This window comes from Capra hircus, chromosome 2 (assembly GCF_001704415.2).
Source record: "Capra hircus breed San Clemente chromosome 2, ASM170441v1, whole genome shotgun sequence".
NCBI lineage: Eukaryota > Metazoa > Chordata > Mammalia > Artiodactyla > Bovidae > Capra > Capra hircus.
Window position 1 is genome coordinate 4,980,145 of NC_030809.1, and position 139,690 is coordinate 5,119,834.

Below are 139,690 nucleotides of genomic sequence, written 5' to 3' on the forward strand. Positions count from 1 at the left end.
GGTGACATGTGAGCTTGAAATCTGAATGACCCAGAGAAGTCAGCCATGGACCACCATGTGGAGGAGGGGCACTCCCGGCGCAGGAGCAGCAAGGGCAAAGGCCCTGAGGCAGGAGCCCTTTGTAACTGCGCCGAGTCCTGGGCCAGTGCTCCTTCACCACTTGCTGCGTCTCTAAGGCCCTCGGAGAGGCCGGTTTGGTGTCCTGGGCGTCTCCCTTAAACTCAGCCCTAAGATGCCAACTTCTCCAGGAAGGCGGCAGTTCTCTGAGGCTGTGGGACCCCCCTCCCAGAAGCCCTGTGGCTGAACCGGATCTGAGTTTCCTGGTTCCTGTCTGGCAAGGGATGAGCAGGCATCCTCCCCGCCTTCTCTCCCCAGGCTCCTGCCCCAGCCCCAAATCTCCATGGCAACCCTAGACACAACCCTGATCTGAAGAAGAGTCTGGAACCGGGAGTGCAAACATCTCTGGAGAGACCAGAGGAGCTGGTGTACTTGCCTCCTCTTGCTCCCCACGTCCTGCCAACTCCTCCACTGCAGTCTCCCCAAAGACCCCAAACTGCAGATTCTGCCAGTCTGCCCCACTGCTGGGCACAGGATGGCTGGGATGGAATTCTGTCCTCCACAGCTGCCCCAGAGGCTGCTCCTGCTGGGGGCAGCCACGCTGACTGCATCGGCTCTGCACACCGGTGAGTTCACGGGGGCTTGGCTGGGCAGGCAGGAGACTCAGGCCCACCACCCTTAGAGTCTGTTTTCCCAGTCAGCATTCACCCTGATGGGCTGGGATCCCTTGGGTTGGGGGACACTGGGAAACTCTGAGTCTGCTCTTGCCTGGCACCTCCAAATCCACCCCAATCCCTCTGGGTGGCTGGAGCTCCAAGTCACCCAGAAGCAAGGGCCTGGGGGCAGGCGGGGCAGCCGTCAGGTCTGGCACTGGGGAACGCTGTGGACTTTGGAGTCAGATGACCCTGCATTCACACACTCACTCTACCCTTGACATCTTTTTTTTTTTTTTGGCCTCACTGCATGGCATATGGGATCTTAGTTCCCCAACCAGGGATCAAACCTGTGGCCCCCTGCATTGGAGGCACAGAGTCAACCACTGGATCGCCAGGGGAGTCCTGACTTCACTGTTTCTAAGTCTCCGTTTCCTCAGCAGTAAAATGGGAAGAACGATAGAGCCTTGCTCCTTAAGGGACTGTTAATATTATCAATGTGAGATCAACCATGTAAGACACACAGACAGCACCCTGCACACAGGAGGTGCTTGTCCACTCACTCTCTGAAATTCCCCCTGTCCCATGTGCCTCCAAGACAGGTTCCGGCTTTAGTAGACCTGCACACATATGAGACGATGCTCCTACATCCTGAGCCCTAAAGGGGAATTTCTCCCCCAAAGACCCAGATCCTGGCTTGTCCTCAGGCACCCCTAGTGCCCTTACCATGCACCAGAAAAGCCACCTCCTGTTCTCTCTGTCTCCTTACAAAAATCAGAGATGGTTTGAATACTTACACAGTATCTCATTAATCTTCATAACAATTCTGTACCAATGAGGAAGTTTGGGGCTAGAACAGATACCAAACGAAAGGGAATGTTTAACATAAGGACATTTATTATTTCACTTAAGCAGAGAGGCCTTGGGTGAGACCAGAATGGTTTTCAGCAGTTCAACTGTGCCAAGGCTCCTCCATAATTCTCATGACCTCATCCTTGCAAGATGGCTGCTGCAGCTCCAGGCATCACATCCTCAGTCAATGACTTTCAAAAGCAGGAAGAAAAGGAGGCTCCTCATCCCATAGCTCTTCCTCCTTTTTTTTTTTTCGTTAAATTAAGGAGGAAAATCTTCCTCAGGAAGCCTCAGCAAGCCGCTCCTTAAATCTCATTGGCCAGAATCAGGTCACATGCCAACCCCTAAACCTGGCAAATAGAATTAGGATTACAAGACTTGCATTAGGCTAATGACCAGGGGGCTAGCATGTTGCTCCCCGACAGCTGAGGGGAACTGAGTTTCTTTAGCAAGGAGAAACAGGGAATGGCTGCTGTCTGGGCAGGGGCCCAGCTGTGTCTCTCCCATCCTTCCTTACATAAGATCAAACTGACACTTCTGCGATGCTCATGAGGTGCTCTCCCAAGCTCTGCACCCACCCCCATACATGCCCACAATCCTTCAGCTTCCACTCCGAAATATGGAAAGGTCTGACAACCAATATTTGTTTTTTAATTAACTGGCAACACCTTGACCTGAACTGACAGGAGTCTGTATATTGTCTTTATTTGTCCTACTTGGGGCAAATGTTCTGTACAACTGCTCTAGAAAATGTGTTTGATCACAGAGGGCTGCAGCAGACTCCGTTTGAGGCTGTACGTATCATACTATCTTTCTAAAATCTGGGAAATCCTGAAACCACGTCCGAAGGTGGTTTTTTTTTTTTAGATTTTTTTTTTTTAATGTGGACCCTTCTTATTGAGTATGTTACAATAATTATTTCTATTTTATGTTTTGTTTTTTGGGCCACCTGGCAGGTGGGATCTTAGCTCGCTTGCCAGGGGTGGAACCCTGGAACCTGCCCCCTCCAGCCCCACCCCCCACCCCCCACCCCCCCACCTCCATTGGAGGGGGAAGTCTTTACCACCTGGCCCCAGGGAAGTCCCCATCCTCGGGTTTAAGAGACTGAGGACGTGAATTAAATTTTGTAGCCCTCACAAATATTCTGAGATGGATCAATCATCTGCCCCTGGGCAGACGGCAGGGGCCAGGCCGGGCACCTCGGTTTCAGGGCCGTGCTCTCCGTTGCAGCTGACCTGGTGGACCTGTGCGGCCGGACCTGGCCGGCGGACGGGCTGCTGCTGCGCTCGCACTCCGCGTCGCGCCGCTTTTACTTCGTGGCCCCGGACACGGACTGCGGGCTCTGGGTGCGGGCGGCCGCCCCCGGCGACAGGATCCGCCTCCAGTTCCGCTTCTTCCTGGTCTACAGCCTGGCCCCGCCGTCCGTGCCCCCCGCGCTCAACGCCTCCGCCCCGCTGCCGGCGGACCCCTGCGCCCCCGGGTCCTACCTGCAGCTGTACGAGGGGCCGCCGGGGACGCCCCGGCCCCTGGGAGCCCCGCTCTGCGGCCTGACCATCCCGGCCCCGGTGACGACCTCCGGGGACCTCCTGGGCCTGCGCCTGGTCACCAGAGGCCGCCAGCCCCGCGTGGACTTCGTGGGAGAAGTCACCTCGTTCCGGCTGGGTGGGTTGGGGCGGTCGGCCTGGACCCGGAGGGGCCGGGGGCCTGCGGGAGAGAAGCGGGTGGGGTGGTCCAGACCCAGAGCCAACCGCGGGGACTTGACTTCCCGCAACTCACACTCCAGTATCAACTCCCTCACACACAAGGCGCAAGTACACACCTCATACCCGCAGCTCCACACGCCCGGCACACACAGACTGCCAACGCACGACCCACCTGGCTCACTTAGGGCACACTCACTTGCACACACAGTTCGCATCACGTACACCTCATACACAGTACCACTTTGCACACTTCCAGGCAACTCATGCCCACGTATGTTCACACAGCAGCTCCTCTGTCCTGAATCTGCCTCTCAGACGATTGCAGAGGGACAGAGAGCCAGGACTCTTGGTGATTGTAAGTGGGGGAAACCTACTTAGGCAAGGAAAGGGAACTGATTGTGATATTAACAGTAATCCCTTAATGAGCATTGTCTCCCGCCCTTGGCAAGCCAGATCTCCTCTGTTCTCACAGCAGCTATGCTGGGTCATACTCTCCTATTGATGGATGGGAAACAGGCCCAGGGAGATTAGGCAAAGTGCTGCAGGCCACCCAGATCACAGGCGGAGCAGCGGGGCTGTAACTGCTAGAGTTGGTCCTCTGCTCACATTGAGTCAAGGCTTTAGTCCCGGCAGGTTCCCCAGGACTGGAGACACTCACTGATGCTACCCCAGATGAGCTGCCAAAGCGCAGAAGTTTCCAAAACCACAGAGAAGCTTCATTGCCTTCTCTGCCAAAATATCCAGACTGGAGCATTAAATATGGGGTCGTGAGAACTTGGAGGCAAGAACTTTTGGTGGGGGTGGGGGGCTCTGAGAGCCAACCCAGGTTCACCAGGAGTTGGGCCTCGACATGCCAGGCCCTCGACAGCCCTTCAACCCGAGCTGGTCAGAGAGCATGGCCTGCCGTCTCATGTGTGTCTTTGGGGCCATGACTGATGGGGCTTGGAGCCCCCTTTCTGGCTCCTGCGCCAAGGGTCCTAATGTTGTTTTGCAAGAAGATCTCACTGGCTAATTGGAAACCAACTCCTTCGCTCCCTCCCTTCTTTATTTCCTCTCTCTCCCTTTCCCCCCATGAACTTGCCCTCCTGTGAGGCGCCCGCCAGGCACGTCGCAGCTGCTCTGTATTTAGCAGGATTGGACTCTGAAGAGCAGGTGAAGGTGGCGAAGCTCTGTTGCAGCTCTGGCTCCCTTGGATCCCTTTTTATGATATTACTGTTTGTGTTTCCGCTCACAGATATTCGCTCTGACACCTACACATCTTATGCGTATGAGAGCATTCACTTTCATTTGCACATGTAAGAAACCCAATTCAAGTTGGCTTAAGCCAAAGGAGAATTTGGGGGGCTCCTATAACTGGGATACTAAGGTGTTGGTTCAGGTAAAGATGGATCCAAGAGCTCAAGTGATGCCTCCTAGGCTCTCTCTCTTTATTTTTCTCCCTTTGCTTTGGATCTGTTTGGCTTCCATTTCAGGCAACTCTAGCTCCCTCTTTCTACTTGGCAACAAGGTGACTCTGCAACTCCAAGAACACAGTCTCTCTTATAACTCTCACCTCAATGAAAAAAAGAGTGAGGATCTTTTCTCTGTTGGCCGTGCTGTCCTGTGGCTGGCAGGATCTCAGTTCCCAACCAGGGACTGAACCCGAGCCCCCTGCAGTGAAAGCGCCAAGTCCTACCCACTGGACCGCCAGGGAACTGCAGGGATCTTAAGGTTCTAGCGAAAGTCCTCAGGGTCAAATCTGATTGGTCACACGGGCTACGTGTCCGTTCCCAGAACCAGGAATGGAATGCTCTGATTCCCATGCTCAGCTCTGAGCCATGGTGTTGGTCAGTACTGCCTGACCCAGCTTTTCTCCGCGGAATGGGGTGCTGCGTAAGCCAACCTGTCTACCGCACCTGGGCACCGAGTCATCCCCTTTTCTGTCTGTGTTCATTCATTTAACAAGTATTGAGTAGCTGCCAGGCACCAGGTGCTCTTCCAGGCTCCAGGGATTCACGCAGCCATGAGTGAAAGAGAAGTCCCTGCCTCACTTGAGCTGACGTTCTAGTGGGCGAGACAGACCACAAAGAATCAAGCAAATCTGTGTTCTGCAGAGGTGGTAAGTGCGACGGGGAAACTGGAGTCGGGATAAAGGGCTGAGGGGGAGGGGTGGTGTGCAGTTCTCATGTGGGGGTGAGGGCAGTCCTTCGGACAAGATGACCTTTGAGTGGAGAGACCTGAGAGGAACAAGCCATACAGTTGCAGGTGGGCTGATGGCAGGTACAGTGCTGAGTGGGGGGAGGTGCTTGGAGTGTTCAGGTCGCCGGGCACACACGTGTGTGTGTACACACTCACATGCTCACATGAGCATGGGGCGGAATTCCTACCCTGCCGCTTAGATACAAGCTATGTGGCCTTGGTCTAGCGACCTAGCCTCCCTGTGCCTCAGTCTTCTCCTCTCTCAAATGGGGTTGATAACAGTATTGACCCCACAGGGTTGCTGTGAGAACTCGATGAGCTGGGATGTGAACCGCGCTGGGCCTGGCATAGGAACTCCGTAAATCTTAGCTACTGACACCCTCATCATCTTTATGATTACACCCCTGTCTCATCCATACTCTCATCTGCACGCGCCTGGAAACAGCCTCTCCTGCTCACACGTCCCACATTCCTTCCCCGCAGGACCAGACCTGCCCTGGTGCCCAGGGTCCTCATCGCATGCCTCCCCTCTCGGCTGCAGGATCCTGTGGTGGCTACTTCCCGTGTCGGAACGGCAGGTGCATCCCCCCGAGCCTGGTATGCGATCGCTGGGGCATGGACAACTGTGGCGATGGCAGTGACCAGGCCTCCTGGCCACCAGCCAACTGCAGAGGTCAGTGGTGGGTGGGGCCTGGGCCCCGCCGAGCATCTGGGATGGGAGCCGGAGGCAGGGGTGTGGCGGGAGAGGATAAGGGGAAGCAGCGGGGACTCTGTCCAGATCAGGCTGAGGACCAGAGGATGTTAGAGCTCGAAGATGCCGGAGGTGATCGGGTCCAGCTGCTTCCAAATAGCGTTTCAGTGGTGGTGAGGGTGCGTTCTGTCATTTCGAAGAAGAACTGACTCATTGGAAAAGACCCTGATGCTGGGAAAGATTGAAGGTGGGAGGAGAAGGGGACGACAGAGGATGAGATGGTTGGATGGCATCACTGACTCCATGGACATGAGTTTGAGGAAACTCCGGGAGTTGGTGATGGACAGGGAGGCCTGGCGTGCTGCAGTCCACGGAGTCACAAAGAGTCGGACACGACTGAGTGACTGAACTGAACTGAAGTCATTTCCATCATGTCTGACTCTTTGTGACCCCATGGACTGTAGCCCACCAGGCTCTTCTGTCCATGGGATTCTCCAGGCAAGAACCCTGGAGCGGGCTGCCGTGCCCTCCTCCAGACCTTCCAGACCCGGGGGCGGAACCCGCGTCCCTTCTGTCTCCTGTACTGGCAGGCAGGTTTTTTTTTTTTTTTTTTTTTTTTTACCACTAGCACCACCTGGATCAGGGTTCAAACCCGTGTGTCTTGCATTGGCAGATGGATTCTTTACCACTGAGACACCAGGGAAGCCCTCCATGAAGACATTTTTGTCTGTTTTTCTCACTGTCATATCCCTCAGTCCCCAGAGCAATGCCTGGGGTATAGCAGATGCTCAAAAAATACTCGTCCGATAAGTGGAAGAATGAACCTCCCTGTGCCTCCGTTTCTTTACCTGTAAACTGAGGGTGATAAAGTGAGCCTTTTGGATTCGTCATGAACTTTAAGTGAAATCCTGTGGGTGACGAGCTGAGCGCAGAGCACGGCGCTGGGTGCAAGACAGTGCTCGCCACAGGTGCTTCCTTCTTGAAAAGCAGCTCCATTCGCCCACCGCAGCCCCTGGAGCTGGACTGTGAGTCCAGGTCCACCCCCGGCACTTCCAGCTGTGTGACCTGGCAAGTGACTCAGCCTCCCTCTGTGCTTCAGTTCAGGGGCTCAGTCGTGTCTGACTCTCTGCGACCCCATGGCCTGCAGCACGCCAGGCCTCCCTGTCCATCACCAACTCCCAGAGCTTGCTCAAACTCATGTCCTTTGAGTCGGTGATGCCATCCAGCCATCTCATCCTCTGTCGTCCCCTTTTCCTCCCGCCCTCAATCTTTCCCAGTATCAGGGTCCTTTCCAGTGAGTCAGTTATTCGCATCTGGTGGCCAAGGTATTGGAGTTTCAGCTTCAGCATCAGTCCTTCCAACAAATATTCAGGACTGATTTCCTTTAGAATGGACTGGTTGGATCTCCTTGCAGTCCAAGGGACTCTCAAGAGTCTTCTCCACCACCACAGTTCAAAAGCATCAATTCTTTGGCGCTCAGCTTTCTTTACAGTCCAACTCTCACATCCATACATGACCACTGGAAAAGCCATAGCCTTGACTAGACGGATCTTTGTTGGCCAAGTAATGTCTCTGCTTTTTAATATGCCGTCTAGGTTGGTCATAACTTTTCCAAGGAGCAAGTGTCTTTTCATTTCATGGCTGCAGTCACCATCTGCAGTGATTTTGGAGCCCCTCAAAATAAAGTCTGACACTGTTTCCACTGTTTCCCCATCCATTCCTTATTTGTAAAATAAAAATACTAAGACTTGCTCAGAGGTTTTAGGAGTATTAAATGAGACATCATAATTTAATCATCAAATCTCAGTGTGTTGGTGGTTATTTCCCCCTTCAGCTCCCTCTCCAGAGCCCAGCCAGGAGGGGAACACGGATGACAGTGCCTCCCAGACACTGACTTCCTCCCCAGCTCTCCCGTCTTCAGGCCCCCTGGGGACAGCAGCTGAGAGGAGCCCGCCAGCCCACTGGGACCCTGCCCGACAGGGTGTAGCTCTGGAAGGTAGGTGGCTCTTGGTAACCACCCACTATTGCCGCATCCACCGAGACCATACTTGTCCCGCTCCAGGGATGGGCAGGGGGCAGCAGGCCCGGGCCGAGGCCTGAGTGGACTCTCTTTCTGCAGGGCCCCAGCTGCAGGGCGCGGCGCTGGCCTCCTCGCTGTCCCTAGCCTCTGCTGGCCTCCTCCTGGGCCTCCTCTGGTGCTGCTGCTTCTCCGGCCAGCTGGCCCCCCGGGCCCGGGCCCGTGGCCTCGGCTGCACTGTCTGTTACACGCGTCCTGGCCACGTGGCCCCTGGGGGGCTGCGGCTGAGTGAGCCGGCCTTCCAGCGTCAGGGAGTGCATTCCTAGAGAGGCTTTGGGCATCGGAGAGAGAGTGGGCTCTGGGGTCAGATGGTCCCTGGGTTCTGCGCCCGCCCCCTCACACAGGGCTGTCTACATTTGAGCCCATCACACAACCCTCCGAGACTCAGTCTGCCCGTCTGGAAAATGGGATGATTCCTGCCTCAGAGGGTCATGGTGAAGGCCACCGGGACAGCTGACTCTGCAGCTTGTTTTGGCAGCTGGCACTCTGCTGGATCTGTGAAGGGCAGGGAGCAGGGGCCTCATGTGCCTGAAGCTGTCTCACTTCACCCCTGGACCTCGCTGGTCCATCCTGCTTGGCCCTACCCTGGCCCACCCTCAGGGACCATGAGTCCCGCTTGAATCAAAGACACAGGAGATGACAGCCCTGGCGGGGATAGCACCGTTTATTAAGAAAGACCAAGACAAAGACCACAGGAGGGTCCTTCCTAGGACACAGAGGCCAGGCGTCCCGGCCCCACATCTGGGGGCTGCTGGCAGGCGGGCCCTCGGGCACCCACAGGTGGGGCAGGACAGGCACGTCCCCTCCCTGCCCCTCCCAGTCCTGTGTCCCAGCTCCCCGCACCCAAGGCACTTACTCTTTCTGACCACTAAGGCCTCCTCCCCCCACGTCCCCTGGTCCTTCACTTCCAGATCCGTGGGGGGGGAAGTGGCCTGGCGCGGGCAGGGAGCCCCTCTCAGTGCGGGGCTCTGCCTGTAGCAGCTCCTGGTACGAGTGGGGTGGAGTTTCCCTTGCAGCCCCTTGAGGGCAAGGGGGCCCTGGGCTAGGTGTGGGGTTGGTGGGGAGGGGGCAATGCAGGCCAAGAGGGCGTGGTGGGAAGGGGAGGCTGCCAGGGGCTGGGGGCCCGGCTGGTCTGGTGGGGGTGGAACGGGGCTGGGACGTGGGCTGGTGGTGGTGGGGGGGCGGGCTGCCTGCCCAGGGGTGAGCTGCCTTTTGCTCCACAGTTGGCACTAAAGAGCCTTCCCAACCCAGAGGAGGGTGGCCAAGGCCAATTGATGCCCTCCACTCTGGGTAGCTGGTGAGGCTCCAAGGTGGCTGGCAAGTTGCCTGGCTGGAAGCCGATGTCGGCTCCGCAGAAATGAGGGCCGCCACCCCGGGGCTGAACAAATGGGCGGCCCAGCACTGCCTTGTGAGGGGCTCCGTTGGTGGAGGCGGGTCTGACCCCACTGAGCCACCGTGTCTAACCCCAAGTTCTGGTGGCCCCCGAGGCACCGGCTCTGGTGCAACCTGCTGTGCCCGCAGCCTGTGGCTCTGCCCAGGTGTGTTTGTGGGTGGGGGCGGGGGTGACGTGCCCACCCTCCAGTCCAGCCCAGGGCAGTAGCAGCAAAGCGTGGCATCGCCTCGGTTTCATACAAAATATTCCTCATCATCATCATAATAATATTAATAATAATATAGTCGCCGTCGCGGGGCTGGGGCGTGGCCCGGGAGTCCATGCGGGGTGGGCAGTGCCTACGAGGGGCAGGAGCGTGTGTTGGCCCCCGCCTGGGCACGGTGCTGCATGTCCACTGGCTGCGGGGGGGGGCCACCGGGCCGGGCGGAGTGCAGCACCAGGTTCTTGATGCAGCCCGTGATGCCCGAGGAGAACCTGCCCCCGGTCAGCACGGCCACGTCGGGGGCTCCGCCTGCGGGGGTGGGGCAAGAGGGCGGGCCCATCAGCTCCAGGAGCCCCGGGAGGGGGAGCTCCAGCTCTGCTCAGGGGGTGCAGGGGCCCCGAGTCTCTCCCTCAGCACCTGGAGGAGCAGGGCCCCAGCCTGCCCTGAAGCCCACCTTCAAGACTTACCGATGTAGACACTGCCCTTGGTGTTGACCGCCACGTTCGGGCCTGGGGACTGGCCGCTCACCAGCTCCTCTCCGTCCACCTGGATGGAGCCTCTCTGGCCCTCTCTGTATCGGAATGGGAGTCTGGCCCTCACCCACTATTTCCCGTCCTTCCCAGCCCCGTGAGAGTCCCCTCCCTTTACAACAGAGAGGTCCACCCCCTGCTCCCCGAGTTCTTTCCTGTCCCCCAACCCCTGGCTGGGTGAGAGATCTGGCCCCACACAAACAGCTTCTGAGCACCCCACCCAGGTTTCCCCCATCCCCTGGGGTGCTCGTGTGCCCATCCCCGCCCCCCAGGAGTTCTGTCCCATCCTGGAAGTCTGTGCTCTGGGTGGTGATCGCCCCGCTGACCCCGCCCTCAAATTCTGCCTCCCCAGAGCTCAATGCCTGCCCCCTCCACATGACAGGGGAACTCTGGCCTCTAGCCCCAGTGCCCGGGCGGGGGGGACTCCCTTACCGCAGCGCCGTCACACGATGCCACTCGCCGTCGTTAATGGGGTCTTCGGAGACCAGGCGGGCCTCCCCACTGCCCAGCTGGTAGCTGCAGGCACACAGGCCCCAGAGGGCGTGAGCAGGGGGTGGGACTGGAGTGGGGGAGTGGGGGGTGTGGCTCGGGAGGGGACTGGATGGAAAGCCGCTGAAGGATAAGGGGGGTGAGGGAAGGGAGAGGAGGGGCCAGGACCCACCTGAAGACGAGGTGCCCGTCCTGAAGCCCAAGACTGATGAAATCCTTGCCTCGCGTGGACTGTCCCGTCTCCTGCCAGGGAAACAAGTGTCTCTGCGGCCCCAGCGGCTGTGGCCGCCCCCTTTCTCTCTCCCACTTCCCGGGCCATCAAGAGGCGGGGGAGCCTGAGACCCCGGGCCGGACGCCCCACACTCACCTCGCCCTGCCAGACCAGGAGGCCGCTGGCCGTGCTGGTCCGAACCTCCAGCTCGATGGTCTCAGGCACCTCGGGGAGGCTGCAGTGGAGAAAGTGGGTGAGGGGACAGAAGTCCCACTCTGGGCCCACAGACCCTCCCAACACCGGTCTTACCTCCTGGAGAAGACGCGGCCCGGGAGAGAGAGGAAGCCGTTGTCATAGAAGTAGGCTCCGTACTGCCCGGGGGCATCTGTGGAGGGGCAGTGGGGGCGATGCTGGGAGCCCCGCCCACCCCCAGGGAGCATCCATCCCGCACGGGTACCCCTGACCTCCGTCTCCACCCCGACCTGTACTGCTCCTAAGGGGCTCTGAACCTGCGGTCCCTGGGGACCCAGGGGGCTGTGGGCAGAATTCAGGGGGCTCCGAACTTGGCTGGGAAAACATCGCAGTTCTGGCCTTGCTCACTTCTCCCTGAAGCTTAGCCGCTGCTTCAATTACGCAGGTAGGAGGCATAGTGAAGGTGACTCGGTCACCAGCAGGAGATTCCTCACCCCTGTGCGGTGGTTACAAGCACTTAAAAACATGGTTTATGCTTATTGCAACGGTGGTAGCTGTTGGGACTAACAAGCCTAAATCTTGTATTTAATGGTTAATAAAGAAGCAAAAAATGTAAATGTTTTGATGAAAGTGAAAGGGTGAGTCACTCAGTCATATCCAACTCTTTGCCATCTCATAGACTATATCCCACCAGGCTCCTCTGTCCATGGGACTCTCCAGACAAGAATACTGGAGTGGGTTGCCATGCCCTTCTCCAGGGGATCTTCCTGACCCAGGGGTTGAAGCCGGGTCCTCTGCACTGCGGGTGGATCCGTTACCACCTGAGTCACCAGGGAAGCCCTTTGATAACCTTGTTTCAGGATAATTGGTTTCCTTTGAATCCTATGTGCTTCATTCATTCTGTGCCATCACCCATCCCGATTTGCCGGCTCCTGTTCTGGTTCCTTTTTTTCGACTGTGATGGGTCTTCCCTGTGGCCCTCAGGCTCTAGAGCACACAGGCTCGGTAGTTGCAGCTTGTGGGCTTAGCTGCTCCAAGACATGTGGGATGCTAGTTCCGCGACCAGGGATCAAGCCCGCATTCCCTGAATTGCAGGGAGGATTCTTAATCTCTGGGCAGCCAGGGCAGTCCCTTGTCCTGCTTTAGCTCTGCGAGCCCCTCATTCCCAGACGTCTCTCATGCCTGAGCGGGCTGGGACAGCTGGGCACCCAGGGCAGTAGCGCATAAACAGTTCTGAACCCTTGAGTTCCCGCCATCTTACAGACAGGGAAACAGGCTCAGGGGTGAGGGACTTGCCCAGGAAGTGGGAAGCTGGATGGCAGCCCAGACCTTAAGGCTGCATCACCAACCCTGTGTGTGTGGCTATAACAGTCCCAACCCTACCTGCTCAAAGCCATTCTGTACCAGCGCTGGCCCCTGGGGCCAGGCAGCCACCAGGGTAGGAGGCACATCAGTGGCCTCCACCAGCTGATGAAGTGAGCAGCTAACAGTTCCCAAACACCTACTATGTGCCAGTTACGGGGCAGTAAGTTTCATATCATCCAGCTACAAACGTAATTTTCAACTGGGTCCTTGTCACAACCCTATGTCTTTGCTACAATTCACAAAAGCTAATATTCTGCATTTTTTTCATACTCTTGAGAATCCGGTGGACAGCAAGGAGATCAAACTAATCAATTTTAAAGGAAATCAACCCTGAATATTCATTGGAGGGATGGGTGCTGAAGCTGAAGCTCCAATACTTGGGCCACCTGATGCGAGGAGCTGACTCACTGGAAACAACCCTGATGCTGGGAAAGATTGAGGGTTGTAGGAGAAGCGGGCAGCAGAGGATGAGATGGTTGGATGGCATCACTGTCTCAATGGACATGAGTTTGAGCAAGCTCCGGGAGATGGTGAAGGGCAGCGAAGCCCGGCGTGCTGTAGTTCATGGGGTCACAAGGAGTCGAACAGGACTTAGGGGCTGAACGACAACGATAATATTCTGTGTCCGCTGTGGACCAGGCATTGTTTGAAGCATTTTAAATACAGTAAAGAATTTCATTCTCACACTAAATTTTTTCCAAAGTTTTGTGGAAGGATGTTGCTTCTTTCTATTTAATACATGAGGAAACCGAGGTACAGAGAGGTTAAGTGACTCACCCAAGTCACACAGGCAGGAAGTGGCAGGGCTAGGATTTGAATCCAGGCCCTTACCCACTAGACCACCACCTCTCCTATTGTATTAGTGATAAATAAGATACGTATCTAGAAATCAGGTAGCACAAGCCCCGTAAATGATATTCAGTAAATACATTTTTAAACTGGGGTGTGACTGCTTTACAATGTTATGTTAGTTTCTGCTGCACAACGAAGTGAATCCACCATATGTATACCTACATCCCTTCCCTTTGGACCGCCCCTCCCTGACCATCCCACCCATCTAGGTCCTCACAGAGCACCGAGCTGAGCCCCCTGCGCTATGCCATTTAGGTTACACACGGTAGTAAAATCATTATCATTGCTTTTAAACAAGTTGTGGAATCCTTGAGAACGAGGGTCCTGCCTCATTCATCGTACACTTGCTGCCCCCAGGGCAAGTATGGGCACACAGACACCTTTGTTGCTTTATGCGTGAGTACAGAGCAGAGGACGGAAGTGAGGGGAGTGCGCCAGCCTGCAAGTGCAGGGCGGGACCGGCTCTAGGCGGCTGTCTCTCCGTATCCTGTCTCTGTGCTCAGGGAGCCTCTCACCTGGGCCGGTTTTATTTAGAGGCCAGGATGGAGCGGAGAGGGCGATAGAGTCACTGGAAGAGGAGCTGAAAGACCCAGAGTCTGGGAAGGACAAGTCTGCTCAGCTCCTCTGGCTGTTCACGCCCAGTACATACCGTTTCCCCCGCTGCCTTCAAGATGCCAGTCGGATTCCACCAGGCTGTGTCCAGAGCCTGTGGGGAGAGGCAGGCTCTGGTCAGTGGGCTGTCTCCAGCCCCTGGAGCCCCGAGGGGCATGGCGGAGAGAAGTCGGGGCACTTACTGTGTTGGCAGCGTGGGCCTGAAAAGCCAGGGGGACAGAGGCAGCGAGTGCCCTGGCAGGTGCCCCCATGTAGACAGGGCTCGTGGAGCTGGCAAGGGTTCTCCTCGTGTTCACAGAGGTCTCCTGCGGGTCGGCGCAAAGGTGAGTGGGCAGGGGCCAGAGTGGGCGCTGCCCACCCCGTGCCCCCTCCCTCCCAGCCTGGGGGCTCCCCCACCTTTGAAGCCATCTCGACACAGACACTGGAACTCGTACTCGCCCGCGGGCATGCACGTGGCGCCGTGGCGACAGGGCTGGCGCTCACACGGCGAGCTGTCGTAGCACTGCCCGACGCCCCGGCTGCCCAGGAAGCTGTAGGTGAGGTCCAGCCGCTTTCCGTTGACTGACACCTGTGGGCACAGGCACACGGAGGGACCTGAAGAATGCAGCGGGCAGAGGCACAGGTGTGCCAGCAGACGGAGGGGAGCAGGGGACCCCAGGCTCCGACTTGAGCAGTGAGGTGGGAGACTAGCGCAGGGAAAGTGTGAAAGTCACTCAGTCGTGTCCGACTGTGTGATCCCATGGACTATACAGCCCATGGAATTCTCCAGACCAGAATCCTGGAGTGGGTAGCCTTTCCCTTCTCCAGGGGATCTTCCCAACACAGGGATCGAAGCCAGGTCTCCTGCACTGCGGGTGGATTCTTTACCAGCTGAGCCACCAGGGAAGGAGGAACAGGGTCCAGGGCCCGCTGTGCAACCGGGAAACACCCATCACAGCAGTCCCGCCTCGGGATGACTTTTGAAAGCAGGTGCAATCATCCCATTTCACAGAGGAGGAAACTGAGGTTCAGAGGGGGAAGCGTCCAGTCTCCAGCACCTGGGGCTGACTGCAGATGAAGCAAGGCCACCCCGCCCTCACTGTTTGTGGTCAGGAAGTCTGCTCACCTCACCCACACAGCCGTGGAAGTGAGCGCTCACGTTGGTGGCCGGGGGCAGCTGCACGGCTGGCTCCACGCCGCCCAGGTAGAGCAGGGTGTGCAGGTTGAGGCCCTGGCTCTTGCCAGGTGAGGAGCGCAACACGGGCCGCCCGCCGTTCACCCTCAGGCTGCCGTCCTTGTTAAGACGCTCCGCGGACGCGTGGTGCCAGCGGCCCAGGGCCAGCGGCTCAGTGCTCCGCAGGACAGCCAGGCCTGGGGAGGATGCCAGGCAGGGTTGGCACGTGGATGGGGCCCCCTGCCCTGGCCCAGCCCCCTACGGGAATTTGAGCAGACATAGAACCTCCTTCAGCCTCTCTGTGCCCCGGAGGAACCCTCAGGGGTCTAGTGATTGGAATTGGGTCAAACAGAGAGGACGCAAAGATCAGGGGCCTCCTGTTGGTCTGACTTCAGAATTTATTCCTCTTGTCTCTTGGGGCCCCGGAGGGCCCGGGGAGAGGGGCACGGAGCCCAGTGCCCACGGCCTGTCTGTGTTTGGTATCCGCACTCACCTGAGCCCAGCTCGTAGCGGAACTCCAGGTGGCCGCCGACCATCGCCAGGGACACGAAGTCCTCCACCGGCCCGCTCTTCCCTCCACTGAACAGCAGCACCCCATCGGGCGCCAGCGGCTTGAACTCCACATCCAGGCGCAGCTCGTGGTGTGTGTTGGTGAGAGCGGGCAGTGCCAGGTAGGAGTCCGTGCCCGACAGGGAGGGAGTGGTCACAGTCACACCTGCAGCAGCCACAGCTCAGCCGGGGCAGTGGGAACCCTGGGGTCCTGGGAGGGCTCCGAGCAGGCAGCCTTCCTCCAGGACCCCTGCTCACTCCCGCTGTCTAGTCCCAAAGGCTGGGGACCCGCTGGGCAGTGGCTGCAGCAGCGGCCTTGAGACTCCCTGCCCCCTGGCGCTGCAGAGCAAGCCGGTCTCCAATCAGATCGGGTTCCTCTCTGGGGCCCTTGCTTAAGGAATTCAGGCTCCGGAATAACTGCATCCTCCACAGGATCCGTCAGGGCCTCAGGGTGCCCTGCCCAGCTCCCCCTGTCCTCCCTGGGATCCCCGGGGTCTCAGGCCCCGACTCTGCTTACCTTCCTCACACCTCATCCCCGAGCGGCCCAGGTGACAGCGGCAGGTGTAGCCGCGGCCGTCGGGCCGGTTCACACACGTGGCGTCGGGCCCACAGGCCTCTGGGGCAGGGGGACACGGGGCAGTGAGGCGGGGGGGACATGGAGGTGTCCGGGGAGAAAGAGAGGGGTCCTGATTGCCAGGGTCCTACCTACTGCAGCCGGGGCCTGGGCTGGTTAGCCCAGCCAGCCCGGAACGGCTGCATGGGGAGATGGGAGAGGGGGAAGGGACTTAGGCCAGGGGGACAGCAAGGTGGAGTGAGCCCGTGACTCTGGGTGTTGTTCCTGGAAGACTGCACCCACCCGCACTGTGGTGTAGGGGTGAGGAGTCAATGGGAGGAAGGGGATGGGGTGAGTGCCCTGGTAACAGGTGGTAGATACCCGGGAGCGGTGATGGGGGGTCAGGGGCCGTGCCTGGGTGCAGCGAGCGGGGTGAGGCCTTGGGTGGCAGAGATGCGAGGTGGAGGGGAATTGGTGTAAGTGGTGATGGAAGTCAGAAGCCAGGAAGGTGCTAAGTACTTGGGGGAGGACCTACGAGCGTGGTGAGTCCTCAGCTGCTGGGGGGGCAGGGGGTGGTTGAGGGTGGATATGCAGACGCAGCTACGGGCAGAGGGAAGAGGCTTGGGTGGCAGCCACAGACGGGGCGGATGGGTGCCCACCTGGGTGGCAGTGCAGAGCCTGTGAGTGCTCACAGCGGCTCCCGGTGAAGCCAGCTGGGCACACACACACGTAGCTGCTGCTCTCCGAGTCCTGGCACTGGCCCCCGTTCTGCGAGGCAACCCCCAAAAGTCAGGCCAAGGACACCCTGGCCCTTCCCTGCTTCCCACGGGGTTGGGGAGGGGGGTTCCGTCACGGCCGAGGGCAGTGGCTGGGGGCAGTGGGGAGGAGGGTGCGGCCTGGAGGGTCACCTGGCAGGGCCGGTCCCGACAGGTGGGGCAGTGGGAGATGCCATGCGCCGTGAGGTTGAGGTCGTGGAAGACGATCTCCTCGCCTTGGATGCGCAGCTCTCGGACACAGCCTGGGCGGGGGCGGGGGGGCAGGATGAGCCAAGGTGGGGGTGCCCGGAGGCCCGGGTGACCACATCCTCCTGGTCCTCCTGGGTGACCATGGGCTCGGCCAGCCCGGGGGGAGGTCTGGCCAGGGCTGCAGGCAGGGGACAGAGGGGCTCACCTATAAAGCCGCTGCTCAGCCCTGCCTTGGGGATGGCGCCGTAGTCAGGGTAGCCGCCCAGGTAGAGCTCCTCATTCAGGTCCAAGCCCTGGAACTTGCCCTGGGCAGAGGGAACATCGGGAGTGGCAGCCGGGCTGGGCGGAGGTGGGGGAGGGGCCAGGCCTAGGGGGACGGAGCTGGGTCTCACCTGCGAGGTGCCGTTGACTGGTGCCAGGCTGCCCACGATCAGGGAGCCCTGGGTGAGGCTCCGCAGCAGGGTCACGGTGTGGAACTGGCCCAGGGCCAGCGGCGTGGGGTGGCGGATGGTAGCCATGCCCGACCCTGCGTCAAACCTGCTCCGTGGGGCAGGGATAGCGGGGCAGGGCAGGGATAGTGGGGCAGGGCAGGAGAGAGAGGACATGGGGTCTGTAGGGAGGGCCCCAGGCTGGCAAAGGGGTCGACGCCATTGCCCGCCTCCCCGCTCGCCCCCCCACCCCTCCCCAAGCCTTCTCCCCCTTACACCCTTTCCCTGGGAGCTTGTCCAGAGCCGCCCCTGGGGCTCCAAGTGTGCCTGCCTCCAGGCCCCTGCAGCCTAGCATGTGGCCTCACTGCTCGTCTGAGGACCCTCTCTGCAATCACGTTCCTTTCCTTCTTAGTTTGCGACTGGTCTCCCCCAACTGGGGCATTACATTCCCACAAGGGCCAGAATTTGATCCGTTGTGTTTCTCTCTCTATCGGTGCCCGGCACACACTCAGCAAATGACTGCTGAATGAATGAATGAATGAATGAATGAATGAATGTAGTTCTGGCCTGCAGCAGCCTTGCCCCAGAAGGTGGCTCTCAGCATCGCTGAGTGTTCCTGCTGCAGTTTTGTGCAGGTCAGAGGCTGCTTCCTCCACCACCGGCCGGTGGGCTGTGCTGACCCCGGCAGAACGGAGGTCATCGAGGATAACAGCCACCTCTCCTTCTTCCAGGACGCCCCAGATCAGAAGTCCTGCAGTCTAGTCCCCCAGCGCCCCTCCCCCGTAAACGGGGAGGGTGAGGGTTCTCACCGGAACTCGGGCCTCCCGCCCACGAGGCCGAAGGAGATGAAGTCGGGCTGCCTGTTGGCCAGGTTGGCGGGGCTCCCTGGGATCCGCTTCTGCCCGTTGTACAGCAGCATTCCTGGTGGGCACGGCCGTGTGAGGGCCTCCCCGTCTGCGCCCCGCCCCCACCGCCCCTGCCCCAAGCTGGGGAGCCTGCCCCTCCCTCCCACACAGCCAAGGCGTCTCACTCTCAGGACAGGACCGAGATAGAAGGGCCTTGCTGAGAGTCCCTAGAAAGGAGCTGAACTTGGTCCACTTATGAGGGAGGATCAATCTGAAGGAGAGGGAGGCAGAGAGACTCACCGGAGTAGAGAAGAAGGCCTGGACAGTGCAAGGCAGAGGCCCGTAAGAGGAGGGAGGAGACAGATGAGAGAGAGAGAGAGAGAGAGGGGGAAGGAGAGGGTGAGGCGGGGGAGGAGGGGGGAGGGGGCAGAGGCGGGGCAGGAGGCAGACTTGGAGGCAGGAGGCTTGGGTGCAGGCATCTCAGAGGAGTGGATGGAGATGCAAGGCGGAGGAGAGAGCCAGAGAGGGGGGGCCAAGGACAGGGGGGTCCAAGGACCAGCGGCTGCCAGGGCCGGTGCCACGCTGGCAGGGACTGTGGAGATCCCCAGCGTCAGCTCCGCTCCCGTGGCTCACCATCCGCGGAGTCCGGTCGGAAGGTGATCTTGATCTCAAACTTTCTGTAGGCGTCCTTGATGGTGGGCAGTGGCAGGAAGGAGTAGGGGGTCTGTGTGAAGTAGGGCACCACGCGCTCTGCAGGCAGAAAGCACAGTTCAAGACAACACTCCCCCCAGGCGGTGGGCAGGGTGCGGCCGCTCCCCCGGGGGTGGGGGGTGGGGGATGTGTGGTCTCACCTGGCACCTGCAACTGGGCGAAGGCCTTGACCTTGCCCTGGCGGTTGGTGGCGGTGCAGACATACGTGCCCGCATCCTGGGGCTGGACCGAGGGCAGCAGCAGCATGTGGTTCTCTAGGCGGCTGTCGGGCGGCAGGTTCCCGTCCAGCTGCAGACACACCGGCACTGTGACCCCTGGCTGCGGCCGGCACCTCCGTGGGGCCTGCCTGGGGGCCCCACCCTCAGACCCAGAGCGCAGACTCCGTGCCAAGCCTGGGGGTCCTGGGGACAGTGACACGGGGAAGACCTGGTCCCAGCCACTCAGGCACATCCGCCGCTCCCCTGCCCAGCAGTTACCTTGCTCCAGGTGATTTCAGGAGCGGGGTAGCCAGAGACCACGCAAGGGAAGACAGCTGTAGAACCCGCAGGCACGCGGACCTCAGGGGGCGTGGAGATCTGGGGCAAGGCTGAGAGGAAGCAGGGGGACGCAGGCGTCAGCCCGATGATGGCCACTGCCTGGCTCGTTTAATCCTCACACCCCCCCTGGGAGGGAGGCACCGTCTCCCCGTTTCACAGATGAGGACACTGCGGCTGGGAGGGAAAGGAGCCGTTCACTCCTGGTTGCAATGATGGAACCTGGCAGAGCCAGGGCTCGGGGACGTGTCCAACTGACTCCACAGACCAAGCCTCGAAAACCCACCAAACGGGGTACTAGGGCAGCGGGGGTAAGTTTCGGGGCGAGTCAGACGGCCTGGGGTGAAAAGGAATAGCTTTTGAAGAACACACAGATTATAACTGCCTGGCATCATCTATGCCCATGCTTCAGTTCTTTGTCTTAATTTAAAAATCTTTAATCTTTTTTGCCGTGCCACGTGGCATGTGAGATCTGAGTTCCCTGACCAGTGGGCTGAACCCCCACGCCTGGCAGTGGAAGCATGAAGTCTTAACCACTGACCACCAGAAGCCTCACGTTTTACTGTCTCATACGTCTGCTTTGTGTCTGTGTTGTCTGCCATCAGTCTGGGCTACAGGCCCTCCTCATAGAGCAGGCACTCCTGCAGGTGAGAACTACGCGTCTGATTTTCTCCTGATGCCCCGTGGCACAGGTTTCCCTGCAAGTTCCAGCTGCCCCAGAGGACCACTCACGTCTATCCCCTGCTGCACCTGCTTGTTAGGAAAAGTGAAAGTGAAAGTCGCTCAGTCGTGTCTGACTCTTTGTGACCCCATGGACCATACAGTCCATGGAATTCTCCAGACCAGAGTACTGGAGTGGGTAGCCTATCCCTTCTCCAGAGGATCTTCCCAACCCAGGAATCAAACCAGGGTCTCCTGCATTGCAGGTGGTTTCTTTACCAGCTGAGCCAGCAGGCAAGCCCTGCTTGTTAGGAAACCCGCTCTCTAAACACACTGAGCTGAATCTCCCCGCGCGAGCGGGAAGGAGGAGGAGGGCAGGGCGGGCAGGAGACGGCCGAGCACCCCCAGCCCCCGCCAGCCCTCACCTTGCACGAGCAGCAGCACGTGGGACTGAGTGGTGCCCGCGGCGTTGCTGGCGGTGCAGCGGTACTGCCCTGCGTCGGCCAACTCCACGCGGGCGATCCTGACGATGCCTCCGCTCTGCACGATGCCCGGCCGCAGGCGCCCGCCCACTTTGCTCCATGTCACCTGGGGCTTGGGGTCCCCGAGGGCCAGGCACTCAAACTCCACGGCGTGGCCGACCACCACAGACTGCACAGAGGTCCGGATGTTGATGAGTACGGATGGCAGAGCTGGGGAGGATGGCGGTAGATGGGGTGAGGCCTGGGCTCGGGGAGACCGCAGACGCCCCCGGGACAGGTGGACACTGCAGCCGAGGCTGCCATCATTGCGCTTGCCTTTTCCTGCGCCCACTTATCAGCACACTCACTTGTTAGCTCTTTCGTTCATTCACTTCCTCATGGGTGCATCTGCTGTCATTTTCACTGGTTTGTCTAAGCACCCACGAACTCCGCGCATCTTCCTCCTCCCCCACTCCTTTGCAAGATTCATAAGCCCCCTTACTCTCTGCTAGTGAAAGTTGCTCCGTCGTATCCGACTCTTTGTGACCCCCTGGACTATATAGTCCGTGAGATTCTCCAGGCCAGAATACTGGAGTGGGTAGCCTTTCCCTTCTCCAGGGGATCTTCCCAACCCAGGGATCGAACCCAGGTCTCCCGCACTGCAGGCGGATTCTTTACCAGCTGGGCCACAAGGGAAGCCCAGATGCAAGCAAGATACAAATAATTCTCTTTATTTGTACACATTCAAGGGGTTTCTTTGCAGAAGGAAATGGCAACCCACTCCGGTATTCTTGCCTAGAAAATTCCATGGACAAAGGAGCCTGGTGGCTACAGTCCATGTGGTTGCAAAGGGTCGGACATCAGAGTGACTATTACTCACTCAAGGGGTTTCTTGGGGAATATGGTCCCTACGCCTTTTATCTCTGTCCCCTGCTTTTAGCAGAAGCCTGAAGCCACCCTTCTACCTTGGACAACCAGCTGGGCACTGGCCTGGGCCTGTCCCCATGGTCCCTGGGCCTGGCACACATAGGTTCCTTGGCAATTCTGGTCCAAGTTCTGGATTCTGTGAAGAAACAGATAAGACATCAGTGAATAAAAACAATTGCTGAGAATATTTGGCAACTGTGTAGGAGTTAAAAGCTGTCAGAGATCAGCACAGGATGTAAATTTCTAGTCTCCCCAGAACCCTGGGAGACAGGCAGACAGGGTGAATGTCACCACACCCATTTCACACCAAGACCTTCTGGTCTAGAGCTCAAGGTCACATAGTTATCAAGCAGCAGAGCTGCAATCTGGGCCACGTGTATGTATCTGGCCCCAGAGCCTGTTCAACGTGCCTTTAACAACAATACAAACATGGGCCACTGAGGACTGCAGGCCTTCCCTGTGCTGAGTGCTGTGTTAAGCGCTCTGGGGTCTCGCAAAACCCACTGCACGACTGACAGCCCTGAGGCTCAGGGAGGTGAAGTGACTTCTCAAGGCCATCGTTGCATGCTCAGCCCTCCCTGTAGGGCAGGGATTCTAACAGCCCCACTGTGTGCCTTGGGCGGGGGTGCCCCACCCCACTCACCGGAGCACCCCATCATGCACACTGTGGCCGGGAGGCAGCGGACCCCCTTCCTTGAACCAGCGGAGCTGGGTGCCTGGGTCGCTGGGCACGACACAGTGGAACTCCACGTTGGCCCCTATGCTCTTGGTCTCCAGCTGAGGCGTGACCTGGACTGTGGGTGCGGATCCTGCTGGTGCGGGTGTGGTGGGGAGAGAGCCAGAGGGGCCTGTGGGGACAGGTACGAGGTTGTGAGAGTGTGTGTGTGTGTGTGATATCCCCGACGCTGCGCCAGGACCCGGGAACCCCCAACCTAACATTCAAAGGACGTTCTTCTCCCATTTGCCTCTCTGACCAGGGTAAAAAGACCTGACTCATTCACCTGCTCACTTGTTTAGTCATTTAATCAACACATACATAAGGATCTGTGGGGACTTCCCTGGTGGTCCAGTAATGAAGAATCCACCTCCCAAGGCCAGGGACGCAGGTTCAACCCCTGGTCAGGGAACTGAGGTGCCACGTGCCGTGGGACAACCAAGCCTGCAAGCCACAGCTGCAGAGCCTGGGTCACGACTAGAGAGACGGCTGCACGCTGCAACGAGAGGTCCTGTGTGCTGCAATTAAGACCCAACGCAGCCAAATAAATGCGCACGAAAGAGAAAAAGCCTGTGACGTGCTGGACTGTGCTTCACAAGCTCCCGGCCTTCGGGAGGGGTCGGTCTTGGAAAGATTCAGACATTTGAAGGAAGGACAGCAAAGGCTATTCTGACCCTAGTCTAAAACAGGAGGGGGCTTCCCTGGTGGCGCAGGGGATAGGAATCTGCCTGCCAGGGCAGGGGAAAACGGGTTTGATCCCTGATCTAGGAAGATGCTACTTGCCACAGAGCAGCTAAGCCCGGGCACCACAACTACCGAAGCCTGCGCTCTGGAGCCCAGGAGCTGCAACTGCTCAGCCCGCAGACCACAGCTACCAGAGCCCCTGTGCCCCAGAGCCTGTGCTCCGCAACGAGAGAAGTCACTGCATGAGAGAGAGGCCCCCACTCGCTGCAACTTGCGAAGGCACTTGCAAAGCAGTGAAGACCCATCACAGCCAGAAATCAATCAACGAATCAATAAGTGGACAAAAATGTACAGAAAATAGGAAGGCCCCAGGTGAAGGCACCTACCTCTCCGGTAGGTGAGTGGGTCAAATGCATATTACCACCATTTACCAAGCGCCTACTACCAGCTCCAGGCTCTACACAGGTGTATCTTTCTAAGTCAGCCTGTGTGCTGGCCTTGTCCTCTCTACCCAACAGGATGAAAACAATGAAACTTGAGGTCCACTGACTTGGCCAAAGTCGCACAGCCATCAAGAGACGGAGCTGGGGCATTGAACCCAAGACCCAGGCTGACTCTGGCCTGGGGCTCCCGAGGAGACCACAGAGACGCTGGGCTCCCTGGAAACGTGCTGAGAGCCCGGGCAGCTGGGGTGCTGCCCCAGCACACACTCTTTGTGGTCCCTGTGGCATTTACACAGCCCGTTCTGGGTGCTGTGGGTGGACAAGCCAGGAGCTGCTATGTCCGGACTCGGGCCCTGCCCTGATTGTCCAGTCCGGCAGGTGAGGCAGGCTGGGGTACTTATGGAAACATAGCCTCCAGCAGTGTGAGGTCAATGTCCAGGAGCGGAGCGGGGGACACAGCGGTGAGAGCTACAGGTGCTGAGAAGAGTGAGGCGGGTCTTTCTGGAGGAGGCAGGCCTGCCTCGGGCCTTGGGGAACAGGGGAAAGGCAGGAGTTCCCACTAGAGTAATCAAGGGGGGGCTTTGTGCCCCAAGTGAGACGCCAGCTGTGGGGTAAGCGAAGGGCTCAGATGAGCACCTGGAGGAAAAACAGATCCCCCGTCCTGCCCAGCCCAAGCCGCAGCCGCTCACCTTGGACGAGCACCTGGGCGAAGGCCTCGGCCAAGCCCACCCTGTTGGTGACCTGGCAGCGGTAGCGGCCCGAGTCCTCGGGGGCTGCGGCCTCGAACAGCAGCAGCTCGCCCCTGGCGGTGGCCCCCGCCGGGAGGCGGCCACCCATGCGGCTCCACTGGAAGGTCAGCGGGGGTGTCCCGTGAGCCAGGCACTGCAGCTGCACGGCCTCCCCAGCTCGCACCGAGGCGTGCTCCGGGACGGTGGTGGCATAGGGCGGGCCTGGGGCCGGGGGTGGGGGAGACAAGAGGTCAGGGCGGCAGCTGGCGCTGGGGCAAGCAACTGGCCAAAGGGACCGGCGAAGCTGAAGGACACTGAGCCCCGAGGACTGGGATGACGGAAGGCCAAGTCCCAGGCAGGCATGTGCGTGTTAGGGGTGGGCAGGCTCCCGGGGCCTGAGGGGCCTGCGACCCTCCAGATGGGGCTCCCAGGGTTCCGTCCGGGATGGATGTGGAGCCTGGCTGGGGGTGGTGGGGGGCACTTGGACCTCCATGCGGTGCAGAGAAGGCAGCCTGGGGAGGGCGGGCCAGGGCCTTACTCTCTACGTGCAGGACGACGGTGGCTTCTGCGTGCCCGGCCGGGCTGGAGGCGTTGCAGATGTACTGGCCCGAGTCCTGCTGGGCCACCCGAGGGATGATGAGTGTGTCGCCTTCCAGCCGGTGCTGCCAGGGCAGCGGGGAGCGCAGCTTGGACCAGTGGATTGTGGGCTTGGGGCTGCCTACGGAGTGGAGTGGCAGAGGTTGGTACAGGCTGTCCCCCAGGACTGGCTGGGGGGCGGCGTGGTCAGGAAGGGACCTGGGTGAGCTCGCTCCTTCATGGGGGCCACTAAGTGGGCCCCTCAGCCATCGCTGGGTGACTGCCCCCTCCCTGGGCATGACACCGTCTTCGCGTCTCCAAAGATGTCTAAATTCCAGGCCCGCGGCTCTGCCCGCCTCGTGGGCCCGCGCCCGTCCGCACCTGTGGCTGAGCAGCGCAGGGTGGCTGTGTGTCCGGCTTCCACAGTCAGCTCGACTTCTTCCACCTGGACCTGGGGGGCCCCTGGGGCCACGGCACCAGTGTCTACAATCACTTCCACTCGCTTCTGCGCCGTGCCCAGTGCATTCTGAGCTAGGCATACATAGGTGCCCGCATCTGACGGTTTAGCTGATGAAATCTGGAAGAAGCAAGGGTCTTGGTTAGGGAGGCCCTGAGCGGGGGACCTTGGCGGCAGCCCCTAGCTTTGGCTTGGTTTTAAACTCTTTCCTCTACTTGTTCGTCTGTTTTTAGCTTTCCTATTTGACTGGCTACTTGAGGGCTCACACTCAGGATGTCCCACCAGTCCACGCATTTACTTGTCCATCCACTCACCCCACCCCTCTGTTCATCCATCCATATACCATCCACCCATCTACCCTCCCATCCATCTACCCACTCATCCACCCATCTACCCACCCACCCACCCACCCATCCATCTATCTATCCATCTACTCACCCACCCATCCATCCATCCACCCATCTACCTACCCACCCATCTACCCACTCATCCACCTACCTGCCCACCCACTCATCCATCCATCCATCCATCGACCCACCCATCTATCCATCCATCGACCCACCCCACCACCCATCCTTCAATCCATTCTTTCCTCCTTCCCTTTTCTCCACTTTCCTTCTTTCTTCCTGACTGTCTTCCAATCTACCCATCATCTGCCTAACCCTCCCCTTCTCCATCAATTCATCACCCGTCTGGTGACCCACCACTCTCTCCTCCAAGTATATGCTCAAGGACGGGCTCTGACTGGGCCTCAGATCCAGAGATGAGACCTCCCTGGCCTCACCTGCAGCACCGTGTGGCTGTCCAGAAGCCCATGCGCCCGCTGCTCCAAGTGGGTGGGGGCACCGATCCGGGTCCAGCGAGCAGAAGAGCGGGGCTCGCCGGCACTGACACACTCCAGGGTGACGTCCTTTCCCAGCTTCACCCGCACAGGGCCCTCGGGGAGCACAGACACCGTAGGGGGCCCTGTCCAGAGGAGCGACACGGCTGATGCACACGCGGGGCCCTGCTGGCCACGTGCCCTGTCACAGCCCCCTTGTCAGCAGCTGCCAGTGGGCACTGGTCTCCCCACTGAACCCACGTAGGGACTGAGACTCAGAGAGGGAGAACGCCCAAGAGAGAGGCGAGGGGCAGAGGCGGGAATCGGGGCTGGAAACGGGGAAGGCCCTCACCGTGCACACTGAGGTTCACGACACTCTGGGCCACGCCGTAGGCATTGGAGGCCACGCAGCGGTAGGCCCCGTGGTTGCTGGGCCGGGCGCCCACGATGGTGATGATGGAGCCATTGGGGCTGATGCGGACATTGTCTGGCATCAGGGAGGGTACGGTCAGTGACGGTGTCCTCCTGCCTGGGAGCTGCCAGGAGGCTCACCAGCGCCCCATGCCCCGACCCCTCGGGTCTGGGTGTATCCAGCTCACGAGGTCACAGATGGCCGATGAAGATGGAGACACTTCTGGGTCCAGTCCTGTCCCCATCCACATCGGGACACCCAGACCCCAGGGTGAAGGGCTTTACCCAGGGTCACACAGTGAGTTTGGTGCCAGGGTCACCTCCGCCCAGCCTCCAGTGGTGGCCACCGTGCATTCATACCCAACTTCAGCAACCCCCTGCACCCAGTCCGGCTCACCTTGCAGCTCCTGGTTCCGAGTCTTCCACTCAAGGCTGATGGGGGCTGCCCCGTCATGGATGAGGCACGTGAAGCTGGCATCTTGGCCGTGCTGCACGGTGCTGCTGGGCGGGTCGATGGAGATCACAGGGCTCCTAAGACCTGGGGGGCAGAGGGCTGGGCTGGGCAGGGCTGTGTGGGTTCCAGGGTCTCGCCGCCTCCCCTGGCCTGCGGCGTTTGCCTCACTCACGGTAGGAGGACCCTGCACTGGGTGGAACAGTGACGGTGAAGGAGGCTTCCTGCTCAGACCCTGAGCCGCCAACCACGCGGCACACATATTCTCCAGAGTCAGTCTGGGAGACGTGGTGGAGCCGTAGCCGGGAGCCATGGGTCTGTCGGAACGAGGAGGAGTGGCCATCATGCCAAAGCACTCGGAACAGGGCAAGCCCCCGAGCCCAGCCGTGCCAGCGTGTAAAGAGTTCTCCCTTGGGTCTCAGGAGCTCAGAGCTCCAGCTGAGGGTGGTTCACAGATGCCTACAAGCCCAACATATCCCCTTTGTAGAGGGGGAAACTGGCTTAGGAGATGATTCAGCAGCAGAGCCAGGAGAATAACCCAGGTCTCTTGACTGTCCGGCTGGTGACAACTCCTTGCACGAAAGTATTTGATCCCCTGCGGTCCCCAGGCAGGCCGGGGTTTGTACGGAGAAGGTCGGGGAGGCAGAAGGTAACTGCAGGTCCAACCTGGCCCGCTCTGGATTCCTCCCCATCCAGGGCCCCCGTACCTGGTGCCGGGCGGGCAGGCTGCCCCCGCGCTTGTGCCACGTGACCTGGGCGTGGGCCTGCCCGGGGACCACACAGTTCAGATCGAGGGTCTGCCCCTCGGTCACGTGGGAGGAGGAGGCCTCAATGTGGATGGGCTGGGCGAGTCCTGGGGCTGTGGACACAATGGGCGGTGGGTGAGAAAGCTGAGGCTCTGGGGGTGCAGGCAGATGCCGAAGGCAGGGGGCAGTGGGCTCCAGCTGGTGCTCCTTGGAGGTGCACTTGCTTCAGAGCAGCTGGCATGGCTGAGGGCCACTGACTTAATAAGAGTCTCGGTGCCTTGGGGGCCGGGGTGCCACGTGAGACCTTGGTCCCCAGTGGCTGGGGACCTTTCTGGATCCAAGGGCTAAAGCAGGAGGAACAAGGCCAGGAAGGGGCCCCAAGCCTGTGCCCCAGCACCACCCGTGGCTCCTGTCGCTCACCAGGAATGGGACTTGGGCTGGAAGCCTCGATGTTGACCAGGACGGAAGCCTCCAGGGTGCCTGAGCTGCTGGACACTTGGCAGGAGTATTCACCAGAGTCGGCGGGGGACACGTAGTTCAGCCTCAGCAGCGGGCCGTGGACCTGGCCAGGGTGGGGAGAGTGAACTTGGCGGGGGTGGGGGATGCTGGTGGCCCAGCCCTGACACCCGTCCCGCAGAACCACCACGGGCCACTGCGGAGGCGGTCTCCTGCCAAAGGCGACCCCTGCTGACATTAGACGCTGCGGAGGATGTCTACTATTACATTTTTCCTGGCAGGAGAAAGCAGTGTCTTGAGTGAGAGTGTCCTTTTCTGTTTCTTTGTTTTTGTTTTTTAAAATTTGGCCGTACTCTGCAGCATGTTGGATCTTAGTTCCCCAGCCAGGGATTGAGCCCATTCCGCCTGCATTGGAGTCTTAACCACTGGGGAAGTCCAAGAGGTGTCATTTCCTAATTCATGCCAAGGTTCTGGGCAGCCCTTGATATGAAGGGTTTAGCCCAACCATGTTCAGCTTGCCCTTGACCCCCTGACTCCTGAAGCCTTGAATGCACAGGGGCCACCTTTCCTCCTGGGCAGGGGGCAGAGCAGGGAGGGGATGCCTGCACCCTGCTTTCTCCAGACTCCATACCTGGTGCCGAGCAGGGAGGCTGCCTCCACGCCTGTGCCAGGTGACCTGGGCATGGGCCTGGCCAGGCACCACGCATTTCAGATCCAGGGTCTGCCCTTCAGCCACGTGGGAAGAGGAGGTCTCGATGCGGATGGGTGGGGCTCCGCCCGGGGCTGGCCCACAGGAAGAAGTCAGTGAGCTGGGGCTCTGTGCACCCTCAGCCCCTGCCCCTGGGTGCCCAGGTGTTCAGAGGCTATGCAGACGACAGTCCTGATTGCCCCCCTTCCCGTTCCCCTGAGGCCTGGAGCAGCTGGGTTAGCCAGGGGCACAGAGGCGCCTCATTCTCTAGACGATGGCCCAGCATCTCCTGAGCTCACATCATCGCTGGCGGCCGGGGCTCAGGGCCGGGGCCCTCCACACGGATCACTAATGTTTCCTGGACTTACATACTATGTGGCTAAGAACCCAGACTCTAGGCCCACACTGCCTGAGTCCAAGACCCAGCCCTGCCATTTGTCAGCTGTGGAACCTTTGGAAAGCTATTAAAAAAACCTAGACGAACAAACAAACAAACAAACAAAAAAGCCTTTCCATGAGGCAGTTTCCCCATCTGTAAAACAGAGAGAGCCATCATACCAACCTCAAACGTTTACTGTGAGGGTGGAATGAGTTCCTATGTGTAGACATACCAGGGCCCACCACCTAATAAGCGTGTATCACGGTCATCACTTAGCAGCTCGGGCACTATTATCATGAATCCTCTCACAGCCACACACTGCCTGTGCGGTTAATTCCTCTCCATTTTCCTCTTTAAGTGAGTCACTGAAGATGACCCTTAAATACACAGCCCCATTATAGGCAATGATTTCTGCGCAATTATGACAGGTCTGATGTGTTGCTGTTTTTTGTCTAGTACACCACCATCGATATAAAAGATTTTTATCAGGGTGCCACTTAAAACCACCCTCTCTGACCCCAGAGGTGCAAGTTGCAGCCTTTTAAGGAACGCATGTCATTGTCGCAAGGGCTCTACCAGCCCCACTTGACGGATGCGGAAAGGGACACACAGGAGTCCCTCGTGCAACACTGCGGAGTGTGGACAGAGTCCTGGGGCTCGAGCCACACGAGCCAGACTCTTAGCTCCGTGTTCTCAGCCCCCTGGGGACAAAACCCGTTCGCTCTCACTCCCGACCTTGGTCCCCTCCTCTCCTCCCTCCTCCAGCCTCCCAGCCCCACCGCAGGGATCCTCACCGGGGACGACAACGGTGCCAGAGCCAGAAGCTTCAATGGTGACCAGGACGGAGGCTTCCAGAGGCCCAGAGCCAAGGGCCACGCGACACACATACTCGCCTGAGTCGGCCGGGGACACCCGGTGCAGCCGCAGCCGTGAGCCGTGGGTCTGAGGGGCCACGACGTGGGAGAGCAGAAGTGAGGTGACGTGGAGGATCAGCCCTTGGAGGCTGGGGCCCAGGGTTCAGCCTCTGACCCAGGCAGGCCCCGCGTCCCACGGGGGGCTCCCAGGTCTCCTTCCTGGGCAGGGTGTGAGGGACAGGCCCCAAGCCGGGGTGCCCACGTCCAGCAGCCCTCCTACTAGGTCCTGACCCCACTCACGCCCCCACCTGGTGGTGAGCCGGGAGGCTGCCTCCACGCCTGTGCCACGTGACCTGTGCGTGGGCCTGGCCAGGGACCACGCAGTTCAGATCCAGGGTCTGCCCTTCAGCCACGTGGGAAGACGACGACTCAATCCTGATGGGCATGGTCCCGCCGGGGCCTGGGGGCGCAGAGACAGAGAGCCGGGGCTTTGGTCCTAAGTCGTGTTTGGGAGCCTCAACTGCAGAAACTGCCACTGCCCCCCAGGGCGGAACGCTAGCTAACACTTGCCCCCCAGGCAGGAACGCTAGCTGACACTTATTACGCACTTACAGGATGCCAGGCACTGTTCGAAGTGCTTTCTGTGCATTATTAACTCAGGTCAGCCTCACAGAATTCACCGACTTCCTGCAGTGATGGGAGTGTTTACCACGCACTAGACCCACTAATGTAGTAGCAGCTGCCAGCCAGTGCAACTCCTGTGCACTTGGTTATTGAAACACGAAGGCCAAGCGTGGCTAGTGGCCACTGTACGGGACAGCTCTCTGAGGCGGAAATGACCCATATCTCTGCTTCACTGACAAGGGTCCTGAAGCCGAGAGGGGAGTCTCTCCCTCAAGGTCCTCAGTGGTGCTGGCAGGATGTGAGCCCAGGTTTCTTTCTGGGGAGCTCACCACCTCGTCTGAGAGCCCTGACTACAGAGCCTTTCCTCCCCAGGAAATACGGGTACCAGCATCTCCCGCCCCCTTCCTGGGTCGCTCACGGGACTCACCAGAGGGGCCACCAGTGCCGGGGGAGACTGAGACCACAATGGAGGCCTCCAGGGCATCGATGTTGTTGTTGGCCCGGCACACATACTCGCCCGAATCTGCCACTGACATCTGGTGCAGCCTTAGGCGGGAGCCGTGGGCCTGGGGGTGCAGAGATGGAGGGGGTTGAGGGGCTGAGGGGTCACCGGCTGGCTCAGGCCTCCTCCATCAGACTGGCTGAGGCCACCCTCTGTCTTGCCCCAGCAGGAGGAAGGACCAGCAGCTAATACTTTGGGCCGCTTGTCCTAGCGGCGGTCCTCGAGCTGCCCACCCCATGGCCGGGCTCCACTCCATACCTGGTGTCGAGCGGGAAGGCTGCCCCCACGCTTGTACCACGTGATGGTGGCCTGGGGCTGCCCAGCGACCACGCAGTTCAGATCCAGGGTCTGCCCTTCGACCACCGTGGGGGATGAGGACTCGATCCTGATTGGCGGGGAGACACTGGGCACTGGGGACGGAGAGGAATGGGCCACACAGCCGCAGTCAGACGTCAGTGACCAGTGCCAGGACCTCACCGCCTCCCCCGGCACCCGCTCGCCTGACCCCCTGCCCTCAGCAGTGCTCACCGTGGGAGGAGTCACCGCCCTGGATGGTGACGATGAGCGAGGTCTCCTGGGAGCCGGCACCGTTACTGACATGACACACGTACTCACCCGAGTCTGCGGGTGTCACCTGGGGGATCCGAAGCCTGGAGCCCACGATCTAAGGCGGAGCAGATATCAGTGGGTTGGGGCGTGGCCCCTCCACCTCTCCCAGACTCTGGCAGCCCCACCCTGGTCTCCTGAACTCTGTCAATGGCCTTTCTGAGCTTCTGGGCTGGGTGCATGGTGCCTCCAGCCTTTGTACTATTTCTCGGCCGTCACCCCTCCGGCAAGCCTGCCGAGGCCCTCCGTGGGGACTCTCCCTGCAGGGCTATCACGTGGCACACCTGTCTTCCCCTTTTAGTCTTTGAGCTACCCGAGGGCATGCCTGGTCTCGTCCCCTTAGAATTCTCAGTGGCGGAAGTGGGACGCGGCCTGGAGCAGGTTCTCAGGGAAGGGCCAGGAGGAAGCGAATCACAGAATGTTCTGTACAGACTCATGCAGGCCAGTGGGACTCCTCTCTGTGTCCCCAGCACTGGCCAGGGCCCCTCTAGCAAGAACGCTCGCTGTATGTTGAATGACTGAATGAGCACAGAGGGGGCTCTGCGGAGCTCCTCCCGGTTCCCGTGGGAGCCGGCCACACCCCCTGGCATGGACCCTCCCCCTTCGCTGGCTCCATACCTGGTGCCGGCTTGGGAGGCTGCCTCCACGCTTGTACCAGGTGATGGTATGGGGGGCTTGGCTGGCCACCAGGCAGTTGAGGTCCAGGGTGCGCCCGTTGGCCAGGGATTCAGAGGAGGACTCAATGCGGACGGGGTACACCACGTTCTGGTCTGAGAGTGGGGAGAGAGGAGAGTCACGGTGTGGGAGCCAGCGAGGGTGGAGCGGCCCCTCCCAGCCTGTTTGCGGTGACCCTGAGACACTCACAGCGGATGGGGCCACGGCGCTGCTGGATAGTGACGAGGACTGAGGCTTCCTGGGTGCCTGAGCCGCTGACCACGCGGCACACGTACTCCCCAGAGTCCGCTGGCGTCATCTGGGGCAGCCGCAGCCTGGAGCCATGCACCTGGGAGGCCGGGTGGGTTCAGAGCTGCACTTGGGGCTCACAGTTCAGCCTCCCTTCCCCGGCCTCCCCACCCAGCCTGATAGAGCCTGAGGGAAGCTCTTCTGGGAAGAACCAGCATTCAGGACCCTTCAATGCCTTTGACGGGGTTTTGGGACTGCGTCTAGTGGGAGGAAGTAGAGGATCAGCATTTGTGGATCTCCAATGGAGCAGGTGGATTCCCTAATGGTTGAGTTGGTAAAGAATCTGCCTGCAATGCAGGAGACCCTGGTTCGATTCCTGGGTTGGGAAGATCCGCTGGAGAAGGGATAGGCTACCCACTCCAGCATTCTTGGGCTTCCCTTGTGGCTCAGCTGGTAAAGAATCTGCCTGCAGTGTGGGAGACCTGGGTTCAATCCCTGGGTTGGGAAGATCCCCTGGAGAAGGGAAAGGCTACCCACTCTAGTATTCTGGTCTGGAGAGTTCCACGGACTGTAAAGTCCATGGGGTCGCAAAGAGTCGGACACGACTGAGCAACTTTCACTTTCACTTTCACTATGGAGCAGGTGAGCTAGGCAGTGTGAGCCCATTTGACAGATGAGGACACTAAGGCTCGGGGAAGTCAAAGGACTGGCCAGGCGAGATGGCAGAGCAATATCTGAACTCAAAGCTCCTCAGTCTCAAGGGTCCTTCAGGCCCCCCTCCCCACTTAGCTCCCCGCCTCCTACCTGGTGCTGGGAGGGAAGGCTGCCCCCACGCTTGTGCCACGTGACCTGGGCGTGGGGCTGCCCAGAAACCAGGCAGTTCAGATCCAGGGTCTGTCCTTCAGCCACGTGTGAGGAGGATGACTCGATCCGGACCGGGGGGGTGACCCCCAGCACTGGGGACAGAGGGCAGAGAGTGAATCCCCAGCTGGGAGGAGGTGGGGAGGGGAGGGGAGGGTGTGAGTGGAGGTAGGGTCTGCTGGTCTCTGGGGTCCTGCCTTTGCTGGAGTGGGGAGCCTACCCCCCGGAACCCCCACACCACTCACCAGGCACAGAGTCTGCAGGCTCAATCCTGACCAGGACAGAGGACTCCAGGGGCACTGAACCGACAACCACCCGGCACACGTACTCGCCTGAGTCGGCCGGAGATACCTGGTACAGTCTCAGGAGGGAGCCGTGGGTCTGGCCAGAATGGAGGTGGGGTCAGAGGAGGCCCTCTCGGGATCCTCGCACTGATCACCTGCAGCCCTGCCTCACTCTGAGCCTGAGAACTGACGTTTAACTCCATCCTGCTCAGAGGTGGAGAAGTGGCTGCCTCAGGACCAGGTGTGGTCAGCAGAAGCCATGGGGAACTGAGCAAACACTAGCAGCACACTTCATCAACTTCTGGACACATTTAAAATTTAAAAAGTAGGATGGAGCTGGTAACATGCATATTACTTTCGCTTTATTATTATTTTTGGGTTTCACCGTGTGGCCTATGGAATCCTAGCTCTCCAACCAGGACTGAAACCAGGCCGTTGGCAGTGAAAACACAGAGTCCCAACCACTGGACCGCCAGGGAATTCCCTAGACACTTTTATGCCTCTGAAATTGATATGCATCTAATAGCGAATTACAATTACAAATGGCAGGGTTTTCTTCTCTTTTTTTTTTTAACCTCAGAGGTACATAAAATTACGGTGCATCTTACAATCAGCGGCATCCTAAAGTCTATAAAATATATCAATACCAACAGCTAATGACATTACACTAATAACAGTTCGTAGAACTTTCAGTGAGCCAGAACTCTGAGCACTTTGCATGCAAATTAGTTCACTTCATCCTTAAGATAACTCTGTAAGGTTGGTACGATCATTACCGTTTTACAGATGCTGAAAATATGCTACAGAGAGATTAAGTGATTTGCCCATACGACTAGGTGGGGGAAGCGGCAGTCACACTCACACTTGGGCTGACCCGTCAGAGCGTATGGGTTCTGAGCATTGCATCACACACCTGTGCAGAGGGGTCCAGGGCCTCTCTGTTCCAGAGGAGCCTCCTGCTCTCCCACCCCTGACCTCCACTCCCCAGGGGCCTCCCTCCCATCCCCTTCTCGGCCTGTCCATCCTCCAGTCCTGTACCTGGTGCTGGGCGGGCAGGCTGCCCCCGCGCTTATGCCACGTGACCTGGGCGTGGGCCTGCCCAGGGACCACGCAGTTTAGATCCAGGGTCTGCCCTTCGGCCACATGGGAGGAAGAGGGCTCGATGCGGATGGGCTGGGTGCCACCAGGAGCTGGGGGAGCAGACGGTCACTCGGTCAGTCCAGGCCTCTGGAGCGGCCCTGGCCTTTCCCTCTTTTCCCTTCAAGCCCAGGCCGGCTGGCCCCACTCACGGTAGGCGAAGTTGGCGCCCTGGTTCTTGGTGACCTTGACTGTGATGGAGGCCTCCACGCCGTTGCTGGCCCTGCAGACATACTCGCCTGCGTCCGCCGGGGAGGCCTGGAAGACGTACAAGCGGGAGCCACGCACCTGGACAGACGCGGGCAAGGGTGTGAGTGAGGGGCTTCCCAGAGCCCGGGGGGCGTCCCGTACCCTGTTCCTCTGAGCTCAGCTCCCTCCGCACCCTCTGCTGCGTAGCCCTGGCTGGCCCCCTCCCACCTTTCTGCCCCTGGGTACCTGGTGCCGGGCCGGGAGGGTGCCCCCACGTTTGTACCACGTGACCGGGGCGTGGGCCTGGCCCGCCACCACGCAGTTCAGGTCCAGGGTCTGCCCCTCGGCCACCGTGGGGGACGAGGACTCGATCCTGACGGGCGGGACGGGTCCCGGGGCTGCGGGAAGAGGGGGCAGGTCGTAGATGCCTCCCAGGAGAGACAGCAAGAACCGTCCACCCTGGAGCCGGCTCGGCCTGGTGGGTTTAGAGTTAGAGGCCTCCTGGCCTTGAGGTCCTCAGCAAAGCAGCCTTGGGAGGGGGCTAGGGCAAGAACCCAGGCTTACAGAGGGGTGTGAGGAAGAGGGAGGGAGGGAGGGATGAGGATAACTGAGGCTGGGAGAGAGGCAGGGGTGGGGATGCGCGTGAGTAGGCCAGATGGAACAATGATGCGAAGATGGCGGGTTATTCAGGAACGCAGAGGCCGCCTGGGCCGGGCCCCGTGGCCAGCCCCAGCGTGGGCCTCCCAGCCCCGATCTCCACATCAGCAACAGAAGTCACGAGCCCTTGGGAAGGCCCTCGGGCCCCTGCCAGCCTGTTACTGACTGTCCACTCACCAGGGATGGTGCCGGCATCGGAGGCCTCGATGGAGACCAGGACGGAAGTCTCAAGGGGCCCAGAGCCCAGGACGACACGGCACACGTACTCTCCCGAGTCGGCTGGGGACACCTGGTGCAGCCGCAGCAGCGAGCCGTGGGTCTGAACACAACCAGGGAAGGTCAGGAGGGGGCTGGAGCCGCTCTGTCCAGCCCCTCCTGCAGGCTGGCCCTGGGCCGGCGGGGGGCGGTGGGCTGCTTTACCTGGTGCCGGGCGGGGAGGCTGCCGCCACGTTTGTACCACGTGACCTGGGCGTGGGCCTGCCCGGGGACCACGCAGTTCAGATCCAGCGTCTGCCCTTCAGCCACGTGAGAGGAGGAGGGCTCGATGCGGACGGGCTGGGTACCGCCTGGAGCTGGGGCTCCACCGGGAGCTGGGGCGCAGAGGAGCTGGTCAGTGGCCAGGGCTCCTGAGCTCCCCCTTCCCCACCCTGTAGCCCTGGGGTCTGACCAGGCCTGAGCTCAGGAGGATGGATGGGAGGCCTGGGGGCTGGGACCACACTGGCAGGGCCAGCTGGACCCTTCTTTCCCCTCTCTGACCTTCAACCCACCGTTCCAGTCCCATCTGCCTGCCCACCTAGACCTTGGCCCGTGACGAGCTGCTCTGGCTCTCAGGGAACCAGAGTCCTTTAGCACCCCGGGTGGGGTGGGCCACAGGCTGCCGGCGATCACTCCCCAGCCCTTTCTTCAGAGTGTGTGCTGTGCACTCGCAGTGTGCTAGGGGGTGCTGTCCCCATTTCACACATGAGGAGCCCGAGGCCCCCAGAGGCACAGTAACCAGTCCAAGGCTGGCTGAACCAGGACTGCTGGGACTCGAACCCAGGTCAACCTGACTCCCAGCTCAGAGCTCAACCCTGACTCTGCTGCCTACTGCCGAATTCCGGAAACAGTACCCTCCCCATGGGGTCTCTGTAAGTCAGGTCAACCTGTCTCTACTCTCAGACCCCTCATCTCTCCTCGCGGGGAAGGAGGGGATCGGAGCCTGCTGGGAGCGCCTCTCCCTGTCTGGATAGCACCAAAGAGACCCCCGGGCGCCATCCTCGGGAACACAGGGGAGGCCGGAGGGCTCAGCCCTCGCCCAGCCCCTCCGCTCCTCACCTGGGGTGTAGCCGGGGCCTGGATGGCGGCTGTGGAGGACAGAGACGATGATGGAGGCCTCCTTGGGGCCTGAACCGTTCTCCACTCGGCACACATATTCTCCAGAATCGGCTGGTGAAACCTGGGGCAGACGCAGCCGGGAGCCGTGCACCTGGGCCAGGTAAGGACAGAGGTTTGCGAGGATGCTCCCATCCTTGCAAACCCGGGGCTCTGGTCGCCACAGCCTCTGCACCTGGCTCCGCCCGGGATTGCCCCACAAAGGGGGCTGCAGAGAGAGGGGAATAAGGGCGGGCCCTGCTCGTGCAGAGAGCCTCTGGGGGCATGATGGACCACTCCCCGGGGGCTCCCGCCACAGGGCTCAGGGACCCTCATACCTGGGCGTGGGGAGGCAGGCTGCCCCCTCGCTTGTACCATGTGATCTGGCTGTGGGCCAGCCCTGCCACCACGCAGTTGAGGTCCAGGGTCTGTCCTTCGGTCACAGAAGGTGAAGAGGACTCAATCCTGACTGGTGGGGTGGTGGCACCTAAGATGGGAGGCAGGGTTGGTGGGGGATTGAGGCAACCTCGGGGGAGTCCCGGCTCCCGACTCCTCCAAGCCTCTGGAGGCCCCGCACCTGGAAGGACGACCACTTGAATCCGGGCCTGGGCGGTGCCCGCGGGGCTGGTGGCCACACAGAGGTAGAAGCCGGCGTCGGCGGCCGTGATGGCAGGGATAAGAAGCGTGGCAATGTCTGTGCGCTCTGCGCGGGCCTGCCATACAGGGAGAAGGGGTCAAAGGCAGCCTGGCATGGGCTGGCGAGGGAGGGCAGGCAGAAGCGTACAGGCCAGCTCAGAGCCAGGACTGGGGCCCCAGGTGGGCACCCAGGCAGCAAAGCAGAAGGCTGACAGCTGCCCCCCTGCCAGGATGCCCAGAGCGGGAATTCTGAGCAGGGCACCCTCTAGGAACTGGAGGGAACTGGAGGAGGAGAGGGGAGGGGCAGAGGGCAGGTGCTGGGACTTGGCTGAGCTGGCCGGGCAGGTACCCTCACCTGTGGGGGGAGGCTGCCCCCTTCCTTCCTCCAGGTGATGGTGGCACTAGGCACCCCCGCGGCCCTGCAGTACAGCCTGACGGTGCGGCCTTCATGTACCTGGGTCCTCTCTGGGCTCACCTGGACCCTGGGCCCGCTGCCCCCTGAAGACAGAGCTCTGTGAGAGCACCTCCCCAGGGCCACCAGGGCCACCCCCCACCCTCCGCGCTCAGCCCAGTCCTCTCACCGTGCACGTGGAGCACGGCCCTGGCCACGTGCTGCCCGGCGCTGCTGTGTGCGCGGCACAGGTACTGGCCTTGATCCGAGGCCTCAACGGCTGGCAGGCGCAGGATGCCACGATGCACCTGGGCTTTCTGAGGGAGCTGGCCACCAGGGCCCCCTGACAGCGGGGAGGCAGGTCAGTACCCGCTGGGACGGGCATTGCTGGGGCCCCCCACGCCGTGCGCCGAGAGGTTGAGGTCCACCTCCTAGCGTCCCGCCCCCTGGCACCCCGCCACATCCAGGAGAGCCAGGCTGTGACAGTTGTACCCGCCACGGCCTCACCTGTCCACTCAAGGCTGGGCGTGGGGTGCCCCGTGGCACTGCAGCGGAACTCGGCCATCTGGCCTGGCTGCACTGTGAGCTGCGGCGGGTGGATGGAGACCACGGGGGCGGACGGTGCGGCCGAGGCTGAGGAGCGAGGAGACAGCGTGTGGGGTCAGGGAGGGGCGGGACCTGCACCGACAGCCTCCTCGCTGCTCCCTTTGCTTCCACTCCAGCCCTTCATGGCCATTTGTCCACACAGCAGGCAGAGGGAGTCTCTAAATTGTCAGTCAGTGGGAGAGATTTCCCTGGTGGTTGCGGGGGTTAGGACTCTGCACTTTCACTGCTGAGGCTGTGGGTTCGATCTCTGGTCGAGGAACTAAGATCTCCACATGCCTCTTGGCCCAAAAAAACCAACACCCGAACATAAAACAGAAGCAGTATTGTAACAAATTCAATAAAGACTTCAAAAAAATGTTAAAAAACATAAATGTCATCGGCGGTAGGGGTGGGGGGAACTTCCTTGGCGATCCAGTGGTTAGGACTCTGCACTTTCACTGCTGAGGGTGTGGGTTCGATTCCCGGTCAGGGAACTAAGATCCCACAAGCTGCACACGTGGCCAAAAAATATAAAAAATGTCAATGGGATCTTTTTACTTGCCCACTGATGGCCAGTTCGTGGCTTTCAGAACAAAAACATCTGAATCCCCTGCTGTGTCTCACTGAGTGCACTCATCTCTGCCCATATCTTCAGGTTCCTCACCCACCCTTCCACGCTGGCCTCGCCTTCCCTCAAACAGCACGCTCCTGCCTCAGGGCCCTTGCACATGCTGCTTCCGCTGTGAGCTCTTGCTTGGCTGAACACCATCTCTTCCCTTCAGGTCTCAGCTGAGATGTCAGTTCCTCCAGGGGGCTGTCCCTGACGACCCCATGTAGAAGAGCTCTCACCTCAGGCCCACCCCAAGCCTCACTTTCCTTTCACTCCACTCACATCCCAGCACCGGTGTGATTTTGTTGTTTGTCCACTGTTTCCAGACTCAGTGTCTCCCTACAGAACACGGAGGGCGGGAGGGCAGAGATACTGCTTGTCTAACCCCCCAACCCCATTTCTTCTGAGGTTAGGACCTGCCGCACTTCCGGTTCAGAAGCTGTCAGCTGAATGGAGAGACGCTCACGGGTCCTGGAGAGTGTGGAGGAAGGGGCAGGGGCGGGTGGGTCGGGCACGGGCATGAGCGGTGTACCTTGCACGTGCAGCGTGGCTGTGCCCTGGTCCATGGCGAACATATTGGAGCCGGTGCACACGTACGTGCCCGCGTCACTGGGCTGTACGTCGCGAATGGTCAGGATACCGTTGAAATCCATGGCGCGGCTTGGCAGTTTCCCATTATGCAGGCGGGTCCACACCAGGGTATAAGCCGGAGACTGCAGGTGGGGGAGGCCAGGGAGATGGGCGTGGGGCTCAGAGACCCCAGGAGACAGACCCTCGCCAATGCCCACTCCCCGCCCTGCCCACCTTGCTCTTGGCCGTGCAGATGAAGGTGACGTCGGTTCCGGGGCGCACGCTCTGGCTGCGTTGCTCCTCCACCGTGACCGTGATGGGTTTGCCGGGAGCCTCTGTTGGGGCGGGAGTTTCCCCGGGGAGCTGGGTGCTGGCCAGGCCCCTGTCCTGGGTCCACTTTCCCTCTCTCTCTCTCCATCACCCCAGTCTGGCTTAGCTTCCATTCCACTCCCTGACACCTCCCTCCCTCCTCCTGGCTCAAACCCATCATCTCCTTTCTCCCCGCGGGCACCGAGCACCCATCAGGCTGTGGCCAGAGAACATCCCACAGAGCTCCCCTTGGCTCCAGTTCATCAACAGACCACATATGAGCACTTAACAATTCACACTTCACCCGAGCGAGGCTCCTCTCTCTGGTGTGAGTTTCTATCCTCCTAAACGACCATTTCACACCTCCTCCCAACTTCTCCACCCTCCAGAGTCCTCCTTCCACTTCCGTGGCTTCAACTCAGCTTCTGGAGAGAACTGAAATGACTAGTCAGGAATTTTCCACGATCCCCAATCTCCCCACCTCTCTCTTCCCTGTCCCTGAAGGGCGAGCCTTCTCCCCACCTCTAGCCCACCCTCCACTCCCCTTCCTGAGTGCTGGAGCCCCTCCCGAGGACCCCCTCGCCCAGCCGTGCCCTCTCTGGCTCCCTCCCCGTGGGATCATCCCACTCCACAGACAAATGTGTTCTAGAATTTTCCATATCTGAAAATGACCCCCTGACCCCACAAGCGCCCCCCCCAACCCCCGCCCAGCTCCTGCCCTACTTCTTGCCCTCTGTTCAAAGGCAAGACTCTTGAAGCAGTTGTCTGCTGGTTGCCTCCCCATCCATTCTTTGCCTCACTCCAATCCGGTTTCTCCCCCTTCTCTTCACTGCAAACCGCTCCTGTCAAAGCATCAGCTCAGGGTTATTTCTCTGCTTGGAGCTGACCTCCTGGGAGCTTCTGGCGAGGGGGCTACTCTCTCCAGGAAGCCGTTTCCACCAACTTCCAGCCATCCCCTCCCCCAGCCTCCTCCTGTCTGCAGGCTGTGCCTACTTGCTCTCTCCTCTACCTGACAAGCTCAAGTTGGGGCTCCCCAGGGCTCTGTCCTGGGTGATACCCTGCCCCACCCCTGTACCCACAGTTCCCAAATTCATTTCTCTGCCCAGGGCCTCTTTGCTGAGCCCCAGATTCGCAGCTCCAGAATGCCCACCTCACGTACACACTTCAGTGTTTCCCCAAACACCTCAAACTTTTAACAGGGCTAAAACCAAACTCGTGGTTCCCTGGGACCTGCTGGTGGCAGGGGTTGCACACACCCTGGCGTCCCGTGCACACGCCCTGGCGCGGTCACTTCTGCGCCCGCCTGCCTGAATTGTGCAGCAGCTGCGTTTCTTTGCAGGAGGGTTTCTCAGGTCACTGTGCCTACCCACAGGGTGGGACAGAATGCAGCGGCCTCAGTGCTCCTGGAACAGGCCCCAGTCAGTGACTGATGGCAGCTGGTGCACACATACCCCAGCTCCCTTGGCCCTGGGGCAGTGGGTGGGTGCTGGGGCACGGTGAGGGGACTCCAAGGAGCTGGCTTTACTCTGGAGCTCCCTGATGCTGCGCCAGCTGTGTTCAGCAACACCTGCTCTAGGTGATAACGTGCTCCGTGATGACATGTGCTTTCCTGGGTGCCCTCTTCTCAGTTTCATTTCATTTCCCAAATAAACTACACGCACACAAACCTTTGTCTCAGTCTCTGCTTTTGGGGGCAGCTCGAATGAAGAACCTCTGCTGTTGGAGCCTCTCTCATCTTGGTAAATGGAGCCCTGTGTGCCCAGCTGCTGGAATCCAGACCCTTGGGCATCTTCCTAGACTTTTCTTCTCTCTCGGTATCAAGTCCTGCCAGTTCTGCCTGTATCAGTTCTACCATGTTGACACCATCATCTCTTCCCATCTTTCTGGCCAGTGTCCTCGGCCAGGAAACCACTGTCCCCCTCTGGCCGATGAATGCACCAGCGGCTTGGGTCTGCAGTGTGCAGCCCGGCCCAGGACAGGCAGTGCTGGGGACAGGGGACGAGGAACTCACCAGTGACCAGCAGCTCTGCCCGGCTGGTGTTGGCATGATGGAGATTCCGACAGGTGCAAATATAGACTCCAGCATCCGAGGGCTGGACGCTGGGGAAGTGCAGCTCTGAGCCTGGTGGCAAGGTGGGGGGTGGGGGCTCATCAGTGAAGATGCAACCCTTCGCCGACCCAGTCCTGCGTGAGGGTCCCTACAGGATCTCAGTAGGGTAGGTGCAGGTCTATGTGTCCCTGTCCACCGGGGTGGCCGAGGGGCCTGGGGCCATGCGTACCTTGATGTCGCTGCTGGGTGCTGCTGGGCAAGGGCCTCCCATCTTCACGAGACCAGTAGAAGTAGTGGGGTGGGCTCCCGCTGACCTGGCACCGCAGGGAGTGGGGGCCACCTTGGGGTACTACGCTCCGAGCTGGATGGACCTGCACCACCAGCGGGGCTTGGTCTGCTGGGAGAGGGACAGGGGAGGCCACTCAGGCGGGAGGCCCCCAGCAGGCACCACTGTCCCAAATCTCCCTGCCCTCCCAAAGACTGGCACACCCTGCCCCCACCCTGCTCCCCAGACCGAGTATCTCTCAGACGCCCCGGGTCCCCTGCCATGCCCATCACCTTTGATCCAAGACCACAGTCCCACTTACCCTGCGGCAGGCACCGCCCCCCTGGCACATTGGGATTACCCACATATCCTGGGGCACACCTGTAAGGAGGGACAAGGACAGGCTGTGCCAGGCCTCAGGGGTTCCAGTGCCTCCTGGCCGACCTGGGGAGCCAGCTCTCTGCCCACTACAGGGTGAGGAGGCTCAGAGCTCAGGAAGGATTTTCAGAGACCAAAAAGGCCCCAGCGCAGAGCCTCTGTGCTGAGAAAATGGAGCCGGGGTGGGGGTGGGGGCGAAAGGTCAGCAGGTTGGAGTCAGGGAAATATTCATTCAACAACATTTATGTCCATGGGGTCACAAAGAGTTGGACACGACTGAGTGACTAACACACACACACACACACACACGCTAAGCAATGTTATGGATGCACAACAGCAAACATGATAAAATCCTTGCTCTTAAGGAACCACATAAATGAAAGTGAGGGACATGTATGGGGGCTGGAGGGGCATGGTGGGAGAGGGGCACTCGTCCAGCCTTGAGAATCAGGATGCTTCCCAGAGGACGAGACTCCTGGGCTGTTCTATTCCCTTGGAGCAGACTATTAGCCAGCAGAGAACTTATCCCCGTTTGTAACTATTTATTTGCAGGATTGCCCACTATCTTGTCTCCCATTACAGTCAGGAGACTCTATAAGGGTTGGGACTGAATCTGTTTTGCTCATCGCTTTCTTTCCAACACGTTTCTACACTGCACGGCACAGAGTAGAGTCTCAATAAAAACGCACTGAACAATGGAATACAGCTGAGCCTTGAAGGCCAAACAGGAGTTAGCCAGGATGGGGGCGGGGGTCAGTATGTGGATGGAGAACGATCCATGAAGAGCAAAACAGCACAGCTAAAGACTGGACATGCAGGAGCCAAGAAGGGACACCCAGCTAGAGCACAGAGTTAGGTGTCAGAAGTGGGATGAGCCTGGTGAGTGATAAAGCTACCACCTAAGGAGCTTGGGCTGGCCCCAAGGGCACTGGGGAATCTTGGCAGGGTTTTGGGCAGGGGAGGGACCTGATCCTGGTAGGGACCTTTCTGAGCAACATCATCCAGGACTCTCAGCTAGGAGTTTACCCCACACCCCGCTCCCTGCCTCCCTCCTACAGCAAACTTACTGCTCACAGTACTGGCCAGTGTAGCCAGATTCGCAGGCTGTGCAGCGGTACCCTCCAGCTCCCAGGCTTTCACAGGTGCGGGAAAACCTGCGGTAGGAGGCGAAGCTCAGGCTCTGGAACACCCACCCCCTCCCCTGTTCCCCCCACTTTCACACAAGAGTCAGTGCAATGCCCTCCACTCCCTTGGGCCTTGAGCAAGGGCACCCACATGTTCTCTGGGTTGGTCAGCGGGCAGCCGCAGGGCTGGCAGTCCTCGGGTGTTCCGGCCGTGGCATCTCCGTAGTGGCCAGGGGCACACTGCTCACAGAACTCCCCGGCCGCGTTGTGCTGGCATTGCTGCAAGGCGCAAGGATGTCAGCCACTTGCTATTTGGAAAAATTTACCCCAAATCATATGATCTGGCAATCCCTTGATCTGGAAATTCCACATTCGTGAGCTTATCTTAAAGAAATAATGAGGGAGGGGCACAATGAATTCACTACAGGATGTTCCATTCATCTCAGCGGTGGGTTAAAAGCACAATGCTGGAAACACACCAAGAAAAAAAGAACCGAGAAAATTAAAAAAGGAAATTCCATCCAAAAAGCTATCAAAAAGGATACTGATTGCATTTCTTACATTTTTTTCTATCTAAATACCTGTAATATCATAGGAAAGTACCCACTTGGGTGTATGGGGGCAGTTTTGGAAATAAGCACTTAATTGTTAAAAATGTGTGTGCATTTTATGTTTTCCTCCAAAGAGATTTATTTTTTTTTAATTAATGTAGCATAATCCTCATTCGATATTTAGTTGGTGGTTCTGTCAACCACCTGGTCCTTGACCACGTATCCTGGAGGGCTATACATATAGCACTCTGAAAAGTTCAGGTATAAAAAATATTGAAATATTGAAAGATGTCAAGCAGTGAAAAAAAGTTGATCATGAAACACAGTGATCCTGGGCTTATTTGCAAAATGAAAGGTATATTAATCTGTGTAAATATGTGCCCAGAGAAAAGAACTCCACAGGCTAATGTTGACAGTGATTACCTCCAGATGGTAGGATTTCAGGGAAGAGTCAGAAACGACTGAGCGACTGAACTGAACTGAACTTTCTTTTTAAGTTATCTCTACAGTCTGATTCTTCTACAGAAAACATGCGTCACACTGGTGATAGGAAACAGCGAACTAAAATGGACTGGGATGGGTGAATTTAACTCAGATGACCATTACATCTACTACTGCAGGCAGGAATCCCTCAGAAGAAATGGAGTAGCCATCATGGTCAACTAAAGAGTCTGAAATGCAGTACTTGGATGCAGTCTCAAAAATGACAGAGTGATCTCTGTTGTCTCCAAGGCAAACCATTCAATACCAGAGTTATCCAAGTCTATGCCCCAACCAGTAACGCTGAAGAAACTGAAGTTGAACGGTTTTATAAAGACCTACAAGACCTTTTAGAAATAACACCCAAAAAAGATGCCCTTTTCATTATAGGGGATTGGAATGCAAAAGTAGGAAGTCAAGAAACACCTGGAGTAACAGGCAAATTTTGCCTTGGAATGCGGAATGAAGCAGGGCAAAGACTAATAGAGTTTTGCCAAGAAAATGCACTGGTCATAGCAAACACCCTCTTCCAACAACACAAGAGAAGACTCTACACATGGACATCACCAGATGGTCAACACCGAAATCAGAGTGATTATATTCTTTGCAGCCAAAGATGGAGAAGCTCTATACAGTCAACAAAAACAAGACCAGGAGCTGACTGTGGCTCAGATCATGAACTCCTTATTACCAAATTCAGACTCAAATTGAAGAAAGTAGGGAAAACCACTAGACCATTCAGGTATGACCTAAATCAAATCCCTTATGATTATACAGTGGAAGTGAGAAATAGATTTAAGGGCCTAGATCTGATAGATAGAGTGCCTGATGAACTACGGAATGAGGTTCGTGTCATTGCATAGGAGATAGGGATCAAGACCATCCCCATGGAAAAGAAATGCAAAAAAGCAAAATGGCTGTCTGGGGAGGCCTTACAAATAGCTGTGAAAAGAAGAGAGGCAGAAAGCAAAGGAGAAAAGGGAAGATATAAGCATCTGAATCCAGAGTTCCAAAGAATAGCAAGGAGAGATAAGAAAGCCTTCTTCAGCGATCAATGCAAAGAAATAGAGGAAAACAACAGAATGGGAAAGACTAGAGATCTCTTCAAGAAAATTAGAGATACCAAGGGAATATTTCATGCAAAGATGGGCTCGATAAAGGACAGAAATGGTATGGACCTAATAGAAGCAGAAGATATTAAGAAGAGGTGGCAAGAATACACGGAAGAACTGTACAAAAAAGATCTTCATGACCCAGATAATCATGATGATGTGATCACTAATCTCGAGCCAGACATTTTGGAATGTGAAGTCAAGTGGGCCTTAGAAAGCATCACTACAAACAAAGCTAGTGGAGGTGATGGAATTCCAGCTGAGCTGTTTCAAATCCTGAAAGATGATGCTGTGAAAGTGCTGCATTCAATATGCCAGCAAATTTGGAAAACTCAGCAGTGGCCACAGGACTGGAAAAGGTCCGTTTTCATTCCAATCCCAAAGAAAGGAAATGCAAAAGAATGCTCAAACTACAGCACAATTGCACTCATCTCACATGCCAGTGAAGTAATGCTCAAAATTCTCCAAGCCAGACTTCAGCAATACATGAACCGTGAACTCCCTGATGTTCAAGCTGGTTTTAGAAGAGGTAGAGGAACCAGAGATCAAATTGCCAACATCCGCTGGATCATGGAAAAAGCAAGAGAGTTCCAGAAAAACATCTATTTCCGCTTTATTGACTATGCCAAAGCCTTTGACTGTGTGGATCACAATAAACTGGAAGATTCTGAAAGAGACAGGAATACCAGATCACCTAACCTGCCTCTTGAGAAATCTGTATGCAGGCCAGGAGGCAACAGTTAGAACTGGACATGGGATAACAGACTGGTTCCAAATAGGAAAAGGAGTACGTCAAGGCTGTATATTGTCACCCTGCTTATTTAACTTATATGCAGAGTACATCATGAGAAACGCTGGGCTGGAAGAAACACAGCTGGAATCAAGATTGCCGGGAGAAATATCAATAACCTCAGATATGCAGATGATACCACCCTTATGGCAGAAAGTGAAGAGGAGCTAAAAAGCCTCTTGATGAAAGTGAAAGAGGAGAGCGAAAAAGTTGGCTTAAAGCTCAACATTCAGAAAACGAAGATCATGGCATCTGGTCCCATCACTTCATGGCAAATAGATGGGGAAACAGTAGAAAGTGTCAGACTTTATTTTTTTGGGCTCCAAAATCACTGCAGATGGTGACTGCAGCCATGAAATTAAAAGACGCTTACTCCTTGGAAGAAAAGTTATGACCAACCTAGATAGTATATTCAAAAGCAGAGACATTACTTTGCCGACTAAGGCCCATCTAGTCAAGGCTATGGTTTTTCCAGTAGTCATGTATGGATGTGAGAGTTGGACTGTGAAGAAAGCTGAGTGCTGAAGAATTGATGCTTTTGAACTGTGGTGTTGGAGAAGACTCCTGAGAGTCCCTTGGACTGCAAGGAGATCCAGCAAGTCCATTCTGAAGGAGATCAACCCTGGGATTTCTTTGGAAGGAATGAGCTAAAGCTCAAACTGAAGCTCCAGTACTTTGGCCACCTGATGCGAAGAGTTGACTCATTGGAAAAGACTCTGATGCTGGGAGAGATTGGGAGCAGGAGGAGAAGGGGACGACCCAGGATGAGATGGCTGTATGGTGTCACTGACTCGATGGACGTGACTCTGAGTGAACTCTGGGAGATGGTGATGGACAGGGACGCCTGGCGTGCTGCGAGTCATGGGGTCGCAAAGAGTCGGACACGACTGAGTGACTGAACTGAACTGAATGCTCTCTTGTTTTCTTGATTTCTGAGGCGGCACCACGTGGCTTGTAGGATCGCAGTTCTCCGCCCAGTGACTGAGCCCACGCCCACTGCAGTGGAAGTTCGGAGTCCTAACCACTGGGCCACCAGGGAACTCCTCTGAAGCTTTCTGTGTAAAGAAGGATGCTAACCCACAGCCCTGCCCACCCCACCATGTCTGCAACCCCGCAATGCCTTAGACCTGCTGGCCCAGGCACTTTGCCCCATAGAATGAGCCCTCTGACTTTGCCCCTGGACGTCTGTCTAAACACACCAAAGCCCTCCCACCCCACAGCCAGCCCGGATACCCCGCCCAGCCCCAGCCAAGGGGTCCCTTGCCCTGGCCCCGCGTGCATCTTACCGAGCAGGCCCCGGTCTCCGGGTGGCACAGGTCTGAGTGGCCGTTGCATTCACACAGCTCACAGTGGCCGAGGTAGAGTCCGCTCCCGGTGCGTGTGTAGCCGGGGGCGCAGTCCTGGGGGCAGAGGGGAGAGCTGGTCTCCATCTCCAAGGCAGCCCCGCCCGCAGCCGGTAGACCCAGCGCTCCTCTCCTCCATCATCTTGGCCCCCATTGGCTCTTGGAGGGCAGAGTCCAGGCCCAGCTCCCTGCCAGGGGCCCTCCTCTCCAGAGCTGGGAGTGTCCACCCCCGTCCTGTCTGGCATCTCCAGTCATGGATAGACTGAAATATTAGTTCATCCTTAATGGAGAAGACTCTTGAGAGTCCCTTGGACAGCCAAGAGATCAAACCAGTTAATCCTAAAGGAAATCAATCCTAACTGTTCATTGGAAGTACTGAAACTGAAGCTCCAATACTTTGGCCACCTGATGCGAAAAACTGACTCATTGGAAAAGACCCTGTGGGAAAGATTGAAGGCAGGAGGAGAAGGGGACGACAGAGGATGAGATGGTTGGATGGCATCACTGACTCAACGCACATGAGTCTGAGCAAGCTCCGGGAGATGGTGAAGGACGGGGAAGCCTGGTGTGCTGCAGCCGATGGGGTGGCAAAGAGCTGGACACAACTTAGTGAGGGAGTGAACGACAACAATGCAGAACCCTTCTCCAGCCCCAGGGCTTAGTTCCTAAAAATTCTTCTAGCAGGGTCGTTATTGCAAAACAACCCCTACATGGAAAAAGGAAGGCTCAGGAGACCTGGAGTTGGGGTGACCCCTTGAAGACCTTTATGACTATGCTTACATTTGCCCCACAGGTGAAGGAGGCAGCGCCCATGTGACCAAGAAGGCTTTTACACATCCTAAGTGAGTCATCAGGGGTTCTGAGAACAATGCATTTCTATTCGCTGCCGCTTCTTTGAAATCTCTCCAGGCCCTCCCTCCCCGACCATTTCAAAGGGATGTTTATAAATCTGTTTTGTTTCACTGCAGAAAATGTGCACCAAGGATTCTGCCTTCTCTGGGAATTCTCCTTCAAAATGTGTTGCTTCACCAAAAAAAAAAAGTGTTGTTTCATAACTTCAAGGGACATGAAGCTCATCTCCTTGGATGTGAACGTTCCTGTGGCCACAGCATACGTGCACAGGTACAAAGCTGGAGGGACGCGGGCTTCTCACCGGGGCTTCCTGAGTTGGGCTGGGGAAGCTGGCTGTTTGACCTCCCTGGTGCCCACCTGGCATCGCAGCCCTCCCCTCTCCCCTCCCGCGATCCCCCTTCCCCCCTTCCACACCCACTCATCCAGTGTTAAGCGGTTGCCTGCTCTGTGCCTGCGGATTCAGGGGTGAGCAGTCAGCGCAGGCCCTGCCCTCGCGTTCAGTCTCCAGCCGAGCCCTGTAGATGTTCTTGGAGTCCCTCCAACCGTCTGTCCTCCCTTCCACTCCCCAGCGCCCTTCCCTCCCAGTCGAGCTCTGTCTCTCCCCTGGCCCCATCCATCTCAGTCACGGTGGGCAGAGGAATTTTCCTGGGGCCCAGTCCCAACCCCAGCGTTCCTCTACAGCTTGGCAGTAGTCCCTGCTGGGGAAGCCTTACTCCAGGTCTGAAGAAGCGCGCCCCCCAGCTTCCCAGGGGTGACCCTTCTGCATCACAGGCTCTGTCCCCACACATCCCTCCTGACACTTCAGTGTATTCTGTCCTCCTGCCTAGAAGCCTCCCTCCATCCACGCTGTTCACCACTCGGAGGCATCTCCAGGCTCTGCTTTGGGCTAACTCTGGGTGTCTCCGTTTGTCTCCATGTCTCTGGGGAGCACCCTGAGAGGGAGAGCTGGGTCTTAACTCTGCAGGGTGTAGCTGCATGCCCTTGGGTAAGTCACACACCTTTCAGAGCCTCATTTTTTAAAAATAATCTGTTAAAAGGGGACAATTATACCTCTCTCAGCACTGCTGGGAAGAACATATGCCCTGTCGCCGAGCATATTAAAGTTATGATGGTGATTACGTGTGTGCGTGCTAAGTCGCTTCAATCGTGTTCAACTCTGAGACCCTATGGACCATAGCCCACCAGGCTCCTCTGTCCATGGGGTTTTCCAGGCAAGAATACTGGAGTGGGTTGCCATGTCCTCCTCCAGGAGGTCTTCCTGACCCAGGGATCGAACCTGGGTCTCTCACGCCTCTCTTGCATTGACAGATGGGTTCTTTACCACTAGTGCCACCTGGGAAGTCCCATGGCGCTCACAGGCCGTGGAAATCCCAGCTGCCCTCTTGCGGACTCAGCTGTGCTGGTGCAGAGGCAGCTGGGTGGGCCATGCTCACCTGGCAGGACAAGCCGACGTAGCCCGGGGGGCAGCGGCATTCCTCCACCTCCAGGGCCCGGGGTCCCTCGGAGGGGCCTGGCTGGGCGACCTCAAGGCTGACCCCGCTGATGCTGGCCGCCAACGGCATGGAGGAGAACGTGGCCCGGACCAGGAGCTCGTCCAGGTCAGCCAGCGCCATCAGGAGGTGCTCACGGGTGGCTGGCTGCCCATCAGGCCGCTGCCAGAATTCCTGGGTCGGGGGGACAACAGCAGATGAAGGTGAGGGCTTGGCCCTGTAGCACCCCCACCCCCAACCCCTGCCTCCTAGGCACTGGCTGAGGACAGTGAGCTGAGGACCAGGGTGGAGTAAGAGGCAGGGGAAGCTGGCGTCAAAGCCAGGCTCCAAAGCAGGCTGGGGAGGGTCAGACACGGTGTGGCCGAGTGCCTCTCACCTCTCGGAAAACGACCTCGTAGCTCTTCCTCTCTGGGCCCTGCAGTGCTGGCTGGGAGGCTACCAGCATGATGTTGTTGCCCTGGGGAGACACCAGCAGAATTGGAGGGGAACCAAAGGGCTCTTGGGTACAGTAGGACCTCCCCCAGTCCCAGCCTCCCATCTCCCCAATCTCCCAAGCCCCTGTGCCCTAAGGAGTCAGGTACAGGCCCTGGAGCCGGGCCTCGGCCTCTGTAGTATCCAGACACATGGTGCAGTGGGGACAAGGGCCTAACCAGGGGGTGGGTGCCGGGCCAGCTGAGCGCTGGACTGAAAGGGCAGAAACATCAAGGATGCCCCCTGGCCTCTGCTGCCCCTCTTCTTCCCCCCTGGCGTGGAAGCCCCGTGCTCACCGTGATCTGGACGTCAGGGTCAGAGAGTGGGCTGCCTTGGGCCCCCGCTGTGTAGGACAGGGTGTATCGCAGCTTCCCGCCATAGGCCGCCACCTGCAAGAGGCAAGCCCTGCAGTCGCACCCTGACTCTGCCCTCCTCTGGGATCTGCGTGACCCGACAGGTGAGGGGGCGGAGGCTCAGAAGGCCTTTCTGCCCCTGTGCTGTCCCCCCAGCCAACCAGAGGCCCATGGTCACCTAGCCGACTGGACACCATCAGTTCCCTCAGTCTCAGACCTGGGGGCAGCGTGCCCCTGAGAAGCCTCTATTCTGTCTTGTAGGTTCCCCCTTTCCCGCGGTCTCTTGATCCCAGCAAACAAGCTCAAAGTCCCTTCCAATAATGGAATTTCTCATAAAGCAGACAGGGGTAATGACCGTGAGCACCATGGGAGGGTGCAGAAGGCTCCCAAGTCCTCAGCCACGGCAGGGGCGGCAGGGGAGGCTGACGGCCCCTCAGAACTCCTGCCGTCTGGGTAGGCGGCTTCTGTTTGCTCAGAATCCATGTCCCCCGCTTTTGCAAACTGCAGTCCTGGTTTCCTCCAGAGGAAGCTACGTCCTACGGGCAGGCTGTGTGGTCTGAGGGCCCGCCCGCTCCTCCTCTGCAGGGGTGACCCGAGCCAGGCCGGGCCAGTCTGCATATTCCACCACTTCCCTTCTCTGCTCCGTGAACCTGGCATGAACACGTGAACCTGGCATGAACACGTGAACCTGGCATGAACACGTGAACCTGGCATGTCCGCTCTGCTGGAACAGAAAAACTCCCCTGACTAGTCAGATGGGAAGCTAGAGGATGGTGCCAAGTGAGATGAAGTCCTAACGAGTCCCTCGATCCAGCCATGCCTGATACCAGATACCCTTGGGTTCTGTAGTTGCAGGAGCTGACAGATTCTTTGTTGCAGACAAGCCCACTAGACTTGGCCTTCCCGCTGCTCACAACTGGAAGAGTCCTTCTGTTTGCTGCTGGGGGCTTCCCGCGTGAGCAGCCAAGACCCCAGCTCAGCCCCACACGACTTCCCTTTCTCTCTCTGCCTCCAGGGCAGATGTCTGGATCAACGCCACACTGCGTCAGGCCTAGTCCATTTGTTCATTTGTGTTCATTCAGATGGCGAGCATCTATTTTATTTTTTTTTTAATTTTAAAATCTTTAATTCTTAAATGCGTTCCCAAACATGAACCCCCCTCCCACCTCCCTCCCCATAACATCTCTCTGGGTCATCCCCATGCACCAGCCCCAAGCATGCTGTATCCTGCGTCAGACATAGACTGGCGATTCGATTCTTACATGATAGTATACATGTTAGAATGCCATTCTCCCAAATCAGCCCACCCTCTCCCTCTCCCTCTGAGTCCAAAAGTCCGTTATACACATCTGTGTCTTTTTTGCTGTCTTGCACACAGGGTCGTCATTGCCAGATGGCGAGCATCTAATAAACAGCTACTGACGACATGCCAGGACCTGGGCTACACAGGCCCTGAGGACGTTCTCCACAAGTTCAGGCTGAGGGAAGGATTTATGGGCAGAACCAGATAACCATGAAACAGCTGCCCTCCCATTTTCTTTGGATGCCAGCAAGTTCACTGCTATGTCTAAGATCAAGCTACAGGCTGTAGAGGAGGGCAGCTAAGGGAGTAGGCTCTGTGGTCTAATATGGGGGTTCAAGCCCAGCTGTACTGTTTGAACAGCCTTGGACACGTCACTTAATTTCTCTGAGCCCACCTTGCCTCTCATGGAAATGGGAATAAAAGTAATATTAATACGTATGTTAAAAGGTAGAATGAGGATTAAGTAATAAAGGCCACATAAAACCCTGCACTCAGCACAGTCGGCCAAGCCCACAGCCTCAGTGCTAGCCGGCTCCTCTCTGAACTAGCTCCACGCTGGTTCCAGCAGATTTTTCCTATCTTCATTTCCCCCTGGACCAAACTGTCTTGTCTTCTCTGAATGTTACTTTATTGCCTATTTTCTGTATTCTTAAAAGGCACCCTAAATCTCTTTTGGAACAATACAAATACAAATGGCGTGCTAGAACCTCCCCGGTGGGCCAGCGGGTAAGTGCCTGTCTGCCAGTGCAGGGGACGGTCCCTGCTCTGGAAAGACTCCACACGCCATGGGGCAACTGAGCCAGCGGGCCACAACTGCTGAGCCCGTGCTCTAGAGCCCCGACTCTGCAGCAGCAGAAGCCGGCACACAATACAGAGACCCTTGGAGAGCAAGGAGGCCCAACCGGTCAGTCCTAAGGGAAATCAGTCCTGAATATCCCCTGGAAGGACTGATGCTGAAGCTGAAGCTCCAGTACTTTGGTCACCTGACGCGAAGAACTGACTCTTTGGAAAAGACCCTGATGCTGGGAAAGATCGAAGGCGGGAGGAGAAGGGGATGACAGAGGATGAGATGGTTGGATGGCACCATCGACTCAACGGACGTGAGTTTGAGCAAGCTCTGGGAGGTGGTGAAGGACAGGGAAGAAGCCTGGTTTGCTGCAGTCCATGGGGTCGCAAAGGGTCGGACACGACTGAGCGACGGAACGACAGCGATGCAGCACGTGGTAAGCACTTAATGCTCCCGAGTGAATAAATACCGCCCGGTAGCCAGGCCAGTGACCTGGGGACAGGGTAAAGGCAGATCAAAGAAGACGTGTCTTGCCTCCTGGTTCAGAGAGGGGCCTGTGGCTCGCTGAAGGGTAAGGGCTGCGCTGGGTCCAACCTCAGGACTACTTGGGCCTGAGCGTGGAGCTCCGCTCTGGGATTTGGTCTACCCAACTGTGTCATGAAAGGTCTTGACAAGGGGCCCTCTGATATTTCAAGATCTGATGACACCCCATCCACCCCTCTGCAAATCCTTGTTACCTTGTTCCCCAGGAAGGTTCTGGGCAGCTGCCAATAATAGCGGCTTTCAGGAAGCAGAGGGAAGCCTTGGTAGGAGAGAGAGGACTACAACAGAAGGACACGGTGAGAGTGGACGGAGCTGGCCAGGGGGCCAAGACGGCAGAGGCGGGCGACAGGCGAGCGCAGAGCCGGGAGGGAGGCCCGCCCCGCCCCCGCCCCCGCAGCAAGGCCCAGGCCCTGCCCTCTGGACCACTTGCTCCCCGCCGGTCTGGGTCCCGACGTTCTCTCACCGGCCGCGGCTCCTATCTGGCACTGCGTCCCCTGTGGACCCCAGGATGATTGACGGGGCACCCCAGAGAACGTTTTTAAAATTTAGTGGCTATTCTGGTGTGGATTTAAAAATGCAAAACTAGCATAAATGAGCTGGTACAGGATTGGTGTAAAGAAAAAACAACTGGAATAAATATCTGTCCAAGTAGGGTGCAGAAACGGGCTGAACTTGTGACGCTGGTTCAGCGACAACTGAAGCCTAGTACAACGTGGTGCTTGGGGGAGGGGTCCCTCGGTGGGTGACTTGGCACGTACCTGAGCGCCCACTGCAGAAGGCAGAGAAGCAGAGAAGGCAGAGGAGGAGGAAGGGGAGGAGGAGGGGGAGGAGGGCGGAGCTGCTCGCAGAGCAGCTGCAGGCTGGGGATGCGGCGAGAGTCTCTGGGGAGGGGCCGGGGGGTGGGCAGCAAAGCTGGAGAGGAGCTGCCAGATTTCAGCATCCATCCGCCTTTGGGCCTCATCCACCTGGGAGACCAGCAGAAGGGAGATGGAGGAGAGGAGCAGGGGGCCAGAAAGGACCCAGGGGGCCCCGGGCCCGCCAACTGCCCACTCCCGTGGCCTCTGTTCCCACACGTGGACGCCTGACGCTCCGCCTCCCGTCTCTGCTGCCCTTTCGCTCCTCAAGAGGCTGGTGCAGCCAGCTGGGAGGGGCCCAGGCCATGGGGAGAAGCTCAGACAGTGGGTGACCTGGCAAGAGAGGGGGGCAGACAGCTCTGCCCAAGCTCGGGCTAGAGGGGCCGAAGGCAGGCCCAGGGCCATGCGTACTAGGGAGATGGCTCCCTGGGTCTCATGCTCCAGGCAGGCCATGGTAACCCGCCCAAGCCACTCGCAGCTCGGCAATGCCTCTCAAGGAACACTGCAGTGGTCCAGGCATCAGGCTGGGGCCTGGCCTGGGGCAAAGTGACTCGGGAAGGCCAGGGGCTCAGCCCCAAGCTCCTACTTGGAACTCTGCTCTCTGGGTTCCTCCCCGGGGCCCTAGACGCAGCCGCTCCCCGGGCGGGCCTTGAGTTACCTGTGAGAGCTGCTGTGCCCGGCCCTTGCCCTGTGGGGGCCCCAGGATCCTCCCAGTGGTCATGGCTGCCCGCAACTGCTCCTCTGAGAGGGACGTGCGGTTCTGATGGGCAGAGGGCACAGGCCAGCTCAGGACCACCCCCCCGCCCCCACCCAGAGCCCCAGAGCTGGAGCCCTAGGGAGCGTCCTCTCCCCATGGACATGGCGGCCAGGAAGGCCCACCAGGGCTGGGGAGCAAGATGCATGCGCGCCTCTGCAGGCTGGCACACAGAGGTTCACTCCAGGCCGCAGGAGCGCTGTCCACACAGAGGGCTGATGGAGGCTGCTTGGGAGGCGGTGCTGGGGTAGCCCGGTGGGCCAAGGGCTGCCAGCTGGTGTCCCTGCCTACCAGCCAGCACTCTGGCCACAGACGGCAGCACTGGGACCCGAGCACACAGGGGAAGCACCCTCCCAGCTCTCACTCCTGACATCGCAGGGCTTGAGTGCAGCCCTGCCCCGGCTGTGGGCCATCGGGCACCACCTGGGCCCATGCGTGCCCACATTGTCTGGAGTGCCGGGCATCTCCCCATGCGGGGCGGAGGGTGTCCAAGAACACATCATGCCCAGGTCACATCATGGTCACACCACTCAGATCGCAGGCCTACCTGGTGAGCCCGTCGCATCCGAGCAAAATATGCCTCCCTCTGTGGGGCACAGGGAAATGCCAGGACAGGGTGTTAGAGAGAGACCAGGGAGAGAGAGAGAGAGCAAGGTCTGGGAGCTGCAGGGAGGCAGACACCGTGGCCAGGAAAGGAAGAGAAGGGAGAAGCAACTAGAAGGAAGCCAGTCCTGGGGGGAGTCTGGCATCTGTGAGTCTGTCCAAGCAGGGACAGAGCAGCCTCAGAACCGTCCGTCCTAAGTGTCCCTGACTTTCCTAGGACCCTGGGCTTGGGGACACATCTGCTTGAACGCCGGCTTCAACCAGCAGGCGACGCCTGAACCAAGACCCGCTTTCCCTGGGTGTGGCCAGGTGGCCTGGACTGCTCACGGAGCGCATTTAGGTGGCCACCCTGGAGTCCACCCCAAGAACCTGAGCCCCACAGCACCTCCCTCACCATCGTCCCATCATCTCTGCACTAGGCCATGACTCCGCAGGAGCCAAGCCTGTGAGCACCTGCGACTACTGCGGTATTTAAGGGTGGCCTCTGAGCTGTCTGGGTAAAGAATCCGCCTGCAGTGTGGGAGACCTGGCTTCGATCTCTGGGTTGGGAAGATCCCCTGGAGAAGGGAAAGGCTACCCACTCCCGTTTTCTGGCCTGGAGAATTCCACCAACTGTATAGTCCATGGGGTTGCAAAGACTCGGACACAACTGAGTGACTTTCACTTTCACTTTTTCTGAGCTGGTTTGCATCCCAGCATTGCCATCTTCAGGCTGTAGGAGCCCAAGCAAGTTCCCTAACCTCTCACCCCAGTTTCCTGATTAATGCAAAAGGGCAGCAGTTGTCCTTAGCTCATAAGTTGTGACTTTCGACCTGTACTGGGTTGGCCGAAACATCTTTCCATAACATTTTACAGAAAAGCCAAACGAGTTTTATGGCCCACCCGATACAAGGGCTCACAATTGCACCCAGCACAGGAGAAGAGCTCAAAAACATGACCTGTGATAAGAACACCCAACACCAAGCACAGGGCGAATTCCGCAGGAGCGAATGAATGAAACTGAAACCGCGTCTCGTTTGTCCTCGTGTTGCCCAGGGCCTCGCCCGGGACCTGCTGGTTGACTAACTGTGCGAAAGGTAATCATTAACCGGCGAGCACTTACTATGTGCCAGAAACGAGCTCTCATCCGCCGAGCTGCCCTGGAGCTGAGGTTTATCACCAGGCAGCCCAGGGCTGGGTTGAGACCTGTCTGACTCCCAAAGGCAGCAGCCACGACGTGGCTGTCGCCTGCCCGCCGGCCCACACCGCTCTGAGGCCAGCTCGTGTCTGCGTCCCTGCTGCCCAGGGCCTGGCTCAGAGCTGGCGATCGGGGAGGGTGGTCTGCCAGGCCCTGCAGCGCGTCCCACCTTGTCTCCCTGGTACGTCTCCGGGAGCTGCCAGTAGAAGGACTCATGGCCAAGCTGGGCAAAGTTGCCAAAAGAGAGCTGGGTGCCCTCAGGCACGGGTTCCACGGTGAAGCCTCCAGTCAAGCGGCTGTTTCGCTGCGGGTTCACCAGGGCAAAGCCTTGGAAGTCCCCGGGGGCAAAGTGGGTGGAGATCTGATGGCAGAAAAAGGATGGGAGGTCAGTCTGGGCCCCAGGGAGGCTCCTGGGTGGGGGAGGGGCACGGGAGGGCCCTGGAGTGGAGAATGGGGGCCTGGTAAAATCGGGGCTGGGACAGAAGTCACAGGGGGATGGAGACCATGTCTGGGGGGAGGAGGGAAGGCTGGGATAGGGGCTGACCTGAGCAATAATGGGGCAGTGGGGGGCCTGAGGGGGAGTGGCGGGGGGGGGTGGGACCTGCGCTTACGTGGGCAGTGATGGAGGCATGGGAACAGGGATCGGCACCAGTGATGAGCCAGGAGAGGCAGGCAGCAGACCCCCCTGGGCTAAGGGCGCATCCGGGCTCTTACCAGCTGGCGAGTGTAGGAGGAGCTGGCGCACTGCTGGGTGACACCCATGCAGAAGCAGGGCAGGCAGCCGTCCGGGTTGCCGGCGCTGAGGTGGAAGTGGTGGGGCCGGCACTGGCTGCAGGTGAGGCCTTCCACTTGGGCCTGCAGGATGCACAGAAAGGCAGGTGGGGAGCCTGGATAGGTCTCTTGAACGGCTGGCAGCCTTTGAGGCCAGTCTTCCCAGCCGTTTCCAGGGGTTCGGGGGGGCCCCTGCTGCCCCCAGGCCGAGGCCCCAGCTCCCATCGGATGCTGCCTAACACCTCGAGCCCCGAGCAGGGGGGCAGGGGCCCAGGGACAGCCCCGAAGGCTGGGCAGCAGGGAAGGCCCGGCGGCCGTCCTGGCTGCGAGCCGGGGCCTCGTGGAGGGCAGGGGTTGGGACTGACCTTGCACTGGCACTGCCCAGCAGCGTCACACTGGTCGCTGACGCTGCCCTGGGGGTCACAGCCACAACCGATCTGCTCCGGCAACTGGCCATCGCTTCCTAAGGGGGGAGGGAAGCCGCCACAGCTGGAACTCCAAGCCTACCATGAAGCATCCCCATTTCCACCACCCTCTGGGCATCACATTCCATCCGAGCGAACGAGTGTTTGCTTCTGAACACCTGCCACGTGCAGGTATCGGACACATTCACAGACGCCCTCTGGGGTGGGTGGGCCTTTTATGACCCCCATTTTAAAAAGAAGCCAAGGTTCGGAGAGGTAAAGTCACATTCCCTTGTTGAAGGAGAACAGAGGCTCTGTCCTAGCTCCATGCCCAAGATGGCCAGATCCCCAAAGCCTCCCCAAGCCTACTCACTTTGACAGTGCTGGCCCTGGCTGGGGTTGCCATAATAACCCGGTGCACACCTGCAGTGAGAGAAGGTGCTGGGTGAATAGAGGGAAGAATCACTGGGCTGTGCTGGGGGCCCTGTACTGGACTCAGTGATCTCCGAGTGCTGGACAAACCAATTAGCCTACCTCACCCATTGCACAGATGGAGAAGTACTGGGGAGAAGAGGGGCAGGGACGGGCCACAGGCCATGGAACCAGTGAGATCAGCAGGGTCAGGCCTCGAACCCAGGACTTCCAGCAAGAATGAGGGGTTTCTGGGAAGACTTTGGCCTCACTGGGAATGGGAGTGTTGGGAGGTGGGGGTGAACTGCAGGTCGAGATCTCTGAGGGCCTCAAATGCCAGGCGAAACGTTCAGGCTCTTGGGAGTGGGCGTGGGGGTGCTGACTGTGTGAGGGGGGCCTGTGTGAGGCAGAGTTGGGGGCTTCTGCTCCCTCCTGCTCAGGAGAGCTGGGCCCAGCCCACTTCCAGGGGCAGCCCCTCCTGCAAACTCCCGACTCTGCCCACGCCCGCCTCACCTCTCACAGTGACGCCCGCTATGGCCTGGGGAACACGCATCGCAGGTGGGGTGGCCGTCTGTGTCCAGAAAGCAAGTGTGGGTGGCTCTGCGGAGGTAGGGGGTGAATTTCCAGTTAGAAGGTCAGCAGCTCTTCCTTTGGGCCCAGGGCGGGAGGGTGAGGAGGAGGGGCCACTTGAATTAACACCTCCTGAGAGCCAGCTATGTGCCAGGGTCTGCACTAAGAGTTCCGTGGCTTCATCTCAGGCTCATAGTAGGGGCCAAGGTGTGTGTGTGTTGGGGGGGTAATGGGGGGGGGTACATCATTATGCCCATTTCACAGGTGAGGAAGTTGAGGCCTAGAGAGGGAAGTGTATCTCATACAAAGTGACACCGTGAGGAAGCGGTAAGGCCAGGGTTTAACCACTGCCTCTCAAGAGGGCCTGGGAGGAAGGGAACCTGGGACAGAGCAATGGACATTTCGGGAAGGGCGGGTGCAGGCAGGGGCTGGACGCACTGGCCGGCAGCGGGCGCTCCGTGGCAGGGGCACGGCTGGCAGTCGTGTGGTGTCCCACGCTGGGCGTCCCCGTAGTACCCGGGCTGGCACTGCTCACACCGGGGGCCCTCTGTATGGTGCTGACATTCCTGGGGCAGGCAGACAATGGGGCTGAGGCTGGGCCCCTGGAGGCCACAGACGCCTGGGATAGGAGGGAAAGGGGGTGGGGCTCACCTGGCAGGTGCCTGTCTCGGGCTCGCAGACCTCGGTGTGGCCGTGACAGCTGCAGCGTTCACAGGTGCCCAGGTAGAGGCCGCTGGGCATGCGTGTGTAGCCTGTGTCACAGTCCTGGGCACAGCCAGAGGGGCTTCCTCAGGGTCTGCTCTGGGTCGGGACCGCCGGATGGCCGGGGTGGGCTTGGGGAGGTGGGAGAGCTAAAGGAGGAGCCAGAGCACCACCGTGGAGGGGGCTGGCTGGACAGGTGGGTGGGGCCCGGGCTCACCTGGCAGGATGGACCACGGTACCCAGGCGGGCAGGCACACTGCTCCACCTCCAGCGCAGGGTCCTGGCCGGTGTCCTCAGGCACGGCCACGTCCATGCTGATGCCGGAGACCCTGGGGGTGACACAACCCCGGAGTGAATGAGCACTCCCGCTGCACCTATGTGCAGTCCCCGGGGTCCTACCCGTGATCACCTCGCTAATCCTCCCGGCAGCCCTGCCGCGATGCTGCTGGGGCCCCGCCCAACTCTCTCTACCTGGTGTCCATCCCTCAGCAGCTGCAAGGACTGTGGCAAAGGGCTTATACCCGAAACTTTCTTCAGGGAGTGAGCCTTCCTCACCAGGAGAGGTCCCACCAACCTACTCCCTTAGGGGGACCAATGACAGACTGGCCCAGGGTACAAAGGCCCCTCTGGCTCATGCAGGATGACTCTGCAGGGCTCTGTGGTGATGAGACCCAAGCTGGTCTCTATCTGAAACCGCTCCCTTGCTGGCCACTTCCTCCTCCTGTCTCCCTTCCTCCCAGGTTCTCCTTGCCAATGACTTAAATCCCCATCTCTGGCTTTGCTCCTTGGGACCTCCACCTCAGAGAAGCCTCATGGCAGAGGCAGTACTATAATCTCTGTTTTGTTGCTGTTGCTGTTTAGTTGCTAAGTCGTGTCCTACTCTTTTGCGACCCCATGAACTGTAGCCTGCCAGGCTCCTCTGTCCACGGGATTTCCCAGGCAAGAATACTGGAGCAGGTTGCCATTTCCTTCTGCAGGGGAGCTTCCCGATCCAGGGATCGAACCTGTGTCTCCTGCATTGGCAGGCAGGTTCTTTACCACTGAGCCACCTGGGAAGCCCTACCATCTACATTTCACAGATGAGAAAATGAGGCACAAAAAGGCTGTAGAGCCGGAAAGAGGCAGAGCTGGCAGTCCGCCTGCCTCGCGTTGCACCGCTGAGCCTGGAGCCACCCCCAGTCCCTTCCTGCCCTCCCGCCCTGGCCCCGGACACCTGCTCTCAGCTGGCCGCTGGGTGTGGGATGCCTGGACCAGGAGGCTGTCGATGTCCGCTAATGCCATCAGCAGGTGCTCCCGCGTGGCCGGCTGCCCGTCAGGCCGCTGCCACGCTTGCTGCCAAAGAAAGAGCTTATGGGCTGCAGTCCCTGACATCCGGACACCCCTGAGTGAGGGGCACAGGGAGCCCCCCTGGAGGTCTCCTGGGACCAGAGCTGCTCACCTCCCAGAAGGGCACAGTGAAGGTGCTAGGCTGGCCGGAGCTGGGCTCCTGGGAGGTGTGGTGCTCCAAGACGATGTTATTGCCCTGCAGGACCACCAGCGGCTGCCCATGCAGGGGTGCGGAGCCAGGCTGGGGCCGCTGGGTCACCGTAAAGCGCAGCTCTCCACCATAGGAGGTCACCTGGGAGCCAAGGGGGAAGGCACTCAGCTGGGGCCCCCATCCTGGGGTCCTGCCGCTGCTCGGGCCACAGCCTTTTCCTCAAAGGCCCCAGGCAGCCCCTGCCCACCTTGTCCCCCAGGAAGCGTGGAGGGAGGCTCCAGAAGTAGGGCCCAGGTGGCAGGCTGTGGAAGGAGGAGAAGACCAGTTCCCCGGGCGAGGGTGACGAGATGCCCTCGCTGACATTGTGGGTGCCCGTGGGGTTGGTCAGGCTGAACCGAGTGGGCTCCTCGGAGGCCCCCAGCACCTGGTAGAGGCGGGAGAAGAGGCCGGGATGGGGGCCGTGGCCTGCCACTTGGCCCTGGGTCCACCCATCCCTGGGCTCGGCGGGCCCGCCCGCCTGGCCAGCCCCGCCCCTCGCCTAGGTACCTGGGCACGGCGCCAGGAGGAGCTGGTGCACTGGCGACTGACGCCCATGCAGAAGCATTTGAGGCAGCCGTCGGGGTTGCGGGCGCTCAGGTGGAAAGAGCCGGCCACACACTCATTGCAAAGGCGCCCCACCACGTTGTTCTGCAGGGACAGAGCTGGGAGCTGCAGGGTGGCCCACGGGAGGCGGGGGGGTGGGGCGAGGGGGAGTGGGGGGTGCTCCCTGCAGCTTCCAGTCTAATCTACTCACATTCCAGACCAAAACCCAAGGCCAGGGGGAGCCCTGGAAAGAGCACGCTTACGAGGGAAGGCCGCCATGCAAATAAGAATTCCCAACTGATGGAGCTTATACAACCAATCGTTTTCCTCTTTTCTCTGTGGTTGCCAGGGAGATCACGAATAAATTTTAGACTTGAAATATAGCAACGTGGTGAAAATAATTGTTGTTCAGTTATTAAAGTCGTGTCTGACTTTTTTGTGACCCCCATGGACAGTAAGTAGCCGAGCAGGCCCCTGTGTCCATGGGGTTTCCCAGACAAGAACGCTGGAGTGGGTTGCCATTTCCTTCCTCAGGAGACCTTCCCGACCCAGGGACTGAACCCGGGTCTGCTGCCTGGCAGGTGGATTCTTCATCAGCTGTGCCACCTGGGAAGTCCTGGTTGAAATAACTCCTGCTACTATTAATGGACTGTTTAATGCTCTGCGCTAGTTTCTATTCAACCAGCACCTCATTTAATTTCTTGAAGTCCCTTTAGAGGGATGTGCTATTTCCATGCTTCACGCGAGGAAACGGAGGCTCAGGGATGGGAAATGACTGACATAGTGACATGGGTGACCAGCTTGGTGATCCACTCCGGGATGGAAGCTGGGAGTAAAGTGCTTGATTACCAAATCTGTCCGCTTCTTTGTTCTGCAGACATCTGAGGCTCCCGCTTTCAGGCAAACCATTTCCCTTCTCTGAGCGCCCATCTCCTCACCTCCGAATCAGTGATGCTAATAGCTACGCCATTGTGTCAACGTGGGATGAAAGCATGGTCAGAGCAAAGGTCCGATGGTCACACAAAGGATGGACCTGAGCCTGGAACCCAGGTCACCTGCCTCGCAAACCAGTTGCTCCTTCCTGATGCTGGGCCACTTCTCATGAGGCGCGGGAAGTCTAGCTAGCCAGACCCATCAGCCAGCCTGCAGTGGAGGCCACCACCCCTGGCCAAGGAGCCAGGGAGAGGATGCAGCCTCCTTCCTCCTCCTCCTCCCAGCTGTGGGCTGGAACCCAGGGCCCCCGGGGTGAGGGGTGGAGCTCACACGTACCTTGCAGAGGCAGGCCTCCCCAGAGGACCCCGTGCTGCCTCGCTCATCACAGCGCACAATCTGCTGGTCTGCAGATGCAAAGTTGGTGTTGGCAGGGAAGGTGGGAATAAGATAGACATAATCTGGACAGAATGGGGGGGATGTGGGGCACTCCCCAAGGACCAGGGGGAGTTTGTGCTGGACCAGGGCCTCGGGCCTGGGGGGGAGGCCTGGGAAGGCGCTAGAGATGGTGTGTGCGACACTCACTGGTGGGCCTGCACTTCCCGTTGGGCTGGATGGGGTTGCCCTCGTAGCCGGCGGCACAGCTAGGGGAGACAGAGGGTGGTCACAAGCGTTCCCAGACCCCCCACCCACTATGGCCTGCTGCTCCTGGCCCCTACCGGCTCTCGCTCACCTCTCACAGCGGCGGCCTGTGTAGCCTGGGGCACATGCATCACACGTGGCTTGGCCGTCCGTGTCCAGGAAGCAGGTGTCCGAGAACCTGTGGGGATGAGGCAGACAGGACGTGGGGCAGGGCTGCAATGAGGGGCCGGGCCAGGGCTCACAGACCCGCTCTGGGAGTGACTGCTGTCCACAGGGACAGAGCAGGCCACGAGGCCCATCTGCCCTTTTTAAAAATTTTTTTCAAGATATTTTATTTATTTTGGCTGCTCTGTGAGGCATGTGGGATATCAGTTCCCCAGCCAGGGTTTGCACTCAGGCCCCCTGCAGAGGAAGCGGATAATCCGGACCGCTGACCACCAGCCAGGGGAGTCCCGAGGTCCGCCTCCTCTAGAGCTGCAGCCTCACCGAGGCACTAGAAAGACAGAGGGGCCCGCTGCCTGGAACAGGAGGCAGGCCCAGAGAGGTCGAGGGGCTGAAGGCAATTTATCGACCAGGCGAGCCTCCGAAACCAGGTCTCCCGCCTCCCTGCCCAGAGGATGCCCCGGGCCCACTCCCCTGTCCGCGCTCCCCGCCCGCCTGCCCCTCCCGAGCCGGGCCTGACCTGCGGGAGGCGTCGATGTACGGGCAAGGGCAGGGCCGACAGGCAGTGGCTGTGGCCTTGGTGGCGTCCCCGAAGAAGCCCGCCTTGCATTTGTTGCACTGCGGTCCCTCCGTGTTGTGCTGGCAGTTCTGGGGGGAAGGGGAGGGAGGCGCTCGGGTTGGGCGGAGCAGCCCTGTGCCCCCGCCACCCGACGTGGGGCCACACTGGACCAGACGGGGCTCCATGAGGGTGGGGCTCTGAGGCTGTCTGGATCAGTGTCCTCGGTCATGCAGGAATTACCCCACAGCTTTGCAGAGAGGGGAACATCAGCTCCATCCTGACGGGGAGTTCATCACCCCAATGGCAGCCTGTTCCATAGACGGTTCCAAACACCTGCTCTGTACTGACCTAAACCCACATTCTTCTTCCAATCAGTACCCATCGGCCAGTTCTCCCTCTGTAGGCGGTTCCTTCTACCCCTGATAGCTGTTCGGAGACTTGGGAGATAATTGTTTTCCCTGCTTAAACCTTCTCTCAGCTCCCAATTCCAGCTCCCTCCACCCTTCCTAAGAAATAATGTAAGATTTATAGGCTCCTTCCTGTTAGGAACGGCCTGCTTAGGGCCATGCTTTATGCCGTATTCCCCAGGAGTGATTGATTGGACCAAAGTGAAGAGCAGGACTTTCACCTCCCTTATCTGGGCCTAATATTTCTGTTAATGCATCCAGAGGTCACGAGAACTTGTGTGGCAGCCACAGCAGTCATTCTAGAGGCTTGTGCTAAGCTTCTGGGCACAGGGAAGTCTCAGCTGGAACCGCCCACCCTGCTCTTGCCTAGCCAGTATCCAGTGCCAGATGGCACGACTCACCAGGCAGTGGCCGTACACAGGGTCACAAGAGCTGGCATGGCCATTGCAGTTGCAGCCAGAGCAGGTGCCCAGGTAGGGCCCCCCGGGCACCCGGGTGAAGTGGGTGTCACAGCTCTCACAGGACAAGCCGGAATAGCCGATGGGGCATCTGTGGGGACAGAACCAAGACGGTGGCTGGGACCGTGAAGCCTGGCGGTTTCTCCCCGACCTCTGCCAGGGCCTCTGTGGTCTCTGATCCGGCTGGGTCAGGCACCTGCACTCCTCGACGCTGTGGGCGCGGCCATGGCTGGTGGCGTAGGTGACGGTGGTATCCATGGCCACGTCACTCAGCCCCACGCTGGCCATCTTGTGGTCGTACACCGTCTGGATGAGCACCGCCTCCAGGCTCTGCAGCACCTGCAGCATCTCTGCCCGCTGCACCGGCCGGCCGGACTCATGCACCCAGTGCTCCTGGGTGGGGAACAAAGGTCGGGGTGTGGGGGGAAGCCGTGCATCAGCACCTGCCCAGCCTGTACCCCCGGGGGAGCAGGCCCCACGTACCTCAGAGAGCTGGACCTGGCGCTGGTTCGGGACCCCCGGCTGGGAGGGCGTGTGGCCCCGGGAGAGCAGGCGGTGGCCGGCGCCCACAAGGACCACGTCCGGCCGCTGCACTGGCTCCAGCGTGCCACGTGCCAGCTCATAGCGCACCCGGAAGCGCAGGGAGCCACCGTAGGAGTCCACCTGGCCAGGGCAGGGCGGGTCAGGGTGGGCAGCCGTGGGCACACGCGATGCTCACTGGGTGCCCCCTCCCAGCTTTAGAGGGAGCGGAGTACAGGCAGGCTCCGAACATGGGTGCGGGGTACTGGGCCCCTCCCTACCCAGGGTGGCCCCGTCACCTTGTTGCCCAGGAACTGCTCCGGCAGAGCCCAGAAGGAGTCATGGACCAGGAAGCGTCGGGACAGGTCGACCAGCTGGAACTCCTGAAGAGCGGTGTCGATCTGCAGCTGGGTGGAGGAGACGGGTGGCATGCCGGGCTGCGTGGGCATCGTCACGTTCACGCCTGGGGGGCACAGGGGAGGGATGACTGCCATGCACATGCCTGCCCACGACAGCAACCCGGGTGGTAGTCCAGAGAAACGGAAAATTCTGAGATAAGTATGATTTAGAGGGAACGTCAGTCTCTCTCCCAAAGTCAAATAAAAGCCAAGTTTTTTTTTTCCCCCTACTGAATTCCTGGAGCAGCATTTCCCAAAGCACTCTCCAGGCAAAACCAATGCTGCTGAACGATAGTGGGGAACCATCTGGGAACCCCAGGGTCAAGGAATCTCTGCTGCAGGACTTCTCAGAGCCTTTGCTTGCCAGTAGATCCGTGGACTGTCAGGGCTGGAAGAGCCCCAGGGGGTAGTAGAAAGCTACAGTGGACTGAAGAATGGGTGCCCAAGTCCTGGTTCCACCACCCTCCAGGTGGGTGAATCTGAGCAAAGGCCTCAGTTTCTCTATCTATAAAATGGGGGCAACAGTGGCTTGCATCACAGGGTTATCAGGAAGCTAAAGTGAGCAGACTGACACGAAATGCTTAAAACAGAGCGGAACACAAAGTGCGTGCTCAAAAACTCAATAGCTGTTACTATGGCTATTATAATGATGGGTCCTTGGGTCCAGCTGTGTCCTATACACACGCACACACACACACCCCCACACACAGAAATTCTCTGCAGCATCCTCCCGGATCTCTAGGGCAGCACTAACCATCCAAGAGAACTTTCTGCGATAATGGAAATGTGCCTGAACCCAGGTCCGTCTGAAGTCAAGGCTCATGCCATCCTGCCTCTCAGAGCGCGAGAGAACTGAGGCCAGCTGCCTGACTTTATGTTTGGGAAAACAGGCCCAAAGAAGCCAAGAGTCTCAAAGTCACACAGGCAGTAGTAAGTGGTGCATCAAGAAGTCAGCTCCAGGCTAAGAATACGCCAAAGCCTGGGCTCTTACGCTCTGGGTCACTAGCACCTCTCCATTCTGCAGGATGCGGATGCTGGGGGTGACAACAGGGAGCTGGGCACTTCCCACGGACAAAGCACTATTCTGAGTGGCTTATGCGCCTACACCTGCGAGGTCCTTATAACAACCTGGGTGGGTGATGTTTTATCCTTGTTTTGTAGATGAGAAAACGGAGACACTAGGTAGGTAATGTGGCAGGTAACTTGGCCAAGGGCCCACAGCAGTGAGGGTCAGAGTCAGAGCCTGGACTGTGGCTCCACGGCCCGCCCTCTTCATCAGGTAATGCAGACGGGTATCAGCTGTAGATTTCACTTCTCCTAAAAGAGCTTGTTTTCCCCCGAAATGCTTTTTCCACAGGGCTCGGCATTTCTTCAGCAACCCCGCGTGCCTCCCTGGACTGGCTCCATCTGTCCAGAGCATATGCTACTTTCCCGACTGTCTGCCCTCTGAGCCTGCAGGAGCCCGGGGCCCGTCTCCCGCCCACCAACGCACCCTTGAAGTCGTTGGGCTGGTCAAAGCGCAGCCGGATCTGGTCCCGGAAGCGGCGGCTGCTCTGGCACACGTTGGTGACGCCAAAGCAGAAGCAGGGTAGGCAGGAGGCACTGTGCTCCAGGTAGAAGTGCCCGTCAGGGCAGGGACCTGCAGGGTGGCACGGGAGTAGGCTACAGCCGGTCCCTGGCGGACAAGCCCGGCTCCCACCCCGCACCCGGTGCCCGCCTGCCTTGCTGGGCCGTACCCCGCTGTGGGATGAGCTCCAGGACGCCGTCGGGAATGCCGAACACCATGCCTCGGGCGTTCATGGCCTCGCAGGTGTAGGCGCCCTGGTCTGCCTCCTTCACGCCGTGGATGGTCAGCGTACTGCGGCCGCCCTCACTGGTCACCATCACCCTGGTGGGCACCCCCGAGACAAGAGGCAGGGGTTGGGCTGGGCCGGCTGGCCGCACCTCCCCTCCAGCCCCAGCCCGCTGCCAGGACCAGAGCCATACCTGGGATGTGAGGGGATGTGGCCCCAATTGAGTCTCCAGTTGATGATAGGGGTGGGGACGCCGATGGCCACGCAGGTGAAGGTCACCGTCTGGCCCCGGGAAGCCTGGATCAGCTCCTGGGGAGGGGTCACCACCTGGGGAGGCACTGGGGGAAGAAGCGAGCAGGAGTGAGGGGTGGGAGGCACCGAGGGGGGAGGAGGAGGGGCCGGGGTGGGAAGGCCGCGGGGAGGGGCCCCGGGCCCAGAGCTCGCCCCCAGCTCCCCGCTCACTGCAGCCAAACTCGTCGCTGCGGTCCGGACAGTCGCTCTCCTCGTCACAGTGGAAGCTGGCCGGGATGCAGGTGTTTGTGGACACGCAGCGGAACTTGGTGGGCCCACAGACGTCCTCGGGGCGCTTGACGGCTGGGGACAGAGCCAGGCGGTGTAGGCAGCGGGCACTGCCCTCAGGGAGGACCCACCCCCACCCCACCAAGCCCTTGCCTACTTATGGCCCCCAGCCCAGGCTGCCCACCTTCTCTGGGTGTTCCTAGGATCACGTTCTCATCTTGCCTGCATGACAACACAGGCCCCCTGACCAGGCCCAGACTCTGCCACCACGACACTGCCCACAATGTCGTGGTCCCCAGTCATCCGTCCAACACACTCCACCTGTATCCCCTGAAACAGTCACACCCGGCACAGCAGTCACGCGGCTCCTTCCCCATCCAGCCACCAGAGACGCACAAGATCAAAGGCATGGCCCCAGGAGCCAGTACCTTGGGACACCGGGTGCTGCCTGGGCACGTCTGTCTACTGCTGCCTGCTGCAGCCCCAATCTCGCTGTTCCGCACCCCTCTAAGGGGCCCGGGGTGGCAGCTGACCCGACACAGCCGTCCATGGGCTGGTCAGAGGCCGGGAGCCGACCCAGCCCCAGGGTTGGGCCCCAGCTAGGCATCTCTAGTAGATGCTAACTGACATTCTTCTTCAGGGAGACGGAGCTTGAGATAGATACACAGGCAGCGATAGACAAGGCAGAGGGGTGTAGGAGCAGAGGCCACCCAGCCACAGAGGGGGAGCTCAGAAGAGGCCAGGAGGACCCACCTACTGCTCTTCCCAAGACCCCACCAGCCCCCAGAGCCACTCCCCTTTCACGCCCTCTGTTCTGCACTCGGTCAGCAAGGACTTGGCTTTCCTTGGACTGTTGCCCTGCAGAGGCCTCCGAGAAGCACTTTTCAACTAAAACCCTCAATTACTTCTCTCTCTCAAGGGGCTGGGTTGTCAGGCAAGCTTGGAGTCACAGAGGAGTGACATAAAACTCTGCCAGTCTGCAGCACGATGCTGCCCTTCTCTCTCCAGGGTTTGCTGTGAAGCAGGGACGGCGGGGGAGGCGAGGAGGAGAGGCTGGACCCGTGGACATTCGGAACATCAGCACGCTCAGACTGTGACCCGGGGTCGCAGAGCAAGGCTTCCATTATCCTCAGTCTCGGACTAACAGGCCCCAGGCTTAGCCTCATGGGATCGGACACGCAAGATGCTACCTGGGGTGGCCTCTGGCTCTCCAGGCTCACCCACTTAACTGTCACGGTGTCTATCACACTGACTAGGCGGATGGGTGGGCAGTGGAGAGAAGGGTGGCTAGACAGATGCACGGGAGGGGGGAAAGATGCTGGCTCCATGAATGGCTAGCGGAATGGGGAGCTGGCAAGATGGATAATGCGTGGATGGACGGATGGAGAAGAGATGGATGGGAGGAATGATGCTGGACAGATGGATAGATGGACAGAGGGATTTATGGTGGAATTTATGGTGCAGTGGACAGGAGGAAGGACACTGGATGGACAGGTAGATGAGGGGCTTTGCAGCTCAGCAACGGATGAATAGATGGGTGGATGGTGGGTGGACAGATGGACGGGAGGAAGAGAGGATGTTGGACCGACGGACAGATCGTGGGTGGTTGAACGGTTACGTGGATGAAAAGCTGCAGATGGAGGAACAAATGAAGCAGAACCAGCTCTAGATGAAAAACCTCCAGGGCCTCAAAGAGAAGCTTTGCCTCACAAATCCATCATCAAGGGACCCTGGTTTATCAAGCCTACTCAGCCACTCATCTGACCCCCACACAAGCAGTAAGAAATAGAGAGACACTAACCACCGGCCATCTAGCCATGGTGTTTGCCACAAAGGTCAGCTCAGCATCAGAGAGAGACCTGACAAGTCCGTCCCCAGACCCGCTGGAGAAGGGTCGGGGCTCGGGGAGCGCGGCCAGTGGGGCGGACACTCACGGCAGTCGGCCTCATCGGTGTGGTCCTCACAGTCAAAGTCGCCGTCGCAGCGCCAGAGTTTGAGGGCACAGTGCCCGTTTCCACAGGGGAACTCATTGGGCTCACAGGGCGGGGTGGGACCTGGGGGACCACCGGGCCAGGGTTCAGCCAGAGGCCTCCGGGGCCTCTCCCCCACCCCCAGCACCCGGACCCCTGCCCCGCGCCCCTGCCCGGCCCGCACCGCAGTCCGCTTCATCACTGCCGTCGGCGCAGTCCTCTTGCCCGTCGCACACGTAGTCTTTGGGGATGCAGTGCCCGCTGCGACACGCAGCCTCATGCGGCCCACAGGGCACAGGCCTGCCTGGGCTGGGCAGTGCAGCCTGGGGGGCTGGGGTAACTGGGCGCTTCTGGGTAGGGAGTGCTTCTGGTTGGGCTGGCGGCGGTGGAGTGGCCCCCAGATGGGGCAGCTGGGAGCTGAGTGTGGGCATCGGCTCCTCTGTGGACAGAGCCCGCTCAGCGTTGGCACGTGGGGGCGGCTCCTCTCCCCTTGCCCCCCGCCCCGTCCCCAGGCCCCTGACCCTGTTACCACCCCTCCCGGGTCCCTGCCCACCTCCCCTCTTGCCTGCAGCAAACTCTCCTGGCACCCCCCTCCCAGGCTGACGTGGAGGCCACCGAGTGCCCACACAGCCCCTCACCACAATCAAGCTCGTCAGACATGTCCCTGCAGTCAGGCCTCCGGTCACAGCGGTACTCCAGGGCCACACACTCGTTATAGCGGTGGCAGGCAAACTCCGCCTCGGTGCAGGCTCTGGGGACCTGGGGCACTGTGGGGGTGGGGGGGCCGTCAGAGAGGCAGGCGGGACGTCGGTGGACGATGTCGGGGGGACACAGGCACTGCAGAGCTGGGACGGGGTTCTGGGGCTCTGTGTCAGACCCGCTGGTTTCTGGCTCAGCAAGAGCCCAGAGCACGCACGGTGGACGCATCACAGCACACGTGGGATGTGGGCTCTGTGGCAGCGGCCTCACCCATCCCCCGTGCGGACCCCACACGCAGCTGGCATGCCACACCATGCAACCGCCGGAGCACACGCGGGCAGGCCACAGCCAGGCCTAGCGAGGATGAAGAGGAAGGGGAGGAGGGGCGGCCGGTGCACTGTGCCCGGCCACCACGCCCTCATCCTGCCTTGCCCTCCATCCATTAGCTTCTCTATAGTGCCCCGGCTTGGCCTGGGTCTGGCTTTACACGCTCACCTGGTGTCACTGCGGCCGCCACAGCGGCAGGGGGGGGCGGGGGTGTCTGTGCTGGAAAGGAAGGTGTGATCAGTAGCCATCTCACCTGGGAGCTGGGGGCTCGCAGGGCTAAGCCGGCCCCATCCTACCCTCCCTAGCCAGAAGGACTCATTTAAAAGTGGGAGGAAGAGGACTAGGTCCCCAGGCGTCTTGATCTGGGCCTGGGGATGCCAAGGAACAAACTTGATCTGTGGGCACATTAACTGAGGTGTGATGTGCAGAACAAGGGAGGTGACGGTTTCACCCTGTGTTTTTCTGATGGGGTCACACCATGGCAGGGGTGGAGTTTGTTCAGTTCTGGGTTCCACTTAGTCAGGGAGGAGGGTGACATGTCCAGAGAGGACTGAGATGCAGACTGGGATGGGAACTCCCAGCCCGTGAGGAATGAACTGGGACTGTTTGGCTCAAGAAGAAAACACTCCAGGAGCTGGAATATGAGTCAGAGGGTGCAATGAAAAGAAAGCTGGGCCCCACGGAAGATTCAAAGGTACGAGCTGTGCGTCCAACAGCTGTGTGCCTGGGGCCAGCTTCCTGTGGTCTTGAGCTGAGCTTCTCACAGGTTCTGGCAAAACCAGCACAAACGCAGAGTTTGGTCTGCATCCTGGCTTTTGCTCTGTGTATGTGGGTTTGGAGCGACCATTTTTCCCTCACTGGGCCTCAGGGCCCTTGTCTCTAAAACAGGAGAAGTAATATCTATATCATAGGAATTACTGTGAAGTCTGAATGGGAGTGGTGTGCATACAGTCAGGGCTCAGTGAGTAACTGTTGGTGATTAAACAGAAAAGTATCTTGGACCTGAAAGCACTGTGTGAAGAAAGGAATTTATTACCTATTGTCAATGCAGAAAGGTTAATAGAGAGAAAAGCAGAAACCGGGTCTCGCGGGTACTCGCTGGAGGAAACGGATGTTGCTCAACCCAAGATAAGATTGCACAACAATTGATGGGGAAGATTCATAAGGTGGTGAGCTCCCCGTCGCTACCAGTATGAAAGGCCAAACTAGGAGGGCCCATGGTGGGGACACTGAAGGCAGGAAGGGGGCGCACATGAGTCTGAGAAACCGGAGGGGGTCGCCCCCGGCTCCAGGATGGGCTCACCTGTGCCCAGGCGTCGGAACTGGAATCCCTGGGGAGAGGTGATGTAGGAGGCGATGGAGCCACTGGAGATGACGCCGTGCAGCACCTCCTGAATCTGGGCCCCGTCGGCATTCCCTTCCGAGCCCACATCCAGCTCCACAAAGACCCAGCCATCCAGCTCTCTGGGGGTGGGTGGGGGGCAGGGTGGAAGGGGGAGGAAGATGGCTGTGGTCTCAGCTCCTGCCCTGGGGGCCCTGCCCGACGCTCAGGCCTGATTTCAACTCTCCCCACCCCCCCCCCGGCTCCTGGACAGCCTGCACCTGACGTGGGGCAAGTGAAGGTCCAAACTACCCCTCCACCAGTCTGAATTTCCACCCAGAGCGGGGCTGCCCCTTGGGCCCCTCCTGCTGCCCACCCGCCCCTGGGGCTCCTCCCTGTCCTCGCCCGCCCCACACCAGCTCCCCTCTCCCAGGGCCCCCCCTCACTTGATGAACACCACGCTGACAACCTGGTCTCCAGGGATCTTCAGGTACTCTGACTCCAGCTGGAGAGGGACACGGCGCCATCAGTCTCCGGACCCTTCACCCCGCCACACTCAGGGGCCCCCCCCAAAGCCCCTTCACCTCACCGTGTCTACCACAGCCTCCGACACCTCTCGGAACTCCTCGGAGCCTGCGTCCTCCAGCTGAGGGCTATAGTCGATGGAGTGAGTGAAATTTACCAGCGCTCGGAAATAAACTGCAAAAAGGAGTTGGGGGTTGGGGGGGGTGTCACTATGAGGGGCCCAGACTGGCAGAACGGGGCCCTCAGGCAGCTGGGCCAGTGGGTGGAGATAGGAAGACAAGTCCCTGGAGGCCTCCAGCTGAGGCCGACACCTGTGTGCCCACAGCTGTGCCCAGCAGGACTGCCCAGGGCTCAAAACCCAGGCCTCGAGCTTGAGCAAAGGGCTTAACAGGGAAAACGGCCCAATCCAGATCCCAAGTGATGGTGCAGAAGAGAAGGCCTCCCATGGCTCAGAGGAAGGCTGAGTGACAAGGGGGACGCTCCAGAGGAGGTGGCCTGGCAGAGAAATATTTTTCCCTTTGGTTGCACCACACTCCTTGTGGGATATTAGGTCCCAAACTAGGGATCAAACCAGGGCCTCAGAAGTGAAAGTGCCGAGTCCTAACCACTGGGCCGCCAGGGGATTCCCGCCACCCCCACCCCCTGCTTTTTATTGGTACAGAAATTACTCGAAAGAGACCGTGACATGTTTCTCCTCCTTCCACCCCCAACTCACGCCAGTGCCTACTCATCCTTCAGCCATCACCTACCTCCTCCAAGAAGGCTGCCTGAGCTGCCTTCCCTTCCCAAGCCCGGCTGATAGAGACCGCTCCTCCGGGGTCCTCCAGCCACTTGGTTTCTCCCATCAGTGTACTTCTACCCTCAAAGTGGCATAGCTCTGGCACGGTTACAAGGGCCTACAGAGCACCATCACAGAGACTGTGGGTTCTGAGGTCAGCCACATCTCAGGCACGGACCTCACCTCTCCGAACTTCTGTTTCCGTTTTTGTCAAATGCAGATATTAATTACATTTACTGCACCAGGATGCAGTGGAATAAATAATAGTAGCATGCTTACAAGGCCACCTCCCTGTGTGCGAAGATGCAGCCCCGGGCAAGGAGCAAGTACTAGGGAATCAGAAGATGCTGTCATCTTTCTCTCTACTGCTAGATGATAAATGTGATGGGGGGAACCTCAGATCTCATTTACCCCGGTACCCCCAGTGCCTGCACAGTGCCTGGCACACTGCAGGTGCCTAATATGTGATGGCTGAATAAATTCACAGCAGATTGGTGTGAGCATACACTTACACCTACTGTTTACTGAGCAACTGCTGTATACATTTAATGCACATTAAATCGTCTCATGTTCATGAGTTATTAAAGTCTGTAAAGATGGGTCCCCAAAGGCTCAACTCCAGCCCACATGGAAGGGCCCCTACCCTGTAATACTTTGTACCCCCACAGCAGTCAAGATACCAGGACATGACACCTGGATTCACTACTCACGAGTCAAGCCGTGGAAGAAGACAGAAGAGGACACTCAGTACACCTGTGAGCCCTGGGAGATCTCAGACACCTACTCAGGGCTACCAGTGAGTGCCATTCTAATGAGCACCCCCAAAACCAATACACCTGTAAGCCCCTGGGAGATCTCAGACACCTATTCAGGGCTACCAATGGGTGCCATTCTAATGAGCACCCCCAAAATCAATACACCTGTGAGCCCTGGGAGATCTCAGACACCTACTCAGGGCTACCAGTGAGTGCCATTCTAATGAGCACCCCCAAAATCAATACACCTGTGAGCCCTGGGAGATCTCAGACACCTACTCAGGGCTACCAGTGAGTGCCATTCTAATGAGCACCCCCAAAATCAATACACCTGTGAGCCCTGGGAGATCTCAGACACCTACTCAGGGCTACCAGTGAGTGCCATTCTAATGAGCACCCCCAAAATCAATACACCTGTGAGCCCTCGGAGATCTCAGACACCTATTCAGGGCTACCAATGGGTGCCATTCTAATGAGCACCCCCAAAATCAATACACCTGTGAGCCCTGGGAGATCTCAGACACCTATTCAGGACTACCAATGAGTGACATTCTAATGAACACCCCCAAAATCTGGTTTCTGGGGATAAGATTTCTCAGGATAGCTCTAAATAGCCAACACAGCTTGACAGAGATTGTACTCCAAAACAAACAGGAGATAGATCTTCTGATCCCTGAATAAGGAGGGACTTGAGCCATCCTGGCGATGTAAATTTAGAATTGGCTAATGCCCCTACTAGTCCGTGTTATGCCATATTGATGCTGCTTATGATTGCTCCATGCACTGTCAATTGTCTAACACATTTTGTCTCTGCCCAGGTCAACCAGCTACAACACGCAGTGCCGGTTCAAAGATATAAAACTCCAGCCGACCACGGAAAATATCACACACCCTTAGATGGACACCGCTATAAGGACTCTGAGGCTTGAGACTAGCAAGACAGGGAGGCCCAATACCCCTCGCCGCCCCAGTTCAGCAGGAAGTAGCCAGAAAGACCTCGACGCCCCTATTCCCCAAGAATTGGGCCTCCCACCTCTTGAGGGGGGAATGTTAGGTAGGTAGAATAGGAAAAAGGAGTCCAAAACGGCGGTGGCTTATAACAAGGAGTGTCAAAGGAAGGTCCGAGGACCAGAGCGAAGACTTCAGATACAACAAACAGCACTCCTGGCTAAGCCCAATTCGCATAGGGCAGGCCCAGGTGGAGGAAAGAAATATATAGAAGGAGGAGCCGAAGCGCTTTCTCTCTCTCTCTCCCCCGCGTGCGTGCGCTCTTTCTCTCTCTCTCCCTCTCTCTCCCCCTCCCCTACACGCTCCTCCACTCGCTTCCCTTCAAGTCCTTGGGTTGGCATGCCCTCACGCTTTGAGGATGGAGTCTCCTGCTATCTTCTAAATAAAACAGAGCTGTAACACTCATTTGCCTAAGAGCTATAACACGGTTTGTCCAAGACCCGAGAGCTGTAACGCGCCGAGGGCTTTAATGTCCGTCGCTCCAAATCTTTGTTGTGACGAGACAAAGAACTGAGGAACACACACTCGCGTGACATCTATGGTGCCGGATGAGACAGAAGTTTTAAATATGAGTTGTAAATGGAGCATACATGTGTATACACACACACACACACACACACACACACACACACACACACAGTGGGACATAGTAGGGGCCTGGCACATAGTAGGGGCAATATAACCTGAACTATTACTAAAGGAGAGGCAGCTTAAAAGCTGCCTCTTAAAAGCTGCCTTTTAAGCTTCATTTTCTTCAGAAAACGAAGATCCTGGCATCTGGTCCCATCACTTCATGGGAAATAGATGGGGAAACAGTGGAAACAGTGTCAGACTTTATTTTGGGGGGCTCCAAAATCACTGCAGATGGTGATTGCAGCCATGAAATTAAGCTTACTCCTTGGAAGAAAAGTTATGACCAATCTAGATAGTATATTCAAAAGCAGAGACATTACTTTGCCGACTAAGGTCCGTCTAGTCAAGGCTATGGTTTTTCCAGTGGTCATGTATGGATGTAAGAGTTGGACTGTGAAGAAGGCAGGGCGCCGAAGAATTGATGCTTTTGGACTGTGGTGTTGGGGAAGACTCTTGAGGGTCCGTTGGACTGCAAGGAGATCCAACCAGTCCATTCTGAAGGAGATCAGCCCTGGGATTTCTTTGGAAGGAATGATGCTAAAGCTGAAACTCCAGTACTTTGGCCACCTCATGTGAAGAATTGACTCATTGGAAAAGACTCTGAAGCTGGGAGGGATTGGGAGCAGGAGGAGAAGGGGACGACAGAGGATGAGATGGCTGGATGGCATCACTGACTCGATGGACGCGACTCTGAGTGAACTCCGGGAGTTGGTGATGGACAGGGAGGCCTGGCATGCTGCAGTCCATGGGGTCGCAGAGAGTCGGACACGACTGAGCGACTGAACTGAACTGAATAAGCTAGCCATGTTCTAGGGGTAGGGAATATAGCAGTGAACTTCATAAGCGACGATTTCTGCCCCCACGGAGATCACTTTGGAGGGGGAGAAGAAAGGAAATAAAACACATGGGCAAGGAATATCCGGACTATGGGGGGAAGAAAAAAGGAGGTGGGGGGAGCGGGCGCGCTGGGGTGGGGTAAGGCCTCCCCTCCCAGGGGCATGCTCAGAGGCAGAGGGCGAAGTGCTGGGTGGGCGGGCGGGGGGCGGGGGTGTGCGCGGCTGGGAGAAGAGGATTCCAGGCGGGAGGAACCACAGCTGCGGAGCCCCTGAGGGAGAAGGGGGTGCAGAGAAGTGGCAGACGACCCGCAGGCGGGCGGCAGAGCTGGGCCCATCCTCCTGCCCCTGCATGCTGCCTCTCAGGCGGTGCACCCCAACTCCACGCCAGGACCCCTCCCCCACCTCGGCGGCTCACTGAGCAAGCCCCCAGGGAACGGGGATGGCAGCCACGCGACAGCAAGCACGGCCAGGGTGCCCACAAGGGAGGGTGCCCGTGAGGACGCACTGGACGACGGGGCTGGGCTGGGCTGGGCAGGGCTGCCGGGGGCCAGGCGGGCAGGGCCCCGTGGGCTGGAGCGTGAGGGCCGTGAGCTCGGCCACAGAGGCCTCTTGTGAGCTGGCACAGAGGCCCATTGAGAGTCTCCACCCCGGCCTCTGGCCTCCGCCCCACGGCCCAGTGCGGGCCGAGGAGGCCAGGCCTCTGCCCAGGAATGTGCCCACTGTCGGGGGGGTTGGGTCAGGAGGGGGCCAGGCTCCACAAAAGCCCCTTTCTCCCAGGGCCTGGGAAGGGCATGGACCCTCCAGCCTGCCCCCGCCCCTGCCTCCTCCCAGACTCAGGGCACGGTCGGTGTGAGCGCCCTTCCTGGCGCAGGTAGCGGAGGGCCTGGGCACAAGGTGAGGCCGCGTCTGCTTCAGGAACCGACCACCCGGGCCGAGGCGGCTGCTGGGGGGTGGCCCGGGGTGGGAGTGCTCTCGGGGTGGGGGCAGGGGGGGTGGCGCCTGCCCTGGCCAGCTGTCTCCTTGCTGGCCCTCATCTGACCCCATCTGGACAGCTCAACTCAAGCCTGAAGGGGCGGAAGGCCCAGAGCAGCCTGGCACCCCGGGTTGGGGTGGGGACCATCCCCAGGGCCTGGAGCCGCCCACTCGACTTACTCTCGATACCCAGTTCCCGCTCAACAGAATTTCCTCCCCGCTCACTGGGGCTCCAGACTGCCAGGATAGTCCTTCAGGGTCCCCTGGGTGGGCCCGGGATAGGCCAGGCCTGAGGTGGATCCAAGTCATCTCCAGATTCTAGGGCCTTCGCCCCGAGGGGTCATTGTATCCACCCTGCCTAACTGGCACCCCAGGCCCGCTAAGCCGTGAGCCTAGATCCTACGCCCGATGGGGAAGGGGCAGGGGAGCAGGTGGGGCCCACTAGGGCAGGGGCGGCGGGCTGGGGAGGGAAAGAGGACCCACAAGGAAGGAGGGAGGAAATGGGAGAGAGGCGGGCGGAGGGGAGAAGGGAAGCGAGTCCCCGCCGTCAGAGGAGACTCCTGGTCATCACACCGGCCGTGGGTGGGGGTCCCCGGGCGGAGCAGCAGAGAAGGAGGCCAGGAGGCGGCAGAGACACAGGGAGGGGGAGAGGCCAATGGGAGAGACAGAGGCGGAGACAGAAAACAGAAAGAGGTGAAGCCGACGCCGAGAGATGGAGTTGGACGGAGACGCGACCGACACAGAGACGCAGGGAGGGCGTGGTGGGGAGAAGCAGAGGAAAGATGAGACGAAGGCGGAATGGAGTGAGGGAAAGACGGAGGCATGGACGCGGAGATGGGGTGTCCAACAGACAGAGGGAGGAAAGGTTGGAGAGAGGGGACCAGGAGCGGATGAGACAGACACACAGACAGCTGGACGGAGACAGCCCAAGGCAGGGCAGGCAGGCGCAGCAGAGACAACCAGACAGGCTGTCGCAGGACGGACAAGAGCTGGAGACACAGAGGCCGTCGGAAGACTGGAAGCAATGGGGTGAGGGGAGCTGGGCAGGGTCCCAAGGTGGGGGGAGGCAGAGCCTGGGGCTGGCTGGGATGGGGTACTGGCATTCAGGGCTTGGGGGGTACGGGGCTGGGACAGAGCTGAGGAGAGCCACGCCCCTGCCGGAGGGAAGAGGAGAGGGAGGAGGCATCTCAGAAGCTCCGCCGCCTGGGCGTGGCTCAGCTTATGGTCAGGACCGCCCTCGCTTACCGGAGGACAGGAGGGAACTGCCCTTGGGCAAGGCCGAAGCAGGCCCACGGACCCTGGGAGTCAGGGAGATTTATCTGCGGCCTCTGGGGCTAAGATTCAGCCCAGCTGCCTGGACCTGCCTCAAGGGCAGCGGGCTGGAGCCAACGTTGGGGCCTGGAGGGCCTAAGTCCCCACACCTTCCCATGGATGAGCCCCACTCACCAGGAGAGGCTCCTGCCCTGCCCTTGGTCACCACCCCCACCACCACCCGCTGCCTCCTCTCGCTCACCCTGCCCCCGCCTCTGCCTTCTCCCTCCCATTGTAGCTTCTTAGGGAAGCAGGAGGGCTAGCAAGACCCACTCAGAGCAGCCTCGTGGGACAGGGTCCTGGATGTTTCTGAAGGGACAGGGTGGATGGGACCAGCGTCCCAGCAGGCAGCCTTGGCAGGAGGCAGCTCCAGGGATGTGTCAGCACAGGTCATTCTAGGGATGCCTTGTGTGCCTGGGACCCATCTGACATCCACACTCCGGCCCCACCCAGATCCCAGCAGCTGTAGCCCTGCAGAGACGGACACGGGGAGCAGCTTCAGACGGGGTCTGAGTTCCCAGTGCTGGGAGGTCACGGGCAGGACCGCGCCACCCAGGGGCCAACCCTCCAGTCTGTACTGGCCCAGTGAGGACACCCCACCCTCCAGCACTGGGTGGCCCCGAGGCATCGGGCGGAAAAGAGGCGATCCCACCACCCCAGACTCATCCCAACCCGCTGGGGTGGGCGGCGCTGGGGACGCGGCGGGGCTGCCCAGCAGTGCCTCCAAGCTGAGCTCCGTCCTTGGCCCCGATCACCCTGTGCCCAGGTACTCCCGGAGAAGGCAGCAGGAACCATACGGTACCCCTGGGTCTTGTGCCGGCTCGTTCTTTCTCTGCCCAGAATCCCAGGGTGGGAGAAAACAGACTCTGAGCCCCCTCCCCGTGCTGGGCCAGCCCCTGCTCTGGCTGTGCATGTGGGGTGCCAGCAGAGTGGGCAGCTGACTGAGGCCTGATTCCTTCCCCGCTATGAAGGCAGCCCTCTTTCCCCTCAACCCAGGAACCCCGGCCTCCCAGTAGGTGACCCAACCTAAGTCAGGTTCCCTTCCAGGCCCGGCTCCTGGCCCATCCAAATGCGTGAGCCATAGAGCCCCTCGGTCCACCCATCCCTGCCCCGCTCTGCATCGGTCACCCCAAGGAGGCCTCTGGGGAAGGACTCCACGGCTGAGCCACCCTGGGAGGTGAGAGTCTGACTTTGGATGCTGAGCGGCTGACACTCAGTCCCATCGGAACTGGGCATTTCCCAACACAGGCAGGCAGAGAATCCGGACACCCCCAACCTCGTAGGGACCGGCCAATCCAGGCACACAGCTGTCACTCGGTGGGGATGAGACCGTCCCCATGGCAGGTGCAAGGAGGCCTCAAGGCCCTCAGCCCAGGAGATGGAGCCTCTGGGGCTGGGATTCCCCAGGGTCTGTGTGCTGTCCCCAGATACTTACCCATCTGGAAGTCCCCGCTGCCCAGGTCGCCGCTGCCCACAGCGTCTACAAGCAGAAGAAAGACTTTTTCAGCAACAACTAATCTTCGTTGAGTACCTACTGGCTGTCAGGCGTGGCTCTGCGCACCCAGTACATGGTGGGGAAGATCATGAAAACATAGCTGTTGGGACTTCCCTGGTGGTCCAGGGGTTAAGACTGGGTGCTTCTAATGCAGGGAACTCAGGTTCGATCCCTGGGCGGGGAACTGAGATCCCACAGGCCATGCGGCTTGGCATAAAAAGCGAAAGTGAAAGTTGCTCAGTTGTATCCAACTCTTTGTGATCCCATGGACTATACAGTCCATGGAATTCTCCAGGCCAGAATACTGGAGTGGGGAGCCTTTCCCTTCTCCAGGGGATCTTCCCAACCCAGGGATCGAAGCCAGGTCTCCCGCATTGCAGGCGGATTCTTTACCAGCTGAGCCACCAGGGAAGCCTGACATGAAATAAAACACAGCTGTAGTCTCCCCTCCACACCTAGGCAGGGCTGCCTGTAAAAACTGCAGGAAGCCTCCATTAATGACGGTGTGGTCCAGGCTGGATGGAGTGGGCGGGGCCAAGTCAGACCCGCCTCTAGGTGAGGATGGGAGGAAGTGGAGTAGGGGGGTCTCGGGACCGTAACCACCCTCTACTGTGCATTGCCCACCAGTCTAGCTTATCCTGGGCTGTGTGGAGAAGCAGCCACCAGCCTGGGGTCACACCATCATCAGTGAGGGGTCCTGGGCTCACTGGGACCAGGGCTCAGGATGCACACAGCTCTTAGCCCATTTCTTTTTTTCCTAAATTTTTTTTTAATTGAAGTATAGTTGCTGTACAATATTATACAGTTTACAGGTATACAATACAGTGATTCACAATTTTTGGGGGGAGGGTTGATGCGTGTGTGCTGCAAGATCTCAGTTCCCTGACCAGGGGCTGAACCCAGGCCCTAGCAGCGAAAGCGCCCAGCCACTGAACCGCTGGGGAGTTCCTATAATTCGAAAGTTTTAAAGGTTATACTCCATTACAGTTCTTATAAGATAGTGGCTCTATCTCATGTGGTACAGTCTATCCTTATAGCTTACTTTATATCTAATAGTTTGTGCTTCTTACCCTCCTACCCTTATATTGCCTCTTCCCCTTTCCCCACACCCACTGGTAACCACTAGTTCGTCCTCCACATCTGTGAGCCTGTTTCTTTTTTGCTGTATTCACTAGTTGTATATTTTAGACTCCACATACAATTGATATCATACGGTAGCTGTCTTTCTTCAACTGACTTATTCCACTTAGTACAATGCCCTCCAACTCCATCCACATTGCCACAAAGGGCAAAATGTCATTCTTTTTTAACTGCTAAATAGTACTCCATTGCCTATAGGTACCATGTTTTATCTATCCAGGCATCTGCTGACGGACACTTAGGTTGCTTCCCTATCTTTCTTAGTCCATCTCTAGAGGGGTCACCTTGGGCAAGTATCTTGGGGCCTCCTTCAAGACCGCTGGGAAGTGCCCAAACTCCACCCTGACCCCCTCCACTCCCGGCCACCAGAACGGTCTGCTCACCTCCGGAGGCCTCATCAGCCAGGAAGTCCTCGTCATCAGAAAGGTCTGAGTAGCTCCAGCCAGCCCGGCCGGCTGTGACTGTTTCTGCATCTTCTGGCAGGGACAAGCCGTCGTATGCCCTCAGCCCGTGGGTCACCTGTGGGACACCACCCAAACAACTGTGTCAAACTCTCCAATTCCTGCCAAGCCCAGGGCCCCTCTTCTCAAAGGGGGACCCAGAGTCCCACCCCAAGGCCCTCCAGTGGTTAAGTCAGATGCGGTTTGGCAAAGACAGTCAGGCTGAGGCTATACCACTGTTTTTGACTCAGTTTCCCAAAATCTCATTAGCCACTGAATAAATCCTCAAATAAACAAATAGTGAACTTTTACTTTTTTTTTCTTTCTTTCTTTTGTGGCCACACTGCGTGGCCTGCAGGATCCTAGTTCCTTGACGAGGGATCAAACCTGAGCCCCCAGCAGTGGACACACAGAGTGCTAACCACTGGACCACCAGGGAAGTCCTGACAATACACTTAAAACCGCTTTGGTAAGTGACAACTCCTCTTCCCTCGGGAGAAGGCAAGTGATATCCAGGACACGAGTTAGGGGGCCGGGAGACGCAGGCAGGTAGAGGGTGCCCGGGGCCGGTGCAGACGAGGGGTGTGGGCAAGTGACAGGGCGGCCAGGGTTCAGCACAAATGGGAGACAGAAGCAGAGATGGAAGGGGAGTCAACCAAAGCTGCGGTCTCCAACAGCGCCTCCCCTCACCACCCCCGCCCCAGCCATCTTGGCCACTTGTCTATGCCTCAGCCTGGCCTCCGAGTCTCCAGGCCACAGGGGACACATTCCAGCCACGTTGGAGATCAGCTCTGGCACTCGTGGCCACACTGACCGGCTCATCTGTGCGCCCAGGGGCGGGGGTGGAGCCCAGCAGCTGGGCTGAAAAGGGGCAGGTCACCATGGTGTCAACTCCACGTGACCTCGGGTGGCGCTGAGCCCAGCACGAGCTGCAGCTCAGTTCAACACAGGGGCAGCTCGGACCCCACACCCAGCAGGCCAGCGCAGAAGGGCCCCAGCGGCCGTGACCCCTGTTTCTCAGGGGTGGGTGTGGGCAGTGAAGGCCTCTTTCCCCTTAGACAATATCGTGTGTATGTGTGTGTGCACGCTGAGTTCTCAGTTGTGTCCGACCCTTTGCAACCCCATGGACTATATAGCCCACCAGGCTCCTCTGTGCATGGAAATTTCCAGGCAAGAATACTGGAGTGGGTAGCCATTCCCTTCTCCAGCGGATCTTCCTGACCCAGGGATCGAACCCACATTTCCTGTACTGGCAGGTGGATTCTTTACCACTGTGCCACCTGGGAAGCCCCTAGACCAGACTGAGGCGTTTCCAAAGGAGTTTTACAAGATAACGGAAAGAAAAACAAACTGAGTGGAGCCTAAGGGAACCGCGGTGTCTCCAAGCACAAGAGTGCATGGGTCCACACGTCCAGTTCCAGATGGCCTGGCATGAGTGTCTTGGCCTCAGCCCTATCTGGGGAGCCCAGCCCGGCCAGAAGGAAATAGGCTCCCTTGTGAAAACCAAACCCAGCCCTCACTGGCTAGACAAGGAGAGACACCCAAGGAGAAGGAAAAAACCAGACAGTCAGTCCCTCTCCTTCACACCGACCACGTCCCTGGAGCCTCTGGCCTTTTCTCACGCTGGTCCCTCTGCTGGAATGCCCTTCTTGTTTATCTGGCTAACTCCCATCCATCCTCCGAAACGCAGCTAAACACCACCACCTCCTCTAACTACTCAGTCACAAACCAGAACACATTCCGATAGGCCTGGAAACAGGGATGACTCTCAAACACTTTGTGCTGAGCGAAAGAAGGCAGAGAAAACACCATACTGTACGATTCCATTTCAACGAAACTGTGGCGGGGATCAGTCTAACCTATAATGACAGGAAGATCGGCCAGGAAGGGGCACAGGAGACCTTTTGGAATAACGGTCCCCTGGGTATATAATCAATAGGTCTCCTTCCTATTACTGAATAGTACACTTAAAATGGATATGTTTTATTGCACGTACTTTATACCCCAATAAAGATGACTCAAAAGAAACTCTCTTCTGGGAGGAGCAGTTACGACTCGTCTGCCCCCAGGCTGGGTTCTGGACCGTCTGGGGCTCACTGTGGAATGGCTGTACCTGCACCGGGATGACGGCACCTTGAAAGCAGGGACTGTGATGAGCTCATCTCTGCTTTCTCAGCAGCCCGTGTTCAATAAGTGCTTGAATGAATGGACAAAAGTGTCATCACCTACTCATTCCAGCTGCTTCCTGAGCATCACTTTGCTCTGAAGGTACCACTCAGCCCCGGGCAGTCTGTATCTATCTCCCTCCTTGGGTCATCTTTGTTTTGGCCGTGCTACCAAGCCTTGCAGAAGGTCTGCACGGCCCATGTCTATCCCCTGCTATAGTCTTAAGCCCCTTCCCCTCACAATCCATGGGCAAATTCCTCCTCTCGTTCCTTCTCTCCCTTCCCTCTCCCTTTGGTCAAATGCCCATTCCTGCCCTGGGTGGCCAGTGGACTTCTGGGCCATGCCCATGAGGTCTGCATCCAGGAATAAGCTTTAGAACCTCCAGGAGCTGGTGAGAAATAGATTCCTGGGCTCTTCCTCAGAGACACTGAGTCATCTCCCCACCCCAGGTGGGAGGGCTAATGTCATGCCTGCTCAGGCATTCTGACACTCACTGGTTAAGAACCACAAGACCAGTCCAACATCAGAGGTTCTCCCTTCTCTCCTGGCTAGGGGTAGAGAACAATGTTCCCTACCTCTCGGGTGGGTCCTACGCAGGCCCTGATTGGCCTAAGGGGAGTGTGAGGCTGGGGCTGGTAAGGGGCACTGACTCTGGGTAGAGGAGGCTAGCGGGGCAGGATCCTCCCCAGCTGGGGAGGCCTCTCTTTGCATCACTGCCAGCCCTCCCCCTCCCACATGCAAACAAGGCCGTGGATGGCACACCTGGGGCACAGAGATTCCTGGCACCCCAGAGACACCAGGCCACTGTCTGGAAAAGAAAACCCTGGTGGTAAGCAAGGTCCAGGGCTTTTTTGCAGGGAGGGAGAGGCCACTGGGGCTTGGGACTGGACAGGAAATAGCAACACGAGATTCATCTTGGAAAAAATGTTGGGAACACACATCTGCAGTGAGAGGGGAGAATCCAGAGCATGTCGGGCCCTGGACCGGAGCCCCCTCCACCCCAGGGAGCCTGGGGAATGGGCTCGTCGCATGCCATCTTGCCCCGCTTGCAGCCCCTACCCCACAGTCTAGGGCTTTGGGGTCAGATAAGGGCCTGCAGCAAGGGACAAGCCAGCAAGAGCAGAGACTTCACTTGTGAAAAGCTGAAGAACAAGAGGTTTTAGCAGCTGTATTTCACATCTGGAAAGGGAGATGCCGCCAGACCGGAAAGAAGCTTCCAGAAAGAGACCCAGAGTCTGAGACTTGATCACTGAAGGGAATTTGGATTCAGACCTGGAAAGTTTGGAGTCTACGTGGGGAATAAAAAGAACCCACATTCACTGAGCACTTCCTACGTGACAGGCACTCAAAGGATTCTGTAGGTGTTAGCCCAGGTTAGGGGTCAGGCAGCCCCACTGTAAAGACGGGGGCATGTGAGCAGAGTCAGGAACGTGGGCAGAGCTGGGATTTGAACCCTGCTGGTCTGGCTCCAACATCTAAGCCCTTACTCTGTGCCACACCTCCTCTGTAGCCAAGGCTGGGGAGGGAGCGAACCCACTGAAGTCACTGAGAGTCACTCCCACAAAGCCTCTCAACCACACTGCAATTCACAGTTTACAGAGCATTTCCTTGGCCGCAGAGTCACTTGACCCTGACAGTGACCCCCTGAGAGGGATGAACTGGTGTGAATGGCCCCCACTGGCTGGCAGGCTTAGACCCAGGACCTCGGAACGCCCTACCCCAGCCCCTGCTTCCCAGGAAAGGAGGTGGGGCTGCAGCTGGGCCTCCAGGCCAGCCGTGAGGGCAGAAGCAGCAGGCAGAGCCAAGAGGTTGGCTGGCCTCCATCCCCAACGGGATCAGCTCCCAGGGACGCCAGAACTGGCAGCAGCCTGGACGCATACAGTGGGTGCTTAAGGTCCCACCAAGGGCCGCCAGTGGCTGCAAGGTCACAGGCAGAAATAGAGCCCAGGTTTCCTGCCCCCAAGTCTGTCTCCGGCTGGAGGGAGCCCTGCTTCCTCCCAGAGGAACCCAGCAATTCAGGCGGGCATTGCAGCCGGATGGCGGGGCCTGAGAGGAGGGGTCCAGAGGGCAGACCTGGGACAGAGAGGAAGGAGTCAAGCAGAGAGGGGGATTTTCCAGACTCTGCAGGCGAGGGGAAGGTGGTGGTTGGGGGGGGGGGGGCAGCTGACTCATACCGGCCAAGGACTATTCTGGAGGGCTGAGAACAACTTCACGGGGTGGAGTTGCGGGCAAGGTGCACCCAACAATGGCCAGGCACTCACTGAACACAGGCAGGGTGAGACCAGACAGGTGGAGCATCCAACAGGCAGAGGACTTCTGGGAGACCACCACCCCCAGAGGCAGGCCCCACAGTGCAGATGCGGTCACACATGGAGCTCCAGGTCCAAGTCCCTCAAAGGCCCTGGGGGACGGGGACAAAGGCTGGGCCTTCCTCTCCTGGCCTGGGTGACGATGCCAACCAAGGGAGGGAGCCAAGGATGTCTGGGAAGGGTGCGGAGTGAAAGGCCAAGCCGTGGCAGAGGGGTACCGAAGGCAGAGGTTTGCGGCGCCAGGGGAGGTCCTGATACAGATAGAGGATATAAGGTGTGGGGGTTTAAAAAGGAGTTTTAAAGTGAGGACTACGGATCTCTCAGAGGTCACGTGTATAGAAGGGTTTCTGGTGCTGCTAAAATCCAAGCGGTAGGAAGCTGCTGGGACAGAGATGACAGTAAGAACGGTCATTGTCCACTGAGGGCTTTCTTGGTGTTAGGCCTTGTCCTAAACGCTGCCTGTACCACCTCAGTTACTCTTCACAGCAACCCAGGGTTTGGCAGTGGAGGGGGCGGGGTTGGGGGGAGCGGTAGCTGGCATTATGGGGCTCCTATCCCTTATCTGTGATAAGAGAAATCCGAGGAGCTCTGAAACCCAAGGGTGGGATTATTTTTCCTTTTTAATAAGTTTGTAGCAAGCTCTTTTGGTGTCGAGTCCTGACCTAAATCGACATGAAGCTATGAAGAGCTTATTTACTCCACACAGGGTGAGCAGTCACAGGCTTTGCTGCAGCAACAGTCATGTGCTTGAGTATGGGGTATTGTCCCAAACTCTACTGAGGATACCGCACCCCAGCTGAACCACTCTATGTAACCTTTCTCGAGTTCAGAGACTTCTGAATTCCAAGACATGGCTGACCTCGTGGGTCTTGATTAAGAGACTGTGAACGCACAGCTGTTATTTCCATTTTGCAGATGAGGAAGCTGGGGCTCAGAAAGGGTCATCTGTGTAAACGGGATCAAGCAAGTAAGGCCCTCTGCCTGGTACCTTGTATACAGTAAGTGCTCAATAAGCAATAGAATTATCATTCAGGGGGTACAAGGTAGAGGTGAAGAGCTGAGAGGTGATCGGGGATGCACAGGAGTGGGGATGTGGGCTCAGGCGTAGGGTCACCTTCAGGTCTGGGATGAAGGGAGGCGTCTGGCTCCACTGCCCAGGCCCTGGGCTGGCTAGCTGGGCAGAGCCTGGCTGAGCAGGAAGCTTGCTTTGAGGGTTCAAGTTGCCTGCTTGTTCTGAGGCTGACTCTGGGAGGACTGGTGAGGGGGAACTTCTCCAGCGACATTCCTCACAGGTCTTGGGCAGCCAGCCCACCTCCCACCCCCTCTCTCCGTGGTCCAGGCTGGGGCTGAGCCCTCCACCACCCCCCCACAGCTGGGCAGGAAGGTCTGAGCACCACAGTCCCCAGGGAGCCTGCAGCCGCCCAGGGCAAGGCTCCAGGCATCTGGGCTGGAGTGAGCTCACTCCATCAAAATCCAGAGACAGTGGGGGGATGGGGGACAAACGAGCCACCTCCTGCCCACCTGCCTTCTGCCAGCACAGATTCTGTCCCCTCCCCCATCTACAGCGGAGGGACCAGCAAATGCTGTCCCCCAAGCCCTCCTCGAATCTCCAGCGAGGGCCCCAAACTCAGACAAGGTCCCTCTCCCACTCTGCTATGATGCGGGCTCCCTGGGAACCCCACCATGCAAGCACCGCCCCCACATACACACTCTGCTACAACCCTGGCCCCGGACGCAGGGGCCAAGGTGCCATGCCCCACCCCCAGGCCACCGGGTACCCTGTCCCCGGGCAGTAGACGGCAAAAGGGAAGGAATCTGTCAGGGCAGCAGTTTGTTGTGCAAACTGCCAGGGGCGGGAGGGCCCGACACAAAGGCCAAAAGGCCTTTAATCCCCTGGCAGGCTGAGAGGGGCGCCGGGCCGGAAAGGAGGTGGCCGCAGCCTCCTCGGGCATGCCTGCACCGCCCGTGCCACGTGGGAGCCCTGCCAGCTTCCCACACTTGGGCTCCCAAGGCAGCAGGACTTTTGCCAGCCAGGTGGCCAGGAAGAACACCGATGCGCCAAGTGAGGAGAGTGGCCTCCGCTCACCAAGTGCTTTCCTGTGCAGGAGCTGAGGGAAGGTCTATACAAGGCTTATTGCAAACCCACAACCTCATAAGCAAGACATGGGCAGCTCCCCCACTTCAATAGGGAAAGAGACTCAGAGAGGTGAAGTCACTTGCCCAAAGTCACATAGCTCAGGCAACAGAAATCCAGGCTGAAAGCAGGGCCCCTGTGCTAGCTCAGAGGCACAGCTGCCAGCAGGCCTTTCCCTCTGACCCCTGCCCTCGGTACCATGGTGGCTGGGAACCTAGAAAGGCAGCATTCCAGCCAGGGCCCCAAAGGAGCCCGGGGGCCCGGTCAGCACCTTCGACAGAGGCCAGGGCAGGGGAAGCTGGTGCCTGCGGCTTCTCACTCCAGCCCTGCCCTGAACTCGAACTCGCCGTGTGGCCTTGCACAAGCCCTTTGACACCCTTCCCGTTTAGTAAACTGCAGCCGTCTCAGTCAGTGTGAACGAATGTCTCGATCATGGGTGCATCTTCAAACCAGACAACACAGAGGAGGTGTTCAGTTACCATCTGCTGGCTGAGTGGCACGGTGAATGGATGAATGAATGAGCAACCTTGCCCAACAAGCCTGAGGGAGGAGTCAGCCCACCGGACAAAAGAGAGCAAAGTTTAGAAAGAGAGAGTGAGGGGCCTTCCCTGGTGGTCCAACGGTAAAGAATCCACCTCCCCGCGCCGGGGGTGAGGGTCAGGAAGCCTGGTGACCATAAAGACCAAAACACAAAAAAAAGCAATATTGTAACAAATTCAACAAAGACTTTAAAAATGGTCCACATCCAAAAAAAAACCAAAAAAGGGAAAGCAAGGACTTGCCCAAGAAGACACAGCTAGCATGTACCAGGATGGTCACTGGGCCTCATGCTTCCCCGTCGGTAAAACCTCACCCCGAGGGAAGGAGGGGACTGAGTCTCACACCCTGAAATCCATCCTAGGACACCTTGCCCTTGGGTGACAAGCCCTCCAGGTCTCAGTTCTATCTGTGATAAAAACGGGAGCAAGAACCTGCTTTGCTTCTCTGCTTCCAGGGCTGCTGGGGGGCACAAGCAGGAGGGGTGACCTGCTTGGGGAAGTGTGGCTGAAGGCCTCGTATCTGTCTGGCCCTTTTCCAAGTGGACCTGACCTGGGCTCTGCCTTGAGGGCCCCTGTAGAGTAGCTGGGGTGGGCGCCCAAAAGAACCTGAGACTGCCACAGCTGAACAAGAACATTCTATCCCTGAGTCTCAGAGAGAGGCGACTGGTGGGGCGGAGAGGGTGGGCACCCCTGACTCCAGGCCACCTCAGTCACTTTCTAGCTGGGTGGCCTCAGCTTCCTCCTCTGCTAAAAAAAAAAGAAAAAGAATCACCCATCAGAGCTGCCTCCTAAGGTTCAGTTCAAGTCACTCTGACCTCTACCTGCTGAGCACCGACTAGGTGCTGACCCTGAGAACAGGAGGAAGCAGATGGCCACGGAGCTCTATGACAACACAGTAGAGGAGGCCTCTGCAGAGGAAGGAAGGGGCTGGGGAGAGCCCAGAGGAGGGTCCCCCCACAGAAGCTGGGGCGGGGCGGGGGAGGAACTGGGGAGGGTTTCCCAGGGGAAATGACAGTTCAGCTGGGTTTGAAGGTGAGCGCGCCTAAGCAGGATGGAGAAGGGACAGAGCGTGCGCCGGGTGGAAGAAAGGTGGGCTGAGGGCCCGGAAGACGTTTGGTGCAGTGGGACACGGTGAGCCAGGCGGCAGAGGATCCTGGAGACCAGCCTGAGATGGGCCTTTCCACCTAAAGGGCGGCGCCTCCATATGCGCTGTTGTCATGGGGCGGGTCGCGGAGCCTAATTCTCCCGGTTCCCCCCGGAGTCCCCACTCCCTCCTCCTGCTACTCCACCCCGAGTCCGCTTTCCCCCTGGTGCTGAGTGCGCTCCCCATCATTTACAAGGAGGCAGCTGGAAGCTACCGGGAAATGTCCCTGCCTCCCTGAGTGCCAGGTGGGGCCAGAGCAGGGGGAGTGGCCAAGCGGGAGCAGTTTCCGGGCTGGGCGGCCCAGCAAGAAGGTCCCCAGGGGCTGAATGTCGTCCACCAAGCTTCTGCTGCTGCTAACTGTGCCTGTGGTGTCCACGTGCCTGCCTGCTGCCCATGGCCCGGCTCAGTCCTCAGATTCCCTGGCTCCTGGGTGGCCCTGCTGCCATGGACACTGAGGCATCTGTGGGTCTCCAAAGCCACACCAAGCGGGGTGGGTGTGCCCATGCCTTCCGGGGCCACAACCCAAGCCTTCATGAATGACGTTCATAGCACAGTTCCAGACCTATGGAAGCATGGGGGAACTGCTGCACGCATTTTTGATGAAATGAGATGCCACTAATAAACGATGAACCTGAACCGACTAGGTTGGGCCTTTTCACGGCTCTCGACTCATCAAAAGTGAAAGAAAGTGAAAGTGTTAGCCACTCGGTTGTGCTTGACTCTGTGCAACTTCATAGACTATGTAGCCCACCAGACTCCTCTGTCCTTGGGATTTCCCAGGCAAGAATACTGGAGAGGGTCGCCATTTCCTTCTCCAAGGGATGTTCTCAACCCAAGGATCAAAGCTGGGTCTCCTGCACTCCAGCCAGATTCTTTACCCTCTGAGACACCATGGAAGCCCAAGAATTAGGCGGGGTTGAGAAGCCGTGACTATGGCCAACCAGGTCCTGTGCGACCCACCCACACACACATGTACACTTATACACACCTCTGCATCTCACCTCCTACTGGGCCCTCCCCACTCTCTGCCACATCTGTCTCAACAGTTCTCAGACGCACCAAGCACCCTCCTGCCTCAGGACCTTTGCGTTTGCTATGTCCCCTGCCTGGGAACCATCCTCAAGTATACACCCTCCTCTTCCTCTGGTTTTGCTCAAGCGTCACCTTTAGAGAGACCCACCCTGACTATACCCCGGGTCCAGAATCCATCACAGTTGGCTGTCACTTCCTTTACCCTGCTTCAGAGCACCTCACCACCTCAACCGCACATACACGTACATGTTGACCATCTGTCTCCCCCAACAGAACATCAATCAGCTCCATGAAGGCAGGGACTCTGCCCATTTTGTTCAATGCTGAATCCCCAGCCCTAAAAGTGCCCGGCATACAATAGATGCTCAATAATTCTGCTAAATTAATGAATGAATGGGATTTACAAATCAAGAGGCAGGCTCAGAAAGGTGACTTGCCCATGGCCATAGAGTTGGAAGAGCCAAGACTTTGAAGGCACGCCCCTGGTTCCAGAGTGGGAACTCTGTTCCACCTGAGCCCTCCCTCCTCCTGCCCTCTCTGTTGCCCGGAGCTTTCCAGCCAGGAGACCCATCTCTGGGGGGACAAGAAGCTACCCATGGTCACCGGGGAGAGACCTGCCCACTGCCCAGACCAGCATCCCAGGGAATGGGGGGCGGGTCTCAGAGGGAAGCAGGCCAGCTTCGGCTCCAGGGCCTTGCGCAAGGCAGCCAGGGAGCCAGGCCTCGGTGACTCCATTCCTGCTTGCTCCCGTGGGCATCGGCAACAGGAAAAAACAGGCTGGAACGGGAGCCCAACAGCTGCGGCCAGAAAGGCCGGCTCCCCCCACCGCCCCCAGGGCTTTCCTCATCTGTTTCCTGGAAGGGGGAACGTGTTGGGGGGTGGGGGGCGGGCAGGCAGGGCCGAGCCCAGGGTTGAAGACAGGCCTGTGAGCAACAGAGCTGGAAATGAGAGGAAGGGCCCCTTCCTTCTGAAGGACCCCAGCCCCTCTCCTTATGACTAACGTCCATTCCAGCACACAGTAATTCTGGACAGGAATAGGTATGGGGGAAGGTCGTGCAAAGACCTCTGGGAAAGGCTGGCTACACAAAGCTTAGCTAGTTCCTGAAGTCCTAAAGGTTCGCAAACACCACAATGAGAAAAGGGGCCGTAGTGGGAGGGGAGCAACTGCTGAGTGTTTCTCAGACTTGCTTAGTTTGGAACCCTTTCTCATGCAGATGTGATGGGACTATCACAGAGCACACTTTGGGAAGACCCACCCCAAACATTCTCCTTTCCCTCAGCTAGGCTGCCAACTAGCTTTGCCCAAGGGAGGCTTCTGAGGTAAGCTGTAAGCCACCACAGGGGTTTCAAAAAGGGGGCTCCTGAAGACAGAGAAGCCCCAAGGCCCCATGAGGTGTGCTGACAAAGGAAACGCAGAGGTGACCACTGGCTGGTGGCCGGAGGATACGAGAAAATCCAAACAGGAGCGGCCCTTTCCCGCCCTGGCCATCAGCTGCCCTCTCAGAGGACGAGTCCCTCAGAGGGGACAAGGAGGGTGGCCCAGCACCTGATCATGGCCAGTGGCCTAGGACCAAGGAGAAGGTCCCAGGTTCCTACTCCCGGAGATAAACGGAGCTGAGCGTTCAAGGGAGGGCCCAGCCGCTGAGTGCAGAGATGGGGTTGGGGGATTGCTGGGGGCAAGGGGAGGTGGGAGGGGCTGGGGGTCTGCCAGGCGGCAGGCAGGCCGAGAGGGATGCAGAGTGGATTTCCAGCTCACCGCACTGTCTCGGGCAAGCCCCTTCCCTCTCTGGGCCCCAGGCTCCCTTCTCAAATAAGGCAGCAAGGCCTAGATCGCTAGTTTTCCGGTCTCTCCTCACCAGACTCAGGGGCCCCTTTAGAGACTGGGTGAGGCTGTGGTGGGGGACAGGGACAATGCTCACCTCAATAAATAACAAATCCACCTGTTCCCATTTTTATATCCTAACCTCCTACATAATATGTCTGGGGCAGTCCCTGATTAGCTGTACACAAGTCACTTCACCTCTCTGGGTTTCCTCCTCTGTAAAATGAGTAGATATTGAGTATCTACCTCCAAAGGGTTGTTGCAAAAATTAAATAAAAGTGCAAAATGCTACATATGGTACTAGCACATGGTGAAGGCTCTGTGTTTGTTATTTATAAAACAACAACAAATTCTATAAAATTTATAAAAATAGAACAGTATTTAATCAAAATACTATTATTTTGCCCAGGAGGTGCTAGGTGCTTAGTCACTCAGTCGTGTCCGACTCTTTGCGACCCTGTGGACTTTAGACTCCCAGGCTCCTCTGTCCATGGGATTTCCCAGGCAAGAATACTGGAGTGGGCTGCCATTTCCTTCTCCACTGGGGTCTCCCCAACCCAGGGATCTAACCCATATCATGGCAACCCACTCCAGCATTCTTGCCTGGAGACTCCCCATAGACAGAGGAGCCTGGCAGGCTACCATCCCTAGGGTGGCAAAGAGTCAGACACGACTGAAGCGACTTAGCCTGCAGCATACCACTATTATTTTGATAGAAACAAGGGTTTCACTGCTTCATAATAAGTTTAAAAGTTTTCAGCTTAGATGATCCCAAACGTTCCTTCTGGCTTTGTCATTTTATGACATCGAGATCCTGAAATGTTAGGATTTCTAAAATTCTGGACTGTGACTCCCCCCAGCACAGAGGGCGGGGCTCGCGCAGAGAATTACAAGGTCAGAACCAGTCAGAAGGCGCAGACTTCAGGGAACTGACCAGCAAAGGGTTACCATCTTCATTATCATCGTTTCTCTGTTTATACCTCGCCCATCACCCTGTTCCAGAAAGACTCAAAGCAGCTTACAAAGATGTAAACAGGACAGCAAGAGAAACATCAGCTCAACGTGCATAAGAAAAACCTGGGTGCAGCAGACAGGGCCTGGACGGGAGTGAGTGAAGAGGGAGAAAGCACGCGCTCATTTCTGGACGTCTGGGAAAGTGACCACGGATTTGGTTCTCAGTTTTCCAGCGGCCAGTGGGAAGAAGGAAATCTGACCAGTCCTTGGATTCCGCGTCCCAGGATGTGAAAACAAACCTGTTGCTTAGAAGAAGCATGACTATTCCAGACACTGAGACCATGAATGTCCCGAGGGTAAAGGTTTATCTGTCATCTGGCACCCTTCTTTGCCCTTGATGGTGGGACCAGCATCCACTGACCACGACTCTTTGAGGCTGAGGCCAGGGGCAGAGGCTATAGTGATCAAAGATTTGAGAGGCTGGAACGGAGGTCCAGGGAGTACCCCCAGCATCCTCAGTCTGGGCAGGATTACCCATCATCCCTCCCCATCCCTGAACACAGCCAGTGCCCAAAATAGCCAGAGCAGGGGAGGGTGCCAGGAGGCCCGGACAGGGGACCCGGCTAGGCCCGCCCACAGCGGAGGGGCCCCATGGGCCAAAGCACACACATCCCTGGGGCACAAAGGAGCACCTTCATTTGGGCACCCAGCCCTCTCTGGGAGTCCCCCACCGGCCAGGCTCCCCCCTGGCTGCACGTTGCTCACGCAAGAGTCCAGGCAGCTGCTCCACCCTTTCCACAAGGCAGGCCTTCCCGCAGGAGCCAAGTGGAAAACTCTGCAGAAACACCACCCGCACCATATAGGGAAGTGCTCGAGACCTCCTCCTGCTCCCCCACCTCCAAGATCAGCCTCCCTTCAGGAGTCTCCTGGACTCCCCCAGGTGCAGGCCAAGACAATAGGGGCTATTCTGGGCTGCATGGGGGTATTTTTACAGCTCTGGCTGGGCCTCATTCCTGGGGAACGAGAGGCCGTGACCTCCTCAAGACCTTCCTGAAATTGTTGCTGCTCAGACTGTGGTGGCTGGGTCCCAACCTTAAGGCCCCGAGGGTGCCCTACATGTGCTTCCTCGGAGGGCCACTGCCTAAGCCCCTTGGAAGAGCTGGGTCCTGGCCTCTGGTCAGCTACTGATCTTCTCTGTCTGCCCTTTCTGCATTTTTGCAGTTTTCTCATCTGCAAAATGTGGGTAATACCACCAGTACGTGTAAAGGTACCTGGAGGATTCTGTGGTTAAAAGGAAGTTGTGTCTCCCAGCTACCATGTGGGGGAGAAGGTAAGCAGAGTGGGAATCTTTTCTGCTTTGTTACTGCTCTTTTTTTCCTAGCACCTGGCACACAGTAGGTGCCAAATAAATATTTATTGGCTGATATAAATATTTATGGAATGTGTCTGGAACCCCTACGGAACCACCCACGGTGCTAAATACACAGGTGGCTGATACTCTTTGGTGATAATACTGCCAGATCTCATTTTGGGCACTTGGCCCATGCCAGGCCTTATGCTAAGTACTTTACATTGATTATCTCATTTAATCTGCCAAACACTCCCAAGCAGTAGGTACTATTATTGTTTTACAAGCAAGAAAATGTGAGTTCTACTCCAAGTGGTTCACGAGCTGGCCTGGGGTCCTAAAACTACGAAGCAGCCAAGCTGGGACTCGAGCCCAGGAACCCTGAGGTCTCTAGCATCCTGCACAAAAGCACTCCCCGCCCACTCCAAAAGGCAGCAAAGTTAGCACTGAGCTGGGAGCCAGGAGGCTGAGTGCAGCTATTCAGTAGCTGTGTGGCTTCGAGCAAGTCTCTTGGCCTCTCTGGGATTGTTTTCTTTTCCATGAAAATAGGAGCATTTATTTTGACCCCTTTGTGTCGTTGGTGAAATCAAAGAAATTCAGGGAAGTAAACGCGTCCCCCAGGTCAGCCCCTCCCCAGGGTCATCAGCCATGGAGGACGGTGGGAAGATGTCCGGGAGAGGGCGGGGGTGCCCAGTACTGGCTCTGGAACAAAGCTCAGCAGTTGCCGACAACAGCTGGTAAGAGCTCTGGGCCTGGCCCAGCAGGGAGAGAGGGACAAGCTGAGAGGTCACCTCTGGCCCTCCTCTGTCACCCTTCCCTGCTGACAGCTGCTGGGGCCTTGGGGCCAAGGGCCCCGCAAGCAGGAGGGGTGGGAGCCGGCCGGCTGGGGTCATCTCAGTTCCCCTGCGGCCAACGGCTTGAATCCCAGGGTGCCTGGCCCCCACTGCTCCCACTGGCCAGGACGCAGGCCTGGCTGTCCCACCCCGTAGCCCTTTCCCCAGTTGCCGGGGGAAGTCTGGGCTGAGGGTGGAGGGGCTGGAGCAAAGGTCTGTGGGTTGAACAAGTCTTGCTTGGAGCCGGGGCTGCCCTAGAGACCCTGGCGGGACGGGGATGGGAGGGGCTGGCTAGGAAGGGGGTCCGAGGAGAGGTCTCGTGGTTTTCTTGGCGCCTGGCCGGGGTTGCAGGCCCTTCGGGGAGCCTTCTTAGAGCCTGTAAGCTCAGCCTTGCCCGGCCGCACCCCAGGCCCCTCTCGGCCCCCTCAGATCCACTCCCAGCTCAGTGCCAAGCCCTTCCAGTCTGCTGCAGCCCACGTGGCTCTTGTTCCTCTGAACTCCTGCACACCCATAATTACCACTGACCATATTTTCCGAAGCAAACAGGGAGCACATTTTAGCAAAGGATCCTTGGGCCACTTCCGGGAGTCAGAGGCAGCCTGGGAGATGTAGTTTGGATTTCAAATTCTAGGACATGTTCACGGTGTTTCAGAAAGACTAATTTTTTTCTTTTTTTTGCCCACTGCACATCATGCAGGATCTTAGTTCCCCAGCCGTGGATTGAACCCACATCTCCTGTGGTGGAAGCTCAGAGTCTTAACCACTGGACTGCCAGGGAAGTCCCTGGCAAGACTATTTTTGTATTATCCGATTCATAAATCGAAGCTATCCTAGGAAATGTGTGCTGGCCACAGGCCACCTCACACCACTTAGAGATGACTGGACACCCCCAGCCTGGCAACTTCCTACCTGTGCAGCCCTGAGCAAGTCACTTGACCTCTCTGAGCTTCTGATGCCTCATCTGTAAAATGGGAATAAAAAGGGCCGCCTCACAAGCCTGCTGTGAAGATTCGGCAGGACAACCCTAGAGCTTAACCCAGAGTCAGGCGTTTAACCAGGTACCAAGTGTCAACTTCTTGCCTTTCTGCCCCTCCTTAGTCCTACCCATCCAAGACCTTACACGCCAAGAGTGAGCTCCTCAGAACCCCAGAGAGAATGACTTCTGTTCTGTTCCCTCACAGGCAAGGTAGGGCTCAAGGAAGAAGAAAGTAGAAAGAGAAGTTGCTCAGTCGTGTCTGACTCTTTGCGACCCCATGGACTGTAGCCCGCCAGGCTCCTCTGTCTATGGGATTCTCCAGGCAAGAATACTGGAGTGGGTTGCCATTTCCTTCTCCGGCAGATCTTCCCGACCCAGGGATCGAATCCGGGTTCACCACACTGCAGGCAGACTCTTTCCCATCTGAGCCACCAGGGAAGGGCTCAAGGAAACCTACCCACAAAAGGCTCCAGCGGAGCCCTGGGTCCTGGGCTGTCACGGATCACCGAGCCCAACAGGCTCACTGATCAGAGGGGGAAACCGACGCCCAGAGAGGGAAGAAAAGCCCATCGAGGAGGCCCCGCCGGTGCTAGAGAGGCCGGAGCTCACACCACCTTGCTGGACCGCACCTGGGTGACGTCACCTCGGCAGCGGCGTTACAAGGAGCAGCTGGATTCTACGCGTGTAGAGTTCTGAGAGTGGTGCCGGGTAACTCAGAGAGGACGTGGCAGCTTGAAGAAGAGAGGAAGAACCCTCCCTGCAAGTTGATGGCCGAGGCAGACTCAGGACCCAGGCGTCCTGGCTCCTAACACGGGGATCTTTCATTACCCATGATGGCCCCTCCCCGAGGCTGGGGTCCAGGTCCCACAGAGGAGGACTCTGGAAAGGCGGTGACAGGCGGGGTCTTTGTGGTGGGGTGATCAAGGCCTGAGACCCCTGTCTCAACCCCTGGGACTAAGAACTGGCCCCTCCGGCCCATCCCAAGCCCCAGGCAGACAGGCCCAGCAGACAGGCTGGCAAGCCAGGGGGTGTGTGTCCTTGGCAGGGAGAATTCACCTCCCAGGGACTTGGGTTACCGGGTTACCGGAAATGATAAATCTCCCGCTGCCTGCCACCTCCGACCAGGAATGTCGGCTGCCCGGGGCGGGAGGAACATCCTGTCCACCAGCCCTCGGACGCCCAGAGACAGCCAGGACCTGGCCCACTCTGCTCCCAGCCCCACCCCTGGGGCCTCGGCTTGGGCTCTGGGGCTCCCCAGACAGAGGGCACCTGTCATTCTGGGATAGTTTTAACTGACCAATCATAGGAGGAGAAGGGAGGGCTGGACAGGGGACCCCCAAAACATTGAGAACCACCCCTAAACCTGATCCATGCAATCCTGTCAAACATGGATTCTGAGCCCCAAGCTTAGATGAAGGCGCTGATGTTGTTAACCCAACGTAGGAGGTGGCACAATGTAAGCTCTGGGTTAGGGTTAACCTGGTCAGAGGCCCAGCTCTGCTGCGTGCCAGCTGGGAGGCTTTGGGTAATGGACTGCAGCACCTCTCGCCCCTCATCTCTGATATGGAAGTGACAAGGCCGTGGTGGGAACCCTGTGGCTTTCTCAGAGCTCAGCTGTGACAGTCAGCACAGGGAGGGCCTGGCACACAGCAAAGGCCCAACAAAGAGGGGCCAACGGGTGTCAGGAAGGAAGAAGGAGGGACGAGAACTAAAAATTGTCACAAGAGCAGGTACTGTGAGCCAAGCATGTTCTCTGCCCTTATGGAGCAGCTGGATCATAAACTAGCGCTCGTTAAACAGTGAAAGTACTGGAAGGGAAAATCTAGCAGGGTGAGGGGGCCAGGGAGTGGCTGGGTGGAGGCTGCAGGTCATCGGAGAAGGTGGCATGCATGTGTGAAGGGAGCTGGTGCCTGCGTGCACGGAAGAAGAGCTCTCTGAGCACAGGGAGCAGCAGCTGTCAAGTCCCTTTCAAATGTCCTGGAAACACTCAGGAGGCCAGTTACCTAATCCTCATGATTGCCCTGCGAGTGAGGTGTGATTATCCCCATTCCCCAGAGAAGGAACAGGAGTCTCAGAGAGGCGTGCCAAGATCACAGGAGGAGTAAGCGGCAGAACTAGAATTCCAAGCCTCCTTCTCAGCAAAGGGGCCAGGGGTTACTGCCCTCGAAGCTCCGTGGGGAGGAACAGAGCAGGAGAAAGGAATGCACGCTGTTCACTCGAAGACTGGACCCCTCCAGACTGGTCGTGGATCTCAGAGAGGTTTCATCTCCTGCCGGGGGCCCCCTGTCCGCAGCACTCATGGACCGGTGATGCCTGTTCGTCCACCTCCCAGCTGATGAGGGAGCGGGCAAAAGAAGGCCAAGGGGGAGAGGACGATGCTGGGAGGTGACTTTGCAGTCTTCTGGGCACCTCTGATCCCAAGCTCCTCCCCAGAGGTGTGAATGCTGCGTACAGACCTCGACTGCCCAGAGAGACGCTCCTCCAGAGTGTGCCCCCTGCCTATGCCTGCCCGGCCTTGTCCCCACTCAGCCCCCAGGACCCAGCCCATGAAGAGCTCCTGGTGTCCTGGACCAGGCAGAGGCCCAGGACGGGCCTTGGTAACCGGGGGTGCCAAAGCAGGCCAGCCCTCGCGGGCACCAGGCCAGACCCCGAGGCCCGGCCAAGTGCAAACAGCATGCTTGGCGCCCAGATACAGGCGCGTTACAGCGGGCAGGCTGCCCACTGCCCCCGTCACAACAAACTATCATCTCCGCCCTGCTCGAGGGGCCCAGGCAGCCGGCACCTCCGCTGGGAGCTGGGGACTGCAGGGGAGGCCTCCTCCCTCCACCCACCCCGGCCATGGGCAGTGGGAACCTCCGAGGCCGGACGCGGAGGGGCCAGAGGCCAGCAGCTCAACAGGGCGCTAAGCAGAGGGGAGTGGGTGGGAAATTGAGTGGGGAAGGGTGGGCTGGATGGAGCCAAGGCACAAACTTTCCAGCATGACGTGCGAAGTCGGGCAAGGGAGAGTGAGACCTCCCCAGCGCCAAGGAGCAGGTGGAGATGGCAGCGTGGCAAGAGGCACAATCCTGTCTGCCTCCATCAGGGGCCCCAGGGGTCTCCCAAGCCTCCACTGTCTGGGGCTTCCAAAGGGGCAACAGTGATTCCTTCCTGCCACAAGCCACCTGGTGGCTACTGAGTACCTGCAATGTACTGGTGTACTGAGAAACTGGTGTCACTGAAAAACTTTGATTTGCTTTAACTGAGTCTTAAATTTAAGGCCACCTAAATTTGGCCACCTGATGTGAAGAACTGACTCATTGGAAAAGACCCTGATGCTGGGAAAGACTGAAGGCAGGAGGAGGGGACGACAGAGGATGAGATGGTTGGATGGCATCACTGACTTGATGGATGTGAGTGATCCAGGAGTGGGTGATGGACAGGGAAGCCTGGCGTGCTGCAGTCCATGGGGTCACAAAGAGTCGGACACGACTGAGCGACTGCACTGAACTGAAATTTAGGGACTTCCCCGGTGGTCCAGTGGTTAACAGTCTGCCTTGCAATGCAGGGGGCACAGGTTCGATCCCTGGTCAGGGAACTAAGATCACACCTGCCGCGGAGCAACTAAGCTCACATGCCACAACTAGAGGGTCCATGTGCTGCAACGAAAGATCCCGCAGGACACAACGGAGATCTCGCGGTCGCAACTAAGATTCAACACAGCCAGATAAATGAATATCTTATATTAAAAAAAATCTTCAACAGTTACACGTGACTGGCGATCACCATATCGGGCAGTAGAGATTTACAACATCACCAATCCTTAAACCAAGCCTGGAGGGAGGGTGGTTTTCATTAGGCACAGGAGGAAACTGAGGCTTGCCTAAAACCACACAGCGGGTGAGCTGCACAGAAGAAATCAGAACCCAGGCCTGGCCCCTCCATTGCGCTCCCATCCAGGGTCATTGTCAACCCTGGCACAGACTTACGGAAATCATATGTGTGTGGGCGATAAGGCTGCCCAGTTAATCAAGACATCAGTCTCTTGCTTTTGGCCCGAATTCTGTCAGCTGCACCGGTTATCACACGCTGACCAGACGGACCATTTATAAAAGTCTTTGATTTCTCGACATAAAGAAAAGGCAGAGTGACGATGGAATAATCTCGGTGGTTGAGGAGCCAAGTCTTTGAGAATGCTGGGAATCTCCAGGGACATACAGCTGGGCTTGGCCTTCCCACTTCATCGGCCCAGACCTCACGCAGCCCCCCAAGGCTCCTGAGACCTGGACCACACTCTCACACAGCACGTCTTCCTGCCTCTGAGCCTCTACATATGATGTTCCCTCCTCTCAGAATGCTGTTCCTCTGTCTCCCAATCTAAGCTGCTCATCCATCCTTCAAGGCCTGGCTTAACTACCACCTCCACTCTGAAGTCTTCCTGGACCCCCCACAAAGACATCTTTCTCCCGCATACATCTGTAGGACTTAATTTCTACCTCTTAGAGGGCTAGAGATTTGGTCTTAATTATAGCCACTTGAGTAAATGGTTCTACTCTCTTGTTAGAACCAAAGTTCTTTGGGGATAAACACCAGGTTGAGTTTTTTCCACCATATTTATATATGATAAACTATATATGTGTGTGTATATATATATATATTTAACCCTTAGACACTTCCCAATACCAAGCAGAGGCTAGTGGATAATAAACAATATTTACTAACTTGAATTGAATAAGTGGCTTAGGCTTCCCTAGTGGCTCAGATGGTAAAGAATCTACTTGCCAAAGCAGAAGACCCGGGTTCGATCCCTGGGTCAGGAAGATCCCCTGGAGATGGAAATGACTACCCACTCCAGTATTCTTGCCTAGGAAGCCCCATACAGAGGAGCCTGGCGGGCTACAGTCGATGGGGCCGCAAAGAGGTGGACACAACTTAGCAACTAAACAGCAACAACAACATAGTGGTTTAGAAATTTGGGGGCTCAGTTTCTTACGGCTCTGCCCTAATCTGTGCTCCTGACAGGCAAGTCCCTTCCTTGCTCTGGATCTCAGTTTGTACAACTATAAAATGGGGGCAACGAGAGTGCTCACCTTTGGGAGAGTATTATACCTATCTGACGAAAAGTATGCGCCAGACACTTGACCAATATTTTCTGCTTAACAACCCCATGATATGGGTAATGCCATCGATATCACTCTCCCTATTTTATGGAGGAAACTGAAAGCGAAATTAGACAGGTAACAGAGTGATGCAAGTCAGGTGCTTAGCACAGCATGTGGCACATGGTAACTGCTAAACTGTACTTCCCTGCTGGTGCAGGGGTTAAGAATCTGCCTGCCAACCACGGGTTCCATCCCTGGTCCGGGAAGATTCCACGTGCCGCGAAGCAACTAAACCTGTGTGCCGCAACTAAACCCGTGTGCCGCAACTACTGAGCCCGTGCTCTAGAGTTTGTGCTCCACAAGGAGAGAAGCCCCTGCAATGAGAAGCCCATCTACACAGCTAGAGAGCAGCCCTTGCTTGCCGCAACCAGGGAATAACTGCACAGCAGTGAAGACCCAGCACAGCCAATGACAAGTTAATTAATTTAAAAAAAAGGAAAGTGTAGCAATGCTTTTCCACCCGCTGTGTAATGAAGGCTCTAAAGAATTGGGAGAAATTTGAGATATTTTCCCAGGGCTGGGAAGTTGGTGATGGACAAACTCCGGGAGTTGGTGATGGACAGGGAGGCCTGGCGTGCCGCAGTCCATGGGGTCGCAGAGTCCGACATGATTGAGCGACTGAACTGAACTGAACTGGGTGCATAGATGTTCCTCCAAATATTTGCTGCTAGACTGACTCAGTCCCAAAAGTACCAGTGACAGAAGGGGTGACCCTAACCAAGCCCAGGGAAGCTCTTATTCTAACCCCCTTGCTCCCCAATCTGCCAGGCAGTGGCCACAGACACAGCAGAGAACCCTTCCCTGCTCTCGCCTTCCTCCGAGGATGGGAAATGTGGAGTGAATCTGGGGAGATGGCTCAGAGCAGAGCTGACCCCATGGGTGAACGGACTGAGTCTCAAAGGCGGGGGATGCGCCTGGCATTTTCCAGTCCTTCTAAGAGCTTGGACACCCCATTCCTCTCCCCAGGCCCAGTCCAGACCAACAGAAGGGAAGGGGGAGAATAGAAAGAGAATCCACACTCATAGAGTTTCTACGTTGGCCATCTCTCCCAGTTTCCACAACTGTCAAACGAGAACTCCTACATCATGGGGGTGGTTTTCAAGTTAAAATGAGACAATGCATGTCGAGTGGAACTTCTTCCATCTTTAACAGGCAGAGGACTCAGCAGGGAATCTTGTTAGTGTACAGATTTGGGTTCAGTAGTCTACGGCCATACCACTCTGAGCGCGCCCGATCTCGTCCGATCTCAGGTTCATTAGGCTTGGGTGGGGCCTGAAACTCTGCATTCCCAACAAGCTCCCAGGTGAGGCCCAAGCCGCTGGGGCGTGGGCCACCCTCTGGGTCACGTGGACCACAAGGGGACTAGAACAGCACTTTGCACACAACAATCCTCGAAGAAAGTTAGCTGTACTTTTCTTTTAAAGATGTATTCCCTAGGGGATTGGGGCCATTATTTCACCCCGAGGACACTGAGGTCCAGTGAGGTTGAGACATGGCCAACCACAGAAGACCTGGGCTCCAGGCAGAAGTAGGATTCAAGATCCATCCTTCCCATGCATCACACCACCCCAAGCCCCCCCTACCCCCGCCTCGGGGGCAGCGAGAGAGAGACCTGGGGTGAGGACACACCCGCCCTGGCCCTCCACCCCGTGGCCGGCCCCTGCTGGGCCAGCCAGGCCTCTGGACATAAGCCCAGGCTCCCCCCGAGAGAGGCCTTGGGCCATCGCCTCTACTGCCCCGGCGGCAGCTTCCAGCAGCCTCCCCCTCCATCGCCTTATAAAGCGGCCCCGCGCTGCTCTTTTCCAAGCTGCAGTTTCATTTTATATGGAGTGAACCAACTGCGTTCTCCCTGCAGCCACGGCCTGACTGCTTCACACATTCCTTCTGGAGCAACATTACCTAATTTAACCATAGTCCCTGCTCTCGACCGCTCAAAATAGCAGCTGCCAGTGGGGGAAAATGCCCTAACGTTATCAAAATAAACAATTCTCCCTCCTCCCCCACTCTGGGCCGGCGCCAGCCTCGGGACCCAGCCCAGGGAGGAGGGAGGGCTAGGAGGGCCGAGGTGGGCCTGGACAGACGCCCCCTTCTCCGCATCCTTCCAGCCCGCTCATGGATGTTCCTTGGACACTCTCTCATGTGTGTTCCCGGGAGCTCCCCATTCCTTTCCCTGGCCCAAAGCCGCCAAATGTTGCCCTGGTTACCCAAGACTGGGATTCAACTTTCACTTTTTCCTAATAATAAAAACTATAGTCAGAGGATTGTGATCCTTCTTCCCCAGGTATTCATTATGAGCCCAATACTTCCCACACCTTGGCCCGCTGACACCTGCAAAGCAGGGATTTCGTCTTCTCTCGTTTCAGATGAGGAAATGGGTGCTCGGGAAGGTGCAGAGACAAGTCCCCGGTCACAGAGCCCGGAGGCGGCAGAGGAGGGACTGGAACTCAAGCCCAGCTGCCCCAGAGCCCTAACCATCTGCCACCTTCTAGCTGGGACACCTCTGCAGGGTTGGCACCTCGGTGAAGAAGAGCCCAGGGGGTTTTTGATGCTGGACGGGGCCTGCTCACCGGCTGATGCCAAACCCCACGGGCCAGTCATACACTGGCTCACGTTCCACCCAGGCTGTGAGAGCCCTAAGTCTGTCCCTAGAACTCCAGGGGCAGAGGCTGCCTGTCAAGCTGCGATTCCGAGTCCCTGCTGCCTGCTCCCTTCACCCCAGATGCCTCAGAGCAAGGCTGCCACCTTCAAGCAGGGGACTCCCAAGGGCTGACATACCTCAGGTGCAACCAGCAGTTAAGGAGCTGGGAGGGCGGGCCTCCCCGACTCCCCCAACTCCCCAACGCTCTTTACACACAGAGTAATCATTAACCAGGGCAGAGCATCGCACCCCGCCACGGCCAGAAGCTCCAGGCCCCTTCCCACCTGAGGAATTCTGGGGCCGCTTTCCCAGCCACAGTACCGGGGTACTGAGGCTCCTGGGACAGGGCAGGGGTGACTGGGATAAGAAAGACCTAATCTGATGGCACTAGAGCAGGGGGCCCAGCAGGTGCCTGGGGGGCACTTAGGAGCATCTGGGGCCTCTTCACTCCCAGCCCCTCTTGTCCTGCTCCTTACTCCAAATCACGAAGATCCATCAGTGGAAAGCACTGGACGAGACAATGGACCTGGGGCTGGGAGCCCCTTCAAAGGGCAGGGAGAGGCTGAACAAAACCAAGCCCCAAAGTTTACCCAGGACGAAGTACCAGGGGCAGTCATGAAGGCAGAAAAAGAAAATTCAAAAAATAATAGTTCCTGTCATACACCAACTGCCTGTTCTGGCTGGAGATGATTTATACGATGTCTAATCTTTACTAAAACCTGGCAAAGAGGGTTCTTACCATTCCCAGCTGATAGCTGAAGGCTAGAGAGGTTAAGTCACCAGCCCAGGGTCACAGAGCAACAAGTAAGGAACCAGGACAGGACTCAGGGCTGTGCTTCCTGCTCACGACAGTGTCTCAAAGCAAAACCTGCAGAATTATTTTTGGGGGGGTAGGGGGCAGGGGTGGGGTGGGGGGTGCTCTTAGCACAGCATGTGGGATCTTAGTTCCCAGACCAAACTCATGCCCCCTGCAGTGGAAGCTAGGCGTCTTAACCACTGGACCGCCAGGGAAGTTCCTCACCTGCAGAATTAACTGACGGGGGCCACACAGGGCTTCCCAGTCCTATTCCTGGGTTGGGAAGATCCCTTGGAGAAGGGAGAGGCTACCCATTGCAGTATTCATGGGCTTCCTTGGTGGCTCAGATGGTAAAGAATCCGCCTGCAATGCAGGAGATCTGGGTTTGATCCCTGGGTTGGGAAGATTCCCCTGGAAGAGGATACGGCAACCCACCGCAGTATTGTTGACTTGAGAATCCCCATGGACAGAGGAGCCTGGCGGACTACAGTCCATGGGGTTGCAAAGAGTCAGACACGACGGAGCAACTAAGCGCACAGCACAACAGGCCACGTAAAGGAGACTCTGAGTCCTGCTCAGAAACCCCAGCAGTGAGAGAGCAGGTGGGGGAGGCAGGCAGGGTGTCCCCCATATCTGGAGGTGCCAAGTAAAGGTGGCCCCTGGGGCTTCCAGCACCCGAAGCCTGTGGGGGCGGCGGGGGGGGGCGCTCCTGCAGTACTGCAGGGTGGGGGGTGGGACCTGCACTCCCCCTCCCCCAGGAGGTCACTCAGAGAATTCCCTTCAACTACTCAGGTGAAACCTAGGTGAGGCCCCGGCAGGCTGGAAGCTTTGATCTTATCACACATTCCTGCCCCAGCCATCCCAGTCCTTGTCCCCTCCCCACCTCCTCCCACCCAGGAGGTGAGAAACCAGGCCGACTTAACCCTTTCCTCCCACTGTGTGCTGGTGCTTAGTCACTCAGTCGTGTCCGACTCTTTGCGACCTCATGGACTGTGTAGCCCTCCGGGCTCCTCTGTGCATGGGGATTCTCCAAGCAGGAATACGGGAGTGGGTTGCCATGCCCTCCTCCAGGGGATCTTCCCGACTCGGGGATCGAACCCAGGCCTCCTGCATTGCAGGCGGATTCTTTACCGGCTGAGCCACCAGGGAAACCCTTTTCCTCCCACTGCTTCAAATCAAATCCAGGCTTGAGCTGATCTCTGCCTCCTTTCGGTTCCCCAGAAGAGTTGGGGTAGAGAAAACAGGACGGGAAGCGGAAAGCAGGAGGTTCAGCCCTACTCCTCTCACGCAACCCCGCAGGACCCCAAAGCTGAACCCCAGTGGCAGCTTCCATCTCTCCTGAAGCAAAATAACCAGGCACTTCCCTGGTGGTCCAGTGGCTAAGACACCATGCTCCTGGTGCAGGGGGCCTGGGTTCGATCCCTGGTCAGAAAACTAGATTCCACATGCTGCAAGTAAGAGTTTGCACACTGCAACTAAGAGATCCTGCGTGCTGCAACCAAGACCTGGCACAGCCAGATAAATAGACAAAAATAAATGAAACAATATAACCAGGCTCAGTATAAATAAGCCTGGCTGTTCCCCACATCCATAAGCTCAGCTGAGACTCATAGCAAAAGCGGCCTGCTCTCCTCTCTGCATCTTCTCCCCTGCCCTAGCCCGGAGGTGGGGGGTGGAGGGTGGGGGCTGTCTCCCCAAGACCCCTCTTTCCACAAACTACCTGGAGGAAAACAGACAATAAATAGAATAACAAATGGGGAAAGAGACAAAGTCACAAAGACCCCCGACGTCTCCTAGAGGTCGTGTGGCCCTAAACAGCTGTTCCTGAGCTCTTAGAAGACTCTGCCTTGAAAGCAGCCCCCTTTATTGGCTGACCCTCCCTTTATTGACTAATCTCCCTGATCAAACTAGAAGCTCCTTCCAACCATGCTTACTGGTCATACCTAACACAAGGCTGGGCATAGAGCTGGCACTCCATAAATGTTTGCTGAATGAGTGAATGAATGAATGAAAAGTCCCATGTTGCATCTGGGGAAATCAGGCTCAGAGAAGTTACACGACTCACCCTGGATCACACTGACAGGGCCAGGAGTATAGGAATCCTATGACTCCTAGTGGAGTGCTCACTGGCTAAACAGACATTGACAGGGTCCCTAGATCTTAGCTCAGCCACAGCTGAACTGATGTGGGCTGAGCACTGCAGGAGGGACCCCAGGTCCACAGGGGAGGACAGGAGAGGCATCAGGAAAGTCTAAGGGAGCAGGGAGCCTTCTCCATCTCCTAGGCCAGGGCCCGGCACGTGTGGGCAGGGAGTCAGTGAAGGGAGACAGAGATTGGTAAGATGCCAGGCTATACCACCAAGTCTTGAGGACAAGCTAACCGTTTCCTCCAAGAACTCAACTTCCCTTCTCTGAGTTGGCAAGTGGCCCAAAAGCAAGAAAGGAGCCCATTTTATAGGTAGGAAGAGTGAGATCCAGGAAAGAGGGTCAGTAGTTGGCTGGCAACCAAGTAGAAGACCAGGCCTTGACCTCTTGCCTCCTGATCTGACCGGTCACAGGCAGTGGACTGGAAGGCATGTCACCTCAACTATCGTGGTGACTTCCTCGCATTCTTTCCCAGCGTTAATGATTCCAACAGCAGGCCAGGGCCTTCCTGCTCACGCGTTGGACAACAATGCGAACCCAGGGACGATGGGGACAGCTTCTGGCCCCCTGCCCCGAACGCTTTCCTCCTCCATGGGCCAAATCCTCCTTGCTCTTAAAGCCCCACTTCCTCCAGAAAGTCTTTCCAGAGAACTCATGCCAAATTGATTTATTCCCTGACAGTCCGCTATTGTCTAGACTGGAGTTGTGCTGGGTAATTATGACTCGTGAGACCTACCTCTCCAACAGGACCCGGAACTGCTGGAGAGTAGGGGCCACGATGCTAACCTCTTCCAGGAGGACGGGCAGAGCTGGCCTCCATGCCCACCTTCCTCTGCGCCGGGCTGTGTGATCTTGGGCAAGTCACTGCTCTCCTCTGAGCTTTTTCCCATCTGGGAAATGGAGGCATAATCCTAGCTGCGCAGGAAAGCTGATAATGCAGACGGAACGCTAGCACAATGTCTGGCGCACGTTCGGGCTTCAGGCAATGAATGGGTGAGTCAGTGAATGCGTGGATGAATCCTTGATTCCTCTGCTGCGCAAAGACGGTCAGACGACACAGTTTGGGACTTGTCTATAGATTCTGCTCCCAGCTGCGTCCCTAGAGACGTGGGCACAGGGTTGGCTCAGAGCAGCAAAAACCCACCGAACTCCAAACAGAGGGAAACCTACAGACCTCAAAAGGAGCTTGGGACCCAATCGAGAAGGATCCAGGTTCCAAAAGGTCTCAGTCCCCAGGAAAGTCAAACCCACCTCCTTGTGGAATGTCGTCACTAAACCGAGCTGGAGGCCCAGGGGCAAAAGGCACCCAAGTCTGAGAATGGGAAGGAGCTGGTTAAGCCCACATGGTAGGTACGCTGCTTGCTGTACCCTCTGCCAAGGCCAGTCCGGTCCACCTCCTCCAGGCAGCCTGCCGCGACTATGCCAGCCCTCCCAGATCGTCCTCTCTCTCCCCAGAACAAGCCAGACCCACTCGGGAAGGGGCAACAAGTCTGGAGTCACACAACATGGGCTGTGTTCCCAGCTGGGCCATGTACCGAACGAATGACTTGGGCCAGCCATGCCCCTTCTCGGTGCCTCAACTTTCCCTTCTGCAAAATGGAGATAATAATGCTAACATCGAAGAGACTGCTGCGAGGGGACTACACTGGCAGTCCAGCGGATGAGACTCCACGCTCCCAACGCAGGGGGCCAGGGCTTGATCCCTGGTTGGGGAACTAGATCCTGCACGCTGCAACAAAGACACAGCGCAGCCAAATAAGCTTTAGAAAAAGATGAAAAACTGCTGTGAGGATGGGATTATATAGGATAATGTCCGAGATGGCCCAGGCTTGGCTAAGAGAGGGTGGCGACTTTAATTAGAAGGTGCGCTGGCTGATGACCTGGGTGACTGAGGTCCCTGGGGAGGGCACCCTGGAAGTCCCAGGGCACAGAGACTGGTCTGTCCTCAGGAAATCATCGGTCTCTTCCTCTGGCCGAAGGGTCACAGGATGGCAAACGGCAGCAGAGGAAGAAGAGCTGTTAAGTGACAAAGGCCACTGGGGCTGCGATTTATGGGGCCAGAATTTCAGAGCATCCAGCCCAGCGAGGGATCCAAGAAGAGATATGATCCCAGTTCCCAACTATTTGAAAACTGGAAATGCCAAACAAGGAGATGGATGAGTCAGCTGGGGTGAGAAAGGGAGGCCAAGACCTGGGGCGGTGGAGCGGGGGCGGGGAGGCAAGGCTGGCTCTTTGGGGGTGAGTTTGGGGAGGCGAGGGGACAGAGAGGTGGGGGCAGGCACTCAGAGGTGGGCTGGGAAGGGGCCAGAGGCAGCTGGGAATTCCCAGCCCCACCCCAGGAGAGCATCTGTGGGGTCATCTTAGGCCACCTCTCAAGTCCTCCCCTCCCCGCCCCCTGCCCAGCCCTAGCCTGTCTCCCCACCCCCACAGCCTGGGATGGGGAAAGATGCCAATGGCAAAAAATGAAACACCTGGATGTGCCCCCCACCCCCCGCCCCCTCCAGTGTAGAAGGGTCAGGGCTCTACCCAGCAGCCCGAGGCTAAAGGCTCAGGGAGGTGGGGAGAGCCTCCCTTTAGTCCTGCTGTTTCCAAGAGGCCAGGGGAGCCAGATTTAAAGTTGTGCAACCCCAACCACCCCCGCAACAGAACTGCCACAGGATTCCCCAGGGCTCCCTGGGCAAGGTCCTGCCCTCTCCGGTGGGTCTGGGCAGGGGTGGGGGTGGGGGTGGGAGATGGAGTCCCAGGGAGCACCCCCCCACCATTCCCGTTAAGATGCAGGAACATCCTTTCTGCACCCATGGGAGCCACTTGGCCACACCTCCTGACACTCAGAGCCCACCAACTGCACACATCTGTGAAGGGGACAAGGCGTCCACAGGCTCCAGCCTTTCCCAGGCCACACCCTGGGGCGTGCCCCCCTCCTTCTCCCCTCGAGGAAGGAGCAATCAGGGTGAACTCTGTCCTGCAGCTGCAGCCTCAGTGGGGGAAGGGGGGGCCGGTGACCGATCAGATGCAGCTACATCTGGGGCTCACAGACTGGGAAGGACAGGCAGAGGGAGCAGGGATGATCCCTTAGCCCGGTCATTCATTCAACAAGCCCAGAGCAGGCCCTGGGTCAGGAGACGGCAGTAGCTGTGATCAGGAGGAGATGTGTTAGGCTGGGCACTGGGAACCCTGAGTCAAACAGCACTCTGGCTGTGCCCTCAGCAGGAACTGGGCTAATAAAACAGCCATCAACTGTCAAACTCGCACGTTCCAGGTAGGCATCTGCTTGGTCTCATATGCACCTGGGAAACAGACACCGTGATCCCTATTTCTGAGGCTCAGAAAGATGAAGGAACCTGCCCAAGGTCACACAGCCAGGTAGGGGACAGCCAAGACTCGAAGGCAGGACGCCCTGAGCCCACACATTTCCCTTGACCACGTCGCCCAGAGAAAGGGGCTCTGAGTCCAGCAAGGGCACAGACAAGGGAGAATGGCCAGGTGGGCACTCTGGCTTGTCCTACACGTTTCAAGTCTCAGCTGAGTGCGGCAGCTAGAAAGAAGAGCCTTCCTGCATCCAGGGACCAGGAGCAGCCCCTTCCCAAGCCTAGCAAGGAGCTTGGGTCTTCTTGGCCTGCTGGCTTCTTCATAAGTGTTCACCTACTATTGTCCAGCAGCCTAACACCAGGCAAACTGCAGTGAGCAAAACTGAGTGCCTGCCCTCATGGCGCTTCCATTCCAGGCGGGGAAGACTGTGAATTCTCACTAAACACATAAATATACAAGCTGTGAACTTAGGCTGGAGGGTTCCCAAGGATCAGTGTCTGTAGCTTCGTTCAGCAAGAACCCCACCCCTGCCCCTACAGGCCAATGCAAGGTTTCCAACTGGGAGCGGGGCAGGGAGATGCCCTAGCTGTGAGTCCAACACTGTCCCCACCCCCATGGTCCCCATCATCTCCTGCCGGTCTCCATCCTCCTCCCAAGCCTGCTCCTGAGGGAGTCCTCCCATCTCGGTTAAGGGCAGCCCCATCTTTCCGATGCTCAAGCCAAAACTTACGGAGACATCCAAGGCCTCTCTTTCTGTCCCCTCCCCGCCCAAGCCCAGTCTATCAGCAAATCCTGTCAATCCTATTTTCAAAATACACTCAGGATTCAACCACCTCCCTGGTACAAGCTCCCATCACCGAAAGGCATCACTGAAGGGCTGGGTCGCGGCCTCCCTGCTTTTGACCTTGACGCCCCACACTGCCTTCACGTAGCAACCAGAGGGATGCCTCATCTCACCCCGCAGCAAACCTGGAGCCCTTCCGCTGGCCAACCTGCCTACCAACCCTCACTCATGCTGCTTCCGCAACGTGCGTGCGTGCAAAGTCGCTTCAGTCGTGGCCGACTCTTTGCAACCCTATGGACTGTAGCCCTCCAGGCTCCTCTGTCCACGGGATTCTCCAGGCAAGAATACTAGAGCGGGTTGCATGCCTGCCTCCAGGGAATCTTCCTGACCCAGGGATCGAGCCTGTGTTTCTTATTTCTCCAGAACTGGCAGGCACCACCTGGGAAGTTCCTCAGTGTTTCGTGCAGATACACCCAGCACGCCTCCGGGCCTCTGTGATCACCACTCCCCCACCTTCCTCTAGATACCTTCGGAATCACAGCCTCACCTGCAGGTCACTCTCTGTCCTCTTCCCTACCGTATTCTCTCTTCCAAACACATCTCCACCCACCATATATAGTTATTCTCTGTCTCACTGCACTTGCTACAATGCAAGTTACTCAAGGGGAGAGAACCAGACTCTTGTTCTTTGCTGCAGCCTCGGCAGGTACAGGGTCAGATACTTAGAAGATGCTCAATAGATATTTGTGCGATGAATTTTGAGTCTAACACTTAGGGATGTCAGGTTACAGAATACTGAATTGCATACATCAGTGTCCATTCATTCATCAACACAGACTGCCAGACTCTGTGTGCCAGATATCCCCGAAAATCCAGTGCAACAGAGAAATGGGGCGCCCTCCCCTGTGGCTCAGGGACAGGGCTCCAGCAGGTGGCCAGGAGCTGGTCCTCAAGACTTCTCACGATGTCACAGGTCCCCTCAACCCGGGGTGATCTGGGGATCCCTGCAGCTCTGGCACAGGTGAGCATCAGGGAAAGGAGGGGAGGGTGGGTTCTAGGGGCAGCTGCGACTCGAAGGCCCCACACGGCCTGCCCTCAAAGAGCTGCCTTGTTCCCAGGACTTTCAGGACGGTGCCCCTGGCCCAGCCACCCCTAGCAGCCACTCGCCACTCCCTGCTCAAGGCCGCTATTGACATGGACCTGACGCCACCAGGCTGGGCAGCAAAGCTGGCGGCTCCCCGCGAAGTGAGTTCCACACATTCTTCTGGGTTTCAGTCAGCCAGCTCTGGGCGCTGGGGCGGCCAGCAAGCCCCAGCCAGGCCCTAGGAGCAGGAGGGGGCCACAAGGGCCAAGACCGAGCTTAAGGCAACATTCCAGCAGGGCCGGGACCCTCAGCCCAACCTCCTGCTTCCTGGCGGGAGGGAGATGAGGGGAAGGCCAGGGCGGGCCCCGGGAGCAAAAGTAGTGGGTTCCGAAAGCAAGGGCGGTGGGCTTCGCAGATCCCTGGGAGGCTGCTAGGGGACGGGGACACATTCGCCCCCTCCGCCTCCAGCCTGAGTCCTCGCGGCTGTGAGTGGGCTGGGGTGGGGGGCAACCGGCCAGCGCTGGGAGTCAGTTCTTCCCACATGCCCCCAGTGGTCTGAGGGTCCAGAACCCACATGCCTGGCCTCCAAGTGGCTTCTGAATCATCGCTCCAGATCTTTCCACATCTTGGGCGGCCCCTCACCCTCCCTCCCCTCCCAAGGCCAGGCAGCCCTGAGGCCTCTGCGGGCTCACCCAACACCTTCAGCCCCCCAGGGAACGGCCAGCGGAACCCAGTGAGAGCTCCACGCAGGGCGCTGAGCCATTCTCCCTCTCACTTTCCACACAGGGAAGGGCCCAGCCTGGTCCACTCAAGGCCTTAAGGCCAGGGGCTTAATTCAACTATAGGGTCTCAGGGACTACTGGTGGGGAAATTAATTAAGAAACCTACGAACACACATGTAAGCCCACAAATGACTGTCCTAGAGTGAAGTCTTTCTCCCTCCCGCCAGGACAGGTGTCCCCAGGAGGCCCTGGGGACACTCCGGCACATCCATCCCGAGTGCTTCTGTCCCCAAGCCAGACCCCGTTCCTCCTTGCCCGAGGAAGCCCCCGCACCACCTAGGACCTGAGTCCTTTTATCAACATCAGTGATGACCGTTTTATCAACACCTACTGCCTGCCTGCCTGCTCCAAGCGAGCAAGGACGCAGGCAGGGCATATGGTTTCAAAGCCTGGCTCGTGGGGCCACGAGTAGAGTGTGTGTCCGTGGAGGAGCAAGTTACACAATCTCTCTCTCTGCCTCAATCTTCTCTGCTTAGAAAATGGGGGCTGTACCGGTAGCTCCAGCTTAATTCATTCAACAGATGTATTTACTGCGTATTTACTACCGGCCAGGCGTCAAGGATACAGCAGCAGTGAACAAAGGCACAGAAGGCTCCGCTCCTTTGAAGATTAACCCAGGGGGAGGGGGGAAGGTAAACGGGTAGATAGATACACATCGGATAGTGACAAGGAGAAACAGAGCCGAGGAAGAGGGCAGGGTAGTCAGGGACTGGAAGGATGCAAGGCACCGGGCCACACATATCTGCAGGACAAGCACTCTAGGCAGAAGGAACGGCAGGTGCAAAGGCCCTGAGGTGGGAGTGTGTCTGGAATGGTCCAGACACAGAGACTGGTACGGTTAGAGGGAGCGAGCAAGGGCGAAGCGGGCAGGAGGAGAGAGTCGAGAGGCAGAGGCGAGGGGTGCGGGTGGGGGCCAGATTAAGTCAGGGGCTGGGTTCTGACGTGAGCAATGTGGGGAGTGTAGGGAGGTCCTGACTGAGGGGACTACACGCGATGATCTGTTGAGAAATTTCATGCCTGGCGGATGACAGAGGGCACGGACAAATGCGAACAATATCTGTGATTTCGTCTGGCCTGCTAATAACCCCAGACCACCCTCCCCACCGCTGCAAACCCTAAACCCAGTCACCTCTTGCCACCTTCCTTCCATCTGTCTCCCGGGCCGGCCTCAGGCCCGCAGGTCCCAACTTGCCTGCCCTCAGCCTGTGAACAGGCCCAGGCTGAGCCAGCTGGGGGCCAGGACGCCCCAGACACCAGGAGCTCGGCCTGGGACGGGTGAGGTAGGGGGCGCCGTACATCTCTGCCTCCCACACCAGCCTCCACCTCCCTCTGCAGACAGACGTGCTCTGGAAATCTCCAGGGCACACTCACAAGCCCCTCCTGGTGGCAGATCTGGAGCAAGTGGGGGAGGACAGGGCGGCCGGTTTTGTCAAGGGGAGGGTTGAGGTAACTCAGGCCCTGAGGGCGGGGGAGGCTCCACCAACCCAGCGGAGGCAGGAAACAGGTATCTCAGAGACTTCCCTCCTGAGCGCTGGAAAACACCACAATCACCCTCAAGAATCCTGTCTCTTGGCAGGGCTGGCCCCACGAAAGGAAAGGCTAAGGCCCCAAGAGGAAGGAAGGGGGTCAGCAGGCCAAGGCAGGCCCTGAGTCACCGGGGCCTGGCCCCCTCCCCCAGCAAGCCTCCCCCACTGCTCTGAACTGAAATTACTCCCACGCTTAATCACAGACCACTGCTTCCGCTGTCTCCTGCCCCCAGTGAGGTCCTGAGCTCCTTAAGGACCACCTCCCCCTTCCCCGTCCTACCCTCACCCACTCAGTATGGGCTTGCAGACAAGAGCTGAAAGGCGCCGGGAGAGAAAGGGCAGGAGACAAGGAGAAGCCCAAGGCTGCCTAGAGCACAGGGATAAGAACCTGCCATTTACAACAGACTTCTTGCCCCCATTTAACAGATGTGGACACTGAGGCTCAGAGAAAAGAACTTGTCCCAGATCACACAGCTAGGAAGTGGCAGAGGTGAGATTCAAACTTGAGTCCATCATAAGACTCCAGAAACCAAGCTCTTTGAAGTCCTTCGACCCCCAGCCTTGGGTGGGACCATGAAGACTTCCGTGTGGCTGCCGAGGAGACTGCAATCTCACAGGATCAGAGAGCTGCCTGTTCATCGGTCTCGGTTCTGGGGAAGTACAGAGAGCGCCTGTTTTCGCTCACCCTTATAAACTCCCAGTTTACGGTGCACTGGTGCACAGGAGGTGCTTAGCCAGAATCTACAGAATGAATGAACCCTGAACTCGCTGTCATGGAATGTTTAAAGATGTTTCAATGTTTAAATGCTTAGAGAAGACGCAGTGAGCGAACGAGTGAATGAGGACTGGCTGCAATCCGTGAATTTCTGTGGAAATTCCTCCCCCTCACAGCAAACAGCTCCTCCCTGCCCCCAGTCCCCGCCATCCCCACTCCTGTCACAGCAGAACCGCTGATCAGGGGGCAGAGTTGGGCAAGGGTCAGGAAAGGAACATTCCTTGTGCTAGGCTGGTGCCTCCTTTTTTGGAAAAGTAAAGGTCAGTGTTGGGAGGTGCAACCTCAGGTCAGGACTGGGGAGCCACTGGATGGGCCCTGATGGATGTTTGGGGGTGAGAGGCTGAGACAGAAAATTAAGGAAGATGCCCAGATGGGGATGGGGGAGGAGAAGCGCTGGGGGTGGGGTGGGGCAAGAGAGGTGAGGGGTCAGGTTTGGGGTGGGGGTTAACGAGTGACTCAGGAGGGCAGAGGTGAGAGGAAGCCAGCAAGGTGGGGACAGGGAGTCAGTCGGTGGATAAACATAGGCCAGCTTAGAGAAGTCCCTCTCTTGGCTCTGAGAACAGGGGACAGGGTTGGCTCGGGGACCACCTGAAAGAGGCTGGGTTGGCTCTGTGGGTTCACCACTCAGGCCCAGCTCCCCAGATGCGTCCTCAACCACCCCTGCCACCAGCTCCCTGCCCAATGACCCCGCCCTGCCCTTCTCAGGTTCACTGGGTCCTGAGAACTGCTCTGGGACAAATGAACTCTCTCCCTTAGCTTGGGCCCATCCAAGCTCAGAACAGGGGAAGGGGCTGTAGGAGCAGGCCTCCCCTACACCTTGAAAATCTGGAAAGAAAGCTCGGGAGACAGATCCACGGACTGTCCACCACAAACTGGCCCAGCAACAAACATTTCTGCACCTACTCCACCCAGTCCTGTACCCTGAGGCCCCATATTCTGAGTTCCCCTTAGGCACGTGGGCTGCTCTCAGAGAGGATAACAGCTTGCTCAGAGGTCACACAGTTGCTCAGAGAAGAGCAGAGACTGATTCCAATCCCTGAGCTGTGGGACTGCAGGGCCTGTGGGTGTTCCGCTGAAGACTCAGTTGTGTCCAGACTGATTCTTTACTTGTGCCTGCCTGGTGACCAGCTCCCCAAGGGGACGGACATCGTGGTAAGAAAAAAAAAAAGTTCCCGTGAGGATGGATAGAGTCCCCATCACCACTGACTGCCCCTGTTCCAAGTTGGCACAGAAAGGTGTGTCCTGGCCCAGCCAAGTTCCCACCCTGCTCCAAGTTCCTCAGCCTGCCCACCTCCCCCGCAAGGAATGGCAAGGCCGGCCATGCCTACCGCGACTCCGAGACTCGGCAACGTGGCCGGGCGACCCACTGGACTCCCACGAGGGCCGGTCCAGCCCCCGGACCCTCGCGGAGTGCCCTGAGTGGCCCTTCGGGAGAGCGCCACGGAGGACGGTGGCGGTGGCCTGTGTCAATCCGAGGTCCCCGGCGGGCGCCGCCGTCCTGGGCCAGAGTCCCCAGGCGTGCAGCCTCGGCGCCCCCGCCAAGTTGGCGGGCGCGGCGAGCCGGGCCCGGGGCGCCTCCCGCCTCTCCGCCCCGCACCCTTACCGCGAGCAGCAGTCCGTGCAGCAGCAGCAGCGTCAGCAGCAGCGCGCCCGCCGCCCGCCGCCCCATGGCCCGGCCCGCTCCGCTCGCTCAACAGCTCGCTCGGCGTCCGCCCGCAGCCGCCCGCTAGCCAGCCTGCCGAGACCTCCGGACGGCGCGGCCCGCTCCAGCCGCCCGAACCCCTCCCGCGGCAGCCCCGCCCCTGAGGCCGCCCCGCCACGCCCCCGGGAAAGGCCACGCCCCCTGGATGAGGCTCCGCCCTCGGGACAAGGGCCCGCGCCCCGACGAGGCCCCGCCCCGGACCGCCCCCGGGTTCAGGGCTCCTCTCCCCTGCCCGCCGCGCAGCCAAACCCAGCCTTTGTCTGGGCCCCCAGGCCCCCCCACTATTCCGAGCGGGCTGCAGCCCAGCCCGGCTCCCCGCCAAACCCGGCCTGGAGTCAGGGATCGGACCAGGGCCGGCGCCCTGCGCACGGGATTGCCCTCTCTCCACGTGCACACCTCTCTCCCACGCCCCCACCGACCCTGGGACCCCAAATCCACCCGCTCTCGCCGTCTTTCACGCCCCGCAGACGTGACTCCGCGCACCTTCCAAAACGGCACGCGCTCACCCCAGCGCCCTTCTTACACAGGTCACACACGCTTGAGCCAGCGTGGCCTCCCGAGGTCACCTGCACACTCACAACTTCACGCACTAACGCGCTCTCGGCCACTGTCCGTGAACGCTTGCTCACGCTCACCTGCGTCACCCAACTTTCAGGTACTAACAGTCCTCACCCACTCAAAAGATCCTTCTCTCCCCTGAAAAGGCACACCTCTACAGGTGATGCACGGGACACAACTCACACTCTCAGTTGCTCACGTTCACAGTCATGTTTTCACACCCGCACAGACGTGAATCCCAGTATAGGAAGCTAAATGCCGTCTTCATGCTCGGGTTCCCCTCAAGGTCTCACAGTTCACATACAGACCAACATTTCTCACATGCTCAGCTCAGTTCAGTTCAGTCGCTCACTTGTGTCTGACTCTTTTGCGACCCCATGGACTGCAGCACGCCAGGCCTCCCTGTCCATCACCAACTCTTGGAGCTTGCTCAAACTCATGTCCTTCCAGTCAGTGATGCCATCCAACCATCTCATCCTCTGTCGTCCCCTTCTCCCACCTTCAGTCTTTCCCAGCATCAGGGTCTTTTCAGTGAGTCAGTTCTCCGCATCAGATGGTGCACAGCACCTGCATTTTTTATGCTTTCTCACACACTAACCACAGTGCCTAATAGAGGACACTGTATATGAAACTGAGGTTCCCCTGACACACCATTTTCCTGTCACTCACAGATCAACTTTGATTCACAGAAATCCTAGCCCTGGTGCCAGAGACACACCGGCCCAGGCCCAGACACAAACAAACACTGCCAAAGCCCCAATCACAGATGCTTGGGACTGACGGCAGTCCCTGATGACACAGCCCCACAGACAGCACACACGGCCCTGACACCAGGCCTCCCCAGGCCGTGGGCTCCTCTGCCTGAAAATTTCCAGGGCAACCCAGGCTGATGGGTGGAGAGAAAACTGGGATGTGTGAGTGTGTGTGTGTCACACAGGAAAATGTTTTGAGCAATGACAGAGGGAGGAGAAGAAACCTGAAGTTTCCATTGTTTCCTATGAGAGTTGCTAGGCTCCAGAGACTCGTGGCTGGGTTTGCAGCCAGAATTGAGGTGAGTTGTGGACAGAAGGAAATGTCCAGCTCACTGGGTGGCACCAGGCCTGGCTCCGGAAGGCGTGTTCCCTGTGATAGGGGCCTGCAGGCTTCCAGCCTTCCATCCAGGAGATGAAAAAACACTGGCATCCTGATTGGCACCTAGGGGGTTGAGAAAATATTGGCATTCTCACTGCCAACCTAGATAAATGCCCATCTCCAAAAGACTAGGTTCTGCTCCACCCTGTGGGACGTATCCAGGAAACCAGCTCAGAGCTGTAAGGAGCAGACAGGACATCCACAGTGGTCTGGCCAGCTCCCTGGCCCCAAGCCAGATACCAGACACAGCACTGAATAAAGTGTTTCTGGTCCAGATAGGAAGGTAGAGGTGGACAGAGGAGGGATCCCTGATCTTGGTGCTTGTGTGTGTATTAGTCGCTCAGTCATGCCCGACTCTTTGCCACCCCATAGACTGTAGCCCGCCAGGCTCCTCTGTCCATGGAATTCTCCAGGCAAGAACACTAGAGTGGGTTGCCGTTTCCTTCTCCAGATCTTGGCGCTTGGTGAACCCCTAATCTGCTGAAGAGAAAAGGGAAGATACAGTCCCTGTCCTCAGGTTGTTCTCAGTCTGATGGAGAATCCTGTCTGTACTGCCTCGCTGTGCAGTCTTGAACAAATTTTTCAACCTTTCCATGACTCCAGTCCATCGTTTGGGCAAGAAGAATAACGTTAAGACCTTGGGAGTCACAGTGCCATTATGAGGATTCAAATGAATTAATATGTTTATTTTTTAAAAGGAACTGTTTCCTGTTACTTTCCTGGTGGTCCAGTGGCTAAGAATCTGCCTTCCAATGCAGGGGATGTGGGTTCCATCCCTGGTTGAGGAACAAGGGTCCCCCATGCTTCAGGGCAACTAAACCTGTGAATCACAACTAGAGAGTCGGCACACTGCAGCAAAAAGATGGTCCCACACGACACAGTTCAGACCCCACGGCCACGCCTAAGGTCCAGGGCAGCCAAGTAAATAATAAAATTTAAAACTTAGAAAAAAAGTCAGTTTGTGGCACATGGTAAGCCCTAAATAAGCAGCAACCATTTCTTTCACTGCTGTTTCTGAGCGAACTCCCAATCTGGAGAGGGAGACACGACTCTGCCCTCAGGGGGCTCCAGTCTGATGGAGGTGCAGTCTCTGCAGCCAGGGTTGCTCTCAGCCTGAAGGCCGGGTGTACCTCTGCCCCCAAGGACTTCTAAAGTCTGATGGGGGAGTCCAGCCTTGCACTTGGGAACTCCCTGTCTGATGAGGAAGGCTACAAAACTCCAATGACTTCAGAGCTGGCAGGTGGCCAGCCTCGGTGGCAGGATTTTTCCAAGGCCTTGCCTAGTCCGTGGAGGGTCAGCATCCATGACAAATCCCATTCTGTGAGCTGCCTCAGTCTCTGTTCCCTACCTCGGGCCCTTTAAGTCCCAAAGCCTCGGCTTCTTGGGCGATTTGCTCACAAGCAAAGGAAAAGGAGAACAAGTAGCTCTTTGTAGATGCGCAGTCAGGACTAAATCTCAGCTATAAGTCTTGCTCCCTAAAAGGCTGCGGAAGGAGATGGCAAAGCTGACTAGACTGGCAGGAAGGGGGCTGACTACAGGGCAGGAAGCATGGCCTGCCGAGAAAGTTCCAGGCTAACTCCGCCTCCCGGAGGATTGGTCATCCCCCTATTTTTTCTGCATCCTCTCCTTCCCACTAAGGGATTTGGCCAGCTCTGCTTTATTTTTGCTGTCCTTGGTATCTTTAGTAAATGTTCTCAAGTTGCTTTGTCTACAGTCTGGCTATCTCCTCATATGGCTTTGAAGAAGAGCAAAGGCAAGGCCTTGCAGACGCCAGTTGAGCCGGGGAGGCACCTATAATCACACTGCGTATGTACTCACAACTCTGGGCCCTGGCCACACTCTCTGGGATGGAAACAGCTCAAGTCTCACAGAAAGTTCCTTAGATAAGGAAAGACTACCAGAATCTGGAGAGGTGAGAGCAGCCAAACAATTTGGCTTCTGAAAAACAGGAGTCTGATCTAGGATCTCTAATCTGATGGGGGAGTACAGACTTCGTGGTTCATCCGTCTGTCACTACTAAACCAATAGAACTCAGCTTCCCCTGGGTTCCTCTCCCACTCAAAATCTTTTCTATGCCTCAGAGCTTCTCACTCCTCCTGTATTCCTTTATTCATTCAGGGCTGCCATGGACGGTGGGGCGGGTTGTTCACTGAACAAGTGTATGCAGCCAAGGGAGGCCTATTGCGGTGCTAGATCTGCCCGGAGGGGGTACCTTTTGAGAGCATGACCACAGGCGCCATTTGGCCTAGTGCTGGTGCCTTTCATCCAGCAATGAAAGTAAACATCTACCACGCACGTGTGTTCCAACCCCTGTGTCAGAAATCAGATGCCGGCAGGGTAAGGATGTGTACCTGGGTGAGAATGTGGAACTGGAAATTGGTGTGAAAGGGAGTGAGGATGGAAGAGAGGGGATAAGGAGACGATGTGTAGAAGAGGAAGAAGATGAGGGAGGACACGGTTCTAAGCAGGCAGCGAAAGATCATGGAGACAGAGGGACGCTTGCAAGGTGGGAAGATGCAGTCCAAGCCAGCTCTCCAGCCGCTTGCCTCCCCCACTGTGGTCTTTGCACATGTCCTTCCTTCTCCTCCGTAAGTGTGACTCTCACCCAAAACCCACCCCCTTTCAACCTGGTGCTCTCTCTTTCTTTTTCTTTTAACTTTCTTTTAGGGTTCAGTTCAAACCTCATGTCACCATAGAAGCCAATCTCCCAGAGTAGATTGCTCTGCTTTCCCACAACCTCCCTCCCCCATGCTTCTCCTTCTTAACATTTTTGACAACTGCAATCACTTGGAAGACCATCTACTATGAGGAATGAAGAGACAGACAAAAGTAAGGCAGGGAGCATGACTATCTGGTCTCCACCCTGTTCCCAACTGTATCCCCTGTGAAGAGCACAGTGCCTGGCTGAGCTGGTCCTTGAAAAGTTTCACCTGAATGAAAGAATAAGTTGGTTCAAGCATGGCACAAGGCGTAAATTCCCCCCTTCCTGGTTGTGCTCGGGGCAAAGGTCAGCTCCCATCACAGTCTGATCAGCCTTGAATCTCATTGAATTACAGTCCCAGGCTGTAGGCCAAGTGAGTGTATTTTATTACTGCCCTTTGCAGACAAGGAAACTGAGGCCCCAGGGGTGGAGCAGCTTGCCTGTATCACACAGTCAGTACAGGATGGAGCCAGGATTTGTGTCTGTTTGACTCTAGAACCTGCATTCTGAACTGTTCCCATTTCTGCTTCCCACTGGGTTGTTCTCAGCTCTGCCCAGGCAGAAGTGTGAGGCTTCTGAAAATCACCTTGGGTTTGACCCCCTCTTTCTCCCTCCTATTATTTCCCCACCACCCTTCATCATTATCAATTGCTTTGTTTGCTAAGCTTCCACCTTGGGGCCCAGGTCCAGAGGAGGGTTCCCACGCTGTACCTCACGGATCACTGGCCCTCTGAGATGCTCTTTGGAAAGGGGGTTCCCTGGTCCAGAAGTTTGGGAACTCTGTTCTCTTTCCTGCACCATGGCCACCCCAAGGGACCCAACACAGGAAAGTTTCTGAGCAGGCCTCCAGAAAGCCTCGTGTCCAACTCTGCTCAACTCAGCATTCCTCAACATATTTTAGAATGGAACCCACGTGTTTTTTGGAAAAACCTTTCAACATCTCGCAAGACGGGTGTTTCTCAGAACACGTCTTGCAGACACTTCCCCAGAGTCTGGCTCCTGAGCTGACCATAAATGGTCTCTGTAATTTGAATTTGTCCCTGGAGCCCCCACACCCCTCCAGCCAGGCTGGAATTCCTATGGCCTCCATACACCCCCTCACATTCCTGCCCATGCACCCCTGCTTCAGCTCTAGATGTCTGTGCGGGGGCTGCAAGTTGGAACTCCATAAATGTTCATTTTTCTTCCTTTGTCACTACACATATGGGCGTTTTCACCCACTGTGATTGGCATATGCTAAAGATTTCCGGTCTTGCTTTTCTCACTTAACATTTTCATTAAACACAGTTCGATGTGTCAGTCAAGACCAGGGCTACTTAAAAATGGCTCTGTGGACCGGTGCCAGTCCCCAAACTGTGTATTACCAATCTGAGACAAGATAAGAAGCTTGCTCAGAGTGTAAATCGACTATGTCAGTTAAGCACTTTGTTTAGCTCAGCTGACACTATTTTTTTCTTGAAATACTTGGTCCGTTTTGGAAGCGGCACAGAGATTTACAATCTGGTACAAGCTCTTCATTGCAGATGGTAATTGTTAGCAATCTGTGGGCCAGCGACTCCGAACTGACTTTGCACATAATATTTCTAATAATTATTTGACATCTTGTCTCATCACCACACCATCATTCATTAACCCTATCCTATCATTGGATATTTGGGCTGTCTCTAGTCTCTGTAGGGCTTCCCTGGTAGCTCAGATGGTAAAGAATCTGCCTGCAAAGCAGGAGACCCGGGTTCGATTCCTGGATCAGGAAGATCCCCTGGAGAAGGAAATGGCAACCCACTCCAGTATCCTTGCCTGGAGAATTTCATGGACAGAGGAGCCTGGTGGGCTGCTGCTCACAGGGTCACCAAGAGTCGGACATGACTAAGAGACTAACACACACACAAACACCAGGTCTCCGTGGCTCATAAAGCCTTGCTATAAGCAGATACGTACACGTCTGTGGGTTTACTTTCTGCAGTTCCTTCAGGAGCTTAGGGACCACAGGTCTGAGGCCAGAGAGGTGGGGTAGCCTGCGCAGGGTCATGAGTGGCAGCGGCCGGCCTCCCACTCAGGCCTCCCGACCCCGGCCCCTTGCTCCCTCCTCCGGCCCACACTGCCCTTCCCACTGGGCAGATTTCCGTCTCTTTCATGCTTTTCTTTGCTGGGCTCTGTGCCCTCTGCAGCGTTCCCACATGTTGTCTTTGGGAGCTTGAGAGAAATCCTTTTGGAATGTCCTGTGCCTTCTCCCTGAGTTCCCGGCTTTGTTCAATTGTTCATGAGAAATTCCTGCCTTGTTGGGAGGGGCCCAGGAGGCTGTTAAAAGAGTTTGCCAAAAATGGTGGTACCAATTCGGGCAGAACACACATCGGAGGCTCTGCCTCTCCCCATATTTCAAGTTAAAAAAGGACCACATGGATGCAACTGGTGGGGAGGGTGTTGCCCACTCCTATTTCCTCTGTAGAGCAAGCGGCAGTCATGCTCAGACAGAAGAGATAGGGAGGGATAAAGTGGGCCTCAGGAATGAGGAGTGGGGTGGGCCAAGGCTTAGAGGGTTAGCTTCAGAGATGAGGAAAGATAAGGGTGGGATGAGGGTTAGGAGTAGGATGAGTGTGTCTCTCCAACATGCATCTTGGTAACACAATGCATTTATTTTCTAGAAGCATAGCATCATTCTAGCAGATGATCTGTTTGAAAAGGGCCACATTGGATTGTTTTAAATAAACAAAAGGAATTCTAATATCATGCAACTATACTATACTGTTGCCAAAGGAGGCAGGGACCAGTGGGTTAGGCAACTGAGACCACAGGTGGGCTTTCAGGAAATTCCTCCCTTTACCGTTTCCTGGGAAGAGCGAGTTTCAGGTGAATGCTCCCCTGTTCAGAACATTGGTGCTGGGAGCAGCCCAAACCTCAGGGGTTAAATACCATCTTTGCTTTGTCTAAATTTCTGCATACTCTGAAGGCTATGATTTCCCCCCTCTTTCTCCTGGAATCTGTTCAATAAATACTAAGAAAGAAACTGTGCTTTGGATGGAAAGGGCATTATGTTGAGGGGCTGAGCCCTGGGGTGGATTCCTAGCTCTGCTATTTACCAGTTGCTGGGGTTTGGGCATGTCACTTTCTCTCTCTGAGCCTTAGTTTCCCCCTCTGTCAAATGGGTACTAACCTAGGCTGGCAAGGAAGAGAGTTCTGTGAGTCTATGTTTTAGGTCTTGGCGGCATGTCTGACGTACGGTGCGGGTGCTCAATGATAGTGACATACGTCTGTAGGTGTGAAGAACTTCCCTGGGCCACCCTCAGCCTCGGAGACACACGCTGCTCTGTTCACAACCTGGGCAGCACAGTAGGCTCCTGCGTTGTTCTGCAACTGGTATGCAACTTCCTGTTTATATGGTTCCTACGGAGGCGTGGCTTGGACAGTGGACCCGGGGCACTCTCTGTGGCCTCTGCATGGCCACACAGAACAGAGGGCCTTCTCTAACTAAGAGCCTTGTTTTCTCTGGACTTGGGCTGAGTGACTGCTGGGATAGAATCCTGAGTACTGAGTTTCTACCCTTGGTAACAGTAAGGCCAGCGCAGAGACCCTGTCCCTTTTGGGTACCACCCAATCCTGAACCTTCAAACTTGAACACCCACTATGTACCGTGCTCTGCACTGACATCTCTCGTTCACTGATCACCCGTTGTATGCATTTGCAGAGCACCTAGTTCTTGCAAGATGTTGTAATCCTGAAGATAATTACTGAGTTGGACACAAAATTAGTTTGGTTTCTTTCTGTAAGATGTTATGGAAAAAAACCTGAATGAATTTTTGTGGCCAACCTAATATTATTATTGAGTGCCTGCTTGGCACATAGTACTCTATAATGAAAATGTTGATCATTCTTTTAAGAGCCCCTGTGTTCTGTGATTATAGCCATCTTCATCATAATCATTTATACCTGAACACTCTATGCCTCAGCTTCCTCATCTATACAACAGGGGCAATTCTTCCTTGGAGGATCGATGAGATGATTGAGTTAATACACACAGAGCATTTGAAACGATGCCTGGAGTATATTGTAGAGCTTAATAAATGTTGGCTGTCATGATGAATATTATCAGTTATTGAACATTAATTATATGTTCAATAACATATAAGTGTCCCTTATTATAAGGGACACTGTCATTATTCTGAAAGTAATAATAGTTAAGGTTTTCAGTTTCAGTTCAGTCACTCAGTCGTGTCCGACTCTTTGTGATCCCATGGACGGCAGCATGCCAGGCCTCCCTGTCCATCACCAACTCCTGGAGCTTACTCAAACTCATGTCCATTGAGTCGGTGATGTCATCCAACCATCTCGTCCTCTGTCGTCCCCTTCTCCTCCTGCCCTCAATCTTTCCCAGCATCAGGGTCTTTTCTAGAGAGTCAGTAGTACCTATAGTTAAGGGTACTGAACACCTATTGGGCATGAGGCCTTGTTCAGTTGCTCAGTCGTGTCTGACTCTTTGCCACCCTATGGACTGCTGCATGCCAGGCTTCCCTGTCCTTCACTATTTCCAAGAGTTTGCTCAAATTCACGTCCATTGAGTAGGTGATGCCATCCAACCATTTCATCCTCCGTCATCCTCTTCTTCTCCTGCCCTCAATCTTTCCCAGCATCAGGGTCTTTTCCAATGCCTTTTCAATTACGAGGCCTTGTAATCCACATCAGTATAATAACTGAGGCCCACTTGTGAGCCAGAACTGGGCTAGATACTGGAGACCCCAAGAACAGTGTCCTGGGCAAAGGCGTTATAATCTGATAAGGTGAAATTGGACAGTGTTGAAGGCAAGCATCTCTGGGAGAATCAGAGGTGACTCTAAGGCAAATATGGGCAAGAAGGGGAAGCCTTTGAGTGGCCAGACACATGGTTTAGGTATCAGGACACCCGACCTATCTCTTGAGCTGGACCAAAATGGAACCCAGTGCTCTGCACGCCTGTGAATGTTCACCTGGGGAATGGGTTACTGGGGGCCTGAGAACCCACCAGACAAAGGCCAAAGTCTTCTTCCTGGGGAGAGAAGGGGTGCAAGAGCAGAGGAAAGAGCGGCTGCCCTGCTGAGCTTTGGAGCCCGGGAGGATCTTCCCGGTCCTCCAGAGATGGAACAAAAGTGGAGGTGAAGTCAGTGGGCTAGGGGTTCGGTGCCTCGCTGCTTCCTCTGCCCTGGGACCACAGTGTCAGTCTCATGGAGATTCACACTTGCCGCCTTCTCTGCCTGGCCACAGGGCTCGGCCACAGCCAGCACCTCCTCTAAGAGCATGGAACCTGGTCCATCTCTGGGTTCTGCATCATTTCAAGATTAGACCACTCCACATTCTGAGTTGCTTTTATTGGCCCTCAACTCCTGCAAGAAGGGACTGGGCCTGAAATTCAGAGCCACAAAGAAATGGGGCATGAACAGCCCCTGGGAAGCCTGGGAAGATGGTCAGGACTGAGGAAGCCTGAATTCTCGGGTGGAGGCACCCTCAATTCTCAGCTCGGGAAGCTCCAGGCCTGGCTTGGAGCTAGAAGGAGAGACTCAGAAATATCTAAGTCTGAGGTCCCTGAAGAGACCGTCGGAACAACCCCACTCATGTTACAGAAGGGGAAACAGAAGCCTGGAGAGGGGAAGTGATGTCCCCAAGGTCTCAGGGCAGGCGGGTGGCCAAAAGAGTTTGGAATCCAGTCTCTAGAGTCCTCTATGCAGGAAGATGGTGAATAACTGAGTGCCTTGTGGGGCCTGATTCTTCAGCACCCAAATCAATTGAGTCTCTGAAGGTTTAGAGCCCTCAGTGGCCCAAAGAACGTTTTCCCAGACAGCGCCACCAAGAAATTGGGGACTACCTCATTCTGACCCTTCCAGCCCTCACCTGGCCTGTACAGACCTCTCTCTGCAGAGTATCCCAGGAAGGGCCGTCCATTCACCTGCAACCATCCCTGGTTGACTGTTCCAGTGCATCTCACATTCGCCATCAAGGTTTTCTCTACATCCACCCTGGACCCTGGTCATTAAAACCTCATCTTTAAAAGAACAAAAATAGAGGCTTCTCTGGCGGTCCAGTGGTTAAGACTCCATGCTTCCACGGCAAGGGGCACGGATGTTAGCCCTGGTCAGGGAACTAAGATTTCTCATCCTGCATGCCTCAGTCCAAAAAAAAAAAAAAAAAAAAGACACAAAAGAACAAAAATACAAAAAGCACTGAGAACAGCCCCTGCCACGTGGTAAGTCCTCTGCGAGGGCGTGCTATCAGCGTCATCCCGTCCTTGCTACGTCTACCTTTCTGCTCACGTGGAGCTGTGCTAAAACCAATGACAATCCTGAAAGGCAAAGGATATGAATAGGGAGTCAGTAACAATCCTTTAAGCAAACAAAGAATGTGAAGAGTGGCTGGGAATGAACAGCCTCAGCCGAGGCTAGGAAGCTTCCCAGCCTCACTTCAGGTGATTCATTCAGCGTATGAATTAGAGGTCCCAAACTCAGACCTGCAGGCCTCACTCATGCAGCCTGCAAGCGCTCTTGTTCAGCCTCCGGAACACTATATTTTTGTTTGCGTTTTGTTTCGTGTTGGCCGTGCCACACGGCATGTGGGATCTTAGTCCCCCAATTAGGGATCGAATCTGCGCCCTCTGCAATGGAAGGGCGGAATCTTAACTGCTGGTGAAAGTCACTCAGTTGTGTCCGACTCTTTATGACCCCACAGACTATAGAGTCGATGGGATTCTCCAGGTCAGAATAACGGAGTGGGTAGGTGTTCCCTTCTCCAGGGGATCTTCCCAACCCAGGGATCGAACCCAGGTCTCCTGCATTGCAGGTGGATTCATTACCAGCTGAGCCACCAGGGAAGCCCAAGAATACTAGAGTGGGTAGCCTATCCCTTCTCCAGGGGACCTTCCCGACCCAGGAATTGAACTGGGGTCTCCTGCCTTGCAGGCGAATTCTTTACCAATGGAGCTATCAGGGAAGCTCCTTAATCACTGGGCCACCAGGGAAATCCCAGCACCATGCTATTTTCAAATCTGTTGCTAATATATAGAAAACCAGATTCCTGGGTTCTCTTGAAAAGGCAACCACCTGTTTGAGAGCTGGGTTTAGATGAGGTATCCCTCTCCCCCTAGCGTGAGTGGTCTCCACCACTGCCTACCACTCGCCCCCTTCACCCATTCACCTTGACCTTCCCAACCTTGTAGGTCCTTAAGTGTATATCCTCTCCATCTAAATGGCTTCCCCCTACCCCAGTGGAGGCTTGGAAGGAGCATTTTGCCACAGACAATTTATTTTCCGCAGCCGCGACCGGATGGACACGTGCCCTCTTCACAGTTGGTGTCGATGTCACCACCAGCTGGAGGGCTTAGAGATGGGCTCCGGGGCTCTGCAGCCCGAGCGGATTGCTTCCCAGAACTTGGGCAGGCGACCTAAGGAAAAGATCCCGTTGCTGAACAGAGGGAGCTCAGGCAGCTTTATCCCTGGCCTCTGGGGCAGGATGGGAGTGAGGTTCTGGCCCTGAAACCCGGGAAAGCAGCTCGTGTTGGCAGAGTTATCCACGTACTGCACAGCGTTGACAGCCCTTCCGGACGGCAACACGGAGGTGCTGCCGCAGGGGTAGTCGAAGGCGGCCGCTCTGCTGCTGTGGTTACAATAACTGCGGGGGGAGGCGTGGTCCAGGTGGTCCAGGTGGATGGAGTTGGCGGCGCGTTCCAGGTAGTTGGCTGCAAGCCTCGGCAGGTTCAGGGACTTAGGGTAGTTGCTGTAGAAGGCATTGGTGGATCTGTCGAGGTAGGTGATGCCTTTGATGAGCTGATCCAGGAAGGTGGGGTTAGAGGGACCCGAGGGACGATCTGTGCAGAGCAGGCAGTAGGGGTTGCCGCGACACATGGGCTTTCTGGCCACCTTGGGGCCCTTCGCCAGGTGACTTGTCTCCACACACTTGGAGTTGTAGGGCCGGCCCATGCAGATTCTCCTCAACGGCAGTCTGGGGGAGCCCGGGCTGTTGGTGGGCTCCGAATGGTTGCTGCTGGCCTCGGAGCCGCTTGGCGTCCGAGAGCGCTTGGGGTTGCTCGCCCCGGTCATGCTGGGGCCGTGGGGCCAGCCTGGAGTCTGGGCCATGAAGGACACGTTGCGGCTGCCGGTGCTGGGACGGCCCGCTTGGTGTCCAGACATTGTCCTGGGCAGGCGGACGAAGCTTTGTGGCACAGAACTGCTGAAATCCCACCTAGAGGCTGGTTCCCTGGGCCTGGTGGGGAGAGAGCTGGGTCAGCTCCCGGCCACCTCCCACTGGGCTTTCCAGGTGTTCCTCTCCCCATCTTCCTCCCAGGCCCAGGGATTTTTTTCAAACAGGAAAGCAGGCCCCATGTTCTTCAGAAAGCACAAAGGGTAAGAGATGGGGAGGAAGGCAAGACCCTGAGAATAATGGAAGTCAGAGGACCCCCTAGAAAAAGTGGGGCAGTCTCTTTTTTCCTTTCTCTGTAGGCCACATTCTGAAATTCCCATTCACCTTTTAAGCGGGGACTCCAGAAGACCACAGAGACAAAGGACTAAGTCTCTAATGGTGAAATTCGAGGCACCAAGACACACATTCTTTAGAGTAACATCAGATAATCACCCGCTACACTGTACACCCGGCTACTGAACAATGTCTTAGAAGCGATACGATATATGTGCTTTGTCTTTGCCAGTCCTTTGCTTGTTCCTTACTTGTAAGTCTTAACTACAAATCCAGGAGGCAGTTATTATTCGATTCCTATCTGACAGAGGGTTAACGTGGCTTGCCTCAGATCACATAGCTTGTGAGTGGTGGGGGCCCAAGGTACTGTCTTGAGTGTATCTGATGACCCCTAAAAGACAATGCCGTGTTGTTGGGGGTGACTTTGTCCTCACCAGCAGTCTACTGAGGAAGAGTTCTCATCTCACCTGTTGGATAGGGGCACCGATGGGGATGGGGAGGGGTGCTTGCTAACCCTGTAACTAAGTTGATCTTGACTTCACGAACCCCAAGGGGCGGGGCGAGGAGATGCTGTAAGTCTACAGTGGGACTTGTGAGACAGAAGTTTCCAGAGTACAGTATTTGGTCTTCATCTTCTCTGATGAAGGGAGATGATCTCATCCACCCCACAAAAGAAGGGTTCTTGGGGTTCCTCCAGGTCTGAGAGTGGACACTTCACAGGGACTAGGGCCTGACCAGGCTCTGGCCCAGGTCACCCTGCTTCCTGTCCTGGGGAGCCCCAGCCCCATTCCCTTTGTCCCCCAGGTCCCCAATACCCTCCCATTTCCAGAAGGAAGGCTCTGATTTCTGTCCCCCATGACTGCCAGCTTGATGCTAATTTTCCACTTCTGCCTGGTGAGAACGGAGCAGTATTTGAACCTGTCCCACCCAGGAAACAGCTGCCTGCTCCTCTCTCAGCCCACAGCCCCTCAGCTGCCCTTGTCCTTTGGGTCTGAATCGCGTGGAATGCCCAGACTCTCGCTTCTTCCATCCCCTGTCGAGCCCCACCCCAGCTCGTCCTCCAGATATAGGGGAGACGCCAGTGGGCTGCCCCCCATGGGCCCTCCCTTCCAGGCGGACTGGGCCCTCTCCCCGGCTCCCTCTACCTTCAGGAGGTAGATGACTTAGCCCTCCTCTTGCTCTTCACTGGGGAATACCCTGATGCTGCCATTCCAGACTCCTGGCCATGTCATAGAATCACAGAACCCTGGGGTGAGGAGGGCCTCCAGGGGTCAACCTGGTCAGGCTCCTGCCTTAGAGCTGGTGCTGCGTTAAGCTCTCCAGGACAGATGGGCCCTATTTTTAAAGTGAGGCTGGGGTGGACGTTTTCCAGCGTCCCCTGTTGTTTTTCTAGTGTTTAATTATGCTGAGAGTCAGGGAGCTCTTTGCCGGGCCTGATATAACTCTCGTTGGCTGTGGTCAGCATCAATTTTCTTTTCTCGTTAGGTCAGCAAACATTTGCTGAGTCTCCCTAAAGAGCTGTCCCTCTGAGTGACCCAGAACACGGCAGCACTTGCTTTTCTCGCTTCTAGCCCGGCCCTCACACAGTCAGCCATTCTGAGCTGAGTCCCTGCTATGCAGTGGGCTACAGTCTAAAGATTCCTTCCAGAGCTCCTGTGACCTCCCCTCCCTGGTCCATAAGGGGCATCCTGTACATATCTGTCAGATGCATCAACAAGATGCCCCTTTGAGAGCTCCTGGTGCTTGGCCTCCACTGTTCCCTTCCTGCAAGTAATGAAAATACCCTCTTACTTTCTATTTCAAAAAACATTCAAAATATTCACTTACTGAAAACTTACAAGATAATGAAGTCCCATAGACTCTTGATTCCAATCTACTAATTATTAATTTTTGTCACATTTAGCACCACACACACGCGCACACGTGGATTATTATTATTTTGAGAGTCAGTTGCAAACAACAGCAGCCTTTACTCTTGAATACTTCAGCGTGTATCTCCTACAAGCTGGGAGAACAAGGACACCTTCTTATGTATCCAGTTATCAAAATGTATCCAGTTATACAGTTATCTTACGTATCCAGGATAATTAACATTGATACAGAGCTATTAGCTAATACACAGTCCACAATTGACTGATTATTTTATCCGATGGTCTCTATGGCAGCTATGTCCCCAGTCCAGAAGCTAATATGTGATCAGACACTGACTTTAGCTTTCAGATCTCTTTGGCTTCCTTCAGCCTGGAAGTCCCTCAGTCTTGATCTTTTATGACATGAGTAGCTTTGAAGAGTGCAGGCAAATTGTTTTGGAGAATGTTCTCCCATTTGGGTTTAGCTGCAAGATCACAAAGCACACACACACAGGAGCCTCCCTGGGACAGTCCCCGGCTCATAACCTCTGAGAGTGAAGGGCCTTTTGCTTTGGGGTGGGGTGGTTATAGCCACTGCAACAGGGAGCTGGGAGGAGGGCTCAGAGGGACCCCCCAGAAGGAGGAAGAGGGGTGTAGGGAAACTCAGTGGGCCAGAGAAGCCATGGCAACCATTCCCTTGTGGGGCCTCAGCCAGATCTGGTCCTGTCCTGGGCCGGGGGCCGGGCAGGCAGGCAGACGGCCAGTAAGTGGGCTGGGCCTCTGCGTATTTGTCCTGAAGGTACCCAGGCGCCGAGATCACTGGCCATTTCTGGCCTGGGCACTAAGAGCCTCTGGAAATAGCTCCAGGACAATTATTTCAGGAGGAATGTGCTATTCCTCCATCTTCTCAGAAAGCCAGGCTGGGTCCCATAAAATCAGGATTGTCTGCCTCTGGCCTCCCTGAACTCCAGGGGATCCTGAGGTCCCCTGGGGGCCACAGTGGTCTTCAGAGCTGCGGAGACTGGGAGGCCAGGACGGGGTTGAGCAGACGAAAAGTGTCTTTCCCCATGCGGGGAGGGGTGGTTCTGTCCTCAGATCCTGGACTCTCAGGGCCCAGCCTGGAGTCAGGCTTGGCCAGCGGGGGTCCAGCTGACTCTAAGCCCGGGGACACGGGAAGGGGAGGGAAGGGGAGCTGCCTGCCCCACCTCCTGCCCAGACCCACCCCTGAGAAACTGACGTGGTAGAGCACTCAGTATGTGCCAACGAACCCGACATTGTCAGATCCCGGTCATCACATCCACCCTCCCGTTTAATCCTCGTAGCACCCCTGGGAGGTAGGGGTTTTGCTTCCCAGATGATGTCCTCGAGGCTCAGGGAAAGCAACAGACTTATCAAAGCTCACCCAGCAGCCAGAACGAAGACCCAGGGTTTGGACCCCAAAGCTGATGGGTTTGAGCACTAAACAAGGAAGACGGTGGGCCACCCACTCACTCCGTGAGGACTCGGTAAGTAACCCTGAGAGCTGAGAGGCATTGGGAGGGGTCCAGCCTGAAGACCCAGGCTGGAGGGAGGCTTAGCCCTGTCTCTCAGTGAGCCTCCGACATCCACCCTCCAGCCAAGGCCAGCTGCCTCTCCCTCCCTAGCACTGCGGGATGGATGCCAGGGTCTCAGAATATCCTGCCCCTCCCTGCACCGTCTCTAGCCACAGTGGCCCCTACCTTTGCCCCATCTGGGCCATCTCCAACCTTGGCTCCTTAGCTGCATTGCCAAATCGACTGCAAATCATGAACTTTTCACAAGCCCTTGCCCCTCCCACTCTGTCCTCCTTCACCTGAGTGCCCCTCCCCACATCCCTACTCTCTCTCCTCCGGGTCCCACCAAGACGATCGGAGGCCCTTGCCCACCACTCGGTTGAGTTCAAAGGCATCTCCTTTCCCTGGACTCCCCAAGAGTGGACGGAACAGCCCCCTTCTCCAGAGACCATAGGACCCTGCCCCGTTACTCCATAGGTGGCTTATTAGCCCCTTACCTGTCACTCAGAGTTCCCCCTCCGCCCCCGACCCCCAGACGGTGGGAGGAGGGTCTCCTTATTGTTTCAGGCACTGGGCAAGGAGGGGGGGCCGCAGACATGGAGGAGGCCACAGACACATGGGAGTCCACCTCAGTCCAGGGGAACAGCTGGAAGCAGGGGCCAGGGCTCTATTGCCACTGCCCCACCCTGCCTGGAGGACACTTCTCCAGCTTCTGGCAACCCTGAGCTCTGTGACTCACCTGAGCCTTTATCTGGCTTGGGGCCAACACGCCCGCAAGACTGAAAATCTCTCCTGGGCTGGGCTCTGGCCCTCTACCAGCTGCAGTCTTCCATCCACCCAAGCATAATGAGTCACAACCCTGCCTCATCCCCTAACCCCCTCAAAGATATCAGCCCTCTGCTCACCAGCCGCCAAAACAGCACTTCCCCAGGCCCACATGTGGCAGGTACAAGACAGGACAGATCTGTGCTCAGGAGCGCTGGGGCAGGTGTGGCTTCGCAGGAGCCCCAGACTGCAAGAACTGCCCTCTTGCCAAGCCACCTCACGGTTTTCAAGGAGAAGCAGCCAATCTGGGAGTGGACAGGAATCTCATCTTTATGAGCCCTGGGAAATTCCCTCTAACAGGGAATGGAGATGATGTTCGCTTATATTGTTGCTGTTGTTCAGTTGCTAGGTTGTCTTCTTCCAAAAGTGCTGCACTCAATATGCCAGCAAATTTGGAAAACTCATCAGTGGCCGCAAGACTGGAAAAGATCAGTTTTCATTCCAATCCCAAACAAAGGCAATGCCAAAGAATGTTCAAACTACTGCACAATTGCACTCATCTCACACGCTAGTAATGCTCAAAATTATCCAAGCCAGGCTTCAACAATATATGAACCATGAACTTCAGATGTTCAAGCTGGATTTAGAAAAAGCAGAGGAACCAGAGATCAAATTGCCAACACCTGTTGGATCATCTTCTGTTGGAAAAAGTAAGAGAGTCCTAGAAAACATGTATTTCAGCTTTATTGACTACACCAAAGCCTTTGACTGTGTGGATCACAACAAGCTGTGGAAAATTCTGAAAGAGATGGAAATACCAGAACACCTGACCTGCCTCTTCAGAAACCTATATGCAGGTCAAGAAGCAACAGTTAGAACTGGACATGGAACAACAGACTGGTTCCAAATAAGAAAAGGAGTACGTCAAGGCTGTATATTGTCACCCTGCTTATTCAACATATATGCAGAGTACATCACGAGAAACGCTGGGCTGGATGAAGCACAAGCCAGAATCAAGATTGCTGGGAGAAATATTAATAACCTCAAATATGCAGATGATACCACCCTATGGCAGAAAGTGAAGAAGAACTAAAGAGCCTCTTGATGAAAGTGAAAGAGGAGAGTGAAAAAGTTGGCTTAAAACAACATTCAGAAAATAAAAATCATGGCATCCAGTCCCATCACTTCATGGGAAATAGATGGGGAAACAGTGTCAGACTTTATTTTGGGGGGCTCCAAAATCACTGCAGATGGTGAGTGCAGTCATGAAATTAAAAGATGCTTGCTCCTTGGAAGAAAAGTTATGACCAACCTAGACAGCACATTAAAAAGCAGAAACATTACTTTGCCAACAAAGGTCCTTCTAGTTAAGGCTATGGTTTTTCCAGTGGTCATGTATGGATGTGAGAGTTGGACTATAAAGAAAGCTGAGTGCAGAAGAATTGATGCTTTTGAACTGTGTTGTTGGAGAAGACTCTTAAGAGTCCCTTGGACTGCAAAGAGATCCAACCAGTCCATCCTAAATGAAATCAGTCCTAAATATTCATTGGAGGGACTAATGCTGAAGCTGAAACTCTAATACTTTGGCCATCCGATGCGAAGAGCTGACTCATTGGAAAAACCTTGATGCTGGGAAAGTTTGAAGGCAGGAAGAGAAGGGGACGACAGAGGATGAGATGGTTGATGGCATCACCGACTCGATGGGCATGAGTTTGGGTAACCTCCGGGAGTTGGGGATGGACAGGGAGGCCTGGCGTGCTGCAGTCCATGGGGTCGCAAAGAGTCGGACACAGCTGAGCAACTGAACTGAACTGAACTTTTTCCAAATTTGCTGGCGTATGGAGTGCAACACTTTCACAACATCATCTTTTAGGATTTGAAACAGTTCAGCTGGAATCCGTACCTCTCCTAACTCTGTTTGTAGTAATGCTTCCTTAGACCCACTTGACTTCACACTCCAGGATGTCTGGCTCAAGTGAGTGATCAGACCATCGTGGTTATCTGGGTCATTAAGACCTTTTTTGTATAGTTCTGTGTGTTCTCGACACCTCTTCTTAATCTCCTCTGCTCCTGTTAGGTCCTTGCTGTTTCTGTCCTTTATTGTGTTCATCTTTGCGTGGTATCTCCATTTTTCACTTGGTATTTCCCTTGGTAGCTCCAGTTTTCTTGAAGAGATCGCGAGCCTTTTCCGTTCTATTGTTTTCCTCTATTTATACGTCCTTACATACACTTCTACTGGGAGGACAGCAAGTAACTTAACCTTGGATAAGTATTGAACTTCTCCTAACCTCTACCCCCTGTTCTGTAAAAGAGGAGTGAGGAAGGTGCCCAGTGAATATTGTTGGCTCAGCTGACTTGCAATAGTCACTAATGTTTAAGAAATATCCCCATGTGGCAGGCACACTGTGCTGTGGTGGTACACGGGAGCCAGCTCATACTGGCTCTCAAAAGCCATTTTTGAAATATTCTAGAATCTGGTGAACTTATTATTAAACCACTGCTAGGACCGGGGAGCCTGGTGGGCTGCCGTCTATGGGGTCGCACAGAGTCGGACACGACTGAAGCGACTTAGCACCAGCAGCAGCAGCTTGACATCAGCCATTTATACGACAGTTCAGTTTAGTTGCTCAGTCGTGTCCAACACTTTGCCACCCCATGGACTGGATTACGCCATGCCTCCCTGCCCATCATCAACTCCTGGAGCTTACTCAAACTCATGTCCATTGAGTCCATGTCCAGTGAGATCCAACCATCTCATCCTCTGTCATTCCCTTCTCCTCCCTCCCTCATTCTTTCCCAGCATCACGGTCTTTTCAATGAGTCAGTTCTTCGAATCACGTGGCCAAAGTACTGGAGTTTCAGCTTCAGCATCAGTCCTTCCAGTGAACACTCAGGACTGATTTCATTTAGGATGGACTGGTTGTATCTCCTTGCTGTCCAGGGGAGTCTCAAGAGTCTTCTCCAACAACACAGTTCAAAAGCTTCAGTTCTTCCACGCTCAGCTTTCTTTATAGTCCAATTCTCACATACATACATGACTACTGGAAAAACCGTAGCCTTGACTAGACAGACCTTTGTTGGCAGAGTAATGTCTCTGCTTTTTAATATGCTGTCTAGGTTGGTCATAACTTTTCTTCCAAGGAGCAAGCATCTTTTAATTTCATGACTGCACTCACCATCTGCAGTGATTTTGGAGCCCCAAAAAATAAAGTCCAACACTGTTTCCCCATTTATTTGCCATGAAGTAATGGGACCAGATGCCATAATCTTTGTTTTCTGAATGTTGAGTTTTAAGTCAACTTTTTCATTCTTCTCTTTCACTTTCATCAAGAAGCTCTTTAGTTCTTCACTTTCTGCCATAAGGGTGATGTCATCTGCATATATGAGGTTATTGATATTTTTCCCAGCAATTCTGATTCCAGCTTGTGCTTCATCCAGTCCAGCGTTCTCAAGATATACTCTGCATATAAGTTAAATAAGCAAAGTGGCAGTATACAGCCTTGACGTACTCCTTTTCCTATTTGGAACCCGTC

General features: G+C 57.0%; 3 protein-coding genes across 3 annotated transcripts; 1 reads left to right on the forward strand and 2 right to left on the reverse strand.

Annotated features, from left to right (window-relative positions):
• On the forward strand, nt 602-8,768 carry LDLRAD2 (low density lipoprotein receptor class A domain containing 2). The gene is made up of 4 exons (XM_018055338.1): nt 602-683; nt 2,793-3,224; nt 5,985-6,116; nt 7,969-8,768. Exons 1-4 carry the CDS (start codon nt 602-604, stop codon nt 8,232-8,234), a joined length of 912 nt encoding a protein of 303 aa, XP_017910827.1. The 3' UTR covers nt 8,235-8,768.
• HSPG2 (heparan sulfate proteoglycan 2) lies at nt 8,858-84,141 on the reverse strand. Its single transcript, XM_018066238.1, has 97 exons — nt 84,077-84,141; nt 83,202-83,359; nt 81,619-81,663; nt 73,955-74,064; nt 73,812-73,870; nt 73,348-73,508; nt 71,657-71,785; nt 71,203-71,457; nt 70,983-71,102; nt 68,992-69,123; nt 68,723-68,867; nt 68,473-68,624; nt 68,229-68,375; nt 66,638-66,801; nt 66,303-66,482; nt 66,016-66,212; nt 65,763-65,910; nt 64,916-65,043; nt 64,325-64,411; nt 64,177-64,235; nt 63,931-63,998; nt 62,626-62,766; nt 62,327-62,503; nt 62,041-62,220; nt 61,816-61,934; nt 60,820-60,931; nt 60,552-60,665; nt 60,339-60,466; nt 59,844-59,930; nt 59,293-59,342; nt 58,881-58,978; nt 58,459-58,599; nt 57,914-58,105; nt 51,667-51,759; nt 51,276-51,356; nt 50,843-51,073; nt 48,501-48,614; nt 44,433-44,560; nt 44,225-44,311; nt 43,102-43,160; nt 42,744-42,908; nt 42,476-42,586; nt 40,390-40,490; nt 40,118-40,298; nt 38,898-39,023; nt 38,581-38,733; nt 38,355-38,497; nt 37,941-38,076; nt 37,702-37,850; nt 37,328-37,478; nt 36,434-36,603; nt 36,191-36,332; nt 35,603-35,754; nt 35,320-35,455; nt 35,069-35,220; nt 33,992-34,127; nt 33,690-33,841; nt 32,847-32,985; nt 32,601-32,752; nt 31,905-32,040; nt 31,635-31,786; nt 31,302-31,440; nt 30,559-30,710; nt 30,191-30,338; nt 28,961-29,112; nt 28,294-28,435; nt 27,835-27,986; nt 27,303-27,444; nt 27,074-27,214; nt 26,618-26,752; nt 26,230-26,411; nt 25,370-25,565; nt 24,951-25,130; nt 24,374-24,634; nt 22,486-22,690; nt 21,881-21,978; nt 20,880-21,146; nt 19,738-19,847; nt 19,402-19,549; nt 19,184-19,300; nt 18,515-18,626; nt 17,670-17,814; nt 17,483-17,582; nt 17,221-17,330; nt 16,972-17,080; nt 16,277-16,375; nt 15,704-15,925; nt 15,163-15,407; nt 14,454-14,625; nt 14,240-14,362; nt 14,095-14,151; nt 11,346-11,421; nt 11,193-11,271; nt 10,998-11,068; nt 10,769-10,852; nt 10,274-10,377; nt 8,858-10,115 (listed from the first exon to the last, which is right to left on the reverse strand). The coding sequence occupies exons 1-97, from the start codon at nt 84,139-84,141 to the stop codon at nt 9,943-9,945; spliced, it is 13,224 nt and encodes a 4,407-aa protein (XP_017921727.1). The 3' UTR covers nt 8,858-9,942.
• On the reverse strand, nt 130,900-131,727 carry LOC102188368. The gene has a single exon (XM_013972051.2). The coding sequence runs from the start codon at nt 131,725-131,727 to the stop codon at nt 130,900-130,902; it is 828 nt and encodes a 275-aa protein (XP_013827505.2).

Excerpts from the sequence above, each read along its gene's own strand:
- LOC102188368 (XM_013972051.2), bottom strand. The coding sequence starts at position 131,727 with ATGTCTGGACACCAAGCGGGCCGTCCCAGCACCGGCAGCCGCAACGTG.
- HSPG2 (XM_018066238.1), bottom strand. The coding sequence starts at position 84,141 with ATGGTGACCTGCCCCTTTTCAGCCCAGCTGCTGGGCTCCACCCCCGCC. Across the intron at positions 18,627-19,183 it reads CCGACCGGACTCCGCGGATG|GAATGCTGCTGTACAACGGG; the intron begins GTGAGCCACGGG and ends CGTGCCCACCAG. Across the intron at positions 14,152-14,239 it reads AGGCCCACGCTGCCAACACA|GCTCTGGACACAGCCTGGTG; the intron begins GTAAGTGCCCCG and ends CTCTCCCCACAG.
- LDLRAD2 (XM_018055338.1), top strand. The coding sequence starts at position 602 with ATGGAATTCTGTCCTCCACAGCTGCCCCAGAGGCTGCTCCTGCTGGGG. Across the intron at positions 684-2,792 it reads TGCATCGGCTCTGCACACCG|CTGACCTGGTGGACCTGTGC; the intron begins GTGAGTTCACGG and ends TCTCCGTTGCAG. Across the intron at positions 3,225-5,984 it reads AGTCACCTCGTTCCGGCTGG|GATCCTGTGGTGGCTACTTC; the intron begins GTGGGTTGGGGC and ends TCTCGGCTGCAG.